The sequence below is a fragment of the Perissodus microlepis genome, chromosome 12 (assembly GCF_051167445.1).
Source record: "Perissodus microlepis isolate ML-2025 ecotype Zambia chromosome 12, ASM5116744v1, whole genome shotgun sequence".
NCBI classification, from domain to species: domain Eukaryota; kingdom Metazoa; phylum Chordata; class Actinopteri; order Cichliformes; family Cichlidae; genus Perissodus; species Perissodus microlepis.
Genome location: NC_140472.1, coordinates 5,327,349 through 5,470,420, shown reverse-complemented (window position 1 = coordinate 5,470,420; position 143,072 = coordinate 5,327,349). Strand labels below are relative to the sequence as shown.

The window sequence follows — 143,072 nt, the reverse complement described above, 5'->3', positions numbered from 1 at the left end:
AAAGGTATATATTTTAAGTAGGCTTAGTTAGACACCTGTATATTTTATTTTTCCTGTTACATTCAGGGCCTGTTTATGAGTGATTGTAAAGTTGTGTTGGAAATCTGCCCGACTGCTGTAGTGAATGAAAGCAGGACACAGACTGTTTTTTTGCCTCAGGCTCATGTTTCCATCGTGCTGCTGCGGTTAGTTTGTATAGCACATTTTGAGCCTTTCAGTAATCAGTTATAAGCTCTACTAACACGGTTCCTTGGTGCCTAGAAGAAAGGTCTGTTTTTTCCATGGTTTCTGCAGTTGCAATTTTCAGCTGGCATCATGTCAGATGACTACCAGCTACCTGAGGATCCTTTACATATAACAAATAGAGAGTTTGTCAAGACTCTTGCATTTCACAGCAGTGTTAAGTCTAGCCATTATTTATGGCCCATTATTGCAAGTTTGCCTCAAGGGAATACAGCAGACACACCATGCTTACAGGCAAGCAAGAGGGAGGCAGAGTCAGTGTTGCAATCTTCAGGATGGCAAAAGAAAGGGCTGCAAACACTAATGAGAAGTATAAGTAGGTGAGCCTGTTTATGATTTTGGAAGGAGCACGGCTTACATAATGAATCAAGCATGTCATTCACAAGCAAGAGCAGTGTCGATAGTAAAGATGAAATCTCTTCCAAAGAAGCTAAAATACAGATCAAAACAATGGGAGTGAGGCAAAGGGAAAATAAAGCAAGTTCTCGGGAAGACTCGTGTCCAAAGGCAGGCAAAGATGGCAAGAGAAAAGAGACACATACAGCTTGCATGCACATGTGCTTAAAAGACATGTTTAAGGGGCCAAATACAATTTTATAGAGCAGGGGGTCAAACATAAGCCCTCAGGACACAAATCCTTCAAAAAAGACTCCAATCTAGCCCATCGGCAGCTTTGAAAATGTGAACAAGGGCACACATTTTGGAATTTCTGACTGTATTTTCACAGCCTCTTCTCCTGATAAAGAAGGCTCTCATGGCTTTTCTACTTGACAGAACATTTCCTTTGTTTGTTTGGTTGTTTTTTTTTCACACATTTACTCAAGTTCAGTTGTTTTCGGGGCCGCCCCTCCGTGAGCCTGGTTCTGCCAGTGGTTTCTTCCTGTTAAAAGGGAGTTTTTCCTTTCCACTGTTGCCAAGTGCTTGTTTTCAAGGAGCTGTCTGATTGTTGGGGTTCTGCCTCTATTACTGCAGCGTTCCTTTTTTGTACAGTATTATGATATCATAGGGATTTAATGTATAGTTAAATGTCTTTACAGTGACAGAAAGGGGAGTTTTACTAATCTGACCAATTTAGGATTAAAGTGGGCTGTATGTGGCCCACCGTCTAAAGTGAGAGATCCCCAGAGAGATAACAACCTCATATATCAGTCACATTAAACCTTTCAAACAGGTACTTTACACCACCTTAGCTCAGTGAGTGAGCAGGTAATTGGCTCGTGCTCCAGTCCAAACTACAGCCCTTTTTTGCGTGACTTTCCTTTCACTTCACTGTCCAATAAAGGCAAAAATGCCAAAAAACAAAAACAAAGAAGCTTTTAATATATTTCTTTAGAAACTTTGAAAAGTGAGGGCCATTACTTTAATGAAGAATGACATGTGAATACTTTCAACGAGCTGAATTTGCTAAGTCATCCTTGGCTGGGACTACTGCAGTCATCTGTTTTTCATTACTTTGTCATTACAATGGGCTCTCTGAAATTTCGCAACAGCAGACGCAAATGTTTCAAAGGTGCTTTGGAAGAGATTTTTTGTTTCTGTTGCTCATGATGATCATGCAGTGCCTGGGAAAACTGCGCTTTTCCTGAGAAGATTTGAGGACAGAGCAGCAAGAGATGAGCGCTGGGTGGTGGAGCCAGGAGATTTAACGATAAGCATGTGACCCAAAACGGAAACAATCAGGCCTTATTACAGACCCCACGTCAGAGTTTAGGGCGAGTCACTCAGCTGTGGGTGACACACACCAAAACACACGTTCACAGTGGGACGCACGTCGGGGTCCAGCAGTCGGCGTCGTGATGTCAAGCCCGAGGAGAATTACTGAAGCACTTTGAAGCGTCTGTACACGGGGAACTGCTCTGAATGTTTACTTGTTAGGTGGGCTCTTAAATTTGGCACGTAGGCTGAGTGCTCCACATGAAGTAACAGTTCATAAAATCCTTTCAAATCAAGAGTGAGAAACAACAAGAGCTCTGCAGTAGTCCTTATCAAAGGAGCACAAACCAAAGACTTCCCATTTCATCATATTCCCTGAAAGCTTGCCATTCAGTGACAAAGGCCAGATTCATATTTCTTCCATAGTTCTGTAAATATTCAATTAGCAAGCTTCGCATAGCTGAGGCCGCCTGTTGTCTCAGTAATTGAGGTTCCCGCTCTCTTGTTGTCATTTTCAGCCGACCTCTGCTCTCGTCTTGCGTGAGGGGCTATCCAGCGCCTGAGTTGTTTGCTTCTCAAACATTTCAGTGCACTTGTCATCAGCTGGCTGTGGCCAAAACAGTTTTTTTTCCTCTTCTTTTTGGCAAAAGCAACTTAAAACAAGCGCAGCTATTTTGTAAATACGACATTCTGAAAGGCAGCGGAAGGATTGCAAAACAATAGGACTGTAATAATTTAGCTATGCTATGATTTTAAAAGATGCATTTTAAACATTACACTTCTCACATTTATTTGCTGTATTTGTGATCAGAATCATTGGGTTTTGTACCAAGTGTGAAGGATACAAACAGGTTGTGTGTGCGTTTTCTTAATATTCATTTGTGACTATACGTTTATTTTATAGTCGCTTGCCTGCTACCAGACTCCAATCTTTTCCTAGCTTTCTATAGTTCACTTCACACATTTAAGTCTCCATATTTCATCTTTGACCTAATTTCCTGCAGCTTTAGCAGTTTTATTTACTAGAGGTGGGCGGATTGATGCAAATATCGATAGTCTCTATACCATTAGTTGTGGTGGATTGATACTACTGCGACAGGATCGATACTTTGTTTCAATCCTCTGTGTAGTCCACTAAAAAATATGCCTCAAACATGCTCTTTAAACCATTTTGTGTTGACTGTCACGTCTACTTTTTTAAAATAACTTATAATACGTTCAAAAAACAGAAATGTATCCAAAGAGCTTTACAGACAGACACATTTGCATTAAAGGTCTCCAAAAAACAGTTTCAAAATACATGAAAAGCTGAAATGTGTTTGAAGCGGCCATTAAAATGTGCTCAGAATTTGCAAATTTGTAACCCATGACACACTGATCTCCCCTACACAAGCTGCCTTTATAAGTCAAAAGTATCAGTACCAGCAAGACTGGCCCTGTGTTTACTTGGAATCAGATACCAAAAATGAGTAATATCGCACAGCACTATCATTTACCCAAACTGAGCACAAGTGCCTTTCATAGAACTTTATTGTGATCCACATGATTAACAAATCAGAAAGAACAGAAAGAGTTCAACATTTCAGGTCTGAACTGCATCTTTTATTTATATCTTCAGTGTGCATTGGTGCGTGAAAACAACATCACAGCCAGTCTTGCGATTGCAATCCCACAGACATTCACAGAAACCTTTGCGACAGCAGAAAGAGATTTCTTTGCTTTTTTTTGTTTGTTTTTGCTTTTTATGAACAGGTTTTCCATCACTGCTATCTGCAGCCTGCGACCTGTCAGTGCGAGCAGCAGCTCGTCCGTTTTAATCATTAGCGGGGCCACAACTTATTTTCCCATGGTTCTTTGTTTGCTTGTGGTGCACGAACTGTGACCTGCAAGCTGATACTGTTGGCCCGGGTGATGTGCAAGTTTGGTGAAACTGCAGGGATCAGTGATTCAGGCACACGATTCATTCAGGATTTGTTTTTAATAATTATTCTTTATTCTTTCAGAAACTGTTAGCATTTCTCTTCCCAACAAAATTCACTTGTGCTGCAAATGCATTGTCATGGTTGCAAAAAACGTCTCTATGCTGACTTACAGTTATACATATATAGTTTTCTACTCTGTTATAAAAATCAATAAATTAGAACAATAAATAGTCTTTTATTTGACACAAGCAGCAGAGGTATCAAAAGGCTTTTAACAAAAGAAAATAATGATCTTCTTTGGGAATCCATATATCGATGATGTGTAGCCGCTTCCCCACTCCACAGTAATGTTCCAACATAGACATTTACCATCAAAGTGGGAAAAACAAAGGAGTTGGAGATATGTCCGGTTTGTGTGTCTGTGGGGGGGGGGGGGGGGGGGGGTCCACACAGTGCTAGGTCAGCAAGACAAGCTAGTTAAGAATGTTTGTTGCCTAGGAATGTGGCCCACCCCTGCCTCACTCCCCCCGAAGCATCACCTCAAAAGCTTCTCACAGCGGCTTTAACTTCTCTGAAGCTGAGTGGTGGCATACATGGTTCTCAACCAACAACACCTTGTTATCGCTGAGGCTCGGGGGAGTGGAAAAGAGGCATGTGAAGTGGGAAATGGGGTTAGGATTGATAACCCTGACACTGGGACCTCAGCACAGTACCCACGTATCAGGAGGCCACAGGAGGCAGGCGGTGGGCCTGGAGAGTTCATGCCTTGTCAGGTTGCCTCGGGGAGGTCATTTCACTGCGCCGAGGCACATGAAGTGCTGATTAGTGTTTGCATCAAGTGGGGAGGCTAGAGATAAGTGGAGAGGAAGGCAGATGTCAGGGGAAAGGGGAGAGGGAGGGGGGCAGCGGGCCCACTAGTTCCCACCAGGCTGCAGGATGGGCTTGGTTCTTTGGGAAATCTCGAGACTTTCTAGTCTTACGTGTATGAGGACGTGCATCGTTATTGACAACAAGCGGCTCATCTTTACTCTTCCTCTCCCCTGTCCATATTCACCTTTCCTGTATAAGATGAAATAATGTGTCTCGTGGTACAAGATATTATATTTGCCGCACATTTCAGAGTTCTTATGGTTTCATGCATAGTGACTGAACACATTCAGTCCTGCTGAGGAACCCTTATAGAGACTGTAGGAATCTGCATTCTCAGTTCATCTCCCTCTCTTTAGTTATTTTGTCCTTCCTCTTATCGTAAGACTTTCAGTAGACTTTCTAAGATAGTCCGGATTATCTGCAGCCACACTCGGCCACCACCATGCCTTCATACTTGTACTTGTAGGTGACCACCCCCGTGTCGTCCAGGTACAGCAGGGAGATGGGGTCCAGCTTGGTGGGCACACAGCACGCTCGTGCCGCCTTCTGAGGGCTGTTGATGTTGACCAGTGTCTGGACGATGGCGTGCTTGGTGGGTGTGACGTGCTTTGTCAGTGGGTAGGAACAAATTCCACTGCACTCAAAGGCATCATAACCAGTGGGGGCAAGGATCCAACTGTCCCATCCAATGTCCTTGAACTCTACGTACAGAGACTGCTTCTTGCAGTGGTTTCCCTTGGCGTTGCGGCGAATGCGGGAAGCCGAGTCATAGATGAGATTGGAGCGCATTTGGATTAGGTCTTCCTCATCTGGCTCACTTTCTTCACTCCCCCAAGTCCCAAAGTCATTCTGCACGACCATGTTAGAGGTTTCGTGGTCGATCATCTCATTCAGTTCCCGCCTGTCATCGCGGTGATCGCTGCTCTGATCATCGGAAAAAACAATTAGCAGGGGTTTGTGTTTTTTCTCTGGGCTCGTGTCAATCTTCATGTCCCCTTGAGGCAAACTGCTGTCTGTGTTGGCTTCTGTCACGTCTTGAACATTACCATCATCGGCGATGCTGGCAATATGCACCTCCAACCTGTGTGTGGTTCCATCGTCAGATCCATGCCAGCGCTGCACAGCAGCAGTGAGGTCAAACGCCTCCCAGCCGTTATCGGTGCCGTAGACCTGGCGTGAAGCCAGTTCCACCAACTCTATCCGCTCCTCTCCTCCGCTGAATGCGTCTCCTCTGGCAGCGTTCGCATCCGTCACGTTATCGTCATGCGATACCAGCTCGTAGATAGTTACCCGGCGGTCGACACCAGCATAGAGGTGGCGATCGGTCTGGACTAGGGTGTAGAGGCGAAGCTCAGAAGCTGTGATGCGTTCGTGATGTGGGACTGACACATTGAAGAGGAGAGGGTGGCGCCTCACTCCTCCCACACCAACAGCACTGGGAGAGGAATCTGGACGAGGAGAAAAAAAGTGGTTCAGACATAAACTTGCTTATTCAAGACAGAGAAACTTTGAACTCCTGTTTGAATTTAATCCAAACCGTCATGTCAAAGTAGAAATAACATTTTGAAATAAAAGGCTTTTTAAACTAAGGAAGAGTTTCAGTGTCATGAACTAAATCAAATAATAAACTCTGTACATATCTGAAAGGAGACCAGTTTCACAAGTCTTACAGATCACAGTGATAAGAATAAGAAGAAGTGATAAGAAAAATCATTACACGTATTAACTTTGCATTTAACCCTGTAAGGTCCTCATTAAGGACAAGTAGCCCTTATTCCTAACCCCGTGCTTTAGAGGAAAATTAAAGGATTTCTTGTTGTGGCTGTTTTGTTTTGGAAAAATGAAAATGTTTGGATGTGTGTCAGAACATTTAGGCAAAGCTTTACCATAATTTAAGGTTAGGATAATTCAGAGGAAAAAAAGTATCTCTTTTCTTCAATCTACATTATCGACAAGATACTGAGCAGTGACGTACCTTCGTTTTTGAAGCTGCGGATGATATTTGCCGTGGGCATGGCACTGTGGTCATTAGCAAAGCGGTTGTAGAGCTCCATCATGTACTCAGGTGGCTCCTGTCGTGTACTTCCAGGAGCTAAGGAAGGAGGACCCATGCCAGAGAGGTTGAAAGTACGCAGAAACTGTTCTTTTAGGCTCTCCAGCAGGTTTTGCACATCCTTGTTGCCGTCCTGCTCCAGCAACGATAAATCCACAACCCCTCCATGCCCGTCTCCGAGCCCTGGAGCGGGACGCTGTCTCTGACGGGCACTGGAGATGGGGCTAGTCTCTCCACAGAGAGGCCCCTGAAGCAGCAGGATGGAGTATGTCAAGAACAAGGTCTTGGAGGTGCAAATGGTTCCCAGTTGAGAGACCCAAGTGCTCGCCATGGGAGAAATAATCTGCAGCAATTTAATTTATGCCCTCTAGGGTTGTCTTTGGATGAGTTCATCCAAAAAAAGGAAAAAAAAGATCTCTAATTCAGAGGTTAATTTAGGTAAAGATCAGTTTATCTGTAGGCTAAAAAATTCTTTCAGCTGAAAAGTGTTGGTGGCCCTTGCACAGGCCAGTGTGAGCCTCTCTGCGTGTGTATTCCTGATGCTGTCTTCCAGACCTCACAGCATTTATTCTCACGCACACCTTTTGATGTCCTTTGCGACGCCGCTGTAGTTCCGGTGGCAGGGTGGCCGAGGCTCGTCTTTGTCCGTCCGACTCATCTCTGTTGTGTCCTCTGCTCTGTCAGTCTCCCTCTGTGCTCTGCTCTCTGTTGCCAGCTCTTTCTTTCTGTCCCTTATCTATGCTATGGTGGGCTCTGCATTGCTTCTGTGCGTATGGTCTCTTAGTTGGTGTGTGTATGTGTGTGTGCGTGCCTGCTTTCCCTTCAACTTTGTGAGATGCACATGACCGTGTTATCTCACAACTTCCTTAATGAGGATTTTGTAAACACTGTCCTGTAGCCTCTTCCTTGTGGAAGAGCTATTTTGTTTGGGTGGGTGCTCCAGAGTTGATTTTCTGCACTTGTTTATTTGCTTTGTAAATGGTGGATTCTTGCGAGCTGCTGCCTAGGCTCCATTGACCATTTCTCTTTTTTTTGGACAAAATACACCACAGGTCTGTTGATATCGTTCAGTGCAACAGGATGCATCTATTAGGCAACGGTGGCACAAATGAAATTGAAATGCAATGAGGTGTGAGGCCTTAATGATAGAGCGTAAAAGATACTGAGTTCACTTTGGGTCTTGACAACATTTCAAGTAGCTCGTGAGAATGACAGAGCAGTACAAAATCATCATTCCCGTTCGTTCAGCCACTTCCACACTTGTGTAACGCTTGCTGAAAGTTACCTCCTCTGAGAAGAGAAGCAGTATGTCTGAAAAGGGGTTAACCGAAATCAAGAAGAGGTGAGGCACGTTCACGATATTTCATCTGGGGTACCAGCTTGCAAGGCATTCCTCTCAATTAGAATAACAGGAACAAGTCAAAGGTGATGGCAGTGGAAACTGGGTGACTAATGAAGCAGGCGTCCGAGGCCTCGTCCAATGTATTGGCACGTGCTACACGCTACAGTACGTGTGAAGCAAACAAACAGCTAAGCCGTGAGAGACTCTGATGACACTAGTTAGCAACAATTCACGCTGGCTTCCAATCAGATCCGAACAACTGCTCGGTTCGTCACCTGAACCCTCGTCTCACTACACAACTGTCCTTCATTCCTGAGCTTCTTTGTGTGACCCGCAGATACACTCCTGATTTTGGTGCGTCACACAGATGGGAAGGAATGAGCCTTTCCTGCCTCTGCCACTCATCTGCCAGGCTGATGGTTGACAGACGTTCTTGTTATCTGCCTCTTTGTTAAACTGCTGCTGCAACAGGCCGTCACATCTTCCTGGTGGACTTAAGAAAGCTTGATAGTAAAAAATGTCTATTTGCACACAGAGTCAGGCCCCTCCATATGGTCTCCATTATTGGCCCAAGAGTGTAACAACTGAGGATTTAGGGAGCCCACAGTTGCTATTTTTGGACCGAACCTCATAGGAGCAGATATTAAGTCCTGATATCCTGTTTCTGAATTTTAATGATTTCCGTCTGTGTGTTCACTCCCCAGTGTTATCCTTCTACGACTATTGAAAATCAACACAACTTTCACCACAAAACCTCTGCTGTAATACTTATTATTTGTACTATTTTTTAAAGTAGTACATAATCATTTTTGACAACATGGAGACATCGTTGACAAAACATTGACTAAGTCACCATTTTCAAACACATCCAGGAGGACCCAGAGTTGCCGAAGACCCTTTGTCTTCGCCAACTCCTGAGGGAAAGGTCTGGATATTCACCAGTTCCTAACCTTTCCCCGCACTTCTGTCATGATATTGTGGGGTTTTAGTGGATATTCCAGTACCTGTTATTAATAACTGGAAGGCTGGGGCTGTTTCCACCAGAATCTGCTGCTCTCAGGCAAACACAAATCCAAACTGGGACCAAAGAATAATTTCTGATATTTGTTCATAGACCCAGAATGGACCACAGCACAGAAGACAAATTCATTGCTGGGCCTAGTTTGACTGTGGTTATCTAGGTTCCGCCCACAGTCAAAACTCAAGCGTAGGGATACGCTGAAGTGACTCTAAATTGACCGTGGGTGTGAATATGAGCAGAAATGGTTGTCTGTTTCGATTGTCTGGCCCTGCAATAGACTGATGACTGCTAGGATAGGCTTGAACAGTTTGCTTCTCTCATAGCTTGAATATTAAAGATGGATGTAGCCATCTTTTGTTTCATAACATCGTCCAGTCCTCTCTTGGCCCGAGTGATGTTATGATCGCCTACCTATTGGCTGCATCTGTTTGTACCATCCGGTGTGCCAGTTAAAGCAGCCACGCCCCCATTTTTAACCCCTTTTGACGGAGAGTTAGATGAAACCTAACCTCCTGTACTGTGCTGATGAAGGGTGGAGTTAGCTAAACAGACCTTAGAGGTTTTAATGGGAGTTACAGAGTCTCGGGATTGACACCTTTTTGAAGTTCACATAATTTTTTCAGCCATGTATCTGTCCCGATGTTCCTTAACATTCCTCAAGAAAGATTTTTTTTCTGTTTTCTGTTATTAATTTGTTTGAACTGTGGGGGTAACACAACATATATTGGTACAAAAAAGCTTGAATGAGCTGTAAGATCATTTTGCGCATCGACAGACACATTTCAATTTGTGCAACTTTATTAATTTACCACTGAAATGAAACATGTTTGAATGACACACACTCTTTGTACTCTCTAACATTCATATTAGTTAAAGTCCCGTTATCCTCGGATCAAAGGATTTGAGCAGAGTTGATGCCTGACCCTAGATTTCCATGCAAGTAATTCATGTAAATGTGTTCTGTATGACAGTTACACCAGATGAAGGCAATTCATACACAGTGACGTGACTGTTGCAAATGGGAGGATCAAACATGTCCTTAAAATAAAAAACAAATATAATAGTCAATAATTTATCTATAGGACCAAACGGTGACTCCCAGTTCCCGTGTTAATGGATGAGGCTTCCCTTGTTAACAGGATCATAAATCCACATGTAAGTGAATCTCAGAATTACGTTTAAGTAGGAGCTTTCTCTCTCATGAGGAACTGCTGAATGTCTCTTTGCAGCTCGCCGTTGCGTCTCTGGGCCTCGTCTCTGCTGCGTTCTGCATTTTTTAGGCAGATCTCCAGAGCGGCCACACGGCGGCGTTCAGCCTCCAGGGCCGACTGGAGCTCTGCCACGGTGGCCTTCAGTTCCTTGTTCTCCTGCTGCAAACTGCAAGAGGCAATGACAGACATAAACAGGTTCACATGTGCAGTAAGAAAGTCAAAGGAAAAGCTAAGCTGTGCCAGGAAGAGTTTCTGCACCGACAGTTTTCCCTCCAAATCACTCATGTCAGTTTTGTGTGAACACATGGACTTGTGTCCAGTGTAAATAAACTTGTTTTAAGTTTCCAGGAATCTAGTACAATTTATGTTTATTATACTCCAGGGTCTGCTTTGCTCATATAAGATTCTCTCACATTGAATCCAGGCTCTAAGTGTTCTGCAACAGCACATCTACACTCTACAGTTTCGGGGTAGAAATTGAGCATTTCATTTCAGTATTTCTAAAACATTTCATTTTAGGAAAATTAGTGTTTAATGACTGAAATGGTGGGTCAGGGTGTCCATGTGACTCTTTTGCTAATCTCACCTGTCTAGAAGTGGCTGCCCAGGGTCTTTCTTCAGCTCTGGCATGCTGTTGACCTGTGGAGGAGGACTGCTCACTGGCGTGGTGTCTACACTCTTCTGATTAAAGAGCATCCGGGGAGACTGGAAGTCACTTTCAGGGGTTTGCGGCACAGAAGTGGAAGAAACTAAATTCTCACTCCCCCTCCGAGTAGTCAATCTGTCCTCCTCCTCTTTGTTACTCATTGTAGACCCCCCGAAAAATGATCCTGACGTTCGCAGGTCTAGGATTTTAAAAATGTCCTCTGACAGCGTGCCGCTCTTCTCGTCTGTGCTCTCCTGGATCCGACTCCACCTGTTGAGGGCTTCGGTCTTGGCTGCCATCCCGGTGAGTGGGCAGTTGAAGGTGGGGAGGGTTTGGGTGCGTTTGCGGGGGCTTCCTAGCCAGTCATCTACAGAAGGAGACAGAGGTTCCTGCAGCGAGGTTTTGGGGCTGTGGTCTCCCCTGAGTGGACCCGGACTGTCATTGTCCTCCTCCTCCGGAGACTCAGACAGACATGCGTCACCCATCTGACACAAACACAGAGAACACAGACTGATTACACATACAGAGATTTGCTATTTGCTGACAACATAGGCCTAAATTTCTTATTAAGCTATTATCATCCTCAAATGTATCCATGTAGCAAAAGTACTCTACCTCTCGGTCAATTTACCAGTAAGAAGACCATTAGTAACCAATAGCATAATAACAGTCACAGTCTTACATGTCATGTAGCATACAGAGACACAGGAATTAACACCAGAGTCGATCTGGACGTCTCCATCTGCATTATTTATTTATTCATTACGAGTCCCATTAGTTCCGCCTTAAAGCACAACTAATCCTTAGTTTTCTGCTCTTTGTTCTATATGATCTCAGTGACAGTGGGCATCCCTAACATGATCCTCTAAAGCACACAGCTCAGGCTTTAACTCGTTTCCTGTTTAAACCTGTTGTTCACAAGGGGCAGCCAATCAAGAGAAAGCTGACTTAAATTAAGAGGAAAAGGAGCAAAGACAAGTCCAGACAATGTAAGGCCTCACCAAAGTCATGCATGAGAGAGATGAGGATTATTCTGATCAGTTAATCATGCAAAGCTACCCTAGCAGTGTCCAACAATAACATATAGAGCAGAGAATGAGCAGAATAAGTCCCATCAAACCAAATACATACACATTAAACACATATGAACACATAAGATGTGACCTGCAAATAAAAGACAAAACGACAGCAGCAGGACGATCACGTCTGAGTGGAATTCCACTGTTTCTTTGTTTCTTTGTTTTTTACATGAGAAGACTGGAAAACTAAAGAGAGAATGGAGAGCTAGCCCAGCTTTGTTTAAGGTACAAACATGTATGTCCTGTCACCTCAACAGCTCAACCATTACCGCATCACCACGATCCTTGTGTACTTAGTTGACATAAAGCTTCTTTCAGCTGCTCCCTTATTCACAAGGGGCCACCACAGAGGACAGATCTGTGTGTTTGATTTGGCAGATTTTGAAGCCAGCTATTCTTCCTGATCCTCCCAGTCTCTCCTCCTGGTCCCAGGGTTTCTTCACAGTGTGGAGTAGCTGTGCCAAATAATCACTGTGCTACATGAACAATCTCCTGGATCCACTCGTATGTTTATCATATCGAAGTCACGATGAGTGATAAGTATTTCCCAACATCAACCAGCCACCTGGTAATTGTCATTGTTCTGTAGCCGCTTTTGTTAATAAACTAGCACTGTTGTTTGTCACATATATAAATTCTTAAGAAAAAGCTAGTTTAAATATTTTATAAATTCAAATTTCAGTAAAATAACGTGTCATTTTGACACACTAACAAGCTCGTTGCAAAAGCCTAATGTGCGGCTGAAGGCTCGTACCTCTGCAGACTCCCAGCCCACAAAGCTTCGGGGAGCATTCTTCTGGCTCTCTGCCTTGTTTGAAGGAGAGGGGGGAAGCACATCTTTGGAAAGAGGAAACAGAGTCTCATGTCGTCTGATCATCACCGTCATCAGCTTCTGGATCTGAGGAGTCGCTGTGAAGAACAGAAATGTGAAAAGATTATGATCAAAAGCTCTTATCTTTTGGCTTTTATTCTCATTTTTGATACACTTTCTTCAGTCTTCAATATTTACTTGGATGGGTTTATGCAGTTCAGACAGATCGTTACAGAGACATGAGATCACTGGCTGAAAAAAGGAACCGAAAACAAGCAGAGGTAGAATCTACTTAGAAGTAGATGTGCTAAATATTACAAAAGTATCTAAATGGTACATCAAGCAAACACACTGTTGTTGTCTCTTGTTGTTGCCCAATATATCTAACAGAAACACAGCTGAAACTGGGGTCTTTTGAGATGAACCAAAACAGGTACATCAGTGAGCTGTGTGTCCTCACCCTTCATCACAGTAATAGGATCTTCTATCTGAGGTTTTAGCAGGTTGATGCCCATCACAGTTGCCAAGTTCTCCACGTTCATCTTATTCACCTTGGAGTGTAGCTGTACCTCAAACAAGAACCTGAAAAACAACAGGACACGTAACCAGACACAGGATAGTATGTCTCAGACCGAGAGGCTGATCTCAAAACAATACTGGGGTGATGGACCAGAGGGTCTCTGTAGGATCTGGTAGATGTACGGGTGTCTTTCTTTTAAACATATTAAGTTATTTTCAAGTTTGGATGTAATGACGTCCTTCAGCATCTACTCACCGACAAACGTAGCTGAGAAGATTGTAGTTTACTCTGGGGAGCAGAGCAATTTCTTTGTTCAACCTCTCCCAGCCCTGAAAACACATGCAAGCAACCAGTTTAAAGGATACATACGCTCAAAACATCAGAGGATATCCACTTCTTGTCCACATGTACGCTCAGCTCTGTATTCATCTTGCAGTGTGTTTAAATTAAGTGCACCTCAGAGCTGGTGGAGTCCAGGAGGTTGGTACAGTCCAGGAAGTCTTGGTACTGACTCCAGGGGACCACAGGTTCAGGCAGCTCCCGCAGGTACAGCTTGAGTAGTGACGCCACCGTGTGGACATCTGTGTCGCTGTGGCAATTTAAACGATACTCATTACCCAGCGAGAATAAACCATAGGGACTGACTGGTGTGGAAGCTCTTGAGTTTATCAGCACATCATGAAAGGCTCTGCACAATTATGCTTTCAATCACACTAAGATATGTGTAAATATTTTCTTGGACGCACAAATAATCTTGACATGGTGGTGTGTAGCATACACAGGGTCTGGGTCTCTTGTACGGAGTTTGCTGTTGTAACTGTGACAAGAGTGCAGTTCAAGAGGGAAACTCGAGGCCTTGCCTTTGATTTTTGTTGCAAAGTATCTGTCGGTTGGCTCAAAACTCATGTTCCCTGACTCTACTCACATTAGATTACAGACAAACAAGCAAGTTAAGTTAAATGGATGTTTTCATCTACAGTTTTCTGTCAGAGGAGCTTGTGATGTTGAGTAATAAAGGCATCCTCCCCTGTGCCTGCCAGAACAGGATGTGGTATCACCCTCAGCTCTGAGCAGACACAAATCTATCAACTTCTCACTACATCTCTCTCATCTCTCCTTGCTTTCTCAGAAGAAGAAGAAAAAAAAGAGCTGATGGTGTTGATTGATTGAGGTTAGGATATTTGTCTCCTTTTATGGAAGTGGCTCTTATCGAGACAGCTAAATTTGTTTGAAGCACATTTACTGTGTCTTAAAGTTTCTTTAAGATGTGATAATTTATTCGTGTCATAACAACTTTACACTCACTATTTCCTGTGAATTCTATATGAAATTCATGCTGCTGTCCTTTTCACGGGACTGCTGTGATGAGCTAAATGCACCCAATGATTCATTAGCTTATATAGTAGCAAAACGTGAAGTAATTTATCAAGCTTTCACATCATTGTGACGACATTTTGGCCACTCTTCTTTACTACATTGTTTAACTTCATTAAGGTTTGCGGGTATTTGTTTATGCACAGCTCTGTTAAGGTCCTGCCAAGCATTTCAGTAGTGTTGAGATCTGGTCTTTGCCACTGCAACACCTTCATTCTTTTCTGTTTTACCTGCTGCTCTAGAATACTTTGGTATACAGAGGAGACTATGGTTGACTCAATGACTGCAAGGTGCCCAGGACAAGTGGCAATCAAACAAGCCCAAGTCATCACCCCTCCACCAAACATGGCCAAACATCTCCACATTGTTGCAGAAGGGGTTGTTTCAGATGCAACTTTGCAAAGCTGGGCTGTGCTACCGAGGACTTTTTAGAGAGAAGAGGCTTTCTCCTGAGAACACTTTCAAGCAAGCCATACTCGTTATGTTGTGTTCTCAACATTTAATATGCTAACTGAGGCCTGTAGAGACCGAGATGCAGGTTCACCAGCTGACACTCAGGGCAGGACCCGCACCATTGGGGCACATCTGGCCAATACAATCGGGCCATTATTCGCTTTAGTCCTGGGAAGATTGTGGTATTGTGTTAACACACCTGAATGCTCCAAAGTTTCTGCATTTATAGAGGTGCTCACACTTGCTGATAATCAGTTAATCAAGTTCATTTGATTAGCAGCACCTGGCTGCCACTCATCCTACCCTATAATTCCTATGGAAGTTCGAAGATGTGCTCAGTTTTCCAGGGTCAGATGCAATGATAATCTCATATCTCCCATGTCTTGAATGACTATAGAGAGAATAGTGAGGTCATTACCTGGGGAAGGAGGGCCTCTCTCCTGCATCAAAGGCATCTCTGAACTGTTTGACAGCATTATCCTGACCAGGGAGGCGGAAGATCCCCTCTTCGTCCAGCCCATGTTCTTTGATGAACTCCACGCACTTCTGCACCAGGATTGGGACCATTTGAGGTCCGAAGCGCTGCTCATATGTCACAGTGTCCATGAGACTCTTTCCAAACACTGCAGACAGAGCAAAGATATTTGGCATAGTTGGCATAGTTTGGCATAGTTAGATAAATGATTTATAAAACAGCTATTGTCCCTTTTCATGTTAGTGAACAGGTGATCGTAGGGCAATGCTTAATGCTTAATCACTCGATTTGGTTGAATAAAAACATTTATATCGAGAGAACAATTCTCATTTCTTTACATTTCTTGAAAAAACATATTTATTTTTGACATCAGTTTTCTTTAAATTTGCACACAGCAGGAAATAATCTGTTTCAAACACATTACTAGAAATACTCCATAGTTTCGAGTACAGGAGTTTCCAGCTCACAAGCGTGAATGCACTCAAATATGAGCTGCTCAGTTTTCACACTAACATGATCTGACTTGACACATCACACAGACTTTATACTGGGCAGGTTAAAGACCAGCAGAAAAACCCAATATTACTGCATTTTAAATTACACCACTATAATCTTTTGGCTCTAAAAATCTGGATTGAGCTGCAACAATATTTTTGCCTACTAATGAAGCTGTTAAGTAAAATTAGCCTGTGAATATCACTCACAGATATAAATTTGTAGACCTTTAATGGCATGACTACTCTACAGTAGGATATTTATGGATATTTGGTATTTGAACTGTCATTGCAATAATATCACACTTTGTTGTGGTGAAATTATAGAACTAAGATAACTAAAACTGCCTCCTGACCTACTGTTGTACAGTGGAGGACAGAAAAAACCTGCAGCGGGTGGTGAGAGAAGCAGAAGCACACTAAGCCCCCATCACGAACATCTACACTGGCAGACTCCAGCAGAAAGCCTGCAGTAGTCAATGATTCCTCTCAGCCTGGTCATTCCTTTTCTTTTACCCACACCCTTCTAGAAAGTGCTACAGCTTCTACAGCTGCAACTAAACCTTCTACAAGCGTCAAATGTGTCTTCTCTGAAGAACATATGATCCGTCCCCACTTTGAACTTTACTACAGCAGGCTATACACTCCTCTGACCCCATTTGACACTACATTACATATACTATATATATCTTTTAATCATAAAGATGATCTTATCTTATAATTGCTTAATTTTTACAATTATATTTCACCATAAAATATAGGAACTGTGAAATCGAGGTAAACAATTATCTATTAGCATGCATCAGCCTCCTTCAGAGTGGCTATGAAGCTATGCATGGCCCTTTGAACCTGAAATTGTGCAAGTGAATCAAATTAAAAATGGCCTAGTTTGTCAAATGAAACCGAGAAATTGTGTAACTCTGAGTGGATGTCCTCGATTTAGCAACTGTCATGCTGGCTGTTCTCTTTCTTTTAGCCCCACATGGATACTTGTCAGAAAACGCAGTGCACTTGCTCTGAAAATGACTTTCATTATTACTATTTGTTACTGCAGATGAAGTGTAATAGTAAGTCAAACGCAAGCAAAACTGCCCCAGCAATACTGACTTCTCTGTTATCATCGGTGAGTTTACCCTTATGGATTTGGCATCCATAGCTTGGGGAACTAAAGATTGACCATTGCTGTGTTATTTTAGTCTGACAAAGCTTTTTTCAGTTTGTGAGCTTCATATTTCATAAACACGAGAATGCAGAGAATCATTGGCAACAATCATAATGCATTAAAATGTTTCCCATTTTCAGGGTTTCTGTCAAAACCGCAAGGATTTACTGACGGACATGAGAAAACAGCTGGTTTGACTCTGTCTGATGCTAGGCTCTAGCCAAGGCTAATCTACCTTCAAGCACTACTAATACAAGACCTTAAAACAAATATCACGTTGCTTTAGCAAATGTTTTTTCAGCTATTAATTAATAAGTGACTTTTATGTATATATATGCTTGTTTATATTGTGCTATTCTTAGTTAGTGTATTGTCTGTCTTTGTTAATGTTTGTTTATAATGGAGCACTGTAATGGAAAATAATTTCCAATAAAGTATTCTGATTCTGATTCAAATATTTTGAAATATTGTGTTTTTATGGGTAGGTAATATGTTTTGACTACTAGCTAGATTGATGACTTCCTCTTTTACACAAAGCTTAGCTAAGCCTTGCTGACATGGATTGTTTTTTTTTGGTTTTTTTGTTCGATTAAGTGTTTTACTTTTGGATGGTGCCAGGCTAGCTGTTTTCCTCTGTTTCCATTCCTTTTGATTAGCTAAGCTAAACAGCAGCTGACTGTAGCATCACGTTGTCAAAGGTCAAATATGAGACCTCCGTTAGTCCACTTATCTCAGCTGAATTTGCCGACAACGTCCAAGTTTTTAATTTCATTAGTCAAACAGGATTGTTTCAGTTTAATAATCTGTGGCAGATTTTACTGAACCTCCACTTGTTGGCGCTCCGATGACTCTGCGCAAGGTGCGTACCCACTCCTCCATGTCACTCTGGGAGTTTGCCATCAACACATGGGGACATCGCTCTCTGTCTCCAGTTGAGCCTGTCAAACAAACAGGAAACAAGAAATATAACAGGAAATATAAAAAGGTTTCTGCTTTCCAATGACAATGAAGGGATTCCCCTAAAAAAAAAAAAAATCCTCTTTAGGTCTTGTAGTAAAAATATCATGTAAGGTCTCAATTGTGAGTGTTGAGTGTGTTACTTACGTGGTATGATCTCAAAGAGGTACTTTCCAGGGTCATCTGAATTCGGGGGGAGTTCGTTAACTTTACTGAAGCGCAGCTGGATGACTCCCTGCAGGCCAGATCACATAAGCACAAACACACTCAGAATTGTAAAGTCCTTCATTGCCAAGAACCAACCAGCGCAATTCACACACATACTTACATTTACCCTTTAAAAAGCAATTGGTATCCATGCTGTGTGAGCAGTGGGAAGGCCTAAACAGGTGCTTTTGTTGCTTATTATTACTATTTAAATGCTTACAAGCTGATGTAGTTTAAGATGCATTAATTAGGGATGGGTATCGAAAACCGGTTCTTGTTGAGAACCGGTTCCCACTGTTTCAATTCCTTGGAATTGTTTGCCATTTTTGCAAACGATTCCCTTATCGATTCCAGTCGCCCCGAATGACGTCACCACGTTGCGGAGCGTCATTTACCTGGCAGGAAACATGGTGGCTCAAACGCTCAAAAGTTTGGTTATACTTTACGAGAACGGATGACAACAGGGCAACTTGCAATACTTGCAAAGTAGATATTTCATTTAAGGGAGGAAACACTACGAATATGCAAAAGCATTTGCTCACAAAACACGCGATGACCTGAAATGAATGTCGTGTTTTTAATTCCGCTCCGGACTCGTGAATCTCAACCCAGCAGCAGCGGTAACGTTTGCACGTCCTCTCCCGTTAATGCGGCAGGTAAATAATCAACTAACAGTGCATATTATGTTAGCGCGATCTGCCTTATTACAAAACCTGCCATTACTGTGCATTTAGGTGACCATGATGAGAGAGACAGAGTCTGGCTGGCTCAGATGCTGCCAGTTCTCACTGCAGTTTACCGGTAGCGTCTCCTTTCAGGCCAGGATAGACGAATGTCACCGAGCAGTGACTAAGTTTGTGGTCAAAGGCTTGCACCTATTTGCCACAGCAGATGCCCCGATTTTCGGTAAGTGAATGTGTTTAATTGTAGGCAGGGACATTACTGGATATTCTTGTGTAATTGCTACAGAATAATTTATGTTATACTTTGTTATTGCTACAGAAGAAAATTTGTTTTATTATTTTACATTTACTATTTTTTTTTCCTGGGGACCCTGTGACACCCCATGGAAGAGCCATAGGCTGGATCTCTTAAGAGCTCACTGTTGGGTTTGTAAGGCCATGTTACTCCTAAATTTCTATCTTGTTCAAAGAGAAGATATAAAACAAAGTTCTAAGCTAATCGACCTTAGTGTTCTCCTTTTTTTAAAAAAGAATCGATAAGAGAATCGATAAAGAATCGAATCGTTAAACAGAATCGAAACTGGAATCGGAATCGTGAAAATCTTATCAATACCCATCCCTAGCATTAATGTTCACTGTTTATGACAGAGAACTAACAGCCCTAGCCTCTGTTTTCACTTCCTCTATCTACCATTACCCTCAACCCCCCTAAGTATTAAAACTAAAACATTATTAAAACAGAAGGGTTTTGGAAGGCTTTTGGAGTAAATCCTCAATTTTGTGCTTTTGCAGGAGACAAATCACTTACAACAGAAGAGGTTAGGAGCAGCTACAGCTGGCAACATGCAGTCCTAATTACATTTTATATCTAAGGAAATAAAACGCTGCTTTGTTTCTTCATGTTTCACACCTTGATATGGTTGATAACTTTGACCACTTTTTGCTACACCAGTTTCACTGCAAACAAAACTACGTTTTCAGAGCTCAGACAATAATAATAATTTGCTTGCCTTCATTTTATAATGAATACCAACATGTAATTACGGTTCAGTTACAAAGTGCTCATTAAGTCGACTCAACTACCTTATTAAGGAGTTCAATTCCAGTAGGATTTTAAGCAGTATATTAGTATTCAATTGCTATAGACGGTGATGAGTAATTTAATCATGCACCTTTGCAAAATACCATAATGTAACTATTCGAAATGAGAATGCAAATGAGTCTTTTCAATTGCATGACAAGCCGTGATAGACGTAGATAAGCATCAGAATAATGGGTTGAGGTTTGGAGCGCAGGTCTTTATTTTATCACTGAGCAGAGCGTGACTGTGCACACTTCTTTCTGCTAACATAGCAGCTATCGATCCAACCATCAGTCACTGCACACTTAGTGTCAGCTTTACGATTCTGACATGAAGGCAGATAAAACAGAACCTGAGCATCTGAGCTGCGAGTGGAACTGATGCCTGGTATTTCAGCTAACGTTCAAATCTGGAACTTCCCTGACACACCCACACAGGACACTACAACATCAGTGGACATCAGTGGAAAGTGCTGACTGTGGCAGACAAGCAGACATTGGTTGGCTGCTGGCTTTTAGCCAATGATTCCATTGGTAATAGTGTTCAGCTAACGCTGAAACATTAGAAATAAACGGAGCAACATTTTACGTTTAGGCACTGATGAGTTTGTGTAAATATAAATAACCTCTTTATGCAACTCAAAGGAAGGAAGACATTTTAAAGGAATTTTTAAGATGCTTTTTCTCACATCTTTTTTATTTCTTTGAGCGTTTGCGGTTACAGTACAGGTTAAGCCGGCTATTACAATATAAAACATGTAATTATTTATGGCACCATCTTTCTGAAGGTTTGCTTTTTGGCCCAGACAGATCTACAGCATACCAACAAAACTTAGCTTTTTCAGAGATGAACGTTACAGATGTATACATGCAAAACATAGCTTTAAATCGCACATAAATGTGCAATATTAAAATTCTTTCAATGGCAGAAGGTCTTTCATGTGAGGCTTCCTGCATCAGTTGTTTTCTCTACAGGAAATGTGTAAGGTTAGCCACACAGCTAGCAGTAAGTTTGTGGTCTTAATTAGACTTGATAAAAGACACATTTCTTATTAACGGATGAATTCTTTACAAACGTGTGCATTTAATTATGAATAAATGCATTTATTGCAAAAATAGCAAGTTTATGTGACAGGAATGATGATTCGGTTTTATCTGTGCTTATCTCCACGCTTAACCACTGCATAAAAGAAGCATAGCTTCAATAAGAAACTGGGACATGGAAATAACTTTGATGTCTTGTCATCATAAGAACTTCTTTTAAATATATAAATATATATAACATGTGAATGACTTGTTTTGGAAGTGATTTTATTCTAACAAAGGCCAAAGTGGATATAGAAATGAATAATTTTGAAAATCTGGATTAATCTGGTAAGGTCAGCCTTACCTGGACAGTAGTCTCCTTATCATCTTTGTGGTAAGTCAAAGTGCTTCCTCTCAGAACAAAGTAGCGCTGCTGCCAGTTCTTCACTAAAGACCTCTGTTGCTTCTTCAGCCAGCCGGCCTTCAGCGGCCTCTCCATGGACCTGTAGGAGCGCGGCGAGCCCTGGCCTGGGCCTCCCTCTCCAGGTATCACACTCTTGGACCGCGCTGCCAAACACCACAAGGAGGCAGCTTGTAAAAACGTCAAGAACAACAGCGCCCAGCGTGCTGTGTCACAGCCAGAGCGATGAAATATTACCAAAACACCAGCGGTACTCAACTTCAGCAGAGCACTTCCTCTTTTTTGATATGAATATGCATCAGCCTATCAGGGCTGAGACAGCAGCTCGCTGTATACTATTTTTGTTCCTCAGCTATTGAGTTTCAAGCTGACAGGAAACTGCTGGTCTAAGCTGACCAGTTTCCTGTGGAAGGTGCATGAATGCAGCTGTGATTGTACTAACATAAATAGCAGTAGACTGACCACCAAACAATATGTTGGAAAGGTTAGTGGTTAAGTTATGGACAGATAATGTCACATCACCTGTGACACTAGAGAGCACAAGGAGTGATGAAAGAACAAAGGTGACGTGTAGGCGGCCTAGTGATCACAGACTAAACCACAGACGGTTTGAGTCCCAGACAGCGAGGTAGGATCAGAGATAGCTGGACTGAGACTGAGCCCATTTTCTCAGTGTTTCTTTAATTCTCTGTGTCTTGTTAGGCAAGATGACAGAGTAAAAAGAGAAGAAGAAGGGCCACAGTGGGGTAAACAGGAAGTAGCCACATCATTGCCGGAGGCCTGGTACACTTTGAAGGTCTCCACCTACAAGCTTTAGAGTCCTTTGGTCTCATTTTAATAGCACCACCCTGATTAGTGGAAAGTTAAAGTTGAGGAAATGTGAGCCCACACACATCGACTGATGTCACACCCCACCCTCAGCTGACAAACATACAGTTCCTTTAATGTCACTTCATATCGTGACTAGCCAGATTTCCACAGCACCTCAGAGATGTGTCCAATAACCACTATTTAGAAGATATTTGCGATAAATCCAACACTTTCAAGTCAAGATGGACTCGGGGAAGAATGATGCTCAGTTTTACACAGACTGTGAAGAGTTTCATATCGAACTAATAATTGTAATTTTACCAATTTACATATTTCTGCTCAAGTGTATAAATGTGACTACCATCAATAAATGTACGTGCCTAGCCTTGTTTTATGACGGCTTGTGATCAGACCGGATAAAAGTAGGACCAAACAAATACTTACAATAAATATTTTACTTTAAAAGCCTGATTCTTTTCAAAGAATACTTTATATGTTGTTTCCATAAGCTAGCTGAGAAAATTGATCTCATTCTTATAGTTTTGTGCTAAATAGAAGTAAGACACCACCAAGCATGAAACCAGAAGATGGGACAAAAGCTAGCCTGTCCCAGATCATGGTTTTTTAACTGGCTTTGTTTGCTTGTTTTTTTGTTAAACTGGAAATTGTTGTAAATGCCGATATATTACAGTGTAGCAGTGACATTTATAGTTTAACTCTCTGTAGAGCCAGGTTAACCTTTTTCCCTAATCTTTATCCTGGCAAAGCATTAGCAAACAAAGCTTGCTAATGCTAATAAGCTAACTGGCTCTCAATTAAACTTCATACTCAACAGAGAGACATGAAACCCTTCAAACTTGCTAATTATAATGTTGTACAATTACAGAACCACCTTTAAAAAGATCACTGTTGTGTTATATAATGAGGATTATGGAGCTAGTGAAAGTATTTATGTTTAAGAGAACTTGACTAGCTATTTCCTGCAAAGTTCCTCTAAAGCCAGGGTTTGATCACAAGCTACGAGATATTTCATTCCCTGGTACAATTTATTTATTATTAGTGAATTATTTTTAAAAAATCATTTACAGTGCTGTACAGAAGTCTTAAGTCATCCCATTTCTTCCTCTCATTTCTTTATATTCTATTTTCAAGGAGCCGAATTTCCTTGTAATTTGGTCTTGAGCAATAACTCTCTGACGTTAGAGTCCAGTCCGTGAACCTATTTTTTAATCCACTTAACACTGACCTATGAGTAATTCCAGCATAAAGAAGGAACTTAATTCCAGGGATGAACCACAGTTGTGTGTAGATATAACAGAACCAATTTTAAATGTTGCTTTAGGCACTTCTCTGCAGGCCTGCCACAGAAACATAGGATTTGTTCCCATTTTTTATTGAATATATGACAAATGCCAAAGATAACTCACCCTGACAGGCACAAAACAGTATATTTCACCAACAAAGTGATTCCCTAAGTCCTTTTAGCTACAAACATGATGCTATCAGTCATGGATTGGTCTCCCCGTGCCCGGATGGCCACATTATTGAATCAGTGTGGAATTATCTTGACCTTGGAATTATGTAGGGAGCAGAACAAAAAGTAGCCAACATTAAATGTCCTTAAAGAAGTCTAGAGAATTCCTGAAGACTGCTTAAAAAAAATTAGAAAGCTGCCTAAGACAGTTCAAGCTATGTTGATGCCTATTGTGAAAGTCATGCCAAACTGTATACATCTATGTAATGTTTGCACATTTTTCAGCAGAACTGCACTTTTACTTGCAAAATTCAAAGAAATAAGGGGTGGCTAAAGACTTTTGGTAAAGTACTATATGTCTCTGAGGACTTTGGATGCCATACACAGAGAATATGTCTGTGAAGGTTCTCAGTCATCCAGGTCATCGTGGTCTAAGGAGCTTGGAAAGAAAAGTGTCTGGACTTCTTTAAGTTGCTTGAAGACGTTTCACCTCTCAACTTAAAGAAGTCCAGACACTTTTCTTTCCAAGCTCCTTAGACCATACACAGAGAAGTTATGCAATGCAGTTTTAGCTTGCTGGTGCCCAATTTAAATGTCTGTACTTTAGGACTTTCAGAGGCTCTGCAGGTTCTTCCTTTGTAACACAAGTTAAACGCCTTCAGTCTGAAGCTTCATATTTAATAGAGAGGCGTTCAATGTTCTCATTTAATCCTGTAAAATAAGAACATCTTCAAAAATGTCAACATATGACATTTATTAAAGGAATGGTAAGTACTTGGGTCAAATGCCTTATTCCTCATCATTAACATTGACTCTGAAGGTGTGTGTTCGACCTTTACAATACTTTATGAAAGGACAGATGCAGTATGACTGTGCAGACATTTGCACATCATACAAGCCTGCACTTACATATACAGTATGTAGGCAAAGTTACACAGCCACAGGAACTTAGCTCTTGCATCAGTTTCCTGTTGAAAGGCTGCTTCACTTTAGTCCCAGAGCAAAAAGAAAAAGAAGCATCCACTACCTAACACAAGATATCTCAGGGTAGCATGAGGAGAATCATGAAGGGTCACCAGAGTTGAGGAAGTTCTACTTCCATACTGGCGCAAGTCTGGGATATTAATATCCATGTGAGGCAGATAAAATAGATGCCGCTCAGGCAGCTACTTCCTTCCACAGTACTGAACAACGCTGACACCAATGGCAGAAAAAAAAAAGATTAGAGTTAAAAATTATGGTACGACTGTACTGTAGAAACTCATCTAGTCACTGCTAGTGTCTGTGCTAACCTGTCGTGCCTTGAAAACCTGAGAGGAAACACCATTAAGTACTGCACTGATTCCACCCTGTGCAAACACCGCTGAGCACAGTATCAGTGGATCTAGCACGCTGTACACTTTAAAAATATATCCTTGTATTAGCGTTGTTTGGTCAGCCGCTGGGGGCTACTCTGAGGCCCTCAAGAGAGGTGACGCAAAGTCTTAAAGCTTTTTGTGTAAATTGAAACCGTGAATTCTATGGTCTACGACGAGGGGTGTGTAAAACAAAAAAAAAAGTGGGGTGTTAAGCAACTGTGGTCAACTTCGCCATTGTGCTTAAAAACCCACACAACCCCCTTGTTATGCCTTTGCTATCGGCTTGTTTTCTAGTATGAACCACCTTTGACTTCTTTGGTTATACCACATGTAATTATAGGCAAAGAAATCAAAGGGCCACTGTTTCTTCTACGAGGTACAAATCTTTGTTGTACAAGGTACAGATCTTGCGGTGTAAATGTGAATGTGATCCCTGATTTCTTGGAATGTCAGTTGGTCAGTTTAAAGTTTACACGTCATTAGATAAGAACAAAACCGTTTCGTTTCTAAAATTTGAAATGTAAAAGCCTTGCATCTGCTCTGGCTGTCAGTGAACGCAGCACGGCCACTGGCTTACCTATGCGAGCTGTCTCTGCCTTGAGGGTGCTGAAGTCCCAGTTGCGAGGTAGTTTCAGAGACATTGTCCTTCATTCATGCCACGGGTCAGTGTTTTAGTTCGCACATGCACCTCGCCGGAGCACACACACGCACACAGACACACACACACACACGCATACACACACACTCAAACACACACAGAGAAAGAGGAGATCTCGCAGATCAAACTTCCTTCTTCCTGTGTGTTAATCTTCTCTTTTTTTTTCAGCCGTTCACAACACGTCCCCTCGGGTTGGCTTTACTTCCATGTTCTGGTAGCTTACAGCATAAATGGCTTCCAGGTTGTTTCTCTAAAAGGTGCAAAAAGCTCCAGGGCTTCATGTAGTGGGGAAATCTTCAAGTGGCTAATGCTGGATGGTGTCACAAGAAGAAGGGGGGAGAAAAAAAAAAGCCACCAGCGTCTTCTTAAAGGAAATGGTTTGTACCTCTTGGTGTCACTCCCTTAGTGAGCATGTTGCTTCGCAGCTCAGCCCTCACTGAAGCAAAAGTCAGTATTTACAGAGGTGTTGTAAATGCTGATTTTTTACATCTAAGGTGAAAGGTTAGGCATCTCACAGTGGCCCACAAAATACTCCCGACTGCACTGATACTCCATCATTAAACAAGTGAGCAACTATTACACAGCTGGGTGTAAGGAAGTCAACTAAATGCAACTAAATGGGGAAGAAGCCCAAGAAGGAAGAAACCAGTCACGCAGTAACCACTTTTTTTTTTAAATACCTTTTAATTTTCTCTGAAACAAGACAAAGCACATTTCCGCATCAAAAAGAGTACAGCTTTTCTCTAGACAATGTACAACGCAACACAAACCATTGCACATTTCAATAATTATATAGTGAAATCATATAGCTATATAATAACTTCAAACCACAAAATATAACACAAGGCAGGAGGGGAGTCTACACAGCATGTGGGACAGACACATCTCTCCCATACATTCCTTTTTTTATTTCAAAGAGACTCCTGACTGAGCAGGATGCAAAAAAGCAAAGTGGCACTGTCTTGATAAAAGTAGCACAGAGGCGTATCCAACTGTAAGTGCCCGAAAACAGGGGAAGAAGGAAAAAAACAACAACAAAAATCAGGTTTCTCTCTGAAAGTGGCATGATTAGCTCTTAAAAATGACCTGCTTGTGAGCAAATCTCAACTTCAGGGGTTACTGGAATGTATCAAGCAGCAGTCAGAAAGGGTCAAACCCATCCACCCAGCACAGGAGCTCCAGCTCTCTCTAGTGGCCGTCTGCAACACCAGGCAGTGAAATGGCAGTACAGAGCTGCAGGCTTAAAAACTGTCGAAGGACAACGAGACAGTGAGGCTCAAAAAAAAACAAACAAAAAAACCCAACAAAAATCACAAGATATCTATTTCTGCTGAGACACTAGCTACCTGGAACCTACTAGAATGAGTTTCCACACTGATTCAAGTCACACTCCACGCAGAAGTGAACATACAACGGCTATCAGGGAAAAGGTTAAATAAAAACACCCAAATGTACTAATAAAGCCACAGCAAGAAAACACCTTTCTGTCATCTCTGCACTTTTTCCTATAATAATAATAATAATACTTTGAATATTCCTCTAAGAAAAATACTAAAGAACACTCAAAATAGTCTTCCTAAACAGCCTCTTAATAAATGTATAATATAGTAACTTTCAAAACGGTTTGCTTAAATAAAACATCTTCAGAAAGACGGAGTAGCTAGATGCAGCACAGAAATCATGAATGGAATGACACAACACAAAGCCATGCCTGGGTTTACACAATGGCTCCTGTGGGAAAAAAGGTGACCCTTTTATAAATTGATTGCCACAATCTAGATCTGGGTAGCAATAAAGTGCATTGCTTAAAAATATAACTTTTTTTTTTTTTTTTTTGGGGGGGGGGAGTATCAGTTCAGAGGAAATTTAAGGTGAAATAAAGCAGTCGTTTACTGTATCAGCTGATTTGTATGGCTAGCATAGAGACATGTTGTCACACAGACAACATAAATAAATATTTATATATAAATAATATAAATAGTATGGGTTTCTTACTCTCCGTGATCATATCCCTGCTACACTGACTACTGCATGAATGTTCATATTGCTGTTTTATCCTATGAGTACAGACATGAAACAAAACAATGAATGTGTGCAAACACCATCCAAGTCTTTTGTCTACAGGGCTTCTCACCTGAACAATCACCGGTAATCTGAGTGGATTAATTTTCCATCTGTCTGTGAACTTTAATAACTCAGCACAGTGGAAGAAAAAGTGGAAAAGCCGAGGATGAAACAGCCAGACAATTCCCACAATGCATCTTAGCAGCGTATCCCTGACTCAAAGGCCCACTTTATTCCACCAAAATTTGTCTGCAGATTATGAAATGATCAAGAGCATGAGTCAGTGTGTGGCAGGTTTAATAAAAACAATGTGGTGGCACTTAAACATCCCCAGATTGTGTGTGAAATCAGAAAAGAAGCCAACTTTAATGAAGTCCCAGCTTTTATATTTTATCATTAAATCCAATACACACAAACACACTTGAAAGTGGCAAAAATAAAAAAAGCCGCCACTGGAAAAGGGAATGAACTGCAATACGTACACAATAACGGATTGTATTGGCCAAAGTTTCACCCAATGAGACGGCAACAGGCCACAAATAAATCAAGTTGATCAGTCAGTATCGATATGCCGTTTGTGCTGCACTCAAGCGGTGAAAAACAGTGACATCACAGCACGCACAAGCAGCTGGTGGCAGTGTAGAAACCCTAACTGTGGCACTGTTACACATTCCAGCTGTCAGAGGGAGTAGCCATAATGCAACGATCCCTCTGTACCTTACAGTCAACAAGCAACGGACCGCAAAAATAAAAACAAACAAACATGTAAAACAAACATAGCCAGCTCTATTTGTGACATCATTTCTGCTGAACAGCAACAAGATGATAACGTAGCTTTTATGCTCCCTAAACAAAACCACCAATAGTTGAACTCAAGACTTGATGGACCTAAAGTGGACCTGTGCTGCTTTCCTTTATTTGTTCTCACACACACACACACACACACACACACACACACACACACACACACACACACACACACACACACACACACACACGGCTAACCTTTCAAACATGAGGTCAGTGCATGTGCAATCTCTGGGAGCTGTCTGGCTTTAGAAAGCTTCCCCCCCCCCCCCCCCATTCTTGGCTCAATGTGATATAAAGTCTGTTTATCCGCAGCAGCCAATCAGAAGAAAGTTTAAAAGGGAAGGAAGCTGAAACAACTTGTTTCCGAGGATGAACTGAGGAGCTGCAGCAAGGCCCGGGGTAGGATATATAAGGAATTGTGAATCACATAAAGCTACCATCCAAGAGCTGGAACAAAGCATTAGAGGTCCCCTTCAAGTCTAATTTAGTCATTCACCTTTGATTTCGGCACAATAACGTCTTAAAGATTTGGCCAAGCATGAGAGGCTTTGATGAATGGCAGAAAAAAACAAAGACAAAAAATGTACATGGCAGATGGCGATGGTGAATTTAGCCTGACTTTAAAAAAAAAAAAAGAAAGAAAGAAAAAAAGACAACATTAAGATTTAATAGAACCATACCAAATATAAAAACATCTATTTATAAATAGAAAAACTCACAATAAAGAAAATTACCCTTAAATTAGAGGGAGGGTGCAGTAGAGTAAGAATACAGTGAGTAACAGCACTGAGAGCAGTGCATTGAAATAATAAAAAAGAACAATAAAATATCAACACACATTAATAATAAGGTATATATAGAGGATATTGTGTGTACAGGTAGAATTGTACAGCAAACCAACATTTTGTTTAACAGTGTAAATAGATAGAGGTTGACGGTAATGGAAATGTGTAAAAGTACAGTAATTCACAAACTCAACCTGAAAACACTGGTGTCAGAAACATGATTCACAGACTGTAGGAACACAGACAAGCATGACTCCCACACCCGCATGAAATGGAATGACCCAAGGCTGTCGATTTTGTGGTTTTCGGTTTGTTTTTCTTGGATGTGTTCTCGCTCACGCAAAAGCACTGAGTCTTCCCAGAGCTCCAGGGGTGCGGGGGACGTCCTTTCCCGTCTCTCCCCTCCTCTTAGGGCGAGCCAGCTGTGGTTGTCGGCGGCTCTAAGCTGCGGCGGCCTCCTCCAGCGCTGGCAGCAGGCCTTTCTCGGTCAGGTGAGCCTTAAGGGAATTGAAGATGTAGAGCTGCTGATCTGGACGGAGGGCCAAGAGCTGCTGGATCACCTTGGTGGGGTTAGGGCCCCTGAAAGAAGGTGGAGAAATGCTTAAGCACAAATGTACTTGAAGTTTTATCCAGAAACCACTGCCTTCTAATTTCTAAAAAAAAAAAAAAAAAAAAAAAAAAAAAAAAAGGTGGGGACACAACTTATAAGACTTATTTTAAATGCAGTACAGAGTGCAGACAGAAAAGCAGGTTTGGTGTGGGGAGGGAGTGGTTGACTCAAAGCCTGGCCTCTGCAGTGGACTTTGGCTTATGGGTCATCTGCTCAACCAGTGGAAATACAGTGAGCTGAGAATGTTCAGTCTGCTCATAGGTCAGGTTCAGGGGCAGGAGAAACAAAAGTAAATACAGCAAGAGGGTAGGGCTGTTCGAGATAACGATATGACGATATAAAAACGTCTATGTTTCATTTTATGCTATCGTTTGTTTTGTGGTATCGCAAAATAAACTGTTTACGGCAATATTTTCTCATCGTTTTGATGGTCACTGTAGTGGCTATATTAATTTATTAAAGTTCTCTCTTTCTCTTATATTTAATATAACCACACTAAGGATGGCCAAGCGCCTGTTTTTATGTGTTGTCGTTAGCAACAACGACAGTAAAACCATCGCGTGTCCGCTTGTTTATTTTCCACATTAACCTTTCACAATAAAGCTCAAGATCCTGTTGAGACTTTTCAAAATAAACAGAATCACATGAAAAAGTATGCACTGAGAACTGAGAATCAGTGGCATTTAAAAGTTGAGCCTGAGGGTTTGAAAACTTCCGCATCTATCATGCAAATAGTTTTACTAAATACTGATTATACACTGTAAATATTGAGCACCTTATTGGAGATTAGTAGGAGTGAGAAGCGCTTCATGTGAATGTGTTTGTCTTGTATTTTTAGAAGCTAAGTGTAGCAAGTTATTGTTTGCTGTTAAACATAGAGAGCTAACTGTACAGTACTGCTAAATAAGCAGACCTTAACTAATGTTAGCAGTCCACTGATTCTCCTAATACCACAGATAAATTCATCATTTCTCTTGATCTTCTGTTCCTGGTCTACTTATTAGCCCAATAGGCTATTAAATGTAAGGCTGTGGTCCATGTCTGCAACGTTCACCGTATCCACAAAAGTTGAAACTGACAAATCAAGATTTGCAATTTCTCCCGGATGTGCCTTATTCAACCTCACTTCACAGAAACTATCCCTAAAGAGCATGTAAAGGACAAAGACTGACAACAAGCAAGATGAAATACATTATATTATATTTTAAACTTCATAAATATATGCTTACCTAATGAAGCTAGCAATGTAGACATTAACAAATGTGGCCATGAGGTACTGGCAGTCAAATCTGTCCATAATGCCTCCGTGACCTGGGATGGTGTTTGCAAAATCCTGAAAGATGACATACAAGCTTAAAACTACAACAGACATGACATTCTGTGCGTGTGTGTGTTTTTAAAAGCCTTGCTTATACGCTCTGTATCTCTTACAGAGCCTACTCTGTGGTAGGTTCTTCTCTCTTTTCCATGAGTAAATGGCCCAGAACGAAGTGTCACAATGGCTTAAGAAACACAAACACTGCCTGATAATCATAGGCCACATCCAACTTATGTGTGGTTAATAGTTTCTTTTGGTCCACATCCATACCTTGATTTTGAAAGCTCTCTTGAAGCCGCTAGCAAAGAAGCCACCAAAGGGTCCCACGATGGAGGCAAAGGAGGAGAGGGCAATGCTGTGGATCTGGAATGGATACAGGCGCACTGTGGTCTGTGGAAACATAGGACACGTTACATCCAATCTTGTTGAAACTCACAACTTGGGCCTGACAGTTTTAATAAGATATTGTCTTATGTTTGCTCTAGGTGCGTATAAAACTTTGTATACTGTGTTTCAAGCTGTAACAGGCTGTAAGGTTTCCTTTAGCGCTGTTCAATAAAATTCTACAAGCTCTGCATACTTTTAATGTGTTGGTGAGAGGACTGTAAGAAGCCTAAATACTGGCACAGGATGAACCGCAACAAATAGCCACTGAATCTTACCCATCCAGTGACAGACTCCAGCATACTGGGGAGGAAGTAGTCCTGGAGCTGAAACAGCTCTGATGGCTCACAATCCACCTGGAAGCTGTTGGAGTCGTTGTTGAACTCCACCGGACACACAAAGTAGCGATAGCCAGCCATGACGTAGGAGAGCTGTGAAGAGAGCAAAGTTATGCTTCAATCGTGTCACTTGTCACCAAGTAACTGGACAGAGATCAGAACTGACTGCTTTCCTGTGTTCTCGGCCCAGCCAGTCAGCCTTCCCACATGACCAATTACAAAGGAGTTTGTGCAGCATGTGCACAGAGCCGGCACCAGTGACGCATTAATGTGTCATTAGTGTGGAAACTAGTCGCTGTGACTGGAGACAACAACAGCTACAGCAAACCCAGTATAAAACTACACTTAATACACCCTCACCCAGCTGAACATGGGCATTTTAAAGAAGCTACCAAAGCCAAAGAGGCTAAAGCTAAAGATATCCAGAGCTCAGAGCAATCAGCCTCAGTGTGAGTCTCAGCCACAAACATTTGTGATGAGTGCATGTTTAACTAAGTTGAGACAAACACACTGTGTTTGAAATGATTTGCTTCAGAGCTCATTATGCCCCGGAAATATGACACATACAGAAACTGAAGTGATGAACAATGATCCCCTCGAGGCCTACAGGTAAATGATGGGGTGGCGGCAGGGTTAGAACAGCAGACACCCACACAAGGAAGTAGCCGCAATGATGTTAGAGTGAGAGCTGAGAAGATGCAGCTTAAACAGGCATCTAAATCAGGAAGGTGTGGCTGGTATATGACATGAGAGTGAGTTTTTCTGCCCTACACAGCTGATTTCACTCTATTTAACCATAATTCATTGTGAGATAAATACCACTTTGCATATTCAAGTGCAAGCAGCTCCTACAGAATGCTACATCGCTAAGAGCTAAAAGGAAAAAATAAATAAATAAATAAATAAAATTCACATCCTACCATGATTCCAAAAACAATGGTGGAGAAGAATCCACCAATGAAGCCCTCCCAAGTCTTCTTAGGAGACAGCTGCAACAGCCAGTATCAAAGAAATCATACACCACCATACAGAGCACAACAGCCTTTAGGTGATTTGCTACATGCATCAATAATTCACAACAAACATTATATTAAAAACATTAAACATTTATGTATTTGCATTCCAGGTTTAAGCAGCTTCAAACGTTCAAAATAACCAACCTTGATAAGAGGGGTTCGCCCAAAGAAGAAACCAAACATGTAGGCCATGATGTCATTACAGATCACACAAGAAATGGGCACAATGAACCTGATCACACAAAGAACAGTTTACATGGCAGGTGTATGGATATTTGCATTAAGGTGCAAAATAACTGAATTTGAATTAGATTTAGAGAATTGGATAAGGAGCCTTTAACGTACCAGATCATTCCCTCAAACAGGTTGTGAATGATGAGGTGAGACTGGGTCACAACAATCAGGAGAGTCACATGGGTCCAACCAAACTGTGCAGACGGGCACAAGATCAATGACGTGTAGTTAAATTCATACATTTTTGGACAATGACACAGGCTCTGTAAATTTTGTTTATAATCAGTGTCACGCTGAAGAGTTTTATCTGTATTGATTGTTTAACTAGCGTTTCTCACTTGTTAGTCTATAAGAGCATAACAGGGTACAAATATTTGTTATGTTTTAACCTTGTTTTGAAGCACTTTGGTGTACCTTTGTTTTAAATGTGCTATATAAATACAGTTGTATTGTATTAGTACCTGCTGGTCATGTTTAGATGGTTTTTACAAGCTTTTGTGTTACCAAAAAAAACTGTTACTGTGTTTCCATTCAGGTGTTTTTCTTAAGACCACTGGTGTTTCAACATAAACCTGCCCCAGTGTAAACACACAGCTGGATCCTTTTACTTTGGTACATCGACAACATTATTTCAACTATGGCTGCCCCTCCCTGAGCCTGGTTCTTCCTGTTAAAAGGGAGTTTTTCCTTCCCACTGTCACCAAAAAAGACTGTTGGATTTTTCTCTGTATGTATTATTGGAGGGTCTACCTTACAATATAGAGCGCCTTGAGGCGACTGTTGTTGTGGTACAACTGAACTGAATTGAACTGTGACAAAGACGCATTCAAGATATATGTTGCACTAACTGTTGAGGAAGTCTTTTTTTTTTTTTTAACATAATTCAATATTTTTATTGATACAACTGTAACTACAGCTATTCTTTCATAATCTTAGATTATGCGGGTCTGGAGATGATTTTACATGTTGGATTTGGCCTCCACAAAATTCAGGTCAAAGTTGCTCTCAATGCAAAGGAAACAACATTTCATAACCTGCGAACAGTAAAACAAATCTGACAGAAATAGCAGGCACATTAGGTATGGCCAAATCAAAGTGGAATGTACTAGTGGGGGTTTTTCTGCAGGATCCGTCTCTGACCCAATTTCCCTTTTACTTGAGGGTTTATATTTTAGCTAGCCTCATGAATAAGCCAGTAGCCTTGAGGCAGGATGCACGGAGTATGCAGGGCAGCACTTACCATGTAAAACTGAAGGCGGTAATGTTTCTTCACCAAACTCAGCACAAACATACAGAAACCTGCAACAACAGGACAACTTATTAAGACACACAGACCAACAGCATCTGTAAAGAGGAGGAAACCTCCTTAAGGTCATCTTTGGTCAAACTGATTCAATTTAGCTTGACTTATTTCACAGCATGCCTACTTTAGGATGCAGTGAATTTTTTTTTTTTTTTACGTGACTGAGGAAACGAGAGGATGTTGTAAAGCAAAGAATATCTGAGAAAATGTGGCCTGAACGGAAGTTGACTCAGACATACTGACGCTGTTGGTTTCCTGGACTCTTCAGACTGACATTAAAACTTCTTCAAGTAAGACATTAAGATGTACAGGATGACAAAACTCTGCATTAAATGTCACTTCAAATCACTTTGTGCTCAAAGTCATAACAGGCCATTCAATTGCACCTTAAATCTAGTAGGTAAGACAGTCTGGGTGCTTCCTTCCTCCCCACATCCTGTTTGGCATCAGCAAGAAGCTATAGTAGTAATGTATTACTAACTGACACAGAAGTACAGGAAGTGGAACATCTAAAGTTAGCAAAGTAACTGAAACAATAAGCTTTGAACTAACTAACATATAAAACCTTGAGACTCATTTTTCCATCAAAGCATGCCTGTGTGCTTCCACCAATCAGTCAAGTCCTAGTTTACATCACTTGAAACTCAAATAACATAACTGAATAATATGATATGTATTAATATATAAATTCATTGGTTATAACCAAAAATACCAAATTTGAAGAAACAACCTTGAGAGATATCTAACATAGAATTACATACCTCAGTGCCTGTCTACGTTTTCTCAGTTCTCTCTCTCAAACACACACACACACACACACACACAGTAGCATTCTAAATACGTACACAGCTTATTGCAACTCAGATTCCTCTTTCATCTCTAATGTATTTATCAAATGCAGTATTCATAACTGTTTTTATTATTTTTTAAAATGAGCATTTATTCTATTTATGTGTGTGGATTTGTTTACTATCTGTTGGTGATAGTAAAGGAACAATTTCATTGTACAGGGAAACATTTTTCTTTACTGTGCATACAACAATAAAACAGTTGAATGACTCATGGAAATATTACTGATTGTAAATGTATTTTGTTGAGTCAGACTGACCAATCACTGATATCTCTTAAAAGAAATTTGACACTTCTGGTTGCTATGACAATGTAAACTGCATCTAATGTCTGTTTATTTATTGTGCACTTATCTCATGTTCAGCAGTTTGTTTTAGTGTAACAAACATTTATTATAAGTCATTACTGAATAACTTGGAAGAATGTTTGTTGTGGGCAGCTGGCATGATGACGTTAACACAGAATCTATAGCAGGACTTTATGTTTTTCTACCTGTGAGGTAGAGCGCGAAGGAGATGAAGCGGTGGTATTTGCTGAGGATGCGAAGGGGCTCCTCCCTCTGAACCAGTGTGAAGAAATAATCTGTCACGGTCTCACCATAGAAGAAGTAGTTCACACACAGCAGGAAGTACCTGTAATTCAAAGAGTTAAGAGTAAATGTACGCAGCTGATGGTGTTGTCACAGCAGCTAATCAGACTCTGAATTCAATATGCCAGCGGGGGGAAAAACATAAATACAAATAAATCAACAAGGCTGACTAACTTCTCTTCATGAAAACTGCAGATAGCTAAAAGTGTACACCTGTACATGGAGAACAGTGTTCCAAGGAGTTTTCCAGTTTCCTGGCATAGTGAATATCAGGATTACACTACACTATAAACCACTACTGCTACAAATCAAACAGCACTGATGATTCATTGTAATTCTGCTATAATATATAATCTTTAAGATACTGCTAATTTAAAATGGGTTGATAACAAACCTCAGGACATCTGTAACAAAGTAAAAACATGAGACAATACAATAAGAAAGAAGCCAACATGGACATTTGCTTTTAATATCCGATTTTTTGTCTTGCCAAGTGAACACTGTGCGTGTCTGTGTCCTCACCAGCTCAATGTCCTGAACCACGGCAGGTCGTAGGAGTGGTACACACTGTAACCAATGGTGATGATTTCTTGGAAGCATTTTATCTGGACACAGAGGACCTGCGTAGATAAAACACTGTGTCAGCAGCACAAAGGCAAAATATCGATAGGACAAACCAGAACAGGCTTTTGGGGTGGGCAGAAAACATGGCAAGATCAGTCAAAGTACAGTAGAAGATACCGGTTACTTTATCTGACAGAAATGGATGAATATTCCATAGTCCAACAGTCTGAATGTATTGATGAGCAAAACTGTGGATCACACTTGTGTAAATAAGACCACAATAAACAAAACTAGTTAATAAAGATCATTATTACAACACTGCTGATTCTCCATTGGCTCTGTTAAACCTCTTTGTAGGGCACCAAATACTCCTCTGTGCAGGAAAAACCCTGAGCACAACTCAGTGTGTGTTTCTGTGTGTGTGACACAGTATGGTGTCCTACTGACACAAAATGGCTGACAGGCCTATTTTCAGGGTATTCCCTGATGACGGAGGCAGCTATCCTGCAAATGATTAGAGAGACTGGATCCTCTTTAATCCACAATACTATGTTTTTAATTTGCTTTAAAAAATAAACTGACTGCGCTGCTTAGAGTAGCTCTGAACATTAACACGTCTTCTATATATACTCAGTGAGAAAAAGTCTGATTCGTAACACGATTCATCTTAACTGAAATAATTTTGTATGAAAAAGCTTAATTTGTCTCAAGTCACAAACGATGGCTCTAAAAGTGGAATGACAAATCAAGTCAACCAGGACAAATCAGTAGTTTGTACTCACAATCATCATAAGCACCATGGGGCCCAAGTAGATGATGAAGAAGAAGAAGGAGATCATGGCTAGTGTTAGGATGCCTCGTACCCACCAGTTCTTCCATCTGAAGAAAAGACATAAACAATGACACTGGCAAAATGACAATACAAAAAAAATAAATAAATAAAAAAAGCAACAAGCGAGTTGTATTTTAAACATAAGCACAACTGAAAGAGCCTGGGCCAAAACTTTTTGATAACATAATATAAGTAAAAGGCCAAGATCATTCAAATATGTGACGAGGAATTCCTTTGTATGAATCATGACACCTCCACAGTGGCAACGCGGCTTGAGCTACGTCCACACGTACCCGGGTATTTTTGAAAACGCAGATTTTTCTATGCGTTTGCACCTTTCGTCCACACGGAAACGGCGTTTTCGGTCACTGAAAACAGAGGTTTTTAAATACTCCTGCCAGGGTGGAGATTTTCAAAAACTCCGTTGTTGCATTTACGTGTGGACGAGGAAAACGGAGAAAACGCAGCATCAAAGGTGTGCGCCTTTTTTGACGTCACAAACGTTATTGTTTCGGTGAAATGGATTTCTACAATGGCGGACTTAGACAATACTGTTAACTTTGCTCTCTGCAGTGTTTAAATGCTTACATATACAACACAGTTACTGTCCCTCCACACAGGACTCCTTTCTGCTTCTATGCGCCATCTTTGTTTACTCTTTCCCACTCAGGCTTCTAGGCTTCTGATTGGCCAACATTTCTACACGGTTAGAAATATATCACCACCTGTTGCTTTGGCATGTTCCTAGCAGCGTTTTCCTTCGTTTTTGCGATTATGTGTGGACGGGATTTAAAAAAAACAAAAAACAAAAACGGAAAATCTCCATTTTCAAAAATACCCGTGTACGTGTGGACGTAGCCTTACATGCAGTCCAGAAAAAACACGGGGCTCTTGTTTAGGTGGGTGGGTTTAAAATGAGCGCATAGCAACTCACAGTACACAGACAATGGGGGTGTTCGATATTAATAAACAAGACCGAGCATGTTCTGGCCCTAGGAAGAGGACGCATCTTTACGGTCATAGCTTTAAAACACACTGCAAACAGCTTTTTCCTTTGATACTCAGCATACCTTGAAGAGAGTCCAGACAGTGCCTTATTTAAAACCTCAGGGGTGTCGTCAGGAGGGACCGGCACCTCTGGGACACCAGAGTCCACTTTGGACTCACTGTCTGACACCCCCTCTTTTTCTACCTTCAGTTCATTGTCCGAACCCTGCAAACAGACAAAAACAGAGAAGAAATGGAAGACTTGGCTCTGAAAGGGAAGGAAAACAACTATTCTAATATAACCATAACAGAACATTTAGATATGTGTTGTTTAATCATAGATCACGGATGAACTTAGGAGAGTTTACCTTTTCTCTCTGAGCTATCCAGGAATATGATGCATGTCTGTTTTTTTTTTTTACATATTTACAGGTGCAATGAGCTGGTGCTGTGGTCACGCGATAAAATACCTGGGTAAGTAATCTCTTGGTACTTTTTGCCCAACACTCATATGACACATTTGTGACACATGTGACACAAACAAAAAAAAAAAACCCAACACCACCTTTACCCAAAATGGTAACATATGCAACTCTAAAAACTCCCCACCCCACAAACACTTTATTACCATTACTGCATGAAAACCAGGCTGGTTAGAACTAACAGCATGTAAACCTGCACAGATGTTTTCAGTTCTGCCAGTTACTCAGGTTGAGGTGAGGTGGTGGTTGTGAAAACACCACACAATTTCAAAATAACAGTGAAGTGGTTCTTCTCCAACAGTTTCAGTAAAAAAAAAAAAAACTGAATAGGTGAGATGTTTGTTGGCTGCTGGTATCTGTAATATTTTTCATCTTCACACAGCACCAATGTATTATAAAACTATCAAAAATAAACAATTTAAAAACAAAAACAGTGATGCTAGGCTACTGCTTTAGGAGAAAAAGAGCCGCGTGTGTGTGTGTGTGGTGATAGTGGGTGTGTAACAAATGGACGGATGGAATATGGAGAGGATAATGCATACTATTACATACTTAATGCAAGAATATTAAGAAGTCTTCATAATAAGACCTGTTTTACTTTTTAAGATCTGTTTAACAAACGAGGAGAAGAGAGGAAAAAACAGCTCTGACATGTGCAGGCTTACTTTCAAATAAAACATCATTTTGCAGGTCTATTTGAGTCCCACTTTCAAATAATCATGAAAACTATTTGTATGTAATTATGATTTCAGTCCACTTCAGTGTGCTGTCATCTTGTTTTCTCATCAAGCCGCAGGCAGAAATCAACCGTCCAGCCCTGAGCATAAAGTAAAATTGCATCAAGTGTCTAAAACTACATGTATCGTGTCTCTCGCGCGTTCGCAAAAACCTTAAATACATGTGGACGAATCGCCTGATACGCACAGATGACATCGCATGCCCACATGGAGTTTTGAGACTAATTTAAAGCTGTCAGCTTCACACAGATCCGCAAATGTAAGCTGCATTCCAGTCCCAGTGTGAAACAAATATGTACAAATCATTGCTTGTGACACATTTGCAACACTTTGAGACATATTTCCCTCCATATCGAAAGCATACTTTTCGTATGTTCACATAAGTGTCAGAATGACAGATTTAGCGCCAGATCCCCCGGCTCCAATGTACAGATACCTCTGGCTAATGCTTAGTGTTCCGAGTTAAGATAAGATAAGATGACCTTTATTAGTCCCACAGGTGGGAAATTTGTTTCGTTACAGCAAAAGTGCAAAGTTATGTAGCAGAAATTAGAAAACACTGGAATGCAATAAAATAAAATACTGTATACAATAGAATAAAATAGAATAATATAAACAATAGTTTGGCTCGTGGCTGGTAACTAGCTTTCTGGTCTGGGTCCATTAGACTCTCTTTTGTCTGCAGTAGCTACCACTATAAACATACTCTTCTTTTTCTCACTCAAACTTCTGCAACAAACTTTGTGCTGCAGATGTTACTGTTACTCGCTGTAGCGCACACACACCGCAGAAGCGTAATCCCCTTTCTTTCCCGAGAGAGATGGATGGATGGATACTAAATGTCCGTTAGTGAGTTATTGTGCAAGAGGAGAAATACAAAGCAACAGAGCAATGTTTTCTGAGAAGTGGTTTAGAGCGAACAACAAATTTTGCTCAGGGTGTGTCTGTGTGGAAAAAAAGCGGGGGAAAAAAAAAAGCATCGGCTTCATCTGAGATGAACATATTATGATTAATGGACTGTCAGTGTACAGTCGTGTGTGGGAGGCTAAACACTGCTCCAAATCATCTCCATCCATATTGTTGATTTCTCAAAACCATCTGTTTGCTAATGAAGGCCTGCCTACAACACTGACTGATCTTTATCCCCCCCAATAGCGGCAATGCTGAAAAAATATGGATGGTTAGAGCTCCTGTGCCAATAATAGAGAGGTTTTTTTTAAGGCAGTTTGTTCTTTCACTTCTCATTCATCCCCTGCTGCCCTCTCTGCTGCTGGTGACCAAATAAGGCTTGGAGTTGACACATTAGATTCACCCAGCAGATGGCTGACGTGGTTTTGTGACACCCACTTGGTCTCACATTCACAATTTGGCAAATAATCCATACTACAGCAGGATATTTATTAGATTAAAAACAAACAAATAACAATGTGTCTTAAAAAAAAATCAGCTGGTATACTGGACGTTTACATCACCAAATATTATATTAGTCAGGCTCTGGCTTTAATACATAATAATACTTCTTGTTAGGCATGCATCACTCAAATATTGATATTGATATCAGTCCAATATGAACTAGCATGATGAGACGTTTGGTTACATGTTGGTGAGATGTTCTATTTAATTCAGTTTCACTTTGTTCTACATTTACTTAGCCACACAGACAAGATATAGATACCTTAGCGTAAAGTCTGCCAAAACAGTGAGGACGAGACATGAACAATATCAGGCTCAAAACATGGATTTGGTAACGTTATAAAAGAAAATGCAGCAAATAAATATATCCTAGAATATAAATTGACTAAATCTGAATGATCAGTTAAATGATAAATGAAAACAGGACCAAAATAAAAAGTATTAAAAATGTATTCAGCGAATTTATCTTCTCTAGTCTAACTTCAGCACTGTGTGATATTTAAAGTCATAACAGTTTCTCCTTTCCTCATCTCAGTCTAAGTGCACCTCATTTTACTGCTCCTCATACACAAGTTACAGTAGCAGTGGAGCATCCAGGAGACAAATGTAGTCAAATAAGGTTATTAGATGCAATAAATACTTATAAGGAACAGTGAAGACACACAGACACACAAGTTAGAGGGCGAGAACGACTTATTTGAGTTTTTTTACACTAATATCACACCAGTGCTCCTCTAATTTGATATTCTCCATCTGCCCACGCCCCAGGCCAAGGCCTCTGTATCCGAGTTTGGTAAGTAACCCTACTTTTTCTGTTATTCAAACCAACATTAACACTAAAAACTTGGTTCAAGATAAACAGTTCGTGTGAGCAAGAACTTAAAGTAGAAAAGGTTCTAATAACAAAACGCTGCTCTGTTAAGTTTGCAAGCTTTTTAAGAGAGATTTAATCCAGAGGTTGAGGATCGCATGTTTCTGTTAATGTTGTGAACAAAATAGTGATTCCCTGATTGGCTGCATCATGTTTGTTACAAGTCAGCCAAATATATATTAAAAAACATTGTATGTTTTATAAGACTTAGAAAATATAATTAAAGTTCCCTTCAAATTATATGAAACAGTCACTAGTGTGCACTGTCACCCAGAAGTCAAAACCCAGGAGACGAATGCAGAAGCACACACAAGAATCCACATACACACAGGCCCATTCTCCTTTTCCTGGTTTCTATGGAGACAATATCCGTCATTCAGGATGCTTGAGTTAAAAATAGACGCTCCTTTCACATAAACACTTCTTCCCTTTTATGCTGTCTTGCACATCTGGGTTTGTTTTTTCTTTAATCGCTAACTGATTAGAAAAAGCTGCTTCTGTCAGCCATAAAAGGCCATTTTTATTTGGATCTTACGGTTTTCATGCCAAGAGGAAAGCGATTCCTTCACGGGGAGGCAGATACAAAAGTGCAGGCTTGTGATCTAGCTTCACCATGCTGGAAAGTAGCCAAAGTAGACAACTGTGATCAAACAGTTTAACTCTACTGACGTCATCAAGACACTGCAGCTATACCATGAGGTTATATAACCTAATCAAAGACTGAAGCATTCATGCACTTGTGAACTGAATTTCACTATATTTCAAATTATGCAATCCACCATAAAACTACCTCAACAAAAGTAATTTCATCAGCTAATATAACTGTCTTTAGAGCAACTTTTTCTTTAGTAAATTGCGTGATATTACACAGAGTTACAAATGTTTGTCCACATGTGCGCCTCCACCAAGCTAGACTTTTTCAAATAAACCATGGTTCTGCTCAGGCAAACTACTGATAAATAGTTAACTGCAAATAATCTGGTTGGGTATTCTGTATTGTCAGTGTCAATTTCTATTATTTCAGCAGAAGTGGACATAAAATGGATACTTTTGTATCAAAATTGTAGCATTATTATTATTATCGAAATTAATGCAAATTATTCACCTGATTGCACAACTGCAAGCTCAAGGTCATGAGGTAGGCTGCTCTTAAACAAGTCATGGCAAAAAAGTAAATAATAAAGAACACGTTAAACCAGTCACAGTGCGCTTCCCTGGAAAATTACATTTGCCTGTGTGGCTCGCTGTGAGGATGTCACTAATGCTTCCACTACTTTCTCCAACTGCTTTCAGCTACTCTCCAATTTTCTGTAATTATCTCGTCCTAGATATCCACACGTCTATCACCACGCCCCTTTCTTCATTCAATGCCACGCATGTCCATGTTGAACTCATAAATGTTGCTTTTATTTCCCCTCACTCTGACTGAAACAGCTTAATAACAGTTTGTTAAGAGAGATTAATTATAATATCGTGCTACCCATCAGTCTACGACGCGAAGCAGTGGTTGTTAATGTAACTACAGCTACTAAACACTTTAGCCTACCAGGGCTCGCGAACATCATCGCTATCGGTCATATCAAACCAAAATTTACAAAAAATAAATAAATAAATACACAAACAAAATAACACGTTTAGCTTAACGCTGCTGCTGAACATTTAGCATCGGTGCTAGCTCATAAAGGGCCAACATGGAGACCTTCATCGCTTATTTACCTCTGTGTGCAACGGCGTATGTGGCTAGCTTGCAGCACGCCTTACAAATCTAAGTTTATTATTTTTGGATTTTCTGGTAGACTGCTTAGCATTCAAGAAAAAGCGTCTTCAAATGTATTTAAAGGCTTTTTGTTGGACAAGACCAGCTGCTATACACATCGGCATAACGTAGGTGAAAAGGGCAGCTCCAGAATCGATGAAATTTTAACTTTTGCATTTGGTTTGCTGTTGTTTTCGCAGCGGACGAACACACAGGAAGACGGTGTGTACCACCAGCCAATCAAGTTTAAAATTTGAGTAGTTTGGCGGATGGTTTGTATAGCGTCTTTCAGATGCTTTTAACAGCTTTTACGTTGTAAGATGCGGTTATAAGAGTAAATTGACGACAGCCTTGTAAAACTTAAACATGCCTTATTATTCATTCTGACATGACCTTTCTTAATCACACCAGTCACAGTGTAACGGGAATTTCAAATCGCTCGGTGGCTAGTTAGCGTCAGGACCGCTAAATGGCAGGACTGAGTCCAAGCTAACGTTACCTTGTCCTCTGACGGCTGCTGCTGAAACGTAGGGTCGCTGTCTTTGGGTCCACGGTGCCTCAGCTCTGCCATCTTAGCGGGTCGTGACCTGACGACAACAGCGAAGGTCCTACGGCTCCCACAAACAACCTCTTTGTTTTTTGGAGACTGACACCTCCTCTGCTGAGCTCCTAGCTAAATTTCTGCAAACAACACTTTCCACCCAATTCACGATCATTCACTTCCTGTTTTCAAAATAAAACTCCATATTGACTACCCAACATAATGCTAACATGGCATTAAAGAATCTTATTTTAGAATAAATATTAATGGTAATATTACAATTCATGCAACATCTAACTCTTTCGGGATTGCTTCAAGAAACTGACCATTTATTATTCTTTATGTTTTTTTCGTCTTTACTGACAGTCTTTAAAAAATATTAACAATAAGATTATAGGAAATGCTTGAAACTACTCTCAACATGAACTGGTAAACCTCCAGGCTTTATTAACTTGATTTATCCGGAAGTTTCATGTTGTTTCATGTTGCCCAAATATGTAGTGTATATACCGGTATTGCATATTGTACAACTGCAATATGAATCCATGATAAGCTGATACTAAATGTGGCTATTTGTTTCTTCTAAATTCCAATTTCCCTTTTCACCCCAGTTTGTAAAAAAAAAAGTCACATCATAGATTTGTTTTTGTTTTGTTTTTTTCAATCCAGTTGTAGTTAACAACAGTAACGTCTGTCTGTTGGGTCCTCTGGACTGGTTTGGTCAGTCATTTTTTATTTTTTGACTGAGGCACTTTTCATAATTTGATTTGTAGAATACATCAACTTGGCATCTTAATTTTTTCCTGTTTATTTTGGTTCTTTTTAAAAGGATCATTCGTGGGATATTTGAAAACATTGCCCCTATGCAGCTATGCCAAGTGAAAACTGTTTGCGTGTGTGCTTTTATTGTGAAATTATAGCTAATGTTTACTTGAATATGGGTTAGCTTGACCTTTCCAGCAGAACTCCCTGATGTCATTTTAAGGTGTGGGTTATGTTCAAGAAAAATACTGTGAATGGCATTTAGAGTGCCACAGATGTAATTAACAATAATTAATAATGATGATGACGAAAAGCTCAAGAGGAACAATATTTGAGCCTTTTATACCAGGATGTATATTCTTAGTTTAAATTTCTTAATAGTAATCTTGCAGATGTAAATGTAAGATTGACTCAGTGATATTACTAATGCAAACGTTGCAACAGTACAGTTGTAGTGAAAAGAAAAGTAATTAATTAAAATGATCTAAATCCAAACTGAGATGAATAACAGTATGAATAACATATTACATCTTGTCATTATTTATTTGACAAACACTAAGCCAAAACCCAGTGTGGCAATGTGTAAAAAACTAAGCACATTACCATTGCTCAGTAGCTTGTACAACCATCTTTGGTAGTAATAATTTCAAATAGGGTTTAGGGGCATCTTTCCGAACCTAAGCAATGCTGCCATGCTGTTTTTAGAGAGTAGAGACTTTCTCCTGCCAACACTTCCAAACAAGACATACTTGGTCATTCTTATTCCATTGATACTGCTATGAATGTTAACATTTAACATGCTATCTAAGGCTGGTAGAGTGAAAAATGCAGCTCTTGTTTTTTTTTTTGCAGAAAAGGGTGGTACTTAAAAATAAAAGGAAAAAATGTTTAACAATAAAAGAAATGACCATGCTTTACAATCTTACGCAAATATTAGCATTTTCCAAACTTTTTTTCAACAACAAAAAATCTGAAAGAAAAACAGAATTTGAACATACACTGTGTGTCCATTTTAGACAAACAAAAACAGAGACAGACTCATGTCTAGAGGATGTAAGGCAGTTTCCACCTCTTTACAATTATCTGTAATTTGCACCTTTAACACCAAGTGGCAGCAAACGCTCGCTGGAAGCACGTGTGCCTGCGTTTCAGCTCTGTGGAGCTGACGACATCCAGCTCTTATAAATACTTAATGGCTCGCTGCTGTTGCAGCAGACGTGGAACAAGCGGTGCAGCCCAAATATAACAGTTCAATAGGATGTGGTATTAAACTGTTGAGTGTTCACTGTCTGCACATGAGCAGAGCTGCGATGCAGACCAGCATTATTCAGGATGATCAGGCAGAGGCAGTTTGCATTTAGCAACAGCCTACCTGACTCTAAACCTTGTAGTTTAATTCTGGAATATATCAGTAGGTGCCACTGCTGCACTGATTTGCATGACCATCACGGATTTTTTGCATGCGTTTGTATTGTAGATACCACAGGAGTGAGCTGTAAGAGATTAAATGTACACCTGTACAGGAGATGTTCAAAGAATTCTAAACGACAGATTAGCGACTAAACGGAGGAACTGAAGCTTCTTCTCATTTGCTTCAGCCATGTCTCGCCTGGAGGCACGTCTGGCTTATTTTTATCTCCTAATTTAGTTGAATTCTCATAACTCTTCTTTATACGGGTCTTTCTTTATTAGCTTGTGTCTCTTTTATATCTCGCCCTAGTGTTTTATGACTTGAATTGCCTTGTTTTTGACAGGCTCTGTGCTGCAATTTCCTTTAAAACCAGAAAGAGGCAATCAATTTTAAAAGTTTTGTTTTTCCATTTGAATAGAATAGAATAGAATAGAATAGAATAGAATAGAATTGCACACGTACAGCAAAATTGTGGAAGAAAGTTGATAATAACATTTAGCCATAACTAGAAGAAGTATGTTTTATGTCTAATATTTTGAAGTATCACAGAATATTACAGAAATACAACACATTTAATTTTACTGACATTCTGTTTGTTAATCAATACTAATGATGTGTGTTGATGATCGATGCTCAGTCATTAAATTCTGCATTGATTTTGTGGCATTTGGTTCTTCAGCGCCTGCCTTGCTTCACTTCATGCTCTATCTGTTGTTGTTTGTATGGTTATACAGATATATTGTTTTACCAGATGCACCATTGATGTGTGTATCTAAACTAATCTAAATTTATTGCAGTCATTTACCATGACTTGTGGAAAGGAGAGCATGCTGTTTAAAAAAAAAAGTTTAATGATTCACTGTGTATCCTTTTTCTTTTTAAATTAAGCTGTGACCTAGAAATTCTCTCAAATCACTAAAAGAAGGAAAATGGTTCAGAAAATCACCACACCACACACTCACACACCCACCCACCCACCCAAAGATTAGGACTGCGGTGATTTGAAGGGTGGGTGGGCGAGTGAAGGGCATTATCCTTGGTGCAGAGTGATGCCGTGGACATTCGCTGCACATGTGCCGTGTTACTGTGTTTGTTCCTGGCATGCTACGACTGTTGCCCTTCCTGTGGTGCACAGCCAGTCTGCTGTTTCCGCTCGCCTGGCCTCTCTGTGTCAGGCAGCCCAAATTTTGGCTGGGACTCTTCAGCAGCTCCTCCAGAACTGCAGGGCTCTGGGACATCTGCAATGCAGAAGTCTATATATAGCAATGGTGTGAGAGGGAGAGAGAGAGTGAAAGAGAGAGGGGGGGGCGAGACGTGGTGGTGGTGGGGGGGACAGGAGAGAGAGAAACAAGGAATAAAAAGTGTCCATTTTGAGCTTGCAGAAAGCAGTTTCATGTTTTACCTCCATATCTTGTGAAATTGAAAACTGGGATGCACATTTAAAAAAACTTGTGTGTCTGTGAAACCCACGCACCAACTGAGTGTCCACTCAGGATGTCAGCACACACGGTGGCAAGGACACTGAGGAGAGTGTGGTATCTCTCTATTTAACTCACTTAAAAGAGGAAATGTAATCACGTTCTTGCAGAGTCCCAGCAAACAGAGCAGGGAAGGTGGGCTGTATACTGCTGAACATTTACAGCTTTATCTCGGAGGGGGGGGTCTCGGGAGGGCAGCGGAGGAGGAGCAGGCGAGCGGGTCAATTATGTATGCACCTCCACAAACAACAGAATCTGCTGACAACAGAGCTCAGCACGCAGAGAGCAGCATCGCAGCCAAATGAAGGACGGCTGGACAGGCGGACCCGTGGACCACAGGCCTGCAGAGCTGCCGGGGACATTGATCAAAATCTCTTGAATTTTCAATAAGTCTGCCCTCTGACACGCTCTCTGCATTACTCCTCACCACAGAGGTCTGTGCTGAGTCACGATGCTCCTCTTGTCACTGCTGAGCTGAGTTCAGAATGCAGAGAGAAAAGCTTGAGCAGCAGCACGGGCTTTGCACAATAGCTTTTTAAAGGTCATTCCTCACCTGATGCAGATGTGCACCTCTGCCTACACTCAAAAAAGCAATTTATCACCCTAATTAAATGTGAAGCGATAATTTTGAGTAAAATACAATTGAAATATATCAAATCAAAGACTTATTCATTTAAATAATTACTCATTAAGGAAAATGTGCTTGGTTTAATCTGAATGTATACAAATCAGGTCAATTTTATTTGACCAGATTCCATTAAATTTAAAATTTTACATTGTATTTATATAACAAGATTACAAGAACTTCTATTTATATGAGCTAAAATCTGCATTTTGCCCATGTGCCCCTGTACATCACGTTATTTATTCATTTGAATGATGTATCTGTTAAAGACAAAGTTCACCAGTTTGGGAAACATGTAATCTGCATGTTTACTATCTGAATATTCTTATTCGCTTTACGAGCTTTATGCTAACAGTTCCTATTTAACCAGGCAGCTGCGAGTACATGTAAAAAAGTAACTAATCATATTTTTCTAAAATCTCAAGTGTCAAATGTTATATACTGATAATAAAGCACCATAGATCGAGTCACATGTAATCTTGTTGGGTCATTCAATAATAAAATGTTCTTTTTCTTTTTACTTTTTTATGTGAGCATCCGTATTATGGGATGTGTCATAGTTTCCATGGCAAAACTGCACCAGTGTGATGTCTGTGATGCAGTATAACAGGAAAACAAAAATTGAAAGGTCTTTTTACCTGCAGAAGAACCTTGAGAACAGGCTTTCCTGTGTCATAATACTTTTCTAATATAGTCCATTTTTCATACCTGGACATGAAACTTTTTACAGTATGAAGGTACAAATATTTGAATATGTCATGAAATATGCTGAAGTTGTTGTAGTAAATATAATCGGCTGAGGAGGTCAACATTTTCTGCAGATCCAGATGCACTTGCGGGTAGATGTGTGATAAGAAATCCTCCAGCAGAGGCTAAGTTAACCTCAGCGCACTGACTGTATTGATGCAGTAAGATGGTGATGTAAAACTATTGATTGCCCCATACAAGATGTATCACATTGCTTTCCTGAAACTAATACGTGCTCCTTTTTCATCTAATCCTCAACTTGGGAGAAAAATCATTCGTCTTTGCTCTTTCCCCTGCTTTCTGACACTTTTATTGATTGTCTCTTTTTTTCTCAGACACACTCATACTCACACAGAAGACTACAGCCCAGGAGCTGGGGGAAAAACAGTCTCGGGCTGTGATGAAGTTCTTGCTGTTGACAGCTGTGCCGGTGGGCCGGTGTTAGCAGGTGCCATCCATCTTTTACCTCTGGGGCAGGCAGAAGTTGAGCTTAGCCAAGAGATAAATATCAGGGTAATCAGGAGCCAGGCAGTCGTATCATTGGACGTAGACAGTAAACTGAAGAAAAGTAAATTCAACAACAAGTGTTTTTCCTTCTAACAGCTGATCCTCTTTTAACTAGATCCTCTCTGATGGGTCTCTTATTTGAGGATGACGGACTGAAACCACAAAAAAAAATGTATTTAATGTGGCAGTTCAGGTTCTTACAATAATTCAATTCAATTCAATTTTATTTATACAGCGCCAAATCACAACATCAGTCGCCTCAAGGCGCTTTATATTGTAAGGTAGACCCCACAATAATACATACAGAGAAAAACCCAACAATCATATGACTCCCTATGAGCAAGCACCGTGGCAACAGTGGGAAGGAAAAACTCCCTTTGAACAGGAAGAAACCTCCGGCAGAACCAGGCTTAGGGAGGGGCGGGGCCATCTGCTGCGAGCGGTTGGGGTTGAGAGAAGGAAAACAGGATAAAGACATGCTGTGGAAGAGATTAATAACAAGTATGATTCAATGCAGAGAGGTCTGTTAACACATAGTGAGTGAGAAAGGTGACTGAAGAACAAACACTCAATGCATCATGGGAATTCCCCAGCAGCCTACACCTATTGAAGCATAACTAAGAGAGGATTCAGGGTCACCTGGTCCAGCCCTAACTGTATGCTTTAGCAAAAAGGAAAGTTTAAGCCTTATCTGAAAAGTAGAGATAGTGTCTGTCTCCTTTATCCAAACTGGAAGCTGGTTCCACAGAAGAGGGGCCTGAAAACTGAAGGCTCTGCCTCCCATTCTACTTTTAAATACTCTAGGAACAACAAGTAGGCCTGCAGAGCGAGAGCGAAGTGCTCTAATAGGGTGATATGGTACTAAAAGGTCATTAAGATAAGATTATTTAAGATCTTGTAAGTGGAAGCCAGATTCTGAATTCAATTTTGGATTTAACAGGGAGCCAATGAAGGGAAGCCAGTATAGGAGAAATGTGCTCTCTCTTTCTAGTCCCTGTCAGGACTCTTGCTGCAGCATTTTGGTTTAATGGAAGGCTTTTCATGGAGTTACAGCAATAATGTGTACATACGTGTCAGCTAATGTGTAAACAATGAAAGCACTCACCTTGTCAGCTGGGATGTGTCGATGACGTGTCAGCTTCAGTGTCAGGCATAGAAGGAGCAAATGTCAGTCGCGGAGGGGTGGGGGGCATTAAGCACATCGTTTTAGCATCCATCATATACACTATTTTTATACATTTGCACATATTTGTGATGGAAATGTAGCTGATGTGACTGTTCAGCATGAACTGGGACAGGAATATACTCCAGTGGGACTCTCTGGCTTTCTGCATTGCTTTTGAGGTTGTTGCAGGAATTAATTTGCTTTCATTTTAGGTGCCACCTGTTTCCATGAGTGATACATTAATTTATAAACCTTGGGACATTAATAGCTCACATCTCTTTCACCAGAACACCCCTAAAAATTACTATATTAATAGTATTAATAATATTGTATTTTAGTATTATTTTCTGACACTAGCTGGCAGAAAGAAAATAAATGTTAAACACATTTTAACTGAAACATTGTAGTAGACAAGTAGTTTTTCATGAATTTCATGGATGCTTTGCATGCTTTTCAGTAGCACACTTAAAAAATACCAGTGGACATTCTCCACACAGCATATTGATATGAATGGCAGCATTTTACAGGATTCATATCACTCTAAATGTGGCTGAACAGGATGGATGCCACTACACTGATGTGATGGACTAAAATTTATTCTCCAATCCTGAAATTGGGGAACGTGATGCTCCATGCTGAGTCTGCATAATAAAGGCAGGGTTTGTATGATTTCAGAAAGTTCAATATAAAAAAAAACTCTACCAGTTTCCTCCATGTACAGGTCTGTGGAGTGGCAGTATGATTTTTTAGTTTCTGTACTGAACAATACTACTTGATTATTTGGTGGACTGCCTCTGTGTGATTAAGAGACTGAAATAATGTTGTGCATGTTTCTCATTTTATCTGCTTTACCATAAATGCTTCTTTAACCTCTTCAATAACAGTGCCTTTGCCTTGGGTTTGATAACTAAAGGCTCCGCCTTACAACGGGTGGATTAGATTGAAATCTCTGAAATTATTTGCCCATGACAACAGGTCATCTAACTAATTAGGTTGCTTTTGAAGGCAATATTGTAATGTTCATCTAATCGAATTGAGATTTGAAATGTAAAAAGGGTTGATTACATTTGCAAACAGCATATTCCATTGATATTAATTGATAGACACTGCATGTATGATATTATGATTGGGAGCTGAGTCCACCTACATTTTAAGCCTAGAATCAGCCCTGGTTTGGGGCTAAATTTTAAGGCTCATTTCCATAAACAAGATCTTTGTTAGCAAACTAGCAACAATACTTGGCTCCTCTGCTGTCAGCAAGAGGAAAGGAAGCAAGTAACTTTAATCCTAAAACTGATCTCTGTTGCTTGTGATTCTGATAGGGAGACTAACAGTAATTCAATTCAATTCAGTTCAATTCAATTTTATTTATATAGCGCCAAATCACAACAACATTTTTTTCCCCTCTAATAGGCTGTTTTAGGTATGAGCAAGTTCGTTTAAAGGAGACTCTTACCCAGTGGCAGGGGGGTCGTTGATCATCATATCGGTAGCATCTTTTCCTGCAGTGAGTGGAATTATCATATTTCATTACTTCAAATAACCTTTTCAGCAGCATAATTTGTCACTGTCAGCTTTATCAGTAAGCACTATACATATATATAGATTCCAGACATTAATTTTACTCCTTATATACATTTTAAATACAAACTTCTTCAAATAAGTTTGAATCCATGGTGGCCACTGAATTAATAAGATTTAAGTAGCTTAATTAGTTTGCTTTTGTTTAACTATTTTAACAAGAGCTATTTTGTTTATTTAGTTTTTCCTTTTTGAGTTAAAGAAACCATTTAAAAAATCTCATTAATGTTGATTAACTGTTTTGTTGATTAAGTTATCTGCACCTATAAGTATGACTTATGTGTATCAAGTCTGCACTTGTCCAATAGAGCAAAGCTGTGACACCAAGAGTGCAGTGAGTACCTGATTTGTTAACTGTCACCATAGTAGTTTAGCTAGTATGCAGCAAGAAAACCTTTGAGGTGGCTATCAAGTTATCTTGCTGATTTTTCCTTCAATTTGATTCAGGTGAATTTTTATATAATCAAATTACAACAGTTGTCTCAATGCACTTTATTTATAAAGACCATCCAGTATTCTGGAAAACCCCAACAATCAAACAGTCCCTCATGAGCAAACACTTTGCAACAGTGGGAAGGGAAAGCTCCCTTTAAACAGGAAGAAACCTCAGTCAGAACCAGACTTAGGAAGGGAGAGAGAAATGAACCCACCCACCTGAAATTTCATGGCTTTAAAGGGTTAAAGTCATAGGTTGCTTTTATGTAATTTTTAAAAAATAAACAAGACTGTAACAAATTTTCTGTAATATGTATAACATGTTAGAACTTCCTTATCTTCAACAGAAAAATGTTAGCAAGTTACCCAAATTAAATAAAACAAAATGTTAACTTCAGAACTACAGGCATGAATGTTTGTGTGCTTAGCTTTTAGTGAATAAAGAAGACACAGACGTGGTTAAATGCTTTTTGGTTAATAAATGTCTTTATTTGGCTTTGAGAGGAACATCACTGCATGAGAGAGCAGCACGTACAGTCACAGTTGTAAAGCAGAACGGTTTGGAAAGTGTCAGCACTCCTCTACTTCCCCAAAAACAAGTGAGCTGCAGGTGAAATCATGTTTCTTTTAACTTTCATTTATGATTAAGGCAATTTTTTTTAATTGAACACACAACAAGCAAAAATCTACTCATCCAGCAGATATTCAAGCTCCGAGAATCAGGCCATGCATTCATATCCGTTGGTTGATTCATTTGTCAATAAAGAAATAATAAAAGCAAGGGAGATAAATGATGAAGGACAGTGACAGAAGGTGATAGAAGAAGTTATGGGGAAAATAGCCCTTTTATGTGACTCTGTATACATAAACCATAAACCCAGGAGAATCTACTCTAACAGACACTTGCAGTCTTGGCTGAGGACTGTCAGCGTCAGCACCACCTGCCTGCTCCTAACACCTACGCTCACCTTCACCTTGTTTCCTGTTTCAGCTACATGAAACCAAAGCACCACCATGTTTATGTGAGGGGAAAGAAAACAAGCTGGTGTGTGAGATGATCAGATAAAGTGTATGACAAATGATTCAATCAAAGGGAGGAGGACTTATATTCCCAAAATATATACAGCAGCAAAACCTCTACATTTTCACACCCAGCGACTCTGTAGCAATCTACCTTTCCACCCTCCCTTCCTACATGTACATTTATGTTTTTCCAGGTTCCAGGTTTGCCAGTATTGCTGTGCTATGCTGCAGTTAAGAAGGAGGGAGAAAATTAAAGGGGGTGAAATGAAGAACTAAGCAGCGGCTAATGGAAAGGAGAGGAAGCATTCACCTGCCGTGTGAAATGAGGAGTTGGGACTTCCAGTCAGGATAGAAAATTTCCTGCCTAACAGGCCGACATTCAGGAATGAGCTGGTGACGCTTCATTCTATGACAAAATCTTTAACTTACAGGAATCGCCAACTTTTAAATGTAAAAATCAAATAGCACCGTAAAGTTGGACTGGCTGTTTCACATGCTCCAGGATCTGTGCGTTTCTCTTTAAAAGTCTGTGTGCTGACAGGTTTTGATTGCTCTTACTGTGAATATTAATTACCAATGGCACGTTTGCTGTTGCTTGGTCAAAAGACGGATCATTCCCCTTTTCAGACTTGTGAAACTCGGTGGCATCGTGCTAGCTTCCTGCGCTTTTCTCTGTACTCCTGCGACGTAGAGTAGTGACAGCTACAGCAGATTTATGGAAGTGATTTGAACTCTTTTGCTACTGTAGTACTAGCTAGTCTCTAAATCTCCTTTTCCATCTAATAAAGATTGAACTAATCACTTACAGAGCAAACAGAGTGAAAAACACAGGTGTGAGGCATCTGGATTGTGCAGATGTGTGTGTGTCTGTGTGTGTCTGTGTGAGATGATGTGAACATGAACAGATCCATAGGTGACTGATCGTGGAACGTGGAATGCGTTATTGATGACAGTGATGACAAAAGCAGTTTAGCTCTTGCTGTTCTTCCCGGTGGGGCTCTCCTTCTTCTTCTCCTCTTTCTCTTTTGGCTTCTCCTCCTCCTCTTCCTCCTCCTCCTCACCCTCTTCGCCCTCTTCTCCCTCCTCACCGTCCTCCTCTCCCTCCTCGCCATCTTCTCCCTCCTCACCCTCCTCTTCTCCCTCCTCGTCCTCTTCCTTCTCCTCTTCTTCCGCTTCCTCTTGCTCCTCCTCTTCAGGCTTAGCTCCGGACTTCCTGTAAGCGCCGAGAGTGTAGGTGCGGGCGGACATGTAGGAAAAGCCGGGATAGCCAGACTGGACCATTGCGCCGCCGACAGAGCTGAGGCGACACTCCTCGCCTTCCAGCAGCTTCCTGTGCAGATGGAGAAACAGAGGACAAAAGGTGACGTCACCGCCTACACTGGACGTGCTACTTTTAGATGCTCAGTTCAGTGATAGACACTCTGAAGGGATCTAATGTCACCGTGATATCAGATGAAGCACCTCTGCTGTCTGTTTTGGTGCTTTTGCAGTTTTACATCATCTTATTTCAGTTGGAAGTGTCTGACTTCTCTTAGTGAAAGCATTAAAATCACATTTTAGGAAAGTAGGTGAGGGAGCACTCCTCTCTTGTGACATGAAGCAAATGTCCCAGGATCATGTTGGGATGTGTTTAAGCTACAATTTCAATTCAACTATTTATATAGCTCCAAATCACAACAGTAGCTGTATATTTTAAGGTAAAGACCCTATAATGATACAGAAGAAAAACCCAACCACCTCTATGGAGATAGTGGGAAGGAAAACGTCCCTTTTTACAGGAAGAAACCTTCAGTAGAACCAGGCTCAGGGGGGCAGCGATTTGCCACCACCAACTGGGGGTGAGGGGACAAAAGACACACTGTGTAAGAGAGCTAGGGTTAATAATAACTAATGAGTAAATGCAAAGTGGTGTATAAACACATAGTTAGTGAAAAGTGGTCAGTGAAGAGGAAACACTCAGTGCACCATCGGAAGACCTCAGCAGCCTATATCTATTGCATCACAAGTAACAGAGGATTCAGGGTCACCTGATCCAGCCCTAATTATATGCTTTATCAAAAAGGAAAGTGTGTCTCTGTGTGGTCTGTGGCTCTGCTGAGGAGGAGGGGTGGTTCAGCGGGCAGTGCCAGGGAGGCTGTCAGGGCAGCTAGGGCTGTTCAAGTAATCAGACTCTCCCTAACGAGGCCGCAGGGAGCAGAGGGGAGAGCTGTGAGGGGAACAAGACCGCTGCAAAGCTGCACAAAGCAGTCTGAAAAGATAAAGCACTGTAATAAAACATCGCCAACTCTGCAACAGTGTATACGTGTCGGGTCCTTTGTGTCACACAAAGTCTTGTGTCTGATCTTAAAAGTAGACGAGGCATCTGTCTCCAAACTGGAAACTTGTTCCACAGAAGAGGGACCTACACCTACTCATTTTTAAAAGGTTTATATAAATAAAGTGGAATTTTGCACGCAGTGTGTCCTTAAAAGCAAAATCTAAATGTCAATAATAAACACTTGTCATTATATTAATCACTTCAATAAACAAGATACAGTGTGGTTTCACTCCAAAACTCTTATAATAAAGGAGTAATAAGCACACAAATGGCGAACAATTAACATCTATAATATGATTTCAAACAGATTTATGTATTGTGTTGCAGAGATATTTGCTGAAGTTTGTTTGCGAACCAGCTGCCTTATGTAATACCTTTGTACCTCGAGATGGTGCAGTCTAACATCCAGTCTGGCTTCAATCCAACAGGAGGGGAGAAAGACAAGGCACCACACTGAGATCATGCTTAGATTTTTCTTTTAAACAGACTATGATGCTGACCGCTTATCAGTCACTTTGAGAACCAGTCAGTGAACGAAAGAGTAAATATATTGTTGAATGAAGCTCTTGACAAGTGACCACCAGCTAGCAGCACTGAAGCTTTTTTTGCAGACAAGTATTGTATAACTTTTCCAGTAGATCAATACGCAAGCATTGATCTGCCAGATGATTTCCATCCTATGGGTATCTGGAAATGGTGGAAAATAACACCAGTTGCTACAATGGTCATGTGCTGTAAAACTGAAAGAAAAATCAGCTAAGAGAGACACGTAGCTAAAGCTCCAGAGTGGCTGCTGTGTCCCATTTTGAAACTGCCACATCCAATCCTACAATAATTGCCTTTCATGCCAGAGTAAAAGTAGGATGACAACCTCTTTGTGACTAGGAAACATCACTTATTGCCTTGTACATTTTTCTACATTTCGTGACTGATTCGTGACTCGGTAGTTGTGTTTGCTCCTCAGAGGTTGCGTGTACAACAAACTCATCCAATCAGTCTCTGGGTGTCTACCTATGACCGTGAAGTGATTGTACAGGTCACTTGGTGGTAGGTGACTTGTCTGCAAACAATTACAGTCTGATACAGCCTAAGTGCAATCATCCTCAGACAGATTGGCAAAGGTTTGCAAATAAGTGTTGTCTAATTTATAAACCCAGACAGATTGAGCGCAACTGGTTAGCAATGACTAAGATACAGATTCAAACTCATAGCAGACTTTATCTTGACACACCAAAGTCACTTGAAGACAGCAAATGAGTGCGAGTGGTTGCAGACCTGGTCTCAGCCTTTGAAGCAATGGTTTCATAGGCGAAGATCACAAGTTCACTTGGAACAGTAATTTTGTTGCTGCTGTGATCAAACACTGTTTTTCCTAGTGTGGCAGGGTGTGGTTTGTCACTCAGCTGCAGGGGATGGGTGGAGCAGTGGGTTCAGGGTCTGGAGAGTCAAAGGAAAAAAAACTCCCCTTTCCCTTCCGTATGCTTTGTACCAATTTGCCCTTCAGCGTGTTCAGACGCCCCGCCACCTTCCAGTGCCTCAGGGTACTGCGTCTGCACGCTGCATATCCTGCCTGAGCCCCTGCTCTACACGTCTAACTTTTTTATTCTACACACTGATGCTTCAAACAGAGGGCTGGGTGCCATGTTATCCCAGCAGGTAAGGGTGGGGGAGGTTGATCACCCCGTCGTGTACATCAGCAGGAAACTGTCAGAACGGGAGGCCAGCACAGTGGGCAGTGGTACATGAAGAAGGAGTTCCTGGCCATCCGGTGGGCGGTCGATTCTCTTCCTTATTACTTCTAGGGCCATCCATTCACCTTCTCTCCAGATCACACCCTGCTGCTGTGGCTCCATCGCACGAAGGATGCCAATGTCCAGATCACCCCCCCACGGTTGTAACTGGCTCTCCAGCCTTATAAGTTCAAGGTAGTCCAAAGGCCAGGGGCACAGATGGTTGGAGGGATGGAGCAGCGAGTTTGTGGTGTGGTGTCAGGGGAGCCTGACCCACACGGCTGACCCCCATCATCTAATCATGCCCTCTCTTTTGAGTAGGACACCGGGACCTACTGGTGTGCTGTTTGTGCTATCTATGCTGTGCTTGAGACATCAGCTGAAAAGCTGCACAACCAAAGGTGTGGCGATATGAAAACCCCCCACTGTAAATAAACATTGAACCTTCTGGCAACGTTGTGTGCATCGGGTCCTTTGTCACACCTAGGTTTATAACATACTGTGCTATTATTATTGTATGTATGTTTTCAGCTTAGTTCAACCTGCCAAAATGATGACTGCTGTTCTGTTTGTAATATTACAGACCTGTACGCAGCAATCTCAATATCCAGTGCCATCTTAACATTCAGTAGGTCCTGGTATTCACGTAGATGACGAGACATTTCTCCTTTCGTACTACGCAGGGCAGCTTCCAGCTGCTGAATGGTATCCTGTATGCACAAACAGACACATGCACATATTAGCCAGCATTAGCCTTATGTGACCTATGGCTTTTATTATTAACTCCTCAATTTTGTTAGCTACTTTTTGGTTGTTTTTGTCTGTAAATAATACGGTAAAGTCTTTTTTAAGGTTTCTAACAATTAGCTTAATAAAGGTATAAAAAATACAATTATTTACATACCTGCATCTCACCAATTTCATTGTTATGGCGATCTTCCATCTCTGCAATCTGCCTCTCCAGAGCTTCATTATGGCCCCTGAGGGCCTCAATCTCCAGGGTCCGGGCCTGCACCTGTCTGCGGTATTCGCTCAGCTCCTCCTTGGAGTGCTTGATGGCATCTTGGTTGCGGGCAGCCGCTTCGGTCACACTGGCAAACTTGGAGCGGTACCATTCCTCTGCCTGGGACTGGTTCCTAGCTGACAGGCTCTCATACTGGGCCCTGATGTCCTTCAGGGCTGCAGCCAGGTCAGGTTTGCTGACATCCATCTCCACTGACACCTTGATTCAAAAAAGAGGAAAGTAAAAATTGTTTGTGTTTACTGTATATGTTGAGTTTACAACTGTAAATAAAATGTAGCAATTTTTTTAAATCACTCATCCTTATATTTAAGAGATGCACAGTTATAAGCTGTGTACATTTCGAAAACTGCTTTAGCTCACTGATTAGGAATTATAAGTTCATTTTGATCCCGATCAACCATATTATTATATAATGTGGAACCATCATTTTCCACAAACACAGCTTATTTGAATCTCTGGCTCATGCTGGAAAGGTTTATGCTTTTAATACTCAGTAGGTAAATCTCAGTGTTTCTCTGATTGGATGTCTGTTCTTTGAAAAGTGGTGACTGTAACAACAAACTGCTGAGATCACTGTCACCATGGATGACAAACAAAGCCATTCTAACTCTGGCTTATCTGTAGCTATTAACCTGATGAAAATATCAGCGTGTCATTGTGAATTTCTTTTAAATACTGAATACTGTTAATGCATGTTAATGCACTTGTGCTGCAGCTAAACTACCCTCTTCTCTAGCGCCGCAACATAAATGTTTAAGGTGAGCGGTGTGCTGATGAGCTGAGGTGGTGGACTGCGGCGCTGATGAATGGACTGCTGACTCAGACATCTCTGCTGCAGAAAGCTGTGCTGTCAATGGCTTTTATGGTACTCAAATTCCCCACAGGGGGAAAAAATGAGAACCCCTGGAGAAATCTACCTAGCAACCACCAGTTCGTGACTAATTTAATAAGCACAAGCTTGCAAAGTTTCACGCAAATTTTCTTCTTTTTATCTTGCTCTGTCGACAGCGGGACATAAATAACATCCCAATAAACATGAAAATAACTCACTCTTGCGCATAAACTCGAGCTATGCGCGTCACACGTGGCTAGAACAAAGTGGGAAATGGTTTGAACCGCCATACTGCCCTATGAAGGCAGTTTATCACGTTAATATGTAACCTACACGAAACAAGCGCTAGAGTTTGTCCTGCCTGGGACGACCACACCCCTGCGCTATTTCTCCGCATTTTCTCCCCCCTCTGCCCCCTCTCCCCCCTCTCTTTTAGGAAATGGTAGCAAGCTAACGGCGGGCCTTACAGTAGTTTACACGAACTTTATAGTTGACCTTGGTGCAAAGCAGGTAGCCTATCTCTCCGCCGTCGCACTCTTATAATGTCAGTCAGTTTTCTGGGCAATTCTCTACACGAAACGACCGAAAAACAGACACTTCAAAAACAGCTTTAAGTTGGCACGAGGGGGCGTGAGCACAGGAGCGCGCGGGACACCGCAGGGACGCTCGCGACTCTCCTGCTTTCAGAGAGGGAGGGAGGACAGCGCGTGGTGCTGAAACGGAACTGCAGTGCCATTAATTTTCATGTGCGCGCCGTTCAGCACGTCGAAGCGACGTAGAAAAGACGACTGCCGACAGACTTTTACACCCTAACACATCTGTAGGTCACTGCTTTCCCGAACTACTCACAAAAATAAGAAAGAAAAAATGGTTTGTTGTTGTGTTGAGTGCAACAAATCAACAACTTCCTCTGTTGTGCATTACAGACGTTGTAGTTTGTTTGTGGCCACTAAGGTGATTATGAAGTGTAAAAACACTCAAGCCTGGAGACCACCTGTGTTCGTGGGTAACACTGTGTTTCTGGTGATATTCTGTGGCTTTAAAACTAGTGGTTAATCGCATTTCTGACCAGTTGACCGTCGGCGGGTGTAATCCTTGCGTGTCTACGGGCAGGCTGTCAGACCCCCGTGGGACGTGTACCTGTGTGGCCTGCAGTGAAGCCTGGAGCTCCTGCAGCTCCTCCTCGTGGACTTTCCTCAGGAAGGCGATCTCATCCAGGAGCGACTCCACTTTCTTCTCCAACTCCAGGCGTGCCAGGGTGGCGTCGTCGACGTCCTTCCGGTAGCCCTTCAGGGTGTTCTCCGCCTCCTCCCGCAGCCTGCTTTCTTCCTCGAACTTCTCCTTCATGCGCTCCAGCGTGTCGTTCATCTGCACGCAGTCCAGGTGCATCTGGCTCTTCTCGTGAGTCAGTTCCTCCACGCGCGCTCGCAGCTCGCGGATCTCCTGCTCGTAGAGCTCGTGCAGGCGAGAAGGCTCGCTGTTGCGCTGGCGCAGCAGTGTGACCTCGGCCTCCAGGATTTTGTTTTGCTGCTCCAGGTTGTGCACCTTCTCGATGAAGGACACGAAGCGGTCGTTGAGGCCCTGCAGCTGCTCCTTCTCGTTGGTGCGGATGATCTTGAGCTCGTTGGTGACCGCGGTGGACTGGGTCAGGTCCACCGCGTGGTCCGGCATGGAGGAGAAGACCCGGCCGGGGGCCGCTGTCCGGCGGTAGGTGGTGGTGGAGGAGATCGCTGAGGGGGAACCATAGGTGCGGTGGCTGCTGCGGTATCCCGCAGAGTGCAGGCGGGACGGGCTGCTGCTACCCAGGCCGACGCGACCGGAACGGGGGGCATCTCCGAAGATCTTCCGATAGGAGCTGCTGTAAATCTCGCTGGAGTAACTCATGGTTCCTTCACCTTGGTTGAATTGGGCCGATGCCTTTTCTCTGCACAGGGAAGTGTGTGTGCGTGTGTGTGGAGTTCAGGAGTGTGACAGGATGAGTGTGTGTGTGAGAGAGAAAGTGAGATGCGAGTGATGTCTGCCCGGGACAGGTGCTTTTATAGGGAAGGCGCCGACGCATCATTTGACGCAGCAACAACAGAAGACGAGGGGAAACCTGCAAGCTTTTGCAGAAAGCCTCCACCCTCTGGGGAGACACGAAGTCACTCATGCATCTCCTCCTTTCCGCCCTGCAGCTCCAGCTCAACAAAATCACACTCAACGACGAGCAGGTTTCTGCACGGTCTTTGTTGTCCGTGCTGAACTGAGATCATTAAAATCTAACTTTTTCTTTTCAAGTTACCAACTACTGATCGCACTTAGTGCCACCCGGATAAACACATTGTAACACAGACACAGACACAGGTGTAATCTGAATTACAGCACATTCATTATGCACTTATCTATGGTGTTCACTGTAACTGCAGTATTTTTTTTCCTGCGCTGTCGCAGCAGAATGGGAAATGGGATCGATGTATAGAGCTTTGCCCAGAGTGTGTTTTGGTGGTGCTGCAGTCTGCAGTCAGCCCCCCCCCCCCCCCCCCCCCCCCCCCCCCCCCACCACCACCACCACCGCAGTGTGGGAAGACGGGATAATATCATATTAGTGGCAAAAATGTGCGTAAAGTGTGTATTTTTTACGCACTTTACGGGGGGGAGCTCCTATGTTTCAGTGCTGCGCAGAGCGGTCTCTGGCCTTGGTCCTGATCTAGGCTGGAGACAGAGGCGAAGGACCACGCCCCTGCAAAGTACAGGACACCCACCCGCGGGACCGCAGCCTCAACAGCTCCGAACACCACAGGAGGCGCCTCCAGTGCTGCTGCTCAAGCTGCCTGTCTGGAACAGATCCCAAGCGCAGACATCGCCAGGTCATCTTAAATCACCTTAAACTACTTTCCATTGGTCTCGTTTCCCCCACAAATTATTATCAAACAGGGGTCAGTGAAGAGTTGCCATAGTCTAAAGTTACAGAACAATGTTAAGTGAGCAGAAATTGATATTTTATTTAGCTTTATGAATTTGATTGGATTTATTTATTTATCTCCAAATTTGGAAAACAGTGACTTTTAAATAGAACTATTTGCACTGTAGCAAATTATTGTCACATATCATCGGACTTGTTGTTTGGAATGCAAAATTCCTTTTTAATAAGTCACACTGATTTCAGTCAAACATTTCCAAAGTTGATGCACTGAATTAATCACACGTCATGAGTGACGAACTTCTCGAATGCAGTTTTTTCCTGAGGCCAGCAGGGGGCGCCCACTCTGGCTGTAAAGGGTAGGCAGATTGTATAGATGTATATGAGAAAATGACCCTGAAGTACACTCTATTACCTCGATTGATGTCCACAAATGCTAGTTTTCGGTCTTATTAAATATAACATGATACTTGTTTTGTAAATTATAGCCTACCTACAGCTTCCCATGTAAACATTGGGCCAAACCAAACATGTTGATTGAGTGATGTGAGTAAAGCAGCAGCCCATAAAGCTTCGTAGTGGAATAAACATTAAAGCAGGGATGCTTTATCTTGCCTTACTTTTAAGCTGTATAGTTGTGAGAATGATGGTTCAAAGAGCTCACCTCAACTCTTCAAAACCAGCCAACAACCAAAAAAGGAATTCCATGACACATACCTTTATCTTTTATATACAGACTGTGCTCAAAATTGAATTTTATGTGACCACGTTCACTATAAAATCTAAACCTTTTGCTTGAATATGCTTGAATGTGTAGGTAAACACAACTGAACAATGCGGGAAATGTCTCAGGGCTGAAGCAGATGTGTCACAGTTTTAATAAGGAGATGAAGATTTTTGAAAACAACTAATTTTGAAATAAGCTCATAGCTGAAGAAAGAACAAAAATCTTGAAAATCTGTGTCCATTTAGTTTCTAATGAGACAAACAGGTCTTAAAGAAAATTGAGAAAATAAAGTTTATAGTCTAAATATAACAAAATGTTATATTTTAAAGAAGTGGAGCAAAGATACAGCTGAACTGAGAGACCGGCCGAGCCACTTTTCAGATCATTTTGATGTTGATTTTGATCCAGGCCTTTCCACAAATCATGTAGTTTAAATAAATAATAATAATATTATCAAAAATCAGAATAAAGATGATGTTTTTCACTTTAACTTTCATATTTTATTTGATGAATGTATGAACACAGACAGAGAGAGACATTTTAATCACTAGGGGGCAACAAAGCACCAACGTTACACTCCTGAGCTCACAGTCTGAACTGATGCTGAGCACGTGTAAACAAAAACTTCCTTATTATAGTATCCTTTAATTCCCTCATGTTCATGACTGCAGCTGTAATGTGGATCGTGTTTTTGAGCTCTCCTGGGAAGATGCCCGGGCCTTTGATAGAAGGCAGTGATGATCTGGTGAAGGTTCAAAGTCACTGAGCTGGGATGTAAAACTTCAACATAGTGGGCATCTGTGTGTGTGTGTGTGTGTGTGTGTGTGTGTGTGTGTGTGTGTGTGTGTGTGTGTGTGTGTGTGTGTGACAGTGAGGGACCTTGGCTCTTCCATCATTGTGACCATCAGTGGCAACAAAAGGGCCTATTGATGCAGGGTACTGGTGACTCAGCAGGAAATATCAAGTACCCACAAATATCTGAATTCTGTGCTTGTGTCTTCATCAGCCTCCCTGCCCACTTTTGTAGTTGCCATTCTGCACAGTAACAGCACGTACACCAGCTGTATTTAAATAAGCTTTGTTAAAAGCATCATAATCTTTGATATCAATTCCTTATTTTCTGTCTGCATTTACTGCAGCTTCAAAAACCTTCAGTTCAACGTGCAGGTGAAATATGCAGTGCTTTTTTAATATAAAAACAGGGACGCATTCATTCTGAAGCGTCAGTGCAATGAAGTGCAAGCAAGACCAGTGGGGAGGATGTTCTTTGCCTGCAGTCAGTGCCGCCAGGTGGATTTTCTTTTATGCTGGAGATGCACTGGGGTGTTTTATGGCAAAATAACAGAAAGAGGGCGCTGTTTTTCCAGCAAAAGCAGGAATGAAGCTTCCAGGGTTTGTAGCAAATGGTGGAACAAGTGAGAGGTTGGAGGGATAATAAAAAAAATAACATGTTAGGTATGAAAAGGCAAACAAGAAGGAGATGCCAGGTAATAAATCTCTCCGACACGTTACTTGAGGAAACAGCTCGTGTTAATAATGACTGTGTTCCATTTTACTTACCCTGATTTATTATGCATGCTGGTTCACTGGCATTGCTTACTGGGGCAGTTAATGGAACCAAGCCATCATTCATTTTATTAGTTACACTTGTGCTGGCCGCGCTTTGACCAGTCACAATATCTGCCATTATGAAGGCCTCCTGTTAGGTTTCTTACCAACATTGCTGGTACACTGCAGTTGGCTGTTTGAAAATAAGCCGCTGTGTCTAATAGCTTATTATAAAAATCACAAACAGGCAATATCTGGGCAGCTGTAATGTGGGGAAAATGTTCTGCATGCCAACTGGGAAACCTTTATGTCTCGCAGCCCAGAGTGATTACTAGCTATTAGCATTTTAATGATCTGATGGATAGCTTAGCACAGACGCTGGTGAGGAATAAATGTCTGATTTAAGATTGAAGAGCTACTGTTGCTGTGTTTTTATAGCTGGTAAAAAACACACATATCTAATCTTATCAAATGCTCAAGTACAAGAGTGTAGCATACAGAGAAACAGTTGTTCAGGCTTAGAAGTTCACCTGTAGGCTATAGACCACACAATATTACATACAGCTTTGCACTATGAAAACACATGTGACGTGACAGTTTGAGAGGTGGCTCAGGACTGTGCAAAAGTCTTGAGCCAATCCCTGTACCAGAGCTCTCATAAAGACTTCTGTTACTGAAGAGAATAACTGCTAATCATGAGCTGGACTTTGTATTTGTGTTATTTTGATTCTGACTTGTTTTATTCTGTTTTATGTGTTTTGATGTTACATGTGATGTTTACCTCGTAGCATGGTAATGGTGTGCCTTCTTGGCTAACCCTCCTTTTAAAACGAGATGTTAATCCCAAGGGCCCCCGGTTAAATAAAGGTTAAAGGAATACTTTTGTCTGTTAAGCCACTCAACCTATGAATCTTTTAAGCATAAAAAGGCACCTAACTCAACTCGAGGAACCAGTGTCGTGTCTAGACATGGCAACAGACAATGTAGCAAAGAATTGAAACTCTATTTTTAAGCACTTTGTCACAGTCTGATGCAAAAACACACACTTTGTTCCCCTTTGTTAGTTTTCTCTATGAAAAGTGCACACAGTTCAACAGGCATAAAAACAGCATTTTTGCACCAACAAGGAGATTCCAGAAGATCTGTTTTGCTGAAAACTTGGCATGTCTTAGTATGGTGTGCTGCGTGTCTTTAAAAAACAAATGAAGAAACTGCATGTGTGGAGGACAAAAGTTTTTCCTTCCCACTGTCGCCAAAGTGCTTGCTCATAGGGAGTCATATGATTGTTGGGTTTTTCTCTGTATGTATTATTGTAGGGTCTACCTTGCAATATAAAGCGCCTTGAGGCGACTGTTGTTGTGATTTGGCGCTGTATAAATAAAAATGAATTGAATTGAATCATTTCCTTAAGAAACAGGAAAAAATCCAGCAAAGACCTGATACAGGTTCAAGACTTTTGCACAGTACTGTAAATCTTTTGTAGTTCTTTCTTCTTCTTCTTTGATACCTGGTTAGCATTATCGCAGCTACCTGCTGTTATTTATTAATGAAACTCAGTGTGTAAGGCTAGCTAGCTGAATCCAACAAATGTCTTTCAAAGTGCCACATAAATATCCAAATATCCAAATATTAACTTTAACTGATATTAACTTTTTCCAATGTAGCTCTGCTAGCTTTGACAATATTGGGACGGTGACTTTTTGACTATTTCTACTTGCTTTTAACAGGACAAGTAAAAATAAGTGTCACTCAGAAACTGTTTGTAAACTGCAATAGATGGTGATTTTCACCTATTTGAAGAAGAAGAAAATATTTGCTTCTCTTTGAAGTACTACCTGTTTTTAATATGACATACTTAAAGAACATACTTCAAGTACAAATGACATTTCTTTTCATAATTTAAATATATTAAAAGCAACATAAAAGTCACAGTGGAAACGTAAGTACACACACAGATTTACATCCCTAAATTTAGAAACAGAGAGTATGTGTTAGTTGCCAGAGCGATGTAAAAATCACAATGATTTAGACCTCAGGCTAGGATTAAATTAGCATGTGGGAAAACCATGTTTCTTGACACGATTCACTTGCCAGTGCTTCTCTTCAGTTTTTACACCTTCCACTTCAGTGGGCTGGATTTGAGTCTTGAGCTTGCTGCTTTTGGCCTGTGGGCTGTACATGTTTGACACCTCAGTTATAACATGTAATGTAGCTTCCTCAGGTCTAAATGAAAAGACTGTGGATGCTTCTGAATCTGGCAAGAGGAGGATTTTCAAATGATCTGAAATAAATCATGACATGGATAAAAGCTTCAGCCCAAAAGCAGACTGAATGGAGGGTCATGGAGGTAGAGCCATTCCAGTCTTGGTGACGGTGGTTATAAATGTACACAAGTGAACTGTGTTTAAATGTATTTGTATTTTTAGAGAAGAAAAGAAAAGATTCGTTCTTTGTCCAGTGCCCACTCCTACCCTGGCAGGACACCAACGTTATGACTTACCTTTCAGCAGCCAGCTACTCTGTCTTCCTCTCTCTGCAGTCCAGCTACAGTCGCTGCCAGCAAAGTCACTCCATCTTCGCTGTGGTCTCGTAATTGACTCATAAAAAGTGTGAACACTGTTAACACTTATACACAAGGCTTAGGCACATATATAATTGAATATTAGATGTAGCTCCTTCATTATGATTTGCTGCAGCTTTGGAACACAGGAAACAAAACAGTTGCCATTTACATTGCGGGTTATTTCAACACTTACTCATTCAGTGGTGTTATTCTCCACATGCGTGCTGTATAATGGCATCTAATAACTCAGAAAACACACATCTCCGTGGAGACCTGGGCACAAAACAGTCTCTGGCAGCCCTGCTCCTTTGAAACTCATTTCCCTTTGGCGCTTTGATATGCCAGGTGTTTCTCAGAAGTACTGAGCAAGGCTCTCTGTGAAGCGCTTCACTACATGTCACGTACAGGCCACTCAGCTCCCTCGCCTTTGTTCTATCTTGGATGCACTGATCTTGTCTGATGTGCACTCTTCGCTCTGGTCCACTGAGATCCCTGTTTCCCGCATGCAGACGATCTCCTCCATCTGTTTGCACACACACACACACACACACAGGGACACAAACCGCACATATACACTCATTGAAACCCCTTTATCTCAACCTACGCTGTCAGGTATTATGGAAGATGATCACGCAGAGTTCTTGTCACTCCGCCACAGAGCCATGCTGTATCTGGCTGCTGCAGAATCTCTATTCAGGGCATGAAATACTCTGACGCTTCAGTACATTTGTGCAGTTTGCACAGAATTGTTCTTACCTACTAGTGATTGTAGAGGGGCCTATGTGACTTGATGTGCTCTTTAACATTAGGGTTAAAACTTTCCTTTTTGATAAAGCTTACATATAAGCTGGATCAGCTGTCTCTGAATCCTCCCTTGAGTGTTTTCTCGTTTACTCATCGTTCACTCTCTGTGCCTTTATGCACCATTTAATCATTAGTTATAATTAAACTCTGCCTCTTTTCCACAGTGTGTCTTTTGTCCTGTCTTCCCCTTCTCACCCCTAACCAGTCGCAGATAGCTGCCTCTCCCTGAGACTGGTTATGCCTGCTTTTTCCTATTAAAAAAGAGTTTTTCCTTCTCCTGTCACCAAGTGCTTGCTCAGAAAGGTGGTTCGATTGTTGACATTTCAGCAATGTCACAAACGCTTCAACCCCCACTCACTCCTTGCTTTGGGTGACCTTGACAGGTCACATGATGGGTTACGACAAGATCTCACTGTGACGGTAAAGACTTGTGCCTTTTTTCACACCTTGGTTCAATGTGATGACTCACATGATCAACAGTGGGTCAGCGACCCTCACGACCACCTCTTAAGGGAACAACACCCACTAGGGGTTAAATACCTGGGACTCTTCACCATTTGTTTTTAGAAGTGAAGAAGTTGGTGAGGTGAAACGTCTTCGCCAACCTAACCCTACCATGACCTGGATGACTGAGAACTTACACATGTACATGTGATGTGTACATGTGTACACAGACAAAGCAATCACACACAGGTGAATATAATTATGGAGAGACTGTGATAGTCCAGGAAGCAAAGCTAACACATGAGAGGGGAAGCAACCCTTCAAAATAAAAGAGGGACTAACCAAAGAAGACTGATACAGACATGAGTGTTGATTCCCCCACTTGCACTTAACAAGTACAAATTGTGAAAATAACCAAAACACTAAACTAAACATGGAGAGAGCAACACAGGACAAAGACATGAACACAGAATAATGAAACAGAAGGAGGAACAGATACAAAAACACCCAAATAATTGAAACTACTAATAGAAACCAATTCATGAACCAAAACCCGGAACACAAAAGTGAAACTTATTAAAAAAAAAATGAGGTAAAACAGGAAACAAAAACTCAAAGATATCACAGAAAATAAAGCCCTAATCCCAACCCCATTTTTCCTATTCTTCACCTTTCACATCATTTTATTGTTACAAGGAGAAAGAAAAACAACGGAAAGAGGGCAGATTCCTCGGAAGAGTCCATGGAGAGTCCAAGAACTACAGAAACCAAAACATCAAAAACTTGAGAGTAACAATAAAACTTCCACAGTTTAAACAATAACAATTGAAATATATTCTGAAAGAACGGCACGGTGGCACGGTGGTTAGCACTGTTGCCGCACAGCAACAAGGTCCTCAATTCCACCATCAGGCCGGGGTCTTTCTGTGTGGAGTTTGCATGTTCTCCCTGTGTTTTCGTGGGTTCCCTCCGCGTACTCCGGCTTCCTCCCACAGTCCAAAGACATGCAGTTAGTGGGGACAGGTTAATTGATTTATCCAAATTGCCCATAGGTGTGAATGTGAGCGCAAACAGTGACAGACTGGCGACCTGTCCAGGGTGTACCCGGCCTCTCGCCCTATGACAGCTGGGATAGGCTCCAGCGACCCTGAAAAGGATAAGCGGAAGCGAATGTATGGACGGAAGAATTCAAAACCCCACAAGAACAAAAGTGCTAGCACCATGATAACACCACCTGACAGACTGATTAAATGGTGCAATCCAGCCACAGTCTGCTAATGCTTCTCATTCAGTTTAGTCATGCTACATTTCATAAAGATACTGTAAATCTTGACGGTTTCCTACTCGTCAGTGTTTACTGTGCATAGTACTTTGTGAAAACTAACAATTCTTCAAATAAATTTGAATCTGTCAAATAATGCAGGTTAGCCAGTGCAATTCAGACCAGTACTGGTCCTTTGGTGACTTTGTGAACAGTGTTGATTATGGTTCCTCACTCTGTAATAGTTCTTATTGCCAAAAGGTTGGAGTTGTCACAAGTTGCGAAATGCTCCGTCAAACTGCAGAAAATGTTAAATGTGTAGGAAACCGACACAGATAAACATTTTCCTGAAGGAGGAAGATAAGCAAGGACAGCAGAACATAGGAAGAGCATTGTTACATTACAATGGAGATAAGACGTGTGACATAAATGATTAGACGAATATTAGACTGCTACAGTGAGTAGTCATACCACAAAAAACGAGCATGACGAGACTTTCAGGAAAACAGACAGTGTCAGGATGTCCGGTGATACCCAGCAGTAATTTGTTACCGCTGCACAGAGGATGACTTTTTTCCACTGCCCATACTTTTCTGTTTTAATAGTATTATAGAATATGTTTGAGTACGTATCGTACCGAATTGTGTGAACATTGCAGAAAAAGTGCTGTTTTTAGCACACATTTACACTTTTTTATTACCAAGTGGAACGTAAAACCTTGAGCCCATGAAGTGAGTATCCAATGAGGATTCACTGTGACAGACAATAGCAGTCAGTCATCCGTGGAAGAATAATTGACTGGTGCAGTAGGTATTCAGTGGGAGAGAAACAAGTATGACAAGCCTGTCAGGAAATCAGAGGAAGAGGAGCACACTTCCAACGTGCACTCATTTTGACAAAGTATCTAAGCAATTTAACCGTCCTGGCTTGCACAGTGTCGGCGACAGTGACTTGTTCATTGATACAAAAACTTGATTTCGACACAAAATTCAAAGGTCTTGTCTCCTGCGACTTGACTTCAGTCTCCTGAAGGTTAACTATATGTTTGTATGCTGTGTGAAAGCTGTTAAGTGAAATATGGCAAAGCAGCTGCAGAAAAACTAGATTCAAAGACATCAGTTGAGTAAAAATTGTAAAGAAGTGTGTTTGTTTGCAGTATAGCCTGTGTGAGCCGTGTGCCATTTGTGTCTTATAGCTTCATGTTGGCAATGGGAAACGTCAGACATTGCTGATAACAGTAAACATACAGATCATACGTAAGTGCTTAATGATCACCATCAGACAGCCACCACGTCTGTGGGCAGAGTGAGTGGGGTGGAGCGACTCATTATGTACACTCCATTAGTGACTTGTCGCCCACAAATGATTAAATCCCTGAAGTTGCCTCTCTCTTTGTTCGTGAGGTTTTTGTTGTTATGTTTCCATGGCGCACGTCATTTGTTGTTTGATTGTGATCCTTGGGTGTGTGTGTGTGTCATGTAGGTGTGTGCCTGTATTAGATGTCTCCATCTAGGTCTGTGTGATGTTGCGTATGATTGGTCCACTTAAGTTCAGGTCCAGCTTATCCAGGTCCTGGATAAGCTGCTGGATTTGATTTATTTGGCAAATTAGGACGTGGACAGGTTGGCCAGTAAGCCTCTGACCCTGATACACACCCACAAACAAACATTTACACACAAGTCAATACCATTGCTACAAACACACCAGCAACTGAGTTATGTCAGTACACTTAGCTGGAGAGTGTACTTGGCTCAGCCTTAGGTCTTAAACTAGCAATAGCTAGCTAGCTAGCTAGCTAGATAGATAGATAGATAGAAACCAATTTCAGAGTGTGCACACTGTTTCAGTCAGGCAGAGGTGGACTGTCCTGATCATTCAACTGTGCTGAGCCTGTGTCAAGCCTTTGACAGCTAGGACACACAGCTCAGTTATCAACAAGCAGGGCTGGAGCACCAGACCTGGGCCATTTAAATAAGCAGTCTCTGTGGGCCCTCTTGCTTTCATGATCCATACCTCTCACAATTTCTTTCAACAAATTATTGCACTGACAACAGTACAGTAAACCACAGTGGTGATGAGGATAGCCAGTTATGACCGTTCCTACACCAGTTTGATTTTTAAAAATCTGTGATATGTCCATAAGTCTGCACAGTTTCCACACATTTCACAACATACTGTAGTCTACAGTTACTTTGTGGAAAAATCACTTTCCTTCTGTTTTCTTTATGGTTTAAAAAAAAACCCCAGTAAAATGCTAATTTAATGCCGATACCCTAGAAATGTGTTTTATTTGCAGAAATGGGAAAAATGACACTGCTGTCCTGATTCAGAGTAATGGTTCACTTATATCCTCTCATCATGTTTCCCATGCTCTTTTCACTATCGTTCCACTGTCCTCGATCATATCTTCTTGCTCACTATCTGCTGCACAGACACACCCTCTATAAGAATGAAGTATACAGGACTACGATTCGCCTCTTAACCTGCTTTCAGCCTCATACTGTTCTCCATCTATTGGATATAACATCTTCATATTGTAAAGTGTGATGTTTGAATAAGTGCAAAGTTATTTGTGTTTACTAAAGTAGCTTGGTTGTGTTTGTTGGTTACATGACATATGCTAACTGTTTTCTGTAAGTGCTTCTTTGATCTCATCCAATACAAAGGTTAGACATGTCAAACACGGCGGTCTAATGGTCTTGCAGATATCTCAGTGATTTAGTAAAACATGAAAACACTTAAGAGCAGGTGTGTTGGTGTGCTGCCTGATGGTGTTTCATTAGAGCTAGCAAAATTACGTTTTTTCATTTTTTAATTAAGAAGTCACTGTGGTATTTAAACAGCTCTTTCATCAGCCTGAAAAGCACAGGCTTCCTTAAAATGCCTTGCATACCTCACAGCCTGACAGCCAGAATTGTCATGGTTCTCGATCTATGATCCAGCGTTTCTTTGTTCCCTCTTGGTATTGTTTTGTTTCCTTGTTCTTCTTAGTTTAGTCATTTGTATTTCTAGGCCTTTGATTCTTGCTCGTTTAGTCTGTTCCCTGTCATGCTCTGGTAGTCTTGGTGTGTTTTCCCAAGCCCATCATGTCTCTCTCCCTTTCTGTGTCCCCCACTCTCTCGCCCTCTCTGTCTCCTCAGTCTGTCTTGTTCCCAAGTCTGTTTCTTCCACAGTTCCAGTGTCAAGTCTTAATCTGTGTCTAAGTTTTATTTTGACAGTTTCCTGTTCTTTGTTCAGTGTGATTAGTTTTTCTTCCTCCCTGTCTTATTGTGTCTGATTACTTCCAGCTGTGTTTCCTCCTGTTTCCCATCCGCTCATTATCCTCTGTCGTCTGCTATTCCCTTGTTATTCCTAATTAGTTCCCTGTTTCCAATTTCCATATTTGGTTTTTGTGTTCATGTATTTAGTGATTGTTTTTTTGCACAGGCAATAAAGCGGCCTCTTTAAGTTAACCTTTTCATTTGGGTCCTACCTCTGCCTGCCGCACAGTGAATCCTTGACTAACATACAATAAAGCTTAATGTTACTTGATATCAGTGTTGGTAAGCTGAAGCTGTTATCAATACAAATGATTTCTTGGAATAACTTTTACTTGTCACTATATGAGCTCATCTTGTAAAGAGGGATGTACTGCTTTTGCCATATAATGTCACATCCTTATAGTTATAGTGTGTATATTCTCACTGACTCCAGGTTATTTCAGCTAAATTCTGTTTTCTTGCCTCTCCCAATTACAGTGCATAGTCCTAGCTATGGCGGCCACTGTAAGACTAACATGTTTAAGTTGGCCAAGAGAGATGAAAAACATGACTTTTTTCTATCAGTTAGTGTAGAAAACCATTTTTGTACGCACTGTATTTTAACATATTCTTTTAATATAAACACTTAGGGGGAAACCCTGAACTTTTCTTTTGACAAGTGCAGCTGTTTTTGCTGCTGTTAGCTCCTGTTAACCTCCGATAGCTGCTGTTAGGCTCTGTTAGCCGCTGTGAGCCAGTGTTAATTAAACTTTCTTTGAATTTGGTCTTACATTGTTGGACTAGGATACTTAATAATAAAATCTCATAGGATGTGATAAGGTAATCAAACTTTTTATCATAAGGAAAATTTATTTTTTTAAAGGATACTCAAGCCTAACATTATGCCTAACTAGCCTAATGTTAGCTTATAATCAGCTGTTGTTGTTGTGAATATAATCTACTGATAATAAGCAACAATATCAGGAATAAATAACTGTGTTTATACACGTTTTTGTGTGTTGAAGCTCTGACTTCAGTTTAAGACATGAGGCCTGAAGTGAGGAGAAAGAGGATCGCCCTGTTGCATCGTCCTTCGCATTTATGCTTCTTTGGGGAAGAGGACCCCTTCTTAGATGAAAAAAAAACCCAAAGGTATTATCCTTCATATCTTGAGTCTAAAGGTGCAGAAACAACTTAACATTTGTCTCCACAGCATATGAATGTCTGCAAGTTCTTTTCTCCTCCATCTGTGACGTATTACATAAGTGCCTGAGATGTCCATCTCAACCACTGTATTCCAGATGGTGATTCAACATGGTGGCTTACACAAACTGGTGCCCACTCCTTTGTATTTTTAATGGGTTATTTATATGTTTATGAGGCTATATCAGTTTGTTGGAGTAATTACATGCTCATCAATGTATATTTATTTATCATTACAATATTGTTATTTATATTACATAGCCTCAGAAAATTACTTATCATACCTAATGAATGCTGAGAGCAGTAAAGGTTTTACTCTGGTCACGTTTCTTTTGAAAGAAATTTTTTTAAATTTCAGTTACTGCTTCTCCACCTCTCATTTCTTCTTTTTGATTCCTCGATTTTGCTTTCTTGGGGAAAGACATGACTCAGGATTCACATTAGCAGTTCTCTATTTATAATAAATTAGCTGTGCTGTAAAAGCAGCCAGAGTGCAGGTGGACTGAATCATTTTGCATCACTTGGAAGAGGTGAACAAGATGAAAGCCTCATTGATTCAACCAACTGATTTATTAAGATAAATAACATGAATGTATTTCTTTTTTTGTTCAGAGACCCCAATAAATGGCACAAATACAGTAGTTGGTTATTATATCTTAATCATATATACCAATGAGGATGCATTAACACACAGTCACTGGTAATGGCACGGTTTGGAGCACCATTCAAATTGCATTTTTTTAAGGAAGGGCTTAATTTCAGTGAAACCATGTCAAGCCACATTTTGCATGCATTCCAGCAGCCTGACTCCAAAGAGCCTGGATGCTAAACTGGCATACCTGCAGTCCAGACCTGTTATAGGAAAAACATATGCATGAAACAGCAGGGATTCTATAAGAAGCAAGAATGGTACATGGAAAATGTATTTCAAAACCACAGAAATTCACAAATCCACAGTTCTCAAACACAGAGGTTTTTTTTTTTCAGTTCTCTACTGAAGTGGGGTTATAGGCCTGACAAGAAAAACCATATCCACATAAGGTGAGTAAATTATCCAAGTCAGTCTGCTGGCCTATGTTAGCTTATTGCTCAGAATTGGTTTTTGTTGTACATTCACAGAAATTGCCAGAGTTTACCAAATTTCCTGTTAAAAGTATTGTGTTCATTTATAAAAAATGACCTAAGGATTTCAAATGTTAACATTGGTGTTCAGCTCAGTCATCAGCATTTTGTTATATTAGGACATCACATAAAGTTTGGGATGCCTGGTGTAGATGGGATTTGTCACTAAAAGATCTGTGTCAGCATAACATACTTAATTAGTTACACGTTGCTAGTAATGTGTTGCACCCCCTTTTGCCTTCAGAACTGCATTAATAGTGGCATAGACTCAACAAGGTGCTGGAAACATTCCTCAGACGTTTTGGTCTGTGTTGACATGATATGATAGCATTTCCACTGTGGCTGGTTATATTGCTGGAAGCAGCCAGCCATATAGGGATGGATGTGGTCACTAACAACACTCAGGCAGGCTGTGGCCTTTCCATGATGTTCAGTTGGTGCGCAGAGAAGTATCCAACTTCGGTAAGCCCGTGTGAACTGTAGCCAGTGTTTTGTGTTCTTAGTTGACAGGAGTGGCCCCTGATGTGGTCTTCTGGCTGGCTTAAGATTCGACATGTTGTGTGTTCAAAGAGGTTGAGTTACTGTTGAACGATTCGACATTTACCATGCTTTTCCTGCCATGATAGGTCAAGGCACCTGTTGGTCAGTTACAACATGAACTGTGATTGTTTGTGGATGCAAAGGGTGGAGAGGACTTGCATTAGATGCAGCATGAAGGGATGCAGCCTTTTCAGGAAACCCATCCCCTTCTTTCTTTTCCCATTCTAGCTTCGTGTGTGTTGCCTGTAGAGCAGCAGTCAGATGGCGGTGATCACACAAACATGGGATTTGGCCAACAGATTACTCTGGATCACAATGGATGGCTGGCAAGGATCAAGCCCCTGCTAAGGCTTTCTTTTTATATTATCTTCACAAAAAAAAAAAAAAAAAAAAAAAAAGCTCCTCATTACTGTCTACTCAACCTCTACGTGAAAATTACCCATTGTATGAGAAACCGGTGGGCTGGATTTCCCCTGACAGCCTCCATTTGTCCTCTTCACGTATGCTTAATAATCACAAACCATGAACAAAGACCACGACAAGGAGATAGGTAGGTAAACAAGGGTTTCAAATGTTTAATTCATTTTAATATCACTGGCAAATATAAATTGCTGCTCAACGATTCATTATCAAAGGGGGGCTGTTTCTCCCCTCTCTTACATTTGAAGAGATTTCTTTAGAAGACAGTGTCCAAATTCTCCAATTTCTTAAAAAGTTAAGTGCACAAACCTTAATGTTATTATTCAGCAAACAGACGTTTGACCTTTCTGAGAAGAAAGGCAGGAGGTGACGACGATGTTCGATGGAGCCGTGACGAGGGGGTGTTGTCTTGTGTGTTTTGTGTCTAATGCGATGAGAGCACCACGCCTGAGACCCGTCACGAAGAAGAAAAGAAGGGAATGACCTTTGTGATGCACGTCGCTGTTGTCGTAAACACATCGTATGTGTCTGTTAGGCCGTAACAGGTGTATCCGTTTTGAGCCGCTTTGTATGCAGGGACAAAAGTGTGCAAAAAAAGAAAAGAAAAGAAAAGCCAAATATACACATGAACGTGAGTTTTCCCCTGATGTGGAAAGCTGTAGCTTAAACAACTGGTCTGACTGTAGTCTTGTTCTTTGAGAGATTCCACACCTGCTTCTTAAGGCAGATGCTGAGAGCACCAGGGTCTTTGTAGTGGAAGTAAGAGGGGTGCGATGTGATCACTGACACATACAGTACACTGCCCCGCCACACACACACACACACACACACTTTGCCTGAACCACTGATGCCAACGCAGCATGTGGAGGAGGGTGTATTGCTCACACATGGTTGCATGGCACACACACACACACACACACACACACACACACACACACACACACACACACACACACACACACACACACACACACACACACACACACACACACACACACACACACACACACACACACACACAGAGATTAGTGGAAGACAGAAATGAGACGATGGATGGGGAGGAGAGAAAAAAAATGGTGGCTACCACAGAAAGACATTAATGCTCTTCTTCAAATAAAACAAATAAACAGAAACATGGATTTACAATGTTTTTAAAATCACCCACCCTCTACTGCCAAAAAAATACACCTCTGAAGACAATAATGCAGTAAACTCACACACACGCTCACATACTGTACACACACGTATGCACCGACAGATGGCATTTCAGTGAACACACCTGCCCACTCACACCTACTTTTCAACACCCCCACCCCCCACTTGGTTAGCGTGGCTGCACAGTCCCTCTCCGTTTGGACAAAAATAAGCAGCGTTCGACACTCAACGACTAAACAATCTCATATCTATTTTTCTGCTTTCCTTTTTTTTTTCTCCTTTTTTTGTGTTTTTGTGTTTTTTTGGCGTACCATCGTCATGCTTTAAACTGAGATCTGCAAGTGGCGCATGCACAACACGCAGGGAGCTTCTTTTGGCACCGTGCTGCTACGACTGCAGGGGTTGATAACGCGTACATTCAGAAGAAACGACAACAGATCTGCGCTCCTGTCCCTGCCCGTGATGACTGGGAACCACATGCAAAGAGGAGGAGGAGGAAGAAGAGGAGGGGTAAAAAGAAGAAGAAAAAAAAAATCTCACAAGGCTCAAGAGCCATTTTGTCTGAGGCACGGGCGTGGGGGAGGGAAAGGGGTGATGGGAGGTGAACCGGCAACGCCACTGCGCTTGACCTGGACACCTGCTCCTCTCGCTTTTTCTACTTTCTAATCATTTTCTTTTTTAAGTTCTTCAGTTTTTTTGTCCCATTATCCTTCTCTTATGGGCTTTGAAAATGGCTAAAAGAAAAATCAGAATCAGCCACAAAGAAATCACTTCCTAGGAGCACCGTGCTGAATTCAGACAGACACTAAAGCCTCGAGGCACAAAGAGACATTTCTCAATATTTTATGGATTGACTAGGCTGTGCAAACAAACTACACATAGGAAACTCTCAATAAACCTCACAAGAAGAACATAAGCTATAACTAATTAAATAGATTGTTTTTGTATATTCATCTATAGATTTATCTAATAAATACATCTGCTGATAGACACTTCTTTCTGTAAACTATTTACATTAAAAGGTATATATTTCTGCTAAAACAATAAATAGCTATGAAGGCAAGGCGAGGGAGAGAAAACTGATTTAGTTTAGCTGTGAGCAGAGAGAAAGAGAGATTCTGTGTGTGTGTGTGTGTGTGTGCGCTCCCGTTGAAAAGTCAAAGCCGACCATTTGTATTTCCGAGTGACTCGCTTCATCTCAAACTGGACTCTCTTCATAAATAACTGGCAGGAACATCCACTCGCAAACCAAAACAACAAAAAATAATGAAATAATGCTCTCAGCCTCACCTGCCTGTTTACATAAGTGGAATGTGCTCTCAGTAGATTCCCTTCCTGTTTAATACCTGGTGAATGGGGCAGTGAAGAAGTAGTGTACAAAAACGTACCAACACCCGCCAGAGCGTACCAGTATTGGGCCCAGTGGCTGGTGTTCATAATATCCATGACAAGCACACATAAGAAAGGGATGATGTTTGAAAAAAATAAAATAAATGCCCCGTCATCAGAGAGCGGCATAAAAACAATCAAACCCACCCCTGAAACCCCCCCCCCAGTCACAATCTCATGCTGCACAATTTTTTTTTGTTTGTTTTTTTCTTTTTTGTCGGTTTTTCTGTTACTTTTTGCTCTAAAGGGCAGGCGTGGACAAAAAATTACAGGGCAGTTGCGAGCCTGCCTGCCAAAGCCCGAGTACTGAGGGACATATTGCTGTCGACAGTTTAACATCTCTCACACACGCACACACACACGCGCGCTCTAGTTTAGTGTCCGCAAAGTCTGCCGACTGACATGTTTTTCAAACACTCAGTTCATCTGATGGCATTGCTGCCATGGCTGCAGCGGGAGGGTTGGGTGGGGTTTTGCTAAGGGACAGTGTTTGAAAAAGGTGATAGTTTTGTTTACAAAAAAAGCAATTTTAAGTGCAAAGTACCATGCACATACGGTCGACCAGTGAGCGGGGCACAAAAACAAAAAAACAAAAAAAAGCCCCGCACCATGTCAGCATCACACCTTTGGGAGAGATGGAGCGGTCTGTGTGTGTACGTGCGAGTTGATGTTATGTGTGTGAAGTATGGGTGAAATCTCATAAGTGCTTCCCATGGCTCTTGAGGCATAGAAAAAGAGGCAGTGGGACATTGTGTGGTAACATTCTCTGGCTGAAAGTTGTGTTCTGTTTTTGTTTTGTTTTTTGTCGGATGGGGGTAGGGGTGGTTGGGGGGGGGGGAGTGTCTTTGACATCCCGCTTATATTATCGGTGCGGAGCAGAGCGGGGGACACCCTAAAGACTGACCGCTGATGATGGGCTGGATGTCTTGGAGGTGTTGCAGTCTGAATGGAAGTCGGTGTGCAGACAGGAAGTCCGCGGAGGCCCAGCTGGAGGAGGGGCCTCAGACTTGGTCAGTCCTGGTAAAGAGGGAGGAAGAAGGGCAGGAAGGGGAGGTGAGGTCGGAGCGGGACCAAGGAGTGGTGAGGTGGGTGCTGGGTCAGTGACCAGTGCTGTTTATAGGCTGCAGCCCAGCTGCTTAGCCTTCTCCTGAGTGTCCTGCACGTGCTGCAGGCTGGCGCTGGAGTAGCCCTCATCGCTACAGCTGCTGCGCAGGCTGCCTCGCTCGTCCCCTGAGTCGCTCACGCTGCTGGTGCTCCACTCCAAGTCACCCAGCAGGTAGTCCGTCCCCTCCACGTCCACATCCAGGTCCTCTGTTTGAACAACAAGAACACAAACACGACACCATTAAAGAGCTGAATGACAACTATGTCATATTATTCATCTACTCAAGTTTCTCCGCTTATAGAGAGGATGTTATTATTACTAGTAACACTAATTAAACAACTAGTGCGAGTTAATGGTGGAACCTGTACAGCCAGCAGCAGCAGCTGGTAACTCCCTGCTCTGCACATCCTGCAAAAGCTCTTTTTTCCTGTATTTAAAATCCCCTTTAAACAACAGGGACAAAGCTACACAGCATAAGGGTGACACGTGCACAGATCTGTTTTCATTTTAACCATTTAAAGGTTTTTGATTTTGCTCTTTTATTGAATGACTTAATGCATTCAGGTTGTTTTATGTTATGTCCCTGTAACCCTGTCCAAATAGACAGAAAAAGAAAAGAAAAAGTGAACACTGACAGTGCTCATTTGTGCCAGGAGGAACAGGATGAGCTGTCAGAGCTACAAATGACTTCCAAACAGGCCGCTGGAGTGAATGTGTCTGACCAAACAATCAGACTTCATTGAGCGCAGACTGAGGTTTCCCACTGGGCCTGGTGCTAACTACACAGCACTCTGGAGCTGATTGGCATTTGCCATAGAGTACCAGATTTGGCATGTCCACCACTGTCGCCCTGTGTGTTTTTACAGATGAGAGCAGGAGCTCAGAGACGTCCTGGTCCAGATCTGGGAGGAAATGTACAGGACATTATCTGTTGTCTCATTAGAAGCATGCCCTGATATCATCAAGCATGCATATGATCCACAAACTATTACTTCTCCATGTTTCTTCTTTCCTGTTTTACATCATTTGCTTTGGAGGGAGGACATTAACCATATGACTAAACAACAATGAATGCCACATAAATGGCACTGAGTATAAACTGCTGAGTATCATTTGGAGTTGCTGCAATGACATTTGTCAGAACGGATGCGTTTGATGCATAATTTTTTTCACTTGGATTTTTGGGGTATTATTAAATTGAGCGCTCTGTAGGTTGATCACTTTTGTTTGTATCAAGAAATGTAGCATCCTTTCATTCCTAACACTTTACCTCGTCCACATCAGTATAGATATCCAGAATGGTTTTTTTACATTAAGATCTGATGAGTGTGTTTTTATAAGCAGTGTACTTACTAAGACGCTTTACTTTGCACTGTGGAAGATTGTGTTTAGTGATGATGATGAAGACAATACCTGACACAAGAACAATAAAATGATGCCTATTCTGAACTGAATAAAAGCATGTGGTGGTAACGAAGTCGTCTGAGCTGGCCACAGCTCTGCCTGTGTGCAGCCTCACCCTGGTCAGAGTCGGACTTATCAGAGGACTGAGTGGAGCCGGTGCTGTCCATGCGGGTCCTCTCCACTCCCAGCTGCTCTAGACGCCTCCTCAGGTGTCTCTGCTCCCGTTGTAGCTGCTCCAAAGTGTGCTGAGCTTTCCTCTCGCTCTCCTCCAACCTCTGCAAGGAAGAAGGAGAGAAAACGGCACGCTTCATGAACAGCTCCTAATCTGCTCCTGTGTACGTGTCCACAGCAGCTTATCAGCTACTGAAACACGCAATTACTAACACACTCAGCAACCGCAGCGGTCAACAAATTGCCCTCTTCACACCGATTAGGTGAGTGGTGCACGCGCACATCCACGCACCTTGATGTGATCTTTGGCCTTCATCAGCAGGCTGAGGGTGGTGTGCCTGTTAGCATCTGGTCCCAAGGGAACAAGGGATTTCAAGCGCTCCAAACACAGTCGTAGATGTGCCCGTCTGAAGAGGAAAGATAAAAATGAAGGTGGAAGATGCTATTAAATGGACAGAAAAACAAAAAGCAAAAACAAAACAAGAAGGTAGGCCACTGAAATCTGAAAATCCCTGATAAAAACTAGTCTTTACCTGAGCTTTGAAAAGCTGAATGCAAATATCTTAAACTATCCTGTTTTTTTCTCTCTACAAGAAGTTCTACTCTTGTATTGAAATTGACCTTTTACTTAAAATTCACTTGGATGATTGGGCTTCAAGGACTCAACCTCAGATTTTTCACTGAGGGGAAACAAGCAACCTCTTAAAATACATCCAGGGGAGATTTTATCTTCATACTAAGAGCCCTGAAAGGACTGTTTTTACATTTTTCCAAATACTGACAAATGAACAGGTGAATTATAACGGCAGCGTTTTTTGCCATCTTTTACTCTGACAAGCCTCGAATTGGTCTTGTGTCATTAGACTTTTCTAGGAACATGGGAAATAGGTGAAATGACTTATTCAAACATGTGCAAACACACATGGAAATACAGTATATTAGGCAAAATCAGTGTTGGACAATTCTAATGAGTCTGAAAGCCAATACAGCTTCCTTTATTCCTCTACACAGCCTGAACTGCCTTAGGCAGGGCTTCCCGACTTTCTTTAAGTACTCTTCAGGAATAGTTCTCCAGGCTTCCTGAACGACATTCAAAGCTCTTTGGATGTTGGCTGCCTCTTGTTCTCTGCCAACACAATCCCACGCTGCTTTAACAATGTTGGACTTATTATTGAAGTACTGGCCAATCCATGACTGATGGAGTTCCATTGAGTTTTTCTATCCAGGTATACTTTTACTTCATTGGTAGCACGCATATTCTGATGCTCACATTTAGACAAGTTTAACGGCAGTCTTAAAAAACACAACAAACCAAATCCTAAAGTGATGTAATATGTATCCATGACTACTGCACAGTGACATGGCCAGATAATTAGGACCAATTAGCACTTCTGCGCCAGACTGCTGTGAAGACAGGACTCTTTTTTTTCCTCATCTGTGGTATGTCTTGTCTCTACTTGTTGCACGCAATTACAAGCAGCAGTGGATCCTTTCTGTTTCAGCAGGAAGTTAAAGCATTAAATAGAATGGGAATACTTCCTTGTTGTGACAGTAACTGTCATAGTCAGGGTGGAATTTTTTGTCCACTTCACACAAATTGAGTTAGTTCAAAGAGGAGATTTGCGTGTGCTGAAGCAATACCAGCCGATAAGTTCCTAGCATCAAAGCAAATATGAGGAACAAGCTGCAGTGAACTGCCTTTGTACTCTTCAGGCCTCATCAACCAGGTGTCATTACTGCAAGTATTTGTCAGACTGGAGCCACTAAACACTTTCTCCTCTTTAATGCAACCTTTGGGATCAAAGAGTATAAAGGTAGGAGCAAACGGAAAGAGACGCCCTGTATGTTTCAGGAAGTCAGCAGTGTGTTAACTATTACATAATAGAGCTCGACAGGATGTGCGCCAACCGTCCTCTTAAACAAGAAGAAAACCAGAAAGCCATCTGCACCATATGTTCAGAACTGCAACTGATTATTGATGTCACTTGCCCTTTATACCCCCGTCACACACACCTATACACAGTTCACAGCCTCTGTTTCCACCTGTATGCCCCTCAGCCCCTCTATGCTGGCAGCCTTGGCAATTTCTAAGGTCTGGTGGGTGTTGGTGACCACTTGACCCCGCTGTTACACAACACACACCTCCAGCTTCGTCACAGTGTGTACGTGTCTGTGCGCTTGTGTTTGCCTGAGCGAGTGGGCGTGTGTACGTCAGACTCTTCCTGAGAATGAGTGTAAAAATGGGCTGGCCGGCTGAGCCGCTCACTTATTGTCTGCTGCAAATAATCCTAACGTGAGCGTCACTGCCGGAAAGAGTTTATTCAAATGGTGCGCATGGAGAGCTACGAGGCTGATTTGACTCTGGGCAGTGGAAGCGCACAAAATATATTCTCAACCCCTTGCCCTTTAAAAAGATAAACACACAATCGGCGAGCAGAGCCTTTGCACGCACATACAAAGCAGCTGAAGCCAAGTGCCTGCTTCTCAGCTGACTCAGTCCAATGGACATGCAGACTGTCATTACATAACATGGAAATGGTCCGGCCTGTGTTGTTCTGACATAATAAGGGCTGGCTAATGTTTGTTAAACACTGACAGAGAGCAGACTCAAACAGCACGAGTCACATGGCGATTCAGAGAAACACTACGGCGTGGTCCTAACACACAGCTATTCCAGTGACAGGTTATTCTGGTTCACTGTGTCAATAGGTAACTATACAGTAAATGTGGAGCTGCAGCCTCAGGCCACAGCCTACATTTCTCTGGCCTTGTTTCACACTTGCATACGACTGACCTGAATGCATGTGTCTGGTCCAAAATGAGGTGAATGTGCCGCCTCAGTTTGTTACACTCAAAACAGTTGCAGCTGTTGTCACCCCTTTGACCCAAAATGGTTTCTCCCAACTAGGTCAGCTGGTGCACTTTGCCTGATTAGCAGTAAATCACCTCGCTTCCAGGGCTCTTGCCCTCTGACCTCTAACAGTGAGTGATTTAACCAAGCCAATACTGATGGATGGGAGGTTGGGTCTCATTGCACTCCTGAGGCTTTGCTGGCAGTGGGCTGCTGTGACTAATTTACTACTCACCACTGATGGCTTTCCATCATCACGTTAGTGGTGGGAGAAACTAGCTAAGTAGGTTCTCTAGTGGTCATAATTGTGTTTTACTGCAGGGTATGAGGTGTGTCCACAAACACATACAGAGGGCTCAGCCTGTCCACTGAGCGGCTGGTTTGGATCATCTAGCTCAGAGAGTGACAGCGACTGTATCAAAATATGACTCCTATTGCTTTACATATGTAAACTGAGGACTTTACCATCATCCAAAAATGGCTTTTATCAATTGTTGGGACAGTTTATGTTCACATAAGCTAAAAGAAAATCAGCAAATTCAGGAAGCAGAATCGATTAACGAGCGTCATGACAGTTTCAACTGTACCAATGCCATTTCAACTCTAACCGTTCAATGTTTTCACCTCCACCCTTTTGCTAGTAAACCATCTCCTCTGATAACTTTTACATTTATTTCCATTACATAACCAAATTATCATGAATGAATGCTCTCCAAAATGTTGTCAAGACAACCAAGTTGTGCAGCACTGAAACCAGATCGACTGCTCTCAGGAGCCAGAGAGCACAGTGAGCCACCTGATACAACCGTGACCCCGTCGTTCATCTCATCAGTGTCAGGAGGGCACCGTGACAAAACAGTGGCTCTGTTCAAGCATGAAACGATTCTCTCCTTAGTTCCTTTTGTTCATCATAACTTCCACCCCCCTCAAAAGAAATTACTTAACTACACCATAAAGCTCATTTTATTCTCATTACCCCCTTATCACCTAAATTCAAACTTGATTAGTTACGAGTTTACAAAAAACAACACGTCCACCATATCTAGATATGCCACGTCTCCCTTCTGCTTATCATGGGTTATACAGCTTACCTCTTACATAAGCTAACAGGGCAGTACACAAATAAAACTTGTGCTTTTGTTTCACGATGGCAACGCGCCAAAAGAGAAAAGGTAAGGTTTGTTCAGGACTGTAATCTAGCTCAAATAGTTTCTCTGCAATCTGTGCATTCATGCAACAGGCGAGCCGCCAGCCTTAGTTCGTAACTGTAGGTTTCTTAATCCACCAGAAAGGCGCGTGATGTGATCCTGTTTAATGTGCATCTGACCTACGTCGGGCCCATCCAAATGCAGAAGGGATCCTGCTTCTCACGGGTCTGCAGTGTGGCTTCACCGATAAACCCGAGGATTCCACTGAATCGCGCTCAATAATTCACCTGATAAAAAGTTGAGGTCCAGCTTCACCTGTCTACATACGCGCTGCTTTTCTTTTGATCGCCCACTCATGCATGTAAGCAGGCTCATAAAAGAGGACCAACGAACACGTCACACCACATCACCAGAGATTCACCTACTACAATTTTAAAATCCTGATAGTCACTCTGAGAGCATTCACCTTAGATCTGGAACTTTAAAAAATTTACCTTCTTTCAAAAATGTTTCAGATTATGTTACAGGTTACAGGACCTGAACTGGCACTGAACTAATTTAAAGACTTCCTCAGTGTGGGAGGGCACGGGGTGGCGTGAATTGATATTTTCATGGATTGAAGAACAACACAAACACACAGAGAGATTTGATTTCTTTTTTTTTACCTGTTCTTTTCCATTTCATTGTGTGTAGACCTGCAGAGATAAAACAAAACACATATGAAAAATCAGACATAATAAAAAAATCCACTGATTAAAATGAAAAAAGCTAAGGCTTCCCCTTCTCCACATGCACCGCAATCCAGGCAGAGGAGGGAGCACGAGAGAAAGGGTTGTGTGGGAGTCTGTGAACAGCCGGAGCTGCTTACAAAATAAGATTCAAAGAGGGGAAAAAAAGACAGAAAAAAATGAAGAAAAGCCTGGGTGTTCTTATGCCTGAGGCCTGTTTCATGGTGGAAGCTTTTTTTAAGGACCACACTCGTACACAGATACGTGATGAGGAGGCCCGACGGTAAACATAGTAACAGTAACCAGAAACAGGAGTAGATGGGACTCTGTCCCTTCATATTGCCTGATTATCCATTGTACATGCAAGCCTGAGCAGAGTGGGGGTGGGGGGAACACAGTGAAGGTAAAATGAGAGATAGAGGTGTGCTCGTGGCCAGCATGACTCTGTCATTGCAGTATTAAAACATCTCTCTATCTGTAACACACACACACACACACACACACACACACACACACACACACACACACAGAGAGAGAAACGGGGTCAAGTGTAGGGTTTGGTAGAAATGTGTCTGACCTGTGAGAGAAAGGATAAACAGGAGAGCAGGTCACAAGCAGAGAAGAAGATCCCCTCTGCATTCCTGAACGCTCCTCAACCTCCACCTGAACCCCACCATCCACCCCCATGCTGAATCCCAAAATAGCCTCTGCATTTTTCCAGCTCTGCAAACTAATGCACTGTCCTGCCTACACACATACACACAAACACAACCTCAAAGGTGCCCCCTCGTGTGTAATCTCAGTTGCTGGGCCAAACCTGGGTTTAAAGCTCGGGGTTGACCATATTTTCACTGTGTCGCAGCGTGTCACTGCAGCATGTGTGTGGCTGTCTTTCTGCCACTCGCTTTGGGTGTTCTCTCTGTCACTTGGCCCCCTCTAGCCAGTGTACATTCCTGTGTGGGGCAGACAGCCGCTGGTGACATAACAGAGCTGGCAGGGAAGTGATCCCACTCACTGAGGCTAGATTTCAGGCTCTGAGACACCTCATAGCTCTCTGCTACTTTACCAAACACACCTATGCCACCACAATGCAGAAGCAATATTTAAGATGACATGCTATGCTAATTTCCAACTCCATCACTGTTCTAGTTACTTTAAGTACAGTCATATGAAAAAGAAGGTTTCCACAGGAGAAAACTAAATACACACATTTTCTGCTTGCATAGGAACTAAGATCTTAAACAGCAGCCAGGTGCTGCTAATTAAATGCATTTGTTTAACTGATCATCTCCAAGTGTGAGCACCTCTATAAAAGCTGAGGTTTTTGCAGTTTGCTGGGCTGGAGCAGTCAGGTGTGTGTTAACACAGGGCCACAATCTTTCGAAGAGTGGATGGCCCAGCAAATTCCCTCTGTGCAGTGCTCAGAGAAACTACTGGCCTCAGTTAGTATGTTAAATATTAAAGTTCATAACAGTACAGTTCAAAAAAGAATGAACATATGGTTGATTTGGAAAGACTGACAGGAGAAAGTCTCTTCTCTCCCCTAAAAGAACATAGCAGCACAGTTTAGGGTCCCAAAGTTGCACCTGAACAAACTCAAACAATTTGGAAACAATGTCCTTTAGACAGATGAGACCAAATTGGAGATGTTTGGCTATACTACACAGTGCCAGCCCAAAGACCACATATTAACTTATAGAGGGGTGCTGACTTGGACTTATTTTGCAGGCACAGGATTTGGACACCTTACATTCACTCAGTCAACCATGATTTTCTCTGTATAATAAAGTATTGTGAATTATAATGTGAGGCCATCTGTCTGACAGATAAAGCTTGGCTCAAACAGAACGACTAAAAAGAAAATAATTACGATTCTGCAGTGTCAAAGTTCAGATCTCAACCTTACAGAAATGCTGTGGTGCAATCTTAAGTGAGAAGTGCATCAAAAATACCTGCAAACCCAATGAACTGAACCAATGCTGTCAAGACAAGTAGGTCAAAATTCCTCAACAATGATGTGAGAGACAGATAAAGTCATAAGGAGACAGCTACTTCAAGGTATTGCTTAAAGGTGGTTCTACAAGCTTCTGAATCTTGGGAAAGTACTTTTTTTCACAGAACTATACAGAGCCTTGTGACAGACAGGCTTGTGGGTCAACCTCAACATTTGTTTTTGGAGAGGAAATCACTGACCAAAAATAGAGAAAACGCACAACAAACAAGTCTCACTAAATGAGCTACTGTCACCTCAGAGGTCCTCAGAAGGTTAAATACTGAATATTATATTCACCAGTGCACTTTTCTTTCAGCTGCATCAGCCTGAACAACACGGCGTGCGTGATGACCACCGAAAGGCACCAGTTGACTGCAGAATGATTATGGCAAGCTCCTCGTGTAATTTCCACAGTGCACTGTAGTTGCGTATTGTATGAATGTGTGTGTTTGTGAGTGAGGAGGGGGAGGACTCTTTCTCCTTGTCTGTAATGGAGGCGCTGCTGTTCTCCACTGACGGCCAAAAGTGAGAGCAGAGCAGGAAAGACACAGAAGGATGGAGGAGGTGAGGAGAGAGAGATGTGAGAGGGAGACAGAGAGAGAAATGAGGGGGAGGGTGGACTCCTTACTACTGACACCCATGCACACGTCCACGCCAGAAACATGGCGAGTCCCCTCCCCCACTACTACTACTCACACATCTATGCTTCGGGGAAAATGGCAGAAACCGGAGGGGCTTATGTATAAATTCAAATATAAATGCCTGCCCTATATTTGACCAGAATCAGCAGCAGAAACAACATAAAAACTGATCAAATAACACCAATTAATTGATTAGATCTTTTCTAGCAGAGAACAACCCTTCACCCCCAGGATGTAAATTTATTCTGTACTGTTAATCACCAAGAGACAATGTCAGATCAGACTACATCAAATCATCGTTGCAGAGATACCCTTATTAATGCCGTGTGATTCTGCTGCCCTTAAATAGCAATGAGTAATAGCTAAAAAATGCTTCAGAACTGGAAATGGAAAAAGGAAAGGGTGGTGAACGAAAAGTTGTTTTTTGGTTGTTGTTTTTTTTTTTACCAGAAATAGCAACAAACCAAGTAAATCTACACATGCTAGGACATGATCTGAGTTAGAAGCATGTCTTTTCAATACTCTACACCCTGTGTTTTTGAAATCACAGCAGAAATGGTAGCACACTCCAAATTTGTCACAGTCAATTTTGTCGAAATCAACTGATATACTGCTCGATGTATTGAATAAGCAGTTGTTTCCTTTAATAAAGAGGACCGATGCTGTATATTTTCAGCTTCATATATTTATTTCTAGACCAGAGGAGCTTTGCATAATTTACAGTTCAAAATAATGGTCATATATCTCTCCTAATGGGCCTTTGTGCCGCCGTTCAGTTCACAATCCACGCGAAAGAAGCTGCTTTAGCTCCCCTACCCCTTTAAGGCAACTTTCTTGTGATTGCCCCACATGAAGAGAGGGTTTGCAGAGGAGGTGGGTGGGGCTTCTGAGATCACAATCAGACTTGATCGTGTCAGAGACAAACATTAACACTCTCATTGACATCATACACAGCTGTGAATATAAAAAAAAATGTCCTAAATTCATATTTATCTTATAGCAGGCCTTAGTGCAGCTCCATCACTTCATTAACTGTGAAACAAGCCGTTTTTAGCTCTTCTCCTTTAACACCACAATTCTCTGAACTAAGCTTTCCTCCGATTAACTGTCCCTCATAAAGACATTGACTGATCAGCAGATTGGTGAAGCTGCTATGCTCACAACCAGAGCTGCATACACTCTCTGACATGATAAAGATCCCAGAGTAGAAAAAAAACTGTCTGAAGCCTGAGTAATTGGCTTTCTGGGATTACTGGGACATACTCAGATGTCATTATTTAAACCTTTGACCATATTTAGTATGAACATCATAACTGTATAGATAAGACAGGAAATTTATATTTCAGACATGATGCTGGTTTCTATAAGTTGGCTAAACTGTTTTCTTTTGACTACACTTGAATTCTTGGCCACAAAGTTATTAGATTAACCATCCAGAGTCAGGCTGTTCAGCTTTATGAGTCACAAGATGCACCTCAACTTCTTCCAAATTCATTTCCTCCATTGCACATTTAGTTTTCCCTCTTTTATTGTTTACTTTTAGTTACGTCAGCCACTTACAGAAAACCGCACAGTGTTTGTTTTTTTTTTTTTAAGTATACCATTGATCAGGAATAACAGGAAAATGTCTAGATTTCTATCAAATCAGAGGCAGAGGTAACTGCCACAAAAACCATACATTTACAGGAGTAGAAAAGAGTGTTGATAGTCCAGAAAATATACCTGCAATCCTACATCAGATGAGTCCTACACAAAGCAGATTATGCACCCCAGCATATATTTTCTGCACTGGCGGATGAACAATGGATGGATGAACAGTGTACCCTCATGGCAATACACCTGATACAAATGTTTGACCAACAAAGCATGTCTCTGAAATATTTTTAGAGGTATTATGAAACTCTGTAGCATCGAAACTTTTTATTGTAGCTTCATGCAATATGAACCATCAAGCACTTTAAAATATGTATATTAATTACTGGATCTGTGCAAACAGCTGGCGGTGCTCTCATCAGTTGCTTCTTTGATCTGCTGCTTTTTTTAAATGTTTGAATGAAAAGAAGGCACATAAAGGTTGGGATCAACATGTCAGTTTTGTGTTTACTGAAGGACAGAAGCAGGTGCCTAGATGTCACTGTTTTATCTTAGAGATCAGTTTCCAACAGCCTTTAATGGACTTCATCCTCTCTGTTGAAACAATCACCTGCAGTAGTTTAAACCTGCCTTTTTTGTGTAAACTTTGTACACACAGGATCATGACAGCAAACTGGAGTCCAATCGCAGAGTGCAAATTGATCTATGGATTGCGGAGGCAACACAAATCTGTCCTCATACCATTGATTTACAGAATTCAGGTTAGAGACTCTAAATTGACTAGTGTCCACTTAGATGACAAGCGCAGCCCAGACTCACCACCCCCAACCTCACTTAAATGTCTTCTGCAGTCACCTTGACTGACCCACTTTTCCTTACTGTGGGGTCATTGACTTTAAGCCAGGATGACGTTTGTATCTGTCACTCATATACTTTAAAGAACACATGGGGAAGACTAAACGTAATCTTAACCTAACAGACTCACACATACGTGTGACATCAGAGGACCTTTTCTGCAGTGTTATATATGAATTAGTCATTAGACTCTGAATTACAAAATATTACTTGGTAGCAACACCTAAAGTGGCCTATGCATACAGCATGTCAGTGCTGTTGACAGATTATGGAGCGCTTCTAAAGCCCTGTCCACATATAAGGTGAGCTGATGGGTGGACACCAGCAGATATTTCAGGTTCTGGTTGCATAGGTTATCCTCTTGCACATGCCCCACCCTGTCATATGTCAGTCAACACAATCCTTTACCACCATTGGTAGATGCTTTTCCACCAATACTTCACTGACAGATAGGCATAGTCTGCACATCATGTAAATGTAACTCAGCCTACGTACAGTAAATCTTTTTCATACAAGCCATGGATTGAACATGTACGCATGTTCCTGTGCCATGGGGTGCATGGCACAGGGTGCATGGGATGGGGTGCCTGTGCCATGCACCCTGTGCCATAGGGTGCATGGCACAGGCACCCCATGGCAACCCCATATAATAGGTTATTTATTATATAATACTGTTTATCAGAATTTTCTTCTCTGCAAATATTTTGAATCAAATAAATAACTAAACAATGAAATCAGCTGCTACTCCAGTAAGTCTTTAATCCTATGTACCGACTCAACCTCCACCGACTCAGTATGCAGCTAGTGAGACTAGTTCTTGCTCTTCTATGCAGCGTCAGTGAGCTGAACCAGTTCTCTATGTGCTGCAGATTCTGCTTAGAGAGGTCTTCCATCTCCAAGTGAAACTTCAGGGTAGAGGGACAACTGTAGTCACTCGCTGTACACGGTGGAGTTGGAGTCTGTCCAACCCTGGGAGAGATCCTCTCTGGGGAAGCATGATCTCAAGGATCACTAAAACACTGAACATGTAAAACACATACGTGCAAAATACTATTATGAGTATCGTGGTATTTTGTGTTGGTTGAAGAAACCAAAACGCAACAGGCAGGCAGTAATTCTAACAGTTAAAACATTAGCTGACATCAGCTTTGCTCTCACTGTGGCAGTCAGTGATAAAAAGATAATAGATTAATTCATAATCCTATGTTCTATTCTTCATCAACATCGTAAAGTGTGCAGGAATGACTGAAATGCAGATATGGTGATCAGAAGCTAACCATATCTATAGCTTACAGTGGAAGATTAGAGAGCTGACTTATGTTCTGTAACAATCCGAAAGCTTCTACTAATAAGCTCTCAGCAAAATACATGATCAGATACATACAAATGCAATTTTTTTTGTAGATATATTACGTAAAAGGCATTAACATGTTATTTTGATTATAAAATTGGCCTAGTCTGTCTGTCTTTTCTTTGCAGTTAGATTGGTGTTTGTAACAGTGTGTCTGACCCGGTCACTATTTGATGTCAAAACAACAAGGTAGTGTCTCGCAGTCATAACCCTTTTCAAAGCTTTGGATGTTTGATTGTGACCATGTTTGGCCAAGAGCACAAAGTCGCTGTTTCAACAGCGTTGCTGTGAATATAACAAATTATGCAAATAGGGATGAGGCTGCTATCTCTGATCTCACTGCACTTCCTGCCATTTTAAATTTGGGCAGTTAGCGTGTCCACCTGGAAGCACAGTACGGAAATGCATAAAAAAATTTTAAAAAATTAAAAAGCAAGCCTCACATCACAAGCACCAAATAAGGATTTTGACTTGAAACACAAACACTAGTGTGATGAAGAATGGCTTAATCCTCCAAGAAGTGAGGAGGGAAAGAGGAGGGGGGAGGTGCGGGGGACCCCTGAAGTGGGGATGTGATGGGCGACTTGTTGCAGAGCAGAAAACCAATCAGGCATGTACAGTTTTGCCTTTACCTGCTACTTGTGTTTTTCTTGCTTTTGCTTTTCCTTTTCAAACTTTCCCTCTCCCGGCTGCTGATGAACGGCGGCATGGAGGCATAGCCATGTTCAGCTTCTGCAAGCAAGTAAACAACATAGTGGTCACATGTCCTGAAATCCTGCAATGGAAAATATAGCCACAGTGAACAGAAGGAGAGACTGCACAATGTGTCACATTTCAGCTTTAGCTTTTGGCATCCGGCAGCAATGTCTTATGCTTTTTAGCAGGCATGCAGGGAATGGGTCTCAAGTAGTATCTTTTAGCCCTTTCCCCCTTCCTCGGGATGGACAATGATGTCATCTTGAACTGGAATAAACCCCACTAGCAAACCACAACAGAAGGAAAGGAGGGGCGTCCACGAAAACAATGTCTCCCTGCACATCTGCCACATATGCATTCATTCTTTCATTATCGCGAATGCAAATGCCCGTTTGTCTTTACACGTATGCATTATGCGCCTGTAATCACATATTTATTAGCACCTGTTTGGGGCAGGTGATGCAGCCTGCTGAATCGATGCGTGAAATTCGACATTTATGAATTTAATTCATGGCCTGATTGTTTGATGTAATAAGAATAATAATGGGAAGCAACAGGATTTGGGAACGCATCAAACGACGTGTGCTTAAATCCGAGTGATTCGGAGGGGGAGGGGTGTTAATGTTATATTGCACAGAGTGAATAAGAAAAGAGAGTAGAAAAGAATACAATGATACTTTACCTCGTTCCCTGCGATCAAGGTACTCGGCTGCTTCGATCAACATCTGCACCATTCCGATCGCCGCCATTTTAAACAATAACACTGATAATTTAACAATCCGAAAAGGAATTCCGTGGCTGTACACAGGCTGCTTCAGGGTCCTGCTTCTTTTTCACACTTGGGTAGCTCGCTGTTCTGTCAGTTATTATTTTTAAAGAGCCAGAGAGAGCGCGTTACAGAGTTGGTCCTTCACTGTTAAAGGCCTTGAATGCAGCACCAGTCAGTTCGAAAAGCCAAACTTCCTCTGTGGTTGTTAAATTAAGGATATGGTGTTAGCTGGCTAGTAAGGGCTGACACTAATAACACTTCTTCAGGAGCTAAGGTTACTTTGTTCCCCTTTAAGTCAAAATGTCAGCTAAATATCGTCAGCTTTATAGTTGGCTCTTCGAGAAAAGACGGCTGGTTGACAAAAACAAAACGAAAGGCTGTGTGACATACAAAAATAATCCCCGAATTGCTCTATTTGGCGAAAAAAAGGCTGGCTAACGTTAGCGCCAATGTTAAGCTGTCAAATTAAATATGGAAAGTTCTTGCTATCTCGGTTGTATTTGGAAAAGCTTCGGCCAGTGAAAAAAGAATGTTAGCATGTACAGTTGCTAGACACTTGCCTTGTGAAAATTATATATATGTAAAAGAGCTAGCTGTTTTAAAGTTCGGCCGACGATGTCATCCAACCTTATCGATTTAGAGCTGTGGCTGGTTAGTTTTGCGCCGGTTTAACGCGCGATACGTCTCGCTGGAAACGCAGATAGCGACTGACATCAACTGAAGAAGAGTGACTGTTTGTCAAACAGCTTCCAAAATAGTGGCTTGTTGATCTGGACACCAGCTCGCTACTGTACTGTACAAAGATTCTGGGTGCTGCAATGTGATTGGATACTGAGTATAACCTCTCAAGCTCCTATTCGGCGTTAAAACCGTCAATTGCAGAGAGGGTTCAGCGCTTACTTCAACTGTGGACCTTAAGCAGCCATTTTGGTTCTAATTAACATCGGCTGAAATACACCGTGTACAGCCACAATGGAGACAGTTTCTGCGCTATACACTCGTACACAGTAATTGGTTGTTTTCTTCTATGAACTTGACAGCTATTGGCTCTAGTGGGCACGAGCCTATCTGACAACGCCCGCTTTTGACAATCAACACGCCTCTCTGCCATGCTGTTTCTCGGTGTATGGCAGCGATTGGCTCCCATTGTGTCATTTAATAAATTTTGTGATACATTATTGGTCCAATTCACATGACCTCTTATCATTGGTCTCCTTCTTCTCCGTCACAAACTATCTGCACGCATGCGCCCGCTTGTTGCTTTCTGATCCATAATGGCTTTAAAAGGCTCGGCGCTAGATTGGATCTGCCGGAGGGATGATCGGTTATGATTGGTAGTTGGGGTAAGGACAAGTACAGGGATTGGTTATTTTGGTGGGTCGGTTCTGTCAGACAGCACAGCTGATCCAATCTAGTATGAAACATTTAAACGCTTGCTTCAAAATGAGAGGGATCATTATTTTAGAGCACGATAAACCCTGGACTTGAACAAATACCACCCCAGGAAAGGTTTCTTAGCAGCCTTAACGTAGGACTGAATTTAAACCTGGATTTGAAACAATCCTATAGGATACATTTCTCATAGAACACCAAATGAGATTATGCTATATTTAAACTAGAAAGAAACGCAAACATTCAGAGGAATAACCAATCTGATCCTATTCAATCCTTAAAAGGGACAATGAATAATGTCATATTTAGCCATTATTTCAAAAGAAACCGTGTTCCTGCACAACCTAGCGGATGGATATTTAATTAGTGCATAGGCATTTTAATAAATTCATTTTCATAATCAGGACAGAAAGCATGTTTTTTTAATGCTTTTATTTCAAATAAATCATCCATGTCAACAATATTAAGCTCAGTCTCACCCAGCTGTGAGTACATCTTGCAGGTACTACTATTTACATGTATGCATTTGCTTATAAAAAGGTATATACACGACTGTTAAATCACACAAAACACGTAAGATATTGAACATGCCATCTATTTTCATAAGGATGGGGGGAAGGGAGGGTACACACAGGTAAACTTCTTGGGGAACATTGGAGTTGATGATACTTTCAAGCAATGAAGTCCAGCGGCCTGTTAAATCCACCCTTTCTGTTCATGTACTGCCTGTAAAATAAATATATAAGAAAACATTATATCACTGTTTCCCTTCCAACACACACAGATTACATCATCGAGCACCAATGGGAGCGTTGGCATCTCTGCATAGAAACACCTGCGGAGGTGATTGGCTACTTTAACAGTGATAGATGCTGAGAGTGCACACTGTGAAGAGGGGGCAGAAAAATTGACGTAACTCAGCAACACGACTAACAGCTGGGGCTCCAAAAGTAACTTTAAAAAGGATCCGTCACAAACAAAGGAAAGCTTATGAAATATCCAAAGAGACGTGCTGCACTGTACAGACATGGCACAACCAAACAACTACAAATGCTTGTTTCTGTTCGATGACCTACCTGTATTTTCTCTTCATGGTCACATTGACGGCATACGCGTTACTTGATCCATCGGTCTTCTTCCCCTGTGTAAAAACAATGTTACTGCATGACATATTACAAAACAAACTTTTAAAACACATTCTTGGTTAAACATGACAGTGTACAGATGAAGCTGAATTGGGTCAAGCTCATGATAGCAGTTGGAATTCTCTAAATATGCATTTCACAGAACTGAAGGATTTTGATCAGTGGAAAACAGTTTTGTTAATAGGACACAAACCCAGTGGCCTGCCAGAGGAACCTCTTTATCAACAATAACACTGCTAGTGTTCAATGGACTGATTTTTGAAGTGACCCTTTTCAACCCCCTGTTTGCTCTTTGTGATTATATTAAGCTTACCAACTCTTATTGGATAAACAGTTTGCCCAACCATAACTATTAGTTTATAATTGCAACTATTCATCCACTTCTTGTAACTGCTACTCTTTATTTAGTGATTACTTTAAGTCTATCCACTTATTTTCCCCTTTTGATCATTTTCATAATAGACAGGTTTCATACCATTTAGAATGTTAATCTATTCTTATTCTTATTATCTTATTAACAATTTGATTTGATTGAATCTTTATTTTGAATGTGCCTGTTATTCTGTTTTCTGTCAAGATGATCCCACATTGCTTCAATAATGTTGATGCTCGGCTATCTAACCAGGTGTGCTTTGGGAGTGTGACTGGGTCATGCTGAACAATGAAGCCCTTGCCAGTCACATGCTTTCCAGATGCTATTACATGGTTGATTAAAATGATGGTACTTTTCTGTGTTCATACTGAACAGCACTGCTTGAAGTGCAGCCCCAAACCACAAAAAAGCCTCCACCCTCTGTTTTAGATTGCTGCAGACACTCAGTGTTGTACCTCTATCTTAACCTCCTGCATACATGTTATGAAAAACTGAACCAAGAAACTCACATTTTGATTTATCATGTCTAAGACTTGTTACCACCGATTTTCAGTTCAGTTCTTGTGTAATTTGGAACACTTCAGCCTTTTCTCCTTTTATTCTTCCTTAAGAATGGTTTCACCTTTCCACTGACACTATTTTTGATGAGGCTTCAGTGAACAGGAGATGACCACCCGAAGGGTCAGATGCTTCCCTGTGCCAGGTCATTGCTGGATTTGTTCCTACTTCAAAAGAATATTACTTTTAGATACTGTGACAGGCTATTAGCAAAAAAGTCCCTAAAGGGTTAGGGTTAGGGTTATAACACTGCTCGTTATAGAAGCAAAATAAATGAGAGTGGCTCAAGACTCTTGCACAGTATTGCAAACTTACATTAGCCATGGGGGGCTTGCTGTCATGTGAAAGCTGCTCTGTTTGTACATGAATGTAGATTCATGTACAAACATTTCAGTATGTGTCAATTATGTCAATATTTAACCGTTTTAAGCCCACCATAGAACCAAGTCCGCCTGAGCTTATCTTTACATTATTACATGCTGTAGTGCCATTTTTGGAGCATTTCCAGTTGCTATACATCAATAAAATCATTATATCCTAAATTTAAATCATATGCATGCAATATGTCCATAGTAACTACATAAATACCAAAAATGTGCAATAAACTAAAAAAAGAAACCGAAAATTGTTTTTTTTACACATTTTTCTAGTTACAGGAACTTCAGAGGTATATCCCTCAAAACTGTAAATGCAAAGTTCCACAAAATAGTTCCCAGCCACAGGAAATTTATTTTGAGTGTCTTTATAATTTCATTTTTGAGATACACTCATTTTTACAACCTGCAGCAAAAACGAAAATATAATAGGGATTTGAAAATAGTTATGCAAATCGGAGCGTGCACGCTCCCGTGGGTTTAAAAGGGTTGACAGATAAGCAGGGGGAAAAAAGAACCATAACTCAAAAACAACAGTATTCCCCTAAATAGAAAGAGTCATGGGAAAAACGTGAAAAATGTCCCCTTTATTTAAACAAGGACAACCTGTTTTTTACAGCAGCTGCTCTAATCAATTTCATTAGTGCCAATGTGCTTTTGGAAGTTCCATTTCAATCCACTGAAATAAATGCAAACATACTGTGTGTGTGTGTGTGTGTGTGTGTAGTGAACTTTATTAGAAATAAACTGCACCCCCTTGTGGCTGCATAACACATGGAACAACTCTCACCTTGCTGGTATCAAAGGAACCAAATCCCATAAGCTTCATCATCTCAATCTCCTCCTCCGTTTTGCCCTGCATGTCCTCCGCTATTTAAAAAATAAAAAAAACATTGAATTTAGTCTCTGTTACTACAAAATGCCTGAAAAACTAAGATTCCTGCTTAATGTGCAAGTGTATAGATAATGTCTGATACCTGAGATCTGAATGGGCTTTGCCGTCTTTTCCTTCGAGTCTTTGCGCTCATCATCTCGTCTCTCCTTTTGTCTCGTAGGAGAGAGGGAGGAGGATCGATGACGTCGGGGAGACCTGCAAAAGGAGCACAGTGATGGCTGCAGGATGGGTTATCACATCTAATCAGAGCGAATAAGGCACTTTGTGGTGCTCTTGTTTTGTTTAAAAGAATCTCGACAAAAAGTTTGTTAACAAAGGGCAAAGAAAATCACAAGTGCACCACTACTCATCTGAAACAACACTTCTCTGTGATAGTAAACTGGAAACTGCCGTTTATTCAGTATATACTAACAATACTCATTCTGACCAAAATCTATCACAGCTCTGCATGGGTAAGGTCTCTAAAATAGTAAATGAGGTGGAAATATTAGTCTTGAAAACAAAGTTTCTCTAAACACAAAAACAAATACACCAACAAACAAAAATTCACCTTGAGCGTCTCCTATGAGGAGACCGTGAGCGACTCCTGCGACGGTCCCGTTCCCGATCTCGAGAGCGATCCCGCTCCCTTCGTCTTCGCTCACGCTCTCTAGAAGTTGAGCGGGAACGTCTTCTTTCTGGAGGAGGAAATGAGATGGCATTAACTGAAGAGTCTTGAACAGCAGACTGGCATCTATATACTGTAGCAGTCTTAAAAATCCAAACGTCGGCTATTTTCTTCTGTACTGTGTTGGATTTCTGCCATACCATATAAAATAAAACGTCTAAATCTCACATATAATTGGGAAAAACTGGTTGAAATTTAACAACTTTTTCTAGAAATAACTGTTTTGCTATTACTTCTGTAGGATGGAGTATTATGTATTTTCATAGGTACTGGTATCATGTCTGAAATTGGGCCAACCATAATCAGCACACAATTTCTTGCTGCTTACCTTGGTTGTAGTAAAAAGCAAACCGAGTAGAAGGTGCTAAATTAGTACCAGTTCATTTGCCATTTATAGTCAAAAGTACTGTACCATTTAGGAACCCACGAGACGTGACCATAGCATAGACTTTCACCTTTAATTTATAGGGTTTAATAAAAAAAAAATGTTGCATTAACTATTTAGCAAAAATTGAAATGACAGTGAGAGGCTATGAGATATTATATCCGCTTCATGCGTGACAGTACAACAAGCATACAGTCCTCGACTGACCGTGAAACTGCTTGTTAGTCCACTGTGCATCAATTTTTAACCTCTAAAAATAGAGGACCGTGTATTGGATTTCCCAAACTGATCATACAAAAATAGCGGGAAATTAAACTGTAATTTGTCCAGCAGATTTTCTGTATCTTTGCAAAACACACGTTAATGTGTCCTGATAAATCACGCAGAAATATATAATTTTTAATATGCAGTTTTTTTTATTCCAAAAAACCCCCAACCAAACAAAAAAACAACAACAACCCTACATCAGACCCAAAAATGCACTGCTGGTTAGGACGGCGTCTTCTCCTCCCGTGGACCCCTGGAGAGTGTTTTTGTTTATCTCCCATTTTATGCACAGTACGTGAACGCAGCTCGGGAATCGTATCGAAGCTACTTTGAGTTCTCCACACATGTAGAACCTTCTGTTAATACGACAACCCAGTCAATGCACACAGTTACAATTAAAATATCAGTTTTGCTTCTAGTCCCTTTGAGGTATAGGTTATTATCTTTATCAGACAGAAAAACGCGATTTCATAAAGCACATTTACTTCTCGGCGTGTTGACGAAGAGACGACGTTAACAGAGAAAAACAGCTAGCTACTTCAGTTTCTTACCTCGTCTTGGAGGAGTTCGGCTCCTGCTCCTACCCATTCTCCGAACAGATAAGATACTAGACTCACAAAAAAATGGAAAATAAATTGAATACAAATCAGCTGGAAGTTATTTGTATGTTGCTGGTGGATGCTACTAAATGCTACTCCAAACCGGTCTCTTTTTTTTTCTTGAGCTTCGTATGCAAGTTTCCGGTCACGTACAGGAAGAAGAGCGCCCTCTACCAACCTGGAGGATAGTTTTCTTCTTTGGTGGCATAGCCTTTATGATGTTGACCAAAACATTCAAGACCAGCTAGTAATGAATAAAAGCTGTTGTTCATTCTTCTTCTTCTTTTTTAAAAAAAATGAATAGTATTTAATGACACATGTGAAGTGCAAAGCTGTAGTAACTTCAGAGAGAAAAAAACTGAGGAGACAAACTATGAGGGTATAAGTAAGATGGCAACTGTAGTACTGCATGAAGGAGTCAGGAGTGGTACATAAGAATGCCAGAGTGGTGCAGGATGGATATGAAGATAGTGAGAGAGTGGTGATGTGTGCACTAGGAGCAACAGATGGGTTACAGGTGGGGGTGGGATTACAGGGATCGACTCTAAGACCCTTCTTGTTTGCAGTGGTCATTGACAGGTTGACATAGGAGGTCAGGCAGGAGCCTCTGTGGACTATGACATGGTTCACATGGTGGTCTATAGTGAGAGTAGGGACCATCTCTCAAGGCTGAAATGGTTTTGGCATGTGCTGAAGATGGATAGCGATAGATATACTGGGCAAAGGATCTTGGAGATAGGGTTATCTAGGAAAAGAGGAAGACCACAAAGAAGATTTGTGGATTTAGTTAAGAAGTACATGCAGAGGACTGGTGTGACAGAAGAAGATGCTAGGGACAGGGTGAGATGGAGCCAGATGATCTGCTGTGGCGACCACCAAAGGTAGCAGCTGAAAGAAGCAGCAGCAGCATTTAAACAGATCGTGTGCATTAGCTTTTAAATTAATAGCAGTGGCTGTCTTGGGTATTTGGCTGACTTTGAATTCAGTTCCATCATCCAGCATGTAAATGCTTTTGCAATCTTACTTTTGAGGTATCCTTACCTCAAGGTTGTATGGGAAGGAGGAAGAAAATTTAAGCAGAGAAAGAAACAGAGACAAAAAAAAAAATGTGATTTTAAATCAAACTCAACCTTTAATGACTGATACATGGTAACCTTGCAACACTCACTTATACATTCTAATATAAAATAAATTAAGACCATGAGCAAACATCACACGTCAGCGTCAGCTACTAGTTCAAACAGAAAGTCGTTACTGTTGAGAGGTATTCTGCACATTTAAAAAGAAAATGACAAAAAGTGGAATGTTTAGTACCTTCTGTTTACTGGCTTACAGACTGCACTGACAAGCAACAAATTGTTTATGCGTCATCCCTTTGGCTTCGATCAAAGCGTTCGCAGCAGCTCGTCGCGAGACCTCGCGTGTTCGCCCAGCTTTGTCTTCCCATTCTTGTCCCTGCTGTTTTAACACCAAACCAGCGTTCAGCAGAGCGCGATCAGTAGCTATCAGCATATTTCTACATTGTACTGCACCTGTGCTCACATAGTATACCTGCAACATCTATCTGATACTTAGAACCAAATGGTGACTAGAAGATGCCTATGATAATGAACAAACGCAAACGTGCTAGGATGTCAATCTATGTGTCATTGTGCCTATACATGGATGAGGAGTGCATAACTCATTGGGGCGTTTGTGTCTTGCAAAATTGTGGATTTATTTAAAAAAAAAAAGTCTGATCACAGTAGTAACCTCAGTTTTAGAAATGAAAATGTGAATGCCTGTACAGTGGAATGGAGTGATGGAGCAATAGCGCAGCGAGGCTAAAAAATAAGACGTGGGTAATACAGAAACTGCGTGTGACGAGAAGTGCGTCAAAGTATCCCACCTGGGTCAAATATTATGTGAAAATAATCACCAGTGTTTTGTTTTTTAACTTCCTTAAGATGAGTCACCACATATATCATATGTGAGTGGTACAGTAAAGTATGTGTCGTTTGAGTACACCATATCTGTGAATGACATCCTAAATGGCTCTTTAAATACATCTGATGTGGTCGACTCCACCTGCTACTCCGTCATACACTAGGAAATATTTCACTGTAGTATTTCACCGAGGTTCTGCCACACGACTCCGAACGTCTCAGGTCTCTGCCTTCTCTTTCTGCTTCTTGCTCTTTTTGAGGAACGACGGAGGCTTGAACTTCTTTTTCTTCTTGGACGGAGACTTGGAGGGTGAGCCCTCCGGGGTGCCGCCCTGCGGTTTGGCGGGCGGGACGGCGGGCGTGGAGGTGTCGTTGGTTGAAAGGGCCTTCATCCCTTTCTCTAATTCCTCTGTCGTCTGCTTCTCCTCCTCGCCTCCGTTCTGAATGGCCGGAGAGTCAGTCTTTGTCTCCTCTGCTCCGAGTATCGGTGAAAAACAAACAAACACAAAAGTAAATATATTCAGCAGCCAGATAAAAACCTTAAAGCTGGGTGGAGCTGCAAAGCGACATGCTGCTGCAGATGAACATGCTTGCTTAATGAGAAGTGGGTGCTCTGTGGTTGCTCTGTACTTACTAGCGAGACAAGACCAAAGCACCAGAGGTGAGCGAGTGTAGAGTGACACAGAAAAGGACAGACAAACACAGAAGGAGACAGCACAGCAGACATAACAGGTACACAAACAAATGGATGTCACTACAAAGGGCTGAAATGTGACAAATGTGGATCAAACTAGAAGTGAGTCAGACATTTTGACTTAATTAACAACATTATAAAATCTGCAATCAATTTACTATTAGACATTTTTCCAGGGCACAGCTGAGTGCACCTTTATTACTGTTTTAATTCACTGAATCTGTAGCAAAATATACCTGAACCAGTTTGCTAAAGTGAAGTCAAAATGTCTTTTATGACAGAGAACTGTGACACACAGCGACGACAGCCTGTGTTACTCCTACAGACCTACACAGTGATCAATCCACAGAACGCACTGTGAACAATGTTTGTAGTCGACAACACATGACAAAATGTAAAAGAGTCACAAACATGCTTTTTTTTTGTTACACACAGTAAAACCTTGAAATTAATATATTTCAATTGGAAGAATGTTTCCAAATGAAATACATTACTGTCCCTCAGGGAAGGAGTGGGCACCTCTTGTAGTTTTGTGGGGGTGGTGTGGGGCTGGGCCATCTTGTGCCACTTTGAGTGACCCAAGTTTTGCCAGCAAATGTCCTTCCTGGGCTTTGGGTCTGAACAGGAACCCCTACAGTAGTGGAGACCTTCCTGCATTTGGCCACTTGGGGTTTCAGAGCTCATCTAGGTTCTCATCACCACTCTGTGTTCTGACTTTTAAACTGGTGATTCGTGTGACTTTGATGGGAGTGAAAGTATCTTCACGTCATAAATCACCTCACTGCCTGTTAATGTTGATGTTTTTCTCATCCTTACTAATGCTGCACACATATTAGCTTTAAATGAAAGTGTAACAAACTAAAACAGGGGATTAGGGAAGGTCACACGCACACGTTCACAAATACATACAAAGTTTATTAGCTAATTTCTATTTTTCTGTCATAGATATATCATTTCACTGGATGATGCTCATATTAAAGATGGCCAAGGGTTAAGATAATGAGGTTGTACTGGTTCTCAGCCAGTTATCCTCTAAACCCTCAGTGTCAGATTTCCAACTCTTGACTCTGTATGATGTAACTAAGAGCTAATATTCCTAATATGGTCATCTCAGGAACACAGCCTCACCCACCTGCTGTTTAATCTTTCTATTTGATTAGTATAAAGATGTTAAAACAGCTAAAATAGTTATTTATACAGAGAATGTACTGAGGAGGTGCACGGCCCATTTACAAGATAAAAAAGTTTATTTTGAACCGTGCAAATGGATACACAAAGCTATCTTAGTAAAGTCTTAATGAAAAATGCTGAGTTGGAACAGAGCAGAGTGCAATAGGTTGACTTTTTGATAAAGTGCCATCTGCTGGTGAACATGCAGGAACTTTATGGAACTTTCTTTTTTGGGATTAGCCCACTGACTGTCACTCTCAATATCATCTTTATAGAAAAATAAAAGACAACAATCAACAGGCAGACTTTGTGTGAATGCAGATCTGACTCAGATCTACCAAATGTGTGCTTAAAGCGCACACAGTTAGTATCTGCTGCATACGAGGAGAGGAGGAGTAGCACGGCTGTCAGTGAGTATCTGAAGCATGAGAGGATAGAAGCAGCACATCATCAGTCACACACGTAAGATCTGGAGCAAAGCTGTGAGTCAGATAGAGAGTATGTGAGGCGAGCCAGGCAGGCAGGCAGGCAGCACTCTGCCGAGCCTCACCTGAGAGAGGAGGGTGGCTGGGAGGAGGGCCCTTTGTGGGGGACGTAGTGGGGGAAGACTCCTTATCATTTGCCACCTCCTCCTCTACTTACACAGCACGCACATAAACAAGAATAACACAAGCAGTGAGGGACAGTGAGGGGACAGCTGTGCAGAAGGTTAGTTTTTTTTAAAGGCAAAGATTAGTGAACACAGTTTAGACCACAGTCACAAGTGAGTTTGCTTAAAGCTGCTGTGTGTAGCATGTCGGGAGTTGCGTCAGGGATCCGGCGTAAAAATCAGCCAAATGTGGAGCTGCCTGCTGTGGCGAGCCCATTGTGAATGATGGAGCAGCCGACAGATGCTTTTAAAAAGCACCTGTAACAATTTATTTTAATTTTTAAATGTTACACACAGCATCTATGAGAAGGTTAGAATAAAGTGTGAAAGTGAGCAGTAGCGTAATTAGCCATTTTTGTTACACCATGTTCCCAAACATATGCAGACATTTTTTATGGCAATAGCAGTAAATGGTGCTGGGTCAGTTTAGGAAACTAAAATAATAGAAAAATGATCATTATTAAAAGAATAACATGAAATGTATTTTACTCTTCTGTTTCTGCTAGCTTTGGTTTTTAGCTCATCTAATAGATGATATGCTCAATATTTTGCATAGGAAACATTTTTAATTTTCCTAACCAAATTCCAGCCTCTACTTTTATATGAACAGTGATGTATAACAATAATAATAATAATAATAATAATAATAATAATAATAATGTATACTTTATTGATCCCCGTGGGGAAATTCCTCTCTGCATTTAACCCATTCACTCAGTGAAGCAGTGGGCTGCCATTGGGCAGTTGTTACAAGTATAAATGTGAATTTAGTTCAAAACCAAGCTAACATGCTAAACAGGTAGCTGACAGGCCGAGAACCAGCCTGTTAAGTTAGTTAACTAGCTCAAGCTAACTCTCTTCAAAAAATGGATCGTCACAAGCTACTGAGCACCCGACCTCCCTTACGCTCTGGTGGTGGACCGACAGCAATTCTATGCAGATACGTTACGACACATGCTAGCCTTCCCCAAATAGTTGTTGCACTACAATGAAGACAATATTTGACGACCTCCCCTCTACTCTTAATTTTTCTGTTTTGATACCTCGGTAGATATCAATAAAGATGTGGTTTGATGGACATTAGAATAGTTTTTGGGTTTTTCCAAGGGTAGCTGCATAAGCAGAGACCACAGTCATTAACTTCTGATGGAAACCAAGTCAATTAGTTCTAAGAGCAGGTCTGAAATATGACAAAAACACTACTTACCGTTAACACTTGTGGTTAACATGGAATAAGATATTCAGCTATCACTTATAGGTGTTCAAGTGTCTGCATACTTTTGGCTCTCTGGTCTGTCACGATATTTAACTGTAATATTACTTAAGTATACACTTATTTGACAATCAGTGTTAGCTTATTAGACATGCTGTGTGTTAGAAGCTAAGCAGAGTACCATTGGTTCCTCCATCCTGCTTCCTCTGCACCTCCTTGCGGTACTCCTCCAGCTCCTGGTCCGTCAGCTCATTAAAGGGGTTTGGAGGTTCTGGCTCTGGTGGGACTTTAGGTGGACTGACAGGGGACTAATAGACAAGCAGAAGCACAAAATTACAGCTTTTACCTCAGAAGATTAACCTGTAAGAAATAAAAGTGAGTTGTAATAGAGAGAGAGAGAGACTGCAAACTACCGGAGGACTATCTTCTGTTATAACACTGGCGAGGACTTGCGACTGCGGTCCGGCTGTTTTCATGTCCTGACGATTCTGCTGTCGAATCTGAGGACAGAAAAGCCGTTCTGTAAACTGTTTTTGTTTCACGTGACAGTACACCGAAGGGAATATGGACACTGGGGAAACAGAACAAGCCAAAAGCAAAGCAGCGTTACCTTATTTCGGGTCTCGATCACCTCTTGGGGATTGGTGAACAGAGGCACAAACTGGTTTGGGTTCTCTATCTTGATGGCTGTGCTGCCAGCTTGTGTCACCTCTTCTGCCTTCAACCACTAAGGCGAAGAAAACCAACAACACAACATCATCTAATTCAGTATTCACCTGTTGTTCACATCTTGTTATTATTGTGGGTTTTTTTTCCTTTTTTTTCTTTTTTCTGAGGCATTTTAAACCATTTTTGAAATTCTTGAAATATTTATACCCAATCTGTGACACAGTGTGTATTTTGCCACCAGAGGGCAGACTCTGCACTGTCACCGTCAAAAATGAGTTGGTGGGTTTCCCCCTGCAATGCAGAGAGCAAGGATGGCGGGAGGTGCTGAGGAGGAGAGAAAACACAGATGCACAGCCAAGCTCCTCCCTCTGATGTAAGACAGCCGCTCTCCTATTGTTTTTATCTTTAAGGGACTCGTCATTTGCAGCTCTGCTTAATCCTTCCCTTGAGGTATCTGGAAACACAAACAGCGGCTCCACTGTCTACATCCGCCTCCATATGAATCACAGGAAAATGCTCAGCTTGGAAGCAGAAATAGCCTTGTGTAATGCAAATAAGATGTATAGCAGAAAAGATGGGGAGTTGAGTTATTCTGTTCCTGTGTCCACCTCTGCTTTGAACCATCTCACATGCTCTGCCCTCTAACAGGCTTTACTGTTGCTTAAAGGGAATCATTGAGCATTACAGCAGGGTAAGGCTGCTAGCCTCTGATTGAATAAGTAAATAGATCTGTGTCACTGTGCTGAGGTGAAGCCTCGAGGGGACACCCAAGACTTATATCCAGTAAATATTATTTCTCATCTCTCTACATCCAGGGCTCTGAAATCAGTTTCTATCCTCCACAGTATTTCGATTGCACCGGCTGCAAGTTATAGGACATGTCGTATTGCACAGTTAGTAGGAAAGACGACTGTTTTAAAGACAATCGCAGTAACTTAAAACGAGCCTCACAGTGGTGCGCTGGTGTCCCGGGCTGGCTTGCTCCTGGCTGACTTTCTGGTACGTGTTGGGGGTGTTGAGCCATCGGGTCCTCTCCTGCTGCTGGCGCTGGGCAAAAGGATGCTGCCTCAGCGCTGGGTGGACGCCATCGTCATCAAACTGGTGGAAGGCCGTGACGGTCGCCGGTACCTCCACCTCCCTCCGTGTTCGCGTTCGCTCTAGAAGTACAGGGAAGCGGTAGGCATAGCCAGTGCGGTAGCCCTGAAAAAATAACATGAGGAAGAAGTTCAAAGGTGCAGAAGGGACTGAATACTAGTGGAAATGTCACATTTTAGTCATCTATCTTTAAGAAACTTGGGCACATCCTTGCATACATGCACGTAGATCGTTCATATATTTTTTTTCTGCTCTGTACAAGTCAGACAGTCTAATATACAGTAAAACCCACAAAACATGCGTGCAGAATTTTACATGTACAGCTAATTCTGATGTTCAATAAAAAATATCAGTGAGCTGATTGTGAAACACGTGTCTGTTCAGGGTGATTCTTGTTTACCAGGTTATCCAGAGTTCTCATGAGGGCTTCAAACTCATGCTCCCCAACGCGGCTCTTATGCAGAGGTCCGAAGGTGGAGCCAGCCCAGCCGACCGTGCCGGCTGGAGTGGGTTTGTGGATGGTACGGTCCAGCATAATCAGGTTCTGTTCTCCGCCAGCACAACACAACGCCGACACCTGACAATAAAAAGTCGAAGACAAAAGTGCAATTTCCTTGTTTCTAGCATAGGTCTGCTCTGCACACATGCACACACATCCCAGCAACTTCTGTGGTTGAAAAGGAAGCAAATTCAAAGTTCCAGGAACTGCAGTTCCTGCAGCGGCCACTTGAGGCTAAAAGCATCTCAATAACTCCCAAACTGCACGGCTGCTTTGATTGACTGTCTTAAAAAGCTTTTTTTCACCCAGGAAAATAAACTGAGGTATTTGTGCTACTGCTGAAATGCTGCAGAGACTTAAACCATTATGCTCTGTAGCTGTGCTGAGCAACGCACCAGTGATCGAAGCATGCACTTCAGGAGTCCCTGTTGGCTCTTTGACGGCTGGGTGCTATGACAACTGCCTGCACAGCCAACAGAAATAGACATCCAGTAGGCAGTGGAGGCAAAAGCAGAGGCCAAAATCAGGACCATAGGTAGCGCTTATTGTAGGTAAATGTAAGTTAAGTTTGTTTTGTGTTCCTCACAATAACTCCACAGATATATTAAGGTAAGGAGTACAGAAGGGGTGGCATCAGGGTGGCTACACACTGAATTTTATATATGACATGGTCTATGATTTAGATTTAATCAAGCTCAGCAGTGTTTTACAAAAACCCTGACTGAACACCTTACAGTCACATATCTGCTTCCCCTCAGGCTTCACTGCTGCTCCTGTAGGATTACTGCAGAATTGCTTTGGCACGTGCTAACATACCTGTAGTGTTTTATACTGCAGTGCAGAGCTACTGGCTGAAATACATGATACTTCATTTTGCCACTCACATAGCCACACACTCCATCTCCAGTGCGTCAGCTGTTTGTCAGTACTGTGTGCTTGTGTGTGTGTGTTACCTGGATCTGGCAGGCAGCCTGGATGTGGTAGATGGTGTAGAAGGCCTCCTCCACAGACTCCCCCAGAGCCACTATGCCATGATTCCTCAGCACCAGAACCTGAAAGGTATCATAAAATAGAAATATTACCACAAGAATGAAATCATCTCAGCTGGGAGACAGGCTGCAGCTCCAGTAATTAATCCAGCGCACGACCACATCACCCTACGTCTTCTCTCCACTCACTCTGAAACCCATGTGGGAGGCACGAGGGCAGCAGCTGCTGAACTGAGCAAAGATATGTGGGTCTTACTGTCAGTGTTGACTCTTTTAGTCTGCTCACCTTACAGGTAGGTCCTAAGCTCTTCTGTAACTCCACTCGGTCCTCCTCCTCCTCCATAACTCCATTGTAGTCATAGTAGGCTACGTCCCCAACCAGCAGTGCCTCATGGGACAGTGGCAAGAGGCCAGACTTCATAGCTGAAACCTAGAGATAGACTCAAGTCACAATGTGCTAAAAAAACTTCTTATTTTAGGGAATAAACAGAGTAAAATTCAGTTGTTTTGTGTCTGCATGTGTCCTCTAAAGCTGCCTCACTGCTGCTGTAGCCGGTGTGTGGAGATGAAACAGACAGCGAACATCTGGCCTGGCCGAGTAGATGGCAGAGTGCAGGCTGAACTTTTCAGTGTCCACTCCCAGGTTGGTGCTCCCCTTCTCCACCACTTCGCCCAGGATATTCACCTTTACCTGTAAAAGTGCACAGTGCCATCACAGGGTCACATTTAGCAGTAAGGCTTCCTGTTAAGATATTTCTATAACGTGGAATTCATATAGAGCAAAAATATAACACAAGTTGCATATGTAACAAATGTAGCTCTAGGTGAATGAATGATGTGCACTTTTTACTTTTATACCTTTGCTCATGAGTGATGGTTCTGTTCTTCAGTTAGTGTGTGTTGGTAGCAACTTCAATAAGTCAGAACTTAAATCAAGGCTGCGGTGATAACAATGATTAGTGGAGGAGGACGAAGAGTTATTTTCTTGTGCCTGTAGCAGCAAATGAGTCATGACTGAGCCACAGCTTCGTCTGCAGGCTCAGGCTGCTGAGGCAGAGGGCTCTCCACAGTTAGCCAACAGCCTTTTTTTTCACAAGGCACAACTTTTCGTGGCCAGACCCTAAAACACACTTTCCCCTTCAAGCAAGTGATGCATAAATCGTTTTAACTTGTACTTATACTGTACTTATTTATATATCTGTTTATAATCTAATAATTGTATTTTAAAAATGTGAGATTTGGTCAGATGTCAGATCAAAAATGCTGACCGAATGATTTAAGTGGCAGATGAGAACAACAGGAAAGAGCAGATAAAACAAAACAGGAAGTTGTTGTTTGTTCATTTTCATTGAAAGCACTGGCTTCACATACAATGTAATTGTGCCTGTTTGTTTAACAGGAAGACTCTTATATTAGTTCTGAGGGTAAAAATGATAATGAAGTTAAATGAGAGATTACAGTGCTCTTATTTTGCTCAGTTAGATTTCTGATTGACTGTCGTAAAGGGCAGCCTACATGACATTTACAGCCATGTAGGCTTGTAGCACAATATCTTACATCTCCTAGATTTCTGGGATGCCCATATTATTATCACCATATTGTTCTATGGCATGTAAACATTGAGACATGAGATTTACTGGAAATCGACAGGCATTTTGACTTTGATGTATGCTTATTCATTAATAATATTTCAGTCAGTAATCTCAGTGTAATTTTAAAGAATAAATGATCAAGGAAATCAGTTGGACATCCACTGTAGCACTCATTAATTATATAACAAATGAAGTACAGTCAAAAGTAGCATTGTATCAGTAACAATGGAGCCAGAAGAACCCAGTCACATGTGTTGCTGCTGACTCACCAAACTGGATCCAGTCACCTCACTATAGGCCAGTCCATCTGGAAGCACAAGGAAGTGTTCCTGTTCTTTACTCACACGCAGCTGTCAGTGAGAGAGAGCGAAAAAAAAAACTTATGATATCGTAATTTCACTTTATAATAAAAATTTGAATTCTATTAATGTTTTCATCATGCGGTTATGCGATACCATGGATAGCTGCTGCCATAAAACTGAGCTCTTTACAACAAACGCTCTCAGTCGCCGCTGCCATTGGCAAGCAGTAGCCGCATAGACACCAGTAGTTTTCCCTCACTCTCGCGTCCTCGTGTGACGGATTGTTTTCATCTTCATCTAAACTAAGTGCTGGTTGACTATTTTCATTCTCTCTCTCGGTTTGCTCTGGTTCAAACTGGAAAGGTTGAACAGAAGCCATTTCCAGTGCGCTGCTAACTGTGAACTCGATGCAGTGCAACTGTGTGACGTCACTACCCAGAGTGCACTGAGAAGTAAATAACAATGGCGGCCTACTGGTAAATCGGTTTTATATAAAATGTGCTTAAAAGGAAAACATTTGGCGTATTTTAATACCACATATATGTTATTGAAAGCACAGTACATATTTTAGCGCAAACATGTGTTAATAGCCGGGGTTCCCTTTAAAGAAAATAGCCCTCAGCTCCTTTGTTCTCTGACCTCAGTAAAAACTTTACTTCTGAGGTTGTGGTTTGAACCGTTAGCTTCTTTTAGAATACAACTTTATTGTAATGATTTTAATTAACTTTATTTTGTCTGCAGTACAATAAGGTGACTTAAGGGTAAGCTTTACGATTTGTCCCTCAGATTCTCACCCTGGTCCACCAATCTTTCATCAGGTCCACTAAGATGACGATAACAAAAGTACTCAGGTGTAGGTTTCATTAACAAGATTCATTAAGAAGTAGGTGGCCATCTTTGGAATACAGTCTATGATTTTATTGACACATCAAAAATCAAGAAAATGCAGCACAGAAAGACAGATTTATATCGTCTCACTCACACATATAGCAGGTAAATTCCAGTTCCCTTGATCCTCTTTCTACTCCGTGTGTTTATCCTGCAAGTTCATATGGCCCATCTCCTTCATTTTACTTGCACTTAATCACACAGATAGTATCCTCTACAGATAATTGCTTTTCCTTTATTCATATCTGAAACTAAGTCATACCATGGATTAATACTGCTGTCAAATCACTCAGCGTCTTATGAGAAGCACATCTACAACCTAATCTCTTAATCAGCCTGTTCAACTTACCGGAAGGCAGTGTATCACATGCTTCCATTAATGCTTCTTAAAAAAAATAAGGATGTAAGTGAGGAATGTAATGTGAGAAGGCAGCAGAACTGACTGTGAGACAGGTGCGGCCGATCTGGGCCCAGCCAAAGAGGTCGAACAGGCGATGTGTGCTGGCCAGCTTGCAGCGCATCAACCTCTCCCCCTTCACCATGCTGCCAGGCTCCCAGCCATGCAGGTCATTGATGGGTGTCACCATCATCATGTCTGTGCGAGTGGGAGGAAGAGAGAAAGCAGACAGAGACAGAAAAGAGGCAGTAAAGCTCATGGTCTGCACACAAAAGACTGTTTCAATAAAACATCATCACCACATAGGTAGATAACATCTCATTTAGCTCTTTTCCTTAAAGTCAACTTATTGTGGATGCTCATATTAAACCAACCTGGGAGAAATACGCTCTTTCTTTCTAGTTCCTGTCAGTACTCACACTGCAGCATTTTGGATCAACTAAACACTTTCCAGGGAGCTTGTAGGACAAACTGATAGTAATGAATTACAAAAGACAAGCCTAGAACAATAAATAGCACACTTAACTATTCAATAGCATACTTAGCTTATAGTGCTAGCACTTGCTACTAGCAAATAAAAGTAGCTCAATGGTAAAGAACAATCGTCTAAATCAGCGGTCCCCAACCCCTGGGCCTCGGACCGGTACCGGTCCGTGAGTCGTTTGGTACCGGGCCGCGAGAGTTGAGGCTCAGGTGTGAAATGTATGGTTTTCAGGGTTTTTATCAGTTTTCAGTGTTATTTTGTTATCGTTTTTATCGTTAACTCGGTTTCCCTGGGTTTTTTCACGTGTGTTATGAATACCGGTACTAGTTTTATTTTGTTGTATTTATCCGCGACACCTTAAAGGCCGGTCCGTGAAAATATTGTCGGGCATAAACCGGTCCGTGCCGCCAAAAAGGTTGGGGACCGCTGGTCTAAATGTAACAGTAACCTTACACCTTTGACTCTGGAAAGGTTCTTCATGAAATATGACTAGTAAAAAGAAACTCCTGCAGTCTCATTAAAATGTTAGCAGCAAACAGATCATGGATCTGCCTTCTTTTACCAGCAAATTTACAATTCACGGGCAAAATCAGTACTGTAACTCTTCGTCGTGCTCCTTAAGGCACGCGGAAAGATCCTCCTGAGAAAGGCAACCGCCATCAAGAACGTAGCCGCCTTATAGGATGTTCATCAGTGACCTGACCTGCTTCCCACAAGGCGTTCTATTTCCACCTCGTTCCCAGATCAGTGAACATGATGTGAAAGAAATGTGATTCAGCAGACCAGGCCACCTTCTTCCACTGTTCTCTTCTAATGTTCACCTTCCCACATCAGATGCTTTTAAGCCTGGACATGGGAAGGCATGAGCAGGGATTACTCTGTTGACACCTTTCTATCATAGCTACCATTAAAGTTTTCACTCTCCACATGCATCACTGAACCTTGGCCACCGCACGAGTCTTTCCTTGCCCTTCCTTGGACTCCTTTTGGTAGGTACTATTCACTGTATACGCTACAAGAACAGCCTAACCACTCAGGTCTTACTGTAACAAGACAATCCGTATCAGACACTTCACACGGAAAAGTTTTAATGTTGTCTGTTTATGTACATAAAGCTAGGATGAATAAATGTTTACTAAAAGATGTGGAACACATACTTGAGGGGGAGACGGGCAGGGAAGCCGGAGAGCCATGTGAGGCCATGAAATCAGCCAGCTGCCTCAGTGCCCATAGATTGGATGAGCTGCCACCCTTCTTCATCTGTTCCTGGATCAGCACATCCAGCTCCTCTCTAAATGACTGCAGAAACACAGATAATAAATGACTATATTATCAAAGACATATACACAGATCATGCCTTAAAAATCTTTTCAGCTTCATAAAAATGTTTATTTGAACTTCCTTTTGTACAGAGTTTGAATATTTGAATACTGGATTGACTCCTTTTTCCTCACAAGCTAAAACTCACTGCAAGTGTTTGAAAAAGCGTCTAACTGCAACAATTTCACAGGAGCTTTAAGCACAATCACAACTTTATAAACACTTGTCCGTTACATGGGTGAGGGTGAGTGAAAATATTTAATGAGTCACCCTCATTGCATCCGTCCTTGCAATTCATAGTCACTCTCACTCCATATGCAGAAGCACACACAATCACTCAGCATGGAGGTCCAGCACTGGCTGTAACCCGAGCTGTCACATGGCATTTGAGACCAGATTTATTCATCTGTGAGGAGATAATCACATTATCTCCTCACAGAGAGAGAGGGCAAGAGAGGCTGAGGGGAAAGAAAAAGAATAAATCAGACGCGAGCAGACGTCTTACTGGACTCTGAAGGAGGCTGGAGATGCGTTTCTTATGCTGTGGCCCGATGCTGGGGGTGGACTGCTGGGGAGACTGGAGGCCCTCGGAGACTCCATCACTGGGACTGCGCTGCACCGGGGTGCCCTTTGGGGTGGGAGACTTGCTCATCTTTTACTATTTTGCAGTGGGCGTCTTACAACCAGGGGTGGATCTGCAAAGAAAAAAATTCAGTTAATTACAAAAACTGTAAATTGTAAATCGCAGTGGCCTTTTTAAGTGCTTACAAACCGTCAGGTAACACTGATCATTGAGATGTAAATGTTTCTGCTGATTTACAAACTGTGAATGTCACCAGCTCTAGTGCACCACATGGGGTTTGGTGTAGTGTAGTGGTCTGCAAAATAATCTGATGTAAATGATAGTCCTATTAAATTTTACTCGTATAGCATTAAATCACAACAACAGTCACATCAAGCTGCTTTATAGTCTAAGGTAAAGACCCTAACAATTAAACGACCGCCTATGAGCGAGCACTTTGCAACAGTGAGAAGGAACCTCCAGCAGAAGCAGGCTGAGGGAGGGGCAGCCATCTGCTGTGACCAGTTGGGTGTGACGAGAGGATGACTGTATAGCAATGTTTCACATCTGTATACTGTGTACGGATGTGAAGCATTTATGGGGGGAAAAAACTAGCATATCTTGGAGCCACAAACTGTGTTGTTGTTGTGATACATCAGTTAATTTGAGAAATCTCTGTATGTCTGTTCCCTCACCTACCAACTCTTCGCACCTGCTTATCCAGTTGTATTGCTGTGAACCTATTACCCAGGTCTGTAGCAATACAGAAGGTAGACTCTCAGTTACCAGCAGAGAGCATCTGTTGTCAGAGGGGGTCAGTGTCTTGCTCCAATAGCAGAGAAGTGCAAAGTTATAACATATTGGAACATTTAATTGATGCACAGCATCATCAACATGCAGTCAGGATTTGGGATGACTGCATGGCAGCATGTTTGCACTGACTGAAAACCTGCTTTTGTAGACTCTCTAGAGTTTGAAAAGGTTCGGTTGATTAGTTCTCATATTTTGGTAAAAACTGTTTTCCCTGGTCCACTCTGTGTGGAGGAGACAAGCACACACACAAGTTTAACCAGCACAAGTTAGTGTGAAACCATCGCCCCAAATTTTGTCTGTTTTCAACACAATAACTTAGCAATTGTGGTCTCAGTTCGTTAATTTCCTGTTTTATTTTGAAATTACTCACCTAAGCTAAGTCTACATGATTCCTTTGCTTTTTTTTCTCACCAATTTTCAGCCACACCTCTCTCCCATCAGCTTATGACACACCCAGGATGTATACATCCTCCCTTCGATCCCTCACAGAATGTCTCAGCATTTTGTCAAGCTTTCTGGCATGTTGGGATTTTGGGTTGTTTGGGTTGTTTTTTTGGATTCTCCCTCTTGCCTCCATCTTTGTCAGTTGTTCTCTACCTGTGCTTGACCCATTGTCTGCACATGATGTGTATAGTAGACCTTTGTAAATTGTAGCCACAAAAACAAAACAAAAAAAATGGTTTGCTCTCTTCTCTCACTCCAAAATGCAGCATGACTCTGCTTATTAGCAGAGAGCGACAAATATAGGATTTTTAAGACCAATACCAATATTTAATAATAATAACACTGGTTGATATTTTTATCGATGCTGATACCATGTGTGGAGAGTATGGGGAAATCTGTGAGTCAGCCAAATATCATCAACAGATGTTAGGGCTAAAATCTGTGAAAGGATCGCCTCCCCTGTGAATCTGCTGTAAATAATGACACAAGGTAGCACAACAGTTCATACAAAAAATATTTAAACTTAAAATCAGTGTTTGTTTTCTTTTCCTCTTTTTTTTTAAAATTAAGTGTAATTAAATGTGCAGTCTGGGAAAGACCACTGAGCATCCAGACGTTCCATCCAGGCGTGGCCCGGTAGGTATGCTTGCAAAAGTCACACACACATGTCCCCAGACATTCAAACTAAGCCCAGATGTATTCAGAGTTTGCACTTTTAAGCTTATGTAAACCATTTTCAATTTAAATTTTTAATGATATGTAGGGAAAAGGAGCATTTGACAACATAATATCCTGAATTTAGTTTAAAAACAATCAGAAGGCACATCATGGACAAGCCCTTCCTTACAGCAGGAGTGCTGCTCTGCTGTGGTGTTTTTTTTTACATTTTTTTAAAAATAGAAAATAAGTTTCCACCTTTCACTTTCTGTTCACACCCAGCAGGAAGAACGGACAGTCCAATCAGAATGTGCAGATGTGATTTAAAAAGTAAAGTAGGAGAATAATAAATAGTTACAATACACTCCAAGAAGTATATGAAAATAAGTTTAATAACATATTCTTAATATTCTACCCATATCATTCTAAAGCAGCAGCCATAATCCTTTTCAGCTTAAAAGGACACCCCTATCACAGCTTAGCCAAGGAAGTGTAAGTAAATATGCAAATGAGAGGAAAAACTTTTAAAGCTTAAGCATGCAGGAGCTCTGCTCACACCAGCCCAGAGAGACACTCTGAAGAGATCAAGCAAACGCGATCGAACATTAAAGTACAATTGTGTCTTCATTCAGCACGCTCATTTAAGTACAATTCAATTCAGCTCTAAATACCTCTGTGTTTTTCAGCATCCTGCTTCAGAGCAGATAAATAAACAACGAGCCGGCCTGCGCATTAAGCCTCGGCGTCCTTGCACGTTCAAATGGGAGCATTAAGATGAAAAACCTACCCTCGCATTAAGGATGCCGTATTCCTCGGGGCCCTGGCCGGTGGAAATGCAGAGCTATAGAAAATGCAGCATTAGCAGTAAGAGCTCACATGCAGAACCACTAAGAGGAAGTTAGCATGCGATATGGCTCGGTAATTGGAGAAAGAGTAAAAGAGTTACCGTAAGGATCTTCAGAAAAGAGCTGGCCACTCCCTCACTCAAACACACTCTGCTGCAGGGAGCAGATAAGGTCCCACACACACCACACCCTCCTCCAATGCTACCACTCACTAACTGTCTTCATTACTTACTTACTCGATTAGGTGCATTACTGCAATGCCACTGTTTGTGTAACCTCAGCTGAGATGCACTCTCATCCTCTGAAGGTACGAGAGAAAGTGGCAGCAGACACATGTGCATTACTGCACCTCGCTGCAGCAGACGACTAAACCTTTAATGGAGTTTCTGAATAAACTGTGCACTTATCCCAACATCAGCTGTGCAAAAACATCAGCCAGTCCCTGGAGAATTAAGCCCCTCCCCCAAACACACACACACACACACACACACACACTGTGTTATATTATGTGCAAGCTACACTGCTGCTTTAAATCTACATCTATTCACATAGATGGGTTTGTTTTAATGCTTTTGGCGCTCGTGTTTCACCAACAGCAGCAGCTCTCTCTTTTCCCTACCAGAGCATGGTGTGTGTGTTTCTCTGTCTCAGGGGGCAGAGGGGGCCCAGCTGCTGACAGGCACCAGACAGAAAGCTGCTCTCTCCAGGGAAGATCCTAATGACTAAAAGGGAGACATGGACTTCTGGCTGCTGGCCTTCCATCACTGCCTCCACCCCCTATCATTAGTCTCCCTGTGATGGCTGAACATGCTGCATCATCACCTCACTTTTGTTTCACAAAAGCTCAAGACGACTTCCTGAGTTCTACAGCTGAATCAGTACTTTCTAACCAAACAGTGAAATCAGACAGGAAACAATCATTTTTAAGTGAATCTCGTTCTGCTTTTTTAAGGATTTTTTTTTCAATGTTTATCCTTAAAATCAAACCCCGGAAACTAAACACGCATTTCTCTTTTAAAGACACGGAGCTTGTAGTGCATTATTTTCCACATTTGAGGGTTAGATTTGCAGCAGACGAAGCTATCATCGAGTGGTTTTAAGTCATTGTGTCTGAGCATTCACATCCAGCAGCACAGAGGCAGAGAGCACTGACTCAACATTTTGCATTGCTGGATACATTTTCTTTGGCTTCCCTTCCATTTAGTTCATTTCATACCTTTTCAGCAAATCCAAACCAGCATTCCTTCAATAAATCATAACAGATTTTGGTGGTGAAACTGAATAATTGTGGTCAGTCACTGAGTTTTAATGTCCTCCATCACAATTTGCATTTACAGTGCTGTGAAAAAGTACTTGCCCTGTTGCTGATTTCTTATGTTTTGCATATTTATCACATTTATATCTTTCAAATCATTAAAGCAATTTTATAATTACATAAACACAAGTGAATGCAAAATCCACTTTTTAAATGATTTCATTTATTAAGGGATAAAAGCTATCCAAACCTAACTGTCTGTGTGAAAAAGTAATTGCCCCCTAACCCTAATAACTGGTTGTATCACCCTTGGAACTGTTATCAAGCGTTTGTGATAACTAATAATGAGTCTTTCACTTCACTGTGGAGGAAGTCTTGCCCACTCTTCTTTTCAGGATTCTTGTAATTCAGCCACATTGGAGGATTTCCAAGCACGAGTGGCTGATTTAAGGTCATACCAAAGCATAGCAATCTGATTTGAGTAGGCATAATATGCCTTATGAATAATTTTAATTTAAAGAAACTATATATGACCATTTAACTTTTGTGCATTTAGCTCTTCATCATCTCTCCCTCTCCACCACTGACTTCTCTTTCACCACCTCATCCTCCACAACTCAAGCCTCATCTCCTAACCTGGAGTCAGGGCTCCAACACATAAAAATATGCATAAACATGTTTATTTTTTCCTAATATTGTTGCAGTTATTGCCAGCAGTGTGGACATGCAACTCTCCTGTCTCTGGACAGCTGGCCACTAAGTTTTTAAATCCATCAACGTTAGTGCCACCTCAAAAGACGGTTTCACTAATGCTGGCTAACAGCAGCTAACAGAAGCTAACAGCAGCAAAACAGCAGCACTTACTGACAGAAAAGTTGAGCATGTCCTCAACAACAACAAAAAAACATGTCCTCAACAACTCACCTCAGTATCACTGCCATCAGACACAACTGAGCTTCATTGACTCATCGATTTGTACTCCTGTCACAAGGTTTTACAGCCTCCTCTTTAGTAAATAGAGGTGGAGGCATATTGGCAGCTGAGGTAAACAGCGGACTACTACAGATGCACTTCAGATGAATTTGAGGTAACTCAGGGATAAAAGCCTGAGATAAAACAAAATGTTTAATTGACACCTGTCCATATTTTAGTCCTGATTTGCTGCTAAGTGTTAATATTATTGACGTATGTTAAAATATATTGTGCACATAATTTTTGTATACACAAACACACACAAAAAAAATATTGGTAAAAAGACACCAGCTGGACTGGGTAAAAAACAAATGAACAGAGTTTAGTTGACTCCAATTTGCTAACATGTAGCAGTGAGATTTTACACTTTAGATTGGACACATTAATATTAAACATTTGACACAAGAGTGTCTTGTAGAAATGCAGTGTGCAGTAAATAAAAGTGCATTTATGCAAGATTGATGTAGAGGTATAATAAGTTTTGCAAATTCTCTGTAGGACAGTTATGTCTCTGCAGCCTCTAATGGGAAATTTGGCTCCAACTTGACAAAACATCAACACAGAAAGCATTTCAGCACATGAGACCAGCAGCTGAAGACACACACAAGAAATGGAGTGAACTACGTTAATTACAGTATTACTGAATCCTGCAGTTATTGAATATTCCTTGTCTGATAATGCACGGATGATAATGCATGAATTAAAAAATTCAGCATATGCTAATTGAGTCTAAAAATAAAAAGTATGGAGCTGGACATGAGCACAATATGCTCTTTAAGTTGTTTCAATTTAAATTCAAACAACAAAATTCCCACTTGCCAGTATCGTATAAAATAAGCTCCAGTTTTGGTGATTAACAGTTTTTTTTTGTTTTTTTTTTCAATTACAACCACCACAAAACTGCTCTTTTAAATACATACAACAAATTATTGAATTAAACAGGATGAACACAAGTTACAGGCTGAAAAGGTGTCTGAAGTCCATTGCACCTAACCTTTTTACATAGCATATGCTAAGTAGCTAGCCCTCTGCATCTGGAGTTCAAGAACAAATAACTACACAAAACACACACAAAAAAACATTTTTAAATAAAAAATAATCATGTTTTTGAACATTTTTCAAACTTACATAGTGAATTACATCATCATAATTCCCCATCACAACTATTTCACATCTATTTTGTTCTATTTGTCCTGACCACTGCTTTATTAAAGAAAAAGAAAAACTATTTATCTTTCCAAATTCAAACAATCTTCACATACAGCTTACAACACAGTTAAATTTTAAGGTGCTTTGGTTCATTATAACCACAACAGTGTCTTATTCGATAGATGGATAAATGATAAACAAAATCCCCCAATAAATGCTATGATTTCTCTTGAACAGGGTACAGTGTGCAAACCATTGTTTTTACAGCTATTTATTTTTTCAGTATCGCTGAAGTCTGACTACTGTGTTACCCCACAGTCACGGCCTGCCATTGTGCTGGGGGAGATTAAAAAAAGGGGGGGGAAAAACCCAGATGTGTCACATGGCGGGGAGGGGGGAGATGCGTACAGGCCAATTGATCCAGAGCAGTGCATGCAGAACACAGGATTGTAAACGTCAACGTTAACGTACAAAACTGTTTTCCGAGTTTTTCCCTTCTTTAGCGTCCTCCTTTCTTCCGCCTGCAAACCGCGCGCGCTCTGCATGGCTGCCTAGCAACATTCGCAAGCACTGCAGCATCAGCACCAGCAGCGCGGAGGTTCCGGTAATGGCCTCCTGCAAAAAGGCAGAGACCAGCGACGGTAGCACAACACTACACCACCCCCCTCAGTGAGCCAAACGAGCAAAGGCACATTTAAACCCAACTACAGTCCAAATAAAGGCCGAGCACAGCTAGCGAGCGAAATACAGCGCAGGGAAAGCAACGACAAGCACACGCGGTGTGGCTAAAGTAGCAGAGAGGCGCTGCCATAACAGGCTCTGTTAACAGACAGCCTCACACCCACCGAGCCTGGCTGCGGAGATCATTTACAGCAGGGGGGAATGTGCGTGAAAGCTGCATGCGGCGTGGGCCTCTTAATTTCATTGTGCAAAAACAGAGTTGGACGCGCAACACCAGCAGCTTAAACATGAAGTAGTTCAGGCAGGCATCGTCAGAGAAATGCGCACACAACGCTCATGCACGCGTCAGGGAGGACCCCGTACTACACCCAGTCTTTTCTCCGTGGATAACTACACGTAAATATCAGCAGTGTGGGCTACTCACCTCAGCGCATCCTCGGGAGCGTGTCTGCTGAGTGGGTGCGGCACACCCACAGCCTGAAGACGTCCTCAGAGTGAAGGAGTTAATTGCAACAAATCTGTGTGCACTGGCTCCTTTGTCAGAGTGTTTCAGGGCCTCAGCTGATACCAAGTCAACCGACCCTGCTGTGTTGTTTTTTTTCCATCGCTCAGTGAGCCAGGACCAGCCCACTGCCACGCCTGTGCACAGTCTAGCACCCCAAACACTCCCAGTCAGTTCGCTACAGTGGGGATCCTGGCAGTGTGCTCGGTTATTGTGCTCGTAAAGCCTTTTGACGCACAGTCCTGGAGGATTTTATTATCGCTGTCTTTTTGTTTAGTCGTTCAGGCCCACTTCAAGTGAAGAAAATATCATACATCAAACAGGCGCCACCTTCTGTTTTTAACACAGCACAGCCCGAGAAGCAGGAATATGCAGATTGTAGGTGTTTGGAAATGAGTTTGTCAGATTGTAATTGAACTAGAAAGACAAGGTGGTGGGAAAAAAGGAGCCGCAGGTCACTTCCACTTTTGTTTGACTCTGCTGGAAACCATGTAAAGACTCTGTGTTTTTACCCCACGTAGACATATCCACTCCACCACAATCAAGCACTGCTACACGAGGTTATGCAGTTGATCCTTTGTGTTTTTTAGGAGGCTCAGCTTGAAAAAGTACTAAAACAGACCGCCGTGACGTCACTACGGGCCAACACAATATTTGCTCAACCTGCAATTTTATATAACTGATTTCTTCCCATTCAAATAAGGTTAATCAGATCACCAGAGAAGATTATGGATATTGAGGTTATGATAACACTTAATATGGCCAGGATGTGAATTCCCCTGTAACTGTGTGGAATTTTCAATAATGTGACATGGAATTATATTTAGATGCAAATACTTAAAGGCAGATACACTAAGGGAGTAACAAGTCACGTTTTTACAGGAAACAAAGAAATAATGATACTGTAGGTAATTTTAAGTCATTTGTAAGCAATGTTATGTCACGCATGAGTAATTTAAAAAGTATTGCATAACTTAGGTATTTTACAGGGAATTAGTCTGTAAGTACTTACAGGAGTACTGCGTAACTTCTTCATAATTTTATGGGTAAACAATATTTTCCAATCTTACATTATAAATACACTCTTTCAAGGAGTGACTTGTTCCCCCTTTATTATTAGTGTAACTATGTTTAAGTGTTCATAGCTAAATATAATTATTGTAGTTTCAAATAAAATAATTGAAAACAATTCAGTTTAATTACAGGGGAATTATGCATTTAGTCACAGCCCAGATGTGACAGTTACATTGTATCAGTCAAACTTTATCACCTTTTATGAAGGACCTATGAGGATGGTACTGAGTAATAAATTGCCAATAAGGTTTAATGACACTTTATTTAACAGTCAATAATATGGAGAACTCCTGATTGTGTAAACATTCCCAATTAACTTTATTTTATGTTTAGCTTTTTGCAAGTAGGATTTCCAGTGTTGTGGTAGGCAACTTTTTTTCTTTGAAACTTTCAGCAGCCTTGTTATCACGCCTGTTATGCAACTGCACTGCGCCTATAGTTAGAAATATGAGCAGTAATGCAGGAGCAGTTGTTTTGGAGATGGCAAGACTTTACAGCAGGATGCTCTGGAAATTATCGTGCACTATGAGTGTGAAGATGGATGTTTACAAGTCAAACAATTAATCAATTAAAATCTGCAGGGTGCTGCTACAAGCCACTCTCATCAGCAAATGTAAGAGCAGTGTGACTTTTGCATGGAAAAAAATAGAAGAGCTGGCAGCACCATGTGGGAAGCTTATATGCCAAGACCAGTCTGTCCATTTTCAGCCTCTGCTCCACCTCAGCTGGAGTCCCTCTTCTTTAAAGGGTTAAAGTCCCCAAACTCTACTTAATAGTTTATATTTATATTTCAGGCTGAAGTTGTTAAAACAAAACAAAACAGTGGAGCTATGCAAACATACTGGCCTTTAAAGGGTTAAAATCCAAAATGTAATTAAATGTAATATTTGATATTGATATTTCAGACGGAGTCATTTAAAGTGGAAAAAATATTACTGTATATCATTTTTACAGCAATTTTTGCAAAGCTACCATTTTAAAAAAAATCTGACATGACAGAAAAAATGAAAAATGCATGAAAAGCAATGTTGCCTCCAATCATTGATCCATCTTAGGACCTAATAAAAATAATAAAACACTCCTTGAAATGTAGTTTTTAGACTTTTCGCTGCTGGTATTCTTTTCCGATATAAAACAGTGGAGCTCTGTAAACACACTGACCTTTAAAGGGTTAAAATAAAACATTTTACAATGTATTTCACAGGCTGAAGTAGCTTTAAAAGACTGAGTCATTTAAAGTGGAAAAAAGTATTATATAGTAATACTTTTACAGCAGTTTTTGGGAGGGTGTCATTTTTCATCCTTAGGGTAAAAAGAGTCAGGATTTTAAGGATCATATAAAGATTAAAACAGCTCAAGCTCTTTTAAGATATTTCTTTTACTTTCAGAAATGTGATTATTTTTCATCATTCAGCCTAATGTCCTTAAAATTTACACATCACTGTGTATTTATAATCACATCAAGAGTACTTTAGAACTATGTAGGATTTAGTTGAACATTTCTACTCATGACCATTTTGTTTGAAGGAGATTTGGCTTCAAGGTTTCTGTTGGTATCTGCAGCTGAAATTAAAGGTGCGGGATGAGGCTGTAGGTGTGGGGTTGGCAATTGTTTTAAACATGACATCACTTTTCAGCTATTTGGGTTCATGGTGCTGGTGAAATTGCCTGGATGAGGCAGTAGGTGGAAGCTTTAGTTCCTGCGATCTGCTTTAATCTGCAAGTGGAGGAGGAAGCTGTAGGTTGTAGGTTGAGGCCGTCGATGGTCCTTAGAACATTTATGTGGTGTAGCAAGTGGACTGCGGTTAAATGAGGCCGTAGGTGACGTGCCTGCAGCTCTGTGGGGGTGGAGATTAGACCAGCAGAGGGATGTTATATGTTTTAATGGTCTTTGTAAGAGACTGTTGGATGGGGATCGAACAGTGCACGAGAGGCTGAATGGGGAGGTGTGTGTGGTTTCCTTCCCAGCTCCGTAAACTGCACGAGGGACCAGGTGGGTGTTATGAGCAGCTGGAGGCAACAAATGGCTACTGTAGGTTGGTAGCAGACGTAAATAATAGGTGGTGGGTGGCAGAGGCTGGTACTTCTGCTGGTTTCCTGCTGCTGCCTTGAGTCAGCAGCAGAAAACAAACTGCTGAGGTTCAGATTGGTTAGGAGTTGTATCAACACCCTAGATGACTGTAGCTTGAGCTCATGGATCTGATTGTTTTTAAGGTGTACAGACTGTATTAAGTATTAACTTCTTATATGCGTGGACTTTTCTTTACTCTTCTCAAGGATCCACATCACACGGGGAAAATAGATTAATCAAACGTTGGAGTACCTCTAGGTTCAACTTTGGGCCCTCTGTTGTTCAGTTTGTACATTAATGACTTACCCGAAATGTATCCACCTACTCAAACCCGCCCAAGGAAAGTGATGATATGGCTGCTGAAGAACACCCAGCTACAACGATTACATCAAATGACATAAAACCTAATACAAACTAGACACACACCAACTTTCTGTACACCGAGCTACACAAAAATAGTCAATTGGTAATCATTAGTTTCCAATTAGTTGCTAGGTTGTGCCGACAAAACTGCTGATGTTGCTTTGCAGACTGCAGATGAGGGTTCAAGTGACGTTCTTCATGTAGACTTGAAAAGCAGAACAGTATCAGTTTCTCTAAATGTTTCTAAAGATCTTTTTCAGCAATCATGGGGTCACGTTGCCTTTCCACACAGGCTTTTAAATCTTTAAAGTCTGTTTACTCTTGAACTGCAGAGACCTGGTCAGTTTTCATCAGGTCTTTTGAACCGTAATTGTCCTAATAAGTGAACTGAAGTGTATGAAGCTTTAAAATTTTCTACTGCTGGGTTTAGAAAATATAAACATCTGAACAAAACTAGCTTTTTTTTTTTTAAATTTAAAGCCGAATCAAAACAAAAGGAAATAGAACTACAGTCTTTAATTTTTCATGCATTTTCACATTTCCACTTGTATTTAATAACATTAACAAGTGACAGCAGTGTGACAAATTCATTCTGTTAATTAAGTCTTTTTCCCCCCCCAAAGAAAACATTCTTGAACACTAACATGAGTTTAACATTTACATGACACTTACAACAAGTGTTGTATATAACAGGCTTCTAATAGGCCTACACAGAAAACAATTCATTTCATAAGTGAAATTACAAAAACAAAGTTCCTTTTACATTTTAAGGCTGCCAAGGATACAATCTGTAAAATGAGAATCAAAACATTTACTTCAACAAAAAAACCCCCAAAAGGTTAAAACACCACAAATGAAAGTCTGCTTTCTTCAAAACAATCCTTTTCTTCAAAGCAACAGGACCCTAAAAAGAAAAATTACAACACTCAACAACTTGGTTTCCTTCATACCATTTATCAATCACTAGAAACATGTTTGCCTATTCAGGCTGCAACAATTTGAGTAATTCAATAATAACCAATTCAACACAAATTCTTTGGGGCTTCATTTCATGCACAGCTCTGTGCACGTTTTTGTTTTCAACGCTGTAAACGAGCGATTTACCCACATTTTTTTCAACATATTTAGGAGCGGAGTGTGAATACCAAGCCTCACCACATTAAGCTCACACAGCCCCCAGTTTGTAACATAACCAGCCCTTTGAGTACCCCGAAGAGAAAAAAGTTTCCGCAACTCAGAAAGTCTCTGTGGTCAACAACAGACACATTATGCCCATATCATGGTCTAAACCAGAGATAGTCAAGGGCAGAACCTCTCAGACGCCCATGCCCAAGGTAAGATGTTCAGATACTGAGATGTTCAGTTCGAAGCCTTTGAGGCACTTTTAATTTTGACTTTTTTTATTTTATATATGTTGAGACATTTTAAGTTTAAATTTCAGCTCAGTGAAGCTCTTTAAGCACAAGACCTTTTCAGTGCCGTATTTTTCGGACTATAAGGTGCACTTAAAATCCTTTCATTTTCTCAAAAGTGCGCCTTATGAATTCTGGTTGTGCTTACTGACTGCAAACCGGTTTTATGTGGGACACGGCGCTCAAAAATCTGTCAAAATGTTTTAGTACGACTTTGCTAAGCTACAAAGCCACAACGCTTTGTAGATTGTCGGAGCATTACGGCCACAGTAGTCAGGAGCCTCAGAATAATGCATAGCATGCTTAAATATAATGTGTGTAAACGCAGCTGCGAGACATTAATGAATCAATGGTACGGAAGTAGAGGAAGCAAGAAGAATGAGTTGACTAAAGTTTACTTATCTGTTTTGTTTCGCTTAATGTGCCTTATGGTCCAAAAATAAAAATAAAAAATACGGTAACTTATCTGTCTTGTAGAAATGTGCTCCAAATAAGGAACTTGTGTTGACGAGATTGTTAGTTAATCATTTACAAATCAATATTGTCTGTATGGAGTGAACATGTAAAGCTGCGGTGTTAAGCGATGCGGTTGAAGAAAAAAAAAAAAAAAAAAGTTAAACTAGAGCCCTGTCTGTACGCTTCACATTTCACCCTGCTTCTATCAGCATTCACATCATCAGTGACTGCTTCACTGGCATCCACACATGAGCCATATAAAAACATTACCTACACGTTTTATAGACTGTATGCTGACACGTTTCTCTCAAATTGTTACATGTTAACTTTAGTTTCATGTGTACAACGATCAGGCTCTTTCAGTTGTATCCTAGCAAAGTCAAACCTGTGCTTCCTGTTCTTGAGTGAAACCAGGATCGTTTGTGAACATAGAGACTTTACATTCACAAACATGTCTCTTGACAATGATCTGTCTACCTGTTCGAGTGCGTTCATGATTTTAAGAATTTGGGTTCTCTTGACCATTGAAATAATTATGTCATTATCCTTCCTATCAACTTCAGGAGTCCAATTACTTTTAATCCCCTGAAAATGGAGGAGTATGTATAAAAATCCTGGCAGCAGCCAGTGGTGTACATCAGCCTCTATACCTTATTCTCAAGTTGACCTCTGACCTTCAGGTCGAGGTCACTCGAGTTATAGTCAACTTTGGACACGTAAAGAGCCAAGAGTACGAAGCCCAAACACTTATTAACTCAACTGTTTTAGTTCATTTAATCTTAAAATTCCCTTTAAATGTATGTGTTTAATCAGTGTTGTTTATCATTTATGTTATATGAAGGATAACAAGCACATACTACATGCTTTACATCTTCATGTTTTAACACAACAAAATCAAGTCCTCTAGTAGACTAAAGTGAGTAATTCAACATTATCCATCAATTCTTAAACAGTTCTAATACATCCTTTTTGGAGTTCTATTCACAGCAGTGATGTGAGAATAACTCCTGTGTGGCGCTGCGTCACACCACTTGTAGAAGCACGAGTGCTCAAAGGAAGCTGTTGCGTTGGCTAGAATGTCCGCTTAAAACTATGAGCCATTTAAATAAAAGTTTCTGTAGGAAGCCTTAATTCACATTCAGGAATCAGAAATCGGCAATGCAAACGGCAGCTAATCTGGTATTTTTAGTACCCTGGTCAGAGGTGAAACAGAAACTACAGATTAGACAGTGGATGCTCCACCAGAGGGCAGTGCAACAACACTTTTAAAAAGACTCAACTATAGACTACTTTATGTGATGCACATCCAGTGTTTTGAGAGAAGAAAAAAGAAATTAAAAGAAGGGCAATTACATCATTACATGCAATTACACGCAAAGATTCTATGAAATCAGGCCCAATTAGAATATAAAAGTAGTACTCACACCCTTAATCATTCTGAGATGCTCATTCAGACCACATGAGAGCAACATTTGTACACATTCTGAGTAATTTTGTACTTCACATATATTTTTAGAATAGTAAAGCAAGAATAATGATATTTAATCATCATTCAGGGCATTTACTAACTTGATTTGATCTGCAGTCAATTACATTCTTGATCATTAAATTCTGATCCCACCAACATTTCATCACTTGCATTTCTGTAAACTGATTTAATATTTGTGTTCAAAATGCAAACCTGGCAGGTGTCCAATATCAGGCCACATCAGCTGTTGTAAACACTGCTTAGCAAGGTTGAGATGTCTGTTGGAAGACAAAACAAAAAGTTAATGTTCAAGTCCTTACAATGTTAAGCATTTCCTCTGCTGGATAAAAGTCAACTTTTCATTCTTACAGTCCAGGAGGATTATATGTTCATAATTTGATGCACAAACACTGAAAACTGAAGTCTGCTTGTCACAATAGTTCTGTGTACAGCATAATGACATAAGTGCGGGGATAAAACGCTCGCTCTGGCGTTATCTAAACCTCTTCACCTAAATTATCCAATCAGATTTTGTTTTGATTTGATATGATATACCTTTATTAGTCCCACAAGGGGAAATTTCATGATGCTCGGGCACTTATCGGGACTGCTTGAACCTTTCAGATGTTGGCACTACTCAGAAGACAATCAAATGCCGTGCGCCGATTGTCAGCTGTAATTGAAGAATGTTTCTGCCAGATCATTCGTGGAATTAAACATGCGATTGCCTATTGTTTGCAGGGTTCGTCTTCCAAGAACTGCATAAACATTGCCCGTCTTCCTTCTGAAAGGTTACTCCAGCTGTCACTGAGTGACACACTGATATAGCAGGGTAAATTCTGTATGCAACTTGATTAATGAAAAAAAAAAAATTACAATAAACCCCTGATTTCCTACAACAGACAAGAATGCACTGGACCATGTCCACACAAATACAAAATCCATACACCCACCAGGACCGATCTGATCATATAATAACTGCCAGTGTTACCTGCATATAAGCCAGTTCTCAACAGAACAGCTCTGTACCTTAAAGTTAATAGAGTCAGCCCTGAGGGAGCAACACCACAGCTACGAGACTGTTGTGAGCACACTTAGGCTACGTTCACACTGCAGGTCTTAATGCTCAATTCCGATTTTTTGATCAAATCGGATTTTGTCTGCTTGTTCACACTACAAATAAAATGTGACAGCAAACGTGCTCTAGTGTGAACGCTCAAAGCGGCCGCATGCACAAAAGAAGACGTCTCACACACACACACACACACACACAAACGCGCTCTGTTTTAACCCAGAGCAAACAGTATTGTTTGACTGATGGCCTTAATATAAAGGCTTGTTTCGGACTTTACGTTTCGCAGTTTTGTTTTAAGTTATACATTTTGTTATTTACATATGGCCTGATAATTATCCTTATTGCTGTTTTAGAGAGGAGCGGTGCTTCAAAGGACAGTTGCAGATTTTATCAGAATCTGCAGATTATACAGTACAAATAAAATGTTCACATTTCTCCAACGTTGTCTTCCCAACAGTTTCACTGGATGTCCAGGAAGCGTTCACGATGTCTTCTCTGGCGCTGATAATTGGCGTCTGTCTTGTGTCAGTGACGTAAAAGACGGATTTAATGCGACTTGACCGTTCACACAGCAGTCGCTTTCTAAAACATCAGATATGTATCGGATTCAGTACCACATACGAAAGTGACCCAGGTCGGATTTGAAAATATTGGATTTGTGCCGTTCACACTGTCATACCATGATCGGATGTGAGTCGCATAGGGTCTAAAAAGTCAGATTTGACGCGCTTTCGCCTGCAGTGTGAACGTAGCCTTAGTGGACTGCATTTCCAAAGCACACCCTTTAGATTGTAGCAATACACCTCAGCTGTTTAGTACTATATTCATTTTTGCGTTGAGAATGCCAAAACAGTTGAGGTAATTTGACCAGAAACTCCTGCCTTATAGAGGTCCTGAAGATCAATTAATCAGGTGTATTCGATTAACAGTGCCTGGCTGCCATTTGCCTTTTATTCCGATTGGAAGCAGGAAGGGTGTACTTGGTTTTTCCCCCACACACCACTTGTGCATTTTGGCTTAGTTGTTTAATTATGCCAGTGTAATGTGTTGTGTTGAGGTTTTATTTGCCCAATTTTAGAGATATGCCATTTTTAGATTTTTTTTTTTTTTATAAATTAGGTCACATTTAAAACAGTCATGGGGAACATGTGTAGAATTTAAAATGCAGATGTTCCTTAAATAGGGTAAATGGTCAGTTAATTGGAGGCAGGTCATTGCCACACACACACACGCGCGCACGCGAAGCTTCGTGCTCGAATGTTCATTGTGAGGAAAAACACAAAAAAAAAAAAAAAAAAAAACCCACACACACGATTTCATTTCACTTATCTACTAGTCTTTATTTTAACCCCACTACTGTGTGTCCCAAGGGAGGACGGAGTACAGGCTATGGGGTCAAAAGTGACCAGAGTCACCATGTCAACAAGCACACTGCTGCATTTCAGCATGAGCAGAGTTCTTTGTTTTGCCTCGGGGGACTCAACTGAAAATTCTAATCTTAGCTATAGACCTGCAGATGTGTGCACTGTTGCACTTAAAAAACAAACAAACATACAGAAGTAGTGAGCCTCAAATCAGATGAATAATCCAGACTGAGGTTCCCTCTCTTTTTGACTGACAGGCTGAACACTGACCCCTGAAAACATGAAGTACATTGATGAGTTACCGCAGGCTGATCAGGAGCTACTTGGATGATGAACTGGTATGTTGGCATCACACAGTGCTGCAACATCAGTCTGGTCATCTCTCCATCGTCTGCCACCGGTTCAGGGGGTAAAGTGAATCCATCATCAATTTGTTCCTCTGACATGCTCAGCAACTGGCAGGGAGAAAGAGCACAGTTAGATAACACATTCATTTCTGGGAACCGTGACTGGTCAACTACAGTAAAGCAAGACCAACTAAACCAGAACAACAATCAAATGTGATGGTAAAAAGTTATTCTCTCAAAGGTCACTGCAAAAATCAATTTTCATAGCCATAACTCTAACACTTCACTTTGAATCATACACTGAACTGCACTTGAAGAATAGGAGAGAGAAAAAAAACAAAAAAAAAACAAAACTTAATTTGTAATGAAAATTATTATTTATTAATCTTTAATTTATTGATGAGGGGGATTTTATTCCAAATGCTTGTTTTTTCCTAGAAAACACTGAACAACCCAGTAGTGTTCAATGATAAATATAAAAGTTTGCCTATAGAGCTGCTTAGGGACAAATGCTATTTCAGTTGTAATTACACAAATCACTCAGCCTGCAGAACTTTTCTTCATTCCATATTTAGCAGTGAGCTGAACGAAATTCATGGGTACAAATTAGAAGTGTGCGTAATTAGTCTACTACACAACTAATCGTCACTAGTCAGTACTAGTCGTTTAATCCAATTTTCCACATTTTAATTGTTGGCCATTGCCAGAAAGTTGTTGCGTCTTAAATCTTATGCAGCCCCCTGCCACCAGATGGAGCTGCAGCCCCGTGACTGTTCATTTAGCACTTTCCTGGAAAAGCTGCACTTCATGTTGGTTATGATAGCTCACCCTAACACACTGGAAAAGTCTCCACTAACAGATAATTTCATTTAATATGCTAATATTTTGCAATAAATATCTATACACTTGACAGTGAGCTGATGTAGTTTTATGTTATGCTCAGGACTGAATGGTTGATTGCTGCTTGCGGCTTTATGAAAAAAAAAAAATAATAAAAAAAAAATAATAATTATGTATTAACCCTCCGGGTTTGTTCAAAATCACTAACCTTCCAGCTTTTGTGGCCAAAAGTGGCCACCAACAGATTAGGTCTGTAATTTTTATTTTCATGGTTTTTTGCCATTTTTTCTGCATAAAGCTTTTAACTAACTTCAGTTCTTTTCATAAATATAAAATAGTTATTACATTTTTAACCCTTTAAACACCAGTTTGTCCACTGCACTAGCTGGAAGACAACCTCAAAGCTCACAATTTTATATATTTGCAGTGCTACTGGAATTTCTTGTATTATTAATAGTAGAGTCTGGGACATGTAATTGAGTCACATCAACACTGCTTATAATGCATTGTTATTTTTGTGCAGGGAGTGCAAAAACATAAAAACTCCCTCTCAGCCTGCTCGTGGCCAAAAATGGGCACCCCTTGTTTAAGTTTACAAAATGCTATAAAATTGGTGGCCATTTAGAAGTCGGCCATCTTGGATACAACTTTTGTTTTTTTGTTTTTCTCTCCATAGGAAGAGGGCCATGTGACACAAACTTATTGGTAATGTCAGAAGAAAAACAATGGTGTGCTTAGTTTCAACGGCCGACTTCTAAATGGCCACCACCCATCTTGAGGAGTTTGCCCCCCTCACAAATACTAATGTGCCACAAACAGGACTTTAATATCACCAACCATTCCCATTTTATTACGGTGTATCCATATAAATGGCCCACCCTGTACACCTGGTGCAAGGGGCTGCTGTTCCAATCCTGGACGTGCGCCTTTTGCACCTTCTCTTCATTTTTTTGGTGGGGTGTGGGTCACTCTGGTTCAGACTACTGCATCTTGGGATCAATGGCAGAAGTGGCTGAGAATCGGGGACAAGGGTGTCTTGCAGCTGTTGAGGCCACGAGCATGTGCCCCAGCTCTTCCAGGATCACTCTTCATTTGTAGGTTGTAGAGCACTCCCCCACTTCAGTGAAGTTGTTTCCAGCAGGACAAAGGCATCGTATCCCAAGACATCCAGGAGATTGGAGAAAAGAGCCAGCAGCTAGTTTTCCTTCAAAAACTTGAGGTGCCAACATCCTCTCCAAGTTATCTAAGCTGTATTTGTGTCTATTGTAGTCCAGGATTGCTTCTTGCTTCCAGGCGTCCTTTATTCCACATCACTGACTGCTGTTCCCTGTGTGTTGCTGTCAAAAGAAGCACATTCCTCCGTTGCTTTGGGATGTGGGATATTGCCGTGGTAGTTTTGGTGAAGCCAAAGACAGACAACAAAATCTTCCTCTGTTGCAACTGGAGGAGCTGGGGAGGAAGCTCTGGGTTGTTTCCCCTGTGCCAGTTTTCATCTGAGGAGTTCCTCTGCCAAGGTGACCAAAGTAAAGACGTTGTCCTCGGAGCTCCTCCGTCAATTGGAGTCTGAACCCCTTTCCCTTTTTTACTTCCTGAGAACTTCCAGTGTTGTCATCCAACATGCTATGTATTGCTTTATTCTGGTTTAGGCTCACATCTCCACTTCATCTATAATCCTCAAATCCTCACACCTTCGCCTCCCGTGCAGGTTTGTAAGGGCGGACAGCAGCTAAAAGATCTCCTTTGTTATAAAAAAAAGTCAAAAGTAGATCTCAGGTTGCTAATGCAGGAAACTGCATACAGGGTGAGCCCTGGTTTGATACCAGTGGGCACTGGATTGTAGAGCAGTCTCTCTTCAGTAGTGGGACCCACACGGTTTTCCTTTCATGAGGGATCCACTCAGTCGCGATTCCTCGGTCTCAGAAAATGCTCCTTTGTTCTTTTCCATCAGCTGCTCGGCCTCCACCTCCATGCCCCCCAACCCCAATAGAAGAGGATTCAGGCACTGGCTAGTACTCATCATCAGTGGCGATGCAGTCAGCCTCTTTGGAGATTGGCCCCTCATCTTCTGGAGAGGAATATTCTTCATCTTGGGCAGATGTCTTTTCTTCAAGGACAGAGGACTGCTTGCTGTCCTTGCTCTCTCACCAGATCATACAGACAGTGCTTGAAGCAGTGATGACCTTCTTGCCATATTGCCAGAATAAATGATCTGGAAGCTGTTAGGCTTACTTACAGCAAAGAGTTTCTCAATGCAAAGAATGGGGATAGGCGTTAATGGCTAACGCACTAACCTGAATTCAACCCAACAGACATGCAAATGCAAAACTAAACTGCAGGAACTTAGGCCAAAGCACTAGTATGTATGTGACGCTCCATTTAATGATGTATGCACATTCTGAATGTGGATTAGCACCATTAGTAGGTGGATACAACAGCGTCACTTTACTGAAGAAACAGACACCACTTACATCATCCACTCGCCAAAAGTCACTACCAAGGCCTTCAGTCTGACTGTAGGTGATTGCATTCTTTAAGAAATCAGTCCCACTGCCATCATCCTAAAATAAACAAAAACAAAGAAAACAAAACATAGATCAACATTTCACAATAAATGGCAGTGTTGTTCTTGGAAAACAACACGTCATTTCAGAGAGTCCTGCCGAGCACAGTACTTACACTGTCAGTTTCCTGCAAAACTGCAAGCAGCAGTCGAATGTATTCTGTGGCAGCTTTGAGTGTGTCCACTTTGCTGGGCTTTCGGTCTGGTCGCATCAGTGGCACCATCCTTTTCAAGCGAGAGAACATGGTATTCAAGTTCCTGATCTGCAACGAAGAGAGGCTGAAGTGCTTTAGCAAACACTGAAAACTAGGGTTTGAAGCAGGAGCGATTGTCACAATTTGATACTCTTGTAGAAATTTAACCCTGTGGGAACAAATCCCGGTTTAAACTAAATATTTACAGGGTCTGTATTCATACTTATTTGATCGTAAGCAGCACTGAGTTGTATACAGACTTGTCAATTTTGAAATACAAAAGGTAGTTTTTAATTAAACACAGGAAACTTTTAGCACCCCAGCAGGTCTACTTATGCAAATATCAGCGCTATTATTATCATCATTATTCATTCTAATAATATCGTTCAGACATCCAAAAACAACAACTCTAATATAACAACGAAGGAGAACTGCATTTACAAGAAAATCTAGTCCATTTCAGACCATTTAATGCCAGGATGCATTCATAAAGCGATTTCCGAAAAAGGTCATGCTTAGCACTTAATACAAAGCTGCTAAAAAACCAAGATGCAGGCCTTTGAGCGAACTTCAGCGCCAAACAATGTGCCTTACTGGTGTAGTGCAGCTTCAGGGATGCAGCTCTGTGTGAAACATTAGCCGAGGACTCCTTGTAGGGCGGAGTGGCACAGATTGGGGGGGGGGGGGGAATAAAAAAAATTTGCTTTATTGAGAGTCGAAATGTTTAGATTAAACTTGCAATTCTGCTTGGACAATAAAGTCGTCAGTCTATTTTGAGAAAATATTAGCAAATTATTCCCAAAATGAACAATAACGTATCTATTTTTCCAGCTAGCATCGTTAGCTGTGAGGTTGCTAACAGCTTCCCCCCTTGAGTGAGCTGTTAACCCTTGAAAGGTCCTTAAAAACATCCTTATTTGGTCCTAGAGCTATAAATCGACCACACCATAAAAAGTGCTATAAAAATATTATATATTAATATTTTTTTCCACTTAGTCTTTTAAAACTACTTCTCCCTGAAATATTCATATAACGTTTTAATTATATTTCGGGAGTTTTAACCCTTTAAATCCAAGTTTCGTTACATGAGCGCACTGGTTTTTTAGCCTTTTTTATATTTTCCATAAAATACTTTTGAAGTAATATTTGATTGTTATTATAATTAGGCCTTTGGATGGTCCAAAGATTACAACTGACATTCATTTTGATACATTACTATTTTTTGGCAGAAGCACACTAAATGTCATATAGTGCCATATCAGGTTTATCATGTTTTGCTTACACTAAATGCTTATTACCTTGTTCTAAAATAAAATTAAAAAAAATGTCTAACAATACAAGATCACTTTGAACCAGAAAAACATTTATTTTACAAGGATGAACATAAACATTTATGTTGCTGGGAATCGGGAAAGTTGTGCGTCTGGTGGCTTGGGGCTGTAAACAGAGCGAAAAGTAGGTAAACAACTGGAGCGCAACAACAAGGGCATAGACAGGAAGGAAGTCGTCATGACGTCAACGTGCCACCTTAAGATTTAAAAATATAATTTTTTGTTGTAACCCCCAAACTCAATGGTAATGTAACGATACTTATTTTTCACTTTTTCAAACGAAAACATCAGCACTTTTCGTACTCAAGACAGCGAAAGTGTTTCTGTGCGCACTTTGGCACACGGCGAGTCAGACCTGTACGCTGGAGCATCCGGAGCCTAGTCATTGTCTGCCAGTTTGTCGAAATCCTCCAATGGCTGTTCCCATCGATCTCCTCTTCGCTCACAATTTGCAGATAATTGGTGTCGCTACATGATCCATTAACAGTGTGAGACGAGAGCATCTCCGTTTTCTGCTCAATGCGCGTCTATTTAGAAATGCGGTGTCTTAGCTTTCCATCAATGACTACTTCCGGGTCATAGGTCATTCAACCTCAGCTGTATTTAAAAAATGATTTTGAAGGGGAAAATAAAATCTAATTTGCTTTTAGTCCTTGCTTTTATATTTAATTTGTTTGTATTGGAGTGTGGCCGTCTGAGAGAAAATACTTTCGAAAAAAGCGTTGTTGTTTTTTGTTGGTTTTTTTTGTTTGTTTTTTTAGGCATAAAGACCTTTATTTTTTTGTTAAATATAAAGGTCATTGATAGTGACACACAACACCACTCTTTTCCCCCCACTTTTTAAAGCAGAAAGACACGCTCAAAATCTGAATTTTTGGCTTGAGTTCGTTCAATGCTGAAATATGAAAAAGGGCGCCACCTGGTGGACAACTAAAAAAATTAAAATTTTAAGGCCCGGACTCCAAAGTGTCACCCTCACTTGGAGGATGGCACTACATTTAGTTATAATGATCGTGTAATGAAAAATAGCGTTTATAATGGTTTTCAATGGGGCGTTTTTTGGCTCTAGGACCAAAGGTGGATGCATATTTGTAGCTTATTTTAAGCTAATTTAATGAACTCAGACCGCAATTCTAAAATTAAATGTTTGGCAAATTTGGCTATATTGCATTCAACACAGTGAAAATGGCTTAAAATCCTTCATTTGTGGTTACAAGTTACTTTTTAAAACACTCACTCTCATTCGTTCCTTGGCGTTGACCAACTCTCGTTTTTTCACAGTTTCGCTGAAGTCCTCGGCCACGAAGTATAAATTGTCCCGTCCTCGTTTGAACTTCTCGATGTTGCAGTAGACAGGGAGCGCGGACTCGCCCGTCAGACGCTTCAAAATGTCACTCATGGATTCCTCCTCCGGTACCTTCATTTTAACGAGTACCGTTTGATAAAAATAAGCTACCACCTGGTCGATTTAATTCTTTATCGTGGCGCCATGTAAAAGAGAACAGCGAGAGGCCTCTGGCGTGGCGGAGGATCACACCTGTGTCAGGAGGGTTTTAATTAGAGTCAGGTGTTGTGCCAAAAAGGACTTCCGGTATTTTCCACACTGAAAAAAAAGGAATTTTGAGCAGGAAAGAACATTCCTGTCACAAAGGAAAAAAATCGGATTTGATGCGCTTTCGCCTGCAGTGTGAACGTAGCCATAGAAGCCGCTATCAGTTTGGGGTAAATGGACTTTTATATATCCTTTATTTACCAGGGGAAAGTCTCACTGACATTAAAAGTTTATTATTTAAGAGTGACCAAGTGGGAAGCAGATATTACAATGAATTTAACATAATAGTGCTATCAAGATATTCATAGGCTGGTTGAATATACTTTAGGTACAATAACACAGAGTCATAAAGCTACTTGCAAACTTGGTAATTTCTTCATATATAGTCCTTCATAAATCCAGTTGACTTCAGTCCTTTTTCCAACATAAGCAAAACATCAAACAGAAAAAAAAAGATATTTGCCAAACATATCCATGATGATCAAGTCATTTTAAGCCAGAAAGAACATCCCTGTCTGAGAAATAAGTGCCTCCTTCACACTTCCATAGCTTTATTTTGGTGTCTGATCACTACCATGACCCATTACTGATGGCATTATTCACACAACAGGTTGCTTGTTAATATGTCAACAAGCGATCTGTTGTTATCTCCCTCAAATATAAAAACATTTCACTGCTGAAATCCACACAATGGCTTTTTAAACAGTAGTCTGGAGAATTAATAGAGGCCTGCTTTTCTCACACCAGGGAGACGTTTAAAATAAAAACATACTCAATTAAAGCTCCATTCTGACAGTGTGTCACATCAAAACATATCTTTTCAGATTTTACAAATTGCTTTCATGTTCACACCTTTATTGTCTTTAGGGCAAGTCAGACAACTGTACACTGGCTTAAGCAAACCTTCAGCTTAATGTCAGATGTCTCCTGCCTGCTTTAACTCCTCCACCTCCACAGCTGCTTTTCTGGGAGGATTTTTCTGCCGGTTCCCATTGTTCATGTAAATTAAAAGTTTCAGATGCTCTTTCACCTCCAACAGTCAAATCCCAGTTAAGTTTTTCTCAAAGCTTCTACTTTCTTCACATAAAGAGGAACTTTCACAAGTATAGCCACATAATTCTTCTCAGCTGTTTAAACTCTTTTTTGGGGGGTTTTGGCAAATCTTTAATAAATGACAGAAAATCATACTGAGATCCCTGTTTCACACCATGAAAACAGTCCTGTGAGATATTCAGGATGGTGCTGGCTATCCCAGCTGCCAGTGATGTACACTGGATAGGTTACATGTCTATCACACAGTATAACATAATATACAATATAATAGAAAGCTATTTATCTCTAAATGAACATTTGTGCAATTTAAAAACTTTAACTTCCTGTAGGCTTCTCATCAACCACCATGGTCTACATGCCATTATGTGAAAAGATTGTAAATGATCTGTAAATGTACGCAATTCCCTAGAATGTAGAATGAAAATGGTTATTTTTAAAATTAATTCATTATTATTTTCTAAGACAACTGAAAATACAACGTTCGGGTGAACACAATCAGCTTTCTGGGAATTCTTATTTTTTCTTTCAGTTGATAACTTTGTCATTACAACCAAGCACTGCAATTAACGGTTAACCTTTTTAAGATATGAAAACTCTAAGGAAAATACAGCCCGAGTAAATAACAGGTTTGATAAAAGTCCCTTTAGAGGAATCTAAAGCTTGATTATATTCAAGCTTTAGATTTCTTTTTTAAGGCAAACAATTATGTGCTTGTCTTTATACTAATGTTAGGCTTGGAAACACTCAGAAATTAGCTTGTTAAATAGGAAGGCCTGTGACTCTGGGCTGGTTTAAGCTTTTCAACAAAACGCTGTGAGGCCTGTCATACTTCAGTGTATTTAACTGCTGCACTCGACAGTGGATAATTACAATAAGCTATTTTCACTATAAGAAAAGACTAGAGTCCTCCAGTCCAACAGCCCATTTCAACAGGGGAAGGGACACTCGCCCCACAAGTCATTCATCACATGTTCGATCCATAACTATGTTTTTCATCAAATTTCTCTGTGAAAGCAGGTAAGTGTAAGCATGAATCCTGATTTGCTGCAGTCTTTTTTTGGTCTTCATTCACTCAGAGAAGCACATATCTATGTCCTTTATTCTCCCATCGGAAGAGAAAATAGGCAGATCGCGAGTATAAACTGTACTTAATGTATCTAGTCCTATTTTCTTGCAGAGTGATGGGAGATATCCAATAAAACTGCATCAGGGATTGGTGACTCAGCAGGACTGAGCACATGACTTGTACTGCTAAGAGAGTCTAAAACAAAGGAAGTAACCGCCTTTTACTTCACGGGCCACAGACAGTCTAATTTGACCATAAGTGAATTAGACCACTAAAAACCAAGGCATAACATCCCATATGAAAAGAGCACCCCTCTTTGTTTATATTTAATAAGTTTACAGCAAAGGTGTCAAATATAAGGCCTGGGGGCCATAATTGGCCTAGGAAAGGCTCCAATCTGGTCCACTAAATGGCTTTGTAAAATTTAACGTAGGGCATAGATTTTGGACTTTTAACTCTATTTTCATAAGTATAATTGTATATATTCTGTCTCAAGCTCTCAATTTACCGGTTGGTCTACGTCTCTACCCTCACCTATGGTCACGAGCTGTGGGTAGTGACGGAAAGAACGAGATTGTGGATACAAGCGGCGGAAATTAGCTTCCTCTGAAGGGTGGCTGGCCTCTCCCTTAGAGATAGGGTGAGAAGTTCGGCTATTTGGGAGGGGCTCAGAGTAGAGCCGCTGCTCCTTCACATCGAAAGGACCCAGTGTCCCACTGGGAGGAGGCCCCAGGGCAGACCCAGGACACGCTGGAGAGATTACATCTCTCGGCTGGCCTGGGAACGCCTTGATGTTCCCCCGGACAAGCTGAAGGAGGTGGCTGGGGAGAGGGAGAACTGGGCTTCTCTGCTTGGGCTGCTGCCCCCCAAGTCCCGGCCCTGGATAATCGGAAGAAGATGGATGGATAGTTTCCTTAATGGTTAGAGTGTTTAACAGTAAACAACCATGTCTAATTGTATCAAGAGAATCAACCTGTCTTCAACAAAACCCTTAACGTACAGCCTTTTTTTCGTTGCTATTCATGTGTAAAGTGTTCTTGGGTTTCTTGAAAGGCCCTATACAAATTTAAGTCATTGTTATTTTTATAATACTCCTCTCACCTGACCATAAAAGCAGGTCTAGAAGATCCTGGAGCGAATTAGCACTTCCTGGGTGTAATCCTGTAGATGGCAAATTGCAGTATGAAGGAGAGCTGAGAAACAGATTAAATCAAATACAAATCTTAAAAATAAAAACTTCAAACATTAGGGGTAAGGAAGGTCTCCGCAAGTCTGCACCGAAAGAATCTGAGTAAGCTGTATGAAAATGGAGGAATGGTGTTTTTTTCAGTTATATTTCCTGTGTTTTTCAGTGTTTTGCCAGTCAGAGAAAAACTGACAGCTACCCTTTGAGAAATTGCACTTTTAGGATGATCAATAAATCACAGCAGCAACTATTAAATATACAAAGTAAACCTAAGGCAAGGATTTAACTGTATGTGTGTGTGTGTGTGTGTGTGTGTGTGTGTGTGTGTGTGTGTGTGTGTGTGTTTCCAGAACAGTCTTTGTTATCCGAGAAAACAAATCCTCTGCAAACTCATTATAATTATATAATTTACTCATTATAATACACACCCAGAAAATTGAATTCCTTCGTACACCAGTTAATTTGCTGAAAGGTGAATTTTAAACAAAAAGTCACAC

The 143,072-nt window shown here is 41.2% G+C and overlaps 8 protein-coding genes across 13 annotated transcripts; all 8 read right to left on the bottom strand.

The window, feature by feature from the left end:
- Positions 1-3,285: 3,285 nt before the first annotated feature.
- On the bottom strand, positions 3,286-7,563 carry bmp10 (bone morphogenetic protein 10). The gene is made up of 2 exons (XM_084945493.1): positions 6,664-7,563; positions 3,286-6,136 (listed from the first exon to the last, which is right to left on the bottom strand). The coding sequence occupies exons 1-2, from the start codon at positions 7,070-7,072 to the stop codon at positions 5,103-5,105; spliced, it is 1,443 nt and encodes a 480-aa protein (XP_084801619.1). The 5' UTR covers positions 7,073-7,563; the 3' UTR covers positions 3,286-5,102.
- A 2,321-nt stretch (positions 7,564-9,884) lies between these two features.
- arhgap25 (Rho GTPase activating protein 25) lies at positions 9,885-28,898 on the bottom strand. Its single transcript, XM_084945492.1, has 11 exons — positions 25,923-28,898; positions 21,647-21,849; positions 18,434-18,521; positions 18,154-18,267; positions 15,617-15,821; positions 13,828-13,960; positions 13,627-13,700; positions 13,312-13,433; positions 12,795-12,949; positions 10,902-11,446; positions 9,885-10,481 (listed from the first exon to the last, which is right to left on the bottom strand). The coding sequence occupies exons 1-11, from the start codon at positions 25,984-25,986 to the stop codon at positions 10,283-10,285; spliced, it is 1,902 nt and encodes a 633-aa protein (XP_084801618.1). The 5' UTR covers positions 25,987-28,898; the 3' UTR covers positions 9,885-10,282.
- Positions 28,899-29,010: 112 nt separating this feature from the next.
- Positions 29,011-44,656, bottom strand: cds2 (CDP-diacylglycerol synthase (phosphatidate cytidylyltransferase) 2). Its single transcript, XM_084945494.1, has 13 exons — positions 44,445-44,656; positions 38,770-38,912; positions 37,650-37,746; positions 36,826-36,923; positions 36,207-36,346; positions 34,803-34,861; positions 33,674-33,756; positions 33,473-33,560; positions 33,233-33,301; positions 32,253-32,405; positions 31,861-31,980; positions 31,502-31,605; positions 29,011-30,241 (listed from the first exon to the last, which is right to left on the bottom strand). The coding sequence occupies exons 1-13, from the start codon at positions 44,514-44,516 to the stop codon at positions 30,103-30,105; spliced, it is 1,365 nt and encodes a 454-aa protein (XP_084801620.1). The 5' UTR covers positions 44,517-44,656; the 3' UTR covers positions 29,011-30,102.
- Positions 44,657-53,661: 9,005 nt separating this feature from the next.
- On the bottom strand, positions 53,662-62,238 carry neff1 (neuronal intermediate filament family member 1). The gene is made up of 4 exons (XM_084946449.1): positions 61,264-62,238; positions 59,172-59,489; positions 58,853-58,977; positions 53,662-55,550 (listed from the first exon to the last, which is right to left on the bottom strand). The coding sequence occupies exons 1-4, from the start codon at positions 62,005-62,007 to the stop codon at positions 55,190-55,192; spliced, it is 1,548 nt and encodes a 515-aa protein (XP_084802575.1). The 5' UTR covers positions 62,008-62,238; the 3' UTR covers positions 53,662-55,189.
- Positions 62,239-77,020: 14,782 nt separating this feature from the next.
- On the bottom strand, positions 77,021-95,542 carry mxd1 (MAX dimerization protein 1). Its single transcript, XM_084946161.1, has 6 exons — positions 94,656-95,542; positions 93,910-94,009; positions 86,782-86,811; positions 82,410-82,524; positions 82,062-82,221; positions 77,021-80,748 (listed from the first exon to the last, which is right to left on the bottom strand). Exons 1-6 carry the CDS (start codon positions 94,720-94,722, stop codon positions 80,552-80,554), a joined length of 669 nt encoding a protein of 222 aa, XP_084802287.1. The 5' UTR covers positions 94,723-95,542; the 3' UTR covers positions 77,021-80,551.
- Positions 95,543-96,548: 1,006 nt separating this feature from the next.
- snrnp27 (small nuclear ribonucleoprotein 27 (U4/U6.U5)) lies at positions 96,549-101,546 on the bottom strand. The gene is made up of 6 exons (XM_084945977.1): positions 101,350-101,546; positions 100,030-100,156; positions 99,562-99,674; positions 99,375-99,454; positions 97,211-97,275; positions 96,549-96,860 (listed from the first exon to the last, which is right to left on the bottom strand). The coding sequence occupies exons 1-6, from the start codon at positions 101,384-101,386 to the stop codon at positions 96,806-96,808; spliced, it is 477 nt and encodes a 158-aa protein (XP_084802103.1). The 5' UTR covers positions 101,387-101,546; the 3' UTR covers positions 96,549-96,805.
- Positions 101,547-102,504: 958 nt separating this feature from the next.
- Positions 102,505-123,476, bottom strand: add2 (adducin 2 (beta)). 3 transcript variants are annotated; one of them, XM_084945974.1, is made up of 15 exons: positions 123,086-123,476; positions 115,789-115,978; positions 115,121-115,262; positions 113,526-113,677; positions 112,162-112,242; positions 110,842-110,991; positions 110,587-110,730; positions 110,265-110,363; positions 109,213-109,389; positions 108,669-108,917; positions 107,659-107,775; positions 107,462-107,548; positions 107,230-107,356; positions 105,737-105,820; positions 102,505-103,794 (listed from the first exon to the last, which is right to left on the bottom strand). In XM_084945974.1, exons 2-15 carry the CDS (start codon positions 115,933-115,935, stop codon positions 103,541-103,543), a joined length of 2,010 nt encoding a protein of 669 aa, XP_084802100.1. In that variant the 5' UTR covers positions 115,936-115,978; positions 123,086-123,476; the 3' UTR covers positions 102,505-103,540. The 3 variants fall into 3 exon arrangements, with proteins under 3 accessions (XP_084802100.1, XP_084802101.1, XP_084802102.1); XM_084945975.1 differs by lacking the exon at positions 123,086-123,476 and adding an exon at positions 118,547-118,653; XM_084945976.1 differs by lacking the exon at positions 105,737-105,820.
- Positions 123,477-127,156: 3,680 nt separating this feature from the next.
- figla (folliculogenesis specific bHLH transcription factor) lies at positions 127,157-139,237 on the bottom strand. Of its 4 annotated transcripts, none has more exons than XM_084946290.1 (6): positions 138,956-139,237; positions 136,310-136,456; positions 136,102-136,191; positions 132,717-132,901; positions 130,221-130,285; positions 127,157-127,575 (listed from the first exon to the last, which is right to left on the bottom strand). In XM_084946290.1, exons 1-6 carry the CDS (start codon positions 139,139-139,141, stop codon positions 127,511-127,513), a joined length of 738 nt encoding a protein of 245 aa, XP_084802416.1. In that variant the 5' UTR covers positions 139,142-139,237; the 3' UTR covers positions 127,157-127,510. The 4 variants fall into 4 exon arrangements, with proteins under 4 accessions (XP_084802416.1, XP_084802417.1, XP_084802418.1 ...); XM_084946291.1 differs by having other exon boundaries at positions 132,749-132,901; XM_084946292.1 differs by having other exon boundaries at positions 136,310-136,418; positions 138,956-139,058.
- Positions 139,238-143,072: the final 3,835 nt, after the last annotated feature.

Bases quoted from the DNA above. Each gene is read 5' to 3' on its own strand.
- bmp10 (XM_084945493.1), bottom strand. From the start codon at position 7,072: ATGGCGAGCACTTGGGTCTCTCAACTGGGAACCATTTGCACCTCCAAG. The intron at 6,137-6,663 runs GTACGTCACTGC...CTCCTCGTCCAG, and splicing joins CCGCAGCTTCAAAAACGAAG to ATTCCTCTCCCAGTGCTGTT.
- arhgap25 (XM_084945492.1), bottom strand. From the start codon at position 25,986: ATGTCTCTGAAACTACCTCGCAACTGGGACTTCAGCACCCTCAAGGCA. The intron at 18,268-18,433 runs GTAAGTAACACA...TTTGTTTGACAG, and splicing joins CCTCTTTGAGATCATACCAC to GCTCAACTGGAGACAGAGAG. The intron at 13,701-13,827 runs GTGCACTTAATT...ATGTGTTTTCAG, and splicing joins TGGACTCCACCAGCTCTGAG to GGCTGGGAGAGGTTGAACAA.
- cds2 (XM_084945494.1), bottom strand. From the start codon at position 44,516: ATGGCAGAGCTGAGGCACCGTGGACCCAAAGACAGCGACCCTACGTTT. The intron at 34,862-36,206 runs GTAGAAAAACAT...CTGTTGTTGCAG, and splicing joins CTTCGCGCTCTACCTCACAG to GTTTCTGTATGTTTGTGCTG. The intron at 30,242-31,501 runs GTAAGCATATAT...ACCTTCTTTCAG, and splicing joins TACATTGCTAGCTTCATTAG to GGGCCCTAACCCCACCAAGG.
- neff1 (XM_084946449.1), bottom strand. From the start codon at position 62,007: ATGAGTTACTCCAGCGAGATTTACAGCAGCTCCTATCGGAAGATCTTC. The intron at 59,490-61,263 runs GTACACGTCCCA...TTTTGAATCAAG, and splicing joins CTTCACTGCAGGCCACACAG to GTGTCAGTGGAGATGGATGT. The intron at 58,978-59,171 runs GTATGTAAATAA...TTGTGCATACAG, and splicing joins ATGAAATTGGTGAGATGCAG to GATACCATTCAGCAGCTGGA.
- mxd1 (XM_084946161.1), bottom strand. From the start codon at position 94,722: ATGGCGGCGATCGGAATGGTGCAGATGTTGATCGAAGCAGCCGAGTAC. The intron at 94,010-94,655 runs GTAAAGTATCAT...ACTTGCTTGCAG, and splicing joins CCTTGATCGCAGGGAACGAG to AAGCTGAACATGGCTATGCC. The intron at 82,525-86,781 runs GTAAAAAAAAAG...TTTCCTCTTCAG, and splicing joins AATGAAATGGAAAAGAACAG to ACGGGCACATCTACGACTGT.
- snrnp27 (XM_084945977.1), bottom strand. From the start codon at position 101,386: ATGGGTAGGAGCAGGAGCCGAACTCCTCCAAGACGAG. The intron at 99,675-100,029 runs GTGAATTTTTGT...CTCCTTTTGCAG, and splicing joins CCTCATAGGAGACGCTCAAG to GTCTCCCCGACGTCATCGAT. The intron at 96,861-97,210 runs GTAGGTCATCGA...TTTATTTTACAG, and splicing joins ACCATGAAGAGAAAATACAG to GCAGTACATGAACAGAAAGG.
- add2 (XM_084945974.1), bottom strand. From the start codon at position 115,935: ATGAGCAAGTCTCCCACCCCAAAGGGCACCCCGGTGCAGCGCAGTCCC. The intron at 112,243-113,525 runs GTCAGTTCTGCT...TCTCACTGACAG, and splicing joins TCGGCCGCACCTGTCTCACA to CTGCGTGTGAGTAAAGAACA. The intron at 109,390-110,264 runs GTAACACACACA...TTTTATTGTCAG, and splicing joins AGGCTGCCTGCCAGATCCAG to GTGTCGGCGTTGTGTTGTGC.
- figla (XM_084946290.1), bottom strand. From the start codon at position 139,141: ATGAAGGTACCGGAGGAGGAATCCATGAGTGACATTTTGAAGCGTCTG. The intron at 136,457-138,955 runs GTGAGTGTTTTA...TCTTCGTTGCAG, and splicing joins ACGCCAAGGAACGAATGAGA to ATCAGGAACTTGAATACCAT. The intron at 136,192-136,309 runs GTAAGTACTGTG...TGTTTATTTTAG, and splicing joins TTTTGCAGGAAACTGACAGT to GATGATGGCAGTGGGACTGA.